The 122,935-nt window shown below is 37.1% G+C and overlaps 7 protein-coding genes across 13 annotated transcripts; 2 read left to right on the forward strand and 5 right to left on the reverse strand.

Moving 5' to 3' along the window:
* Positions 1-5,476: 5,476 nt before the first annotated feature.
* LOC128020888 (3-oxo-5-alpha-steroid 4-dehydrogenase 2) lies at positions 5,477-12,403 on the reverse strand. The gene is made up of 5 exons (XM_052607673.1): positions 12,081-12,403; positions 6,930-7,093; positions 6,722-6,823; positions 6,042-6,192; positions 5,477-5,700 (listed from the first exon to the last, which is right to left on the reverse strand). The coding sequence occupies exons 1-5, from the start codon at positions 12,353-12,355 to the stop codon at positions 5,634-5,636; spliced, it is 759 nt and encodes a 252-aa protein (XP_052463633.1). The 5' UTR covers positions 12,356-12,403; the 3' UTR covers positions 5,477-5,633.
* Positions 12,404-28,054: 15,651 nt separating this feature from the next.
* On the forward strand, positions 28,055-36,428 carry LOC128020920 (presenilin-2). 2 transcript variants are annotated; one of them, XM_052607735.1, is made up of 11 exons: positions 28,055-28,213; positions 29,264-29,428; positions 29,564-29,772; positions 31,556-31,697; positions 31,839-31,906; positions 32,100-32,320; positions 32,861-32,959; positions 33,069-33,119; positions 33,260-33,379; positions 33,590-33,705; positions 33,820-36,428. In XM_052607735.1, the coding sequence occupies exons 2-11, from the start codon at positions 29,297-29,299 to the stop codon at positions 33,973-33,975; spliced, it is 1,314 nt and encodes a 437-aa protein (XP_052463695.1). In that variant the 5' UTR covers positions 28,055-28,213; positions 29,264-29,296; the 3' UTR covers positions 33,976-36,428. The 2 variants fall into 2 exon arrangements, with proteins under 2 accessions (XP_052463695.1, XP_052463702.1); XM_052607742.1 differs by having other exon boundaries at positions 33,069-33,104.
* Positions 36,429-36,434: 6 nt separating this feature from the next.
* On the reverse strand, positions 36,435-38,624 carry LOC128020933 (protein dpy-30 homolog). The gene is made up of 5 exons (XM_052607755.1): positions 38,472-38,624; positions 38,039-38,079; positions 37,880-37,927; positions 37,570-37,721; positions 36,435-36,640 (listed from the first exon to the last, which is right to left on the reverse strand). The coding sequence occupies exons 1-5, from the start codon at positions 38,479-38,481 to the stop codon at positions 36,568-36,570; spliced, it is 324 nt and encodes a 107-aa protein (XP_052463715.1). The 5' UTR covers positions 38,482-38,624; the 3' UTR covers positions 36,435-36,567.
* Positions 38,625-39,284: 660 nt separating this feature from the next.
* Positions 39,285-51,089, forward strand: LOC128020898 (spastin). Of its 2 annotated transcripts, none has more exons than XM_052607701.1 (17): positions 39,285-39,775; positions 41,378-41,461; positions 41,751-41,834; positions 42,979-43,059; positions 43,163-43,320; positions 43,409-43,560; positions 44,408-44,501; positions 44,858-44,932; positions 45,026-45,097; positions 48,586-48,661; positions 48,747-48,838; positions 48,935-49,017; positions 49,098-49,140; positions 49,461-49,540; positions 49,626-49,696; positions 49,785-49,825; positions 50,071-51,089. In XM_052607701.1, the coding sequence occupies exons 1-17, from the start codon at positions 39,448-39,450 to the stop codon at positions 50,194-50,196; spliced, it is 1,740 nt and encodes a 579-aa protein (XP_052463661.1). In that variant the 5' UTR covers positions 39,285-39,447; the 3' UTR covers positions 50,197-51,089. The 2 variants fall into 2 exon arrangements, with proteins under 2 accessions (XP_052463661.1, XP_052463668.1); XM_052607708.1 differs by having other exon boundaries at positions 39,752-39,775; positions 41,663-41,834.
* A 422-nt stretch (positions 51,090-51,511) lies between these two features.
* Positions 51,512-62,688, reverse strand: LOC128020909 (UTP--glucose-1-phosphate uridylyltransferase-like). Of its 2 annotated transcripts, none has more exons than XM_052607722.1 (10): positions 62,650-62,688; positions 60,700-60,827; positions 60,305-60,412; positions 57,903-58,088; positions 56,505-56,638; positions 54,857-55,154; positions 53,401-53,598; positions 53,080-53,322; positions 51,983-52,087; positions 51,512-51,906 (listed from the first exon to the last, which is right to left on the reverse strand). In XM_052607722.1, the coding sequence occupies exons 2-10, from the start codon at positions 60,796-60,798 to the stop codon at positions 51,799-51,801; spliced, it is 1,479 nt and encodes a 492-aa protein (XP_052463682.1). In that variant the 5' UTR covers positions 60,799-60,827; positions 62,650-62,688; the 3' UTR covers positions 51,512-51,798. The 2 variants fall into 2 exon arrangements, with proteins under 2 accessions (XP_052463682.1, XP_052463673.1); XM_052607713.1 differs by lacking the exon at positions 62,650-62,688 and adding an exon at positions 61,526-62,078.
* Positions 62,689-65,079: 2,391 nt separating this feature from the next.
* LOC128020941 (malate dehydrogenase, cytoplasmic) lies at positions 65,080-75,807 on the reverse strand. Of its 2 annotated transcripts, none has more exons than XM_052607765.1 (9): positions 75,548-75,807; positions 69,637-69,735; positions 68,722-68,818; positions 67,593-67,768; positions 67,276-67,398; positions 66,798-66,974; positions 66,057-66,170; positions 65,634-65,723; positions 65,080-65,502 (listed from the first exon to the last, which is right to left on the reverse strand). In XM_052607765.1, exons 1-9 carry the CDS (start codon positions 75,599-75,601, stop codon positions 65,380-65,382), a joined length of 1,053 nt encoding a protein of 350 aa, XP_052463725.1. In that variant the 5' UTR covers positions 75,602-75,807; the 3' UTR covers positions 65,080-65,379. The 2 variants fall into 2 exon arrangements, with proteins under 2 accessions (XP_052463725.1, XP_052463735.1); XM_052607775.1 differs by lacking the exon at positions 75,548-75,807 and adding an exon at positions 70,276-70,428.
* Positions 75,808-92,164: 16,357 nt separating this feature from the next.
* Positions 92,165-99,220, reverse strand: LOC128020961 (homeobox protein OTX1 A-like). 3 transcript variants are annotated; one of them, XM_052607803.1, is made up of 4 exons: positions 98,855-99,220; positions 94,817-94,934; positions 94,460-94,611; positions 92,165-93,524 (listed from the first exon to the last, which is right to left on the reverse strand). In XM_052607803.1, exons 2-4 carry the CDS (start codon positions 94,911-94,913, stop codon positions 92,742-92,744), a joined length of 1,032 nt encoding a protein of 343 aa, XP_052463763.1. In that variant the 5' UTR covers positions 94,914-94,934; positions 98,855-99,220; the 3' UTR covers positions 92,165-92,741. The 3 variants fall into 3 exon arrangements, with proteins under 3 accessions (XP_052463763.1, XP_052463772.1, XP_052463753.1); XM_052607812.1 differs by lacking the exon at positions 98,855-99,220 and adding an exon at positions 97,225-97,392; XM_052607793.1 differs by lacking the exon at positions 98,855-99,220 and adding an exon at positions 97,118-97,392 and having other exon boundaries at positions 92,167-93,524.
* Between the last annotated feature and the right edge of the window lie 23,715 nt (positions 99,221-122,935).

Here is a 122,935-nt window from a genome sequence, read left to right on the forward strand (position 1 = left end):
CACACTTCTGAGCATCAGCTTTGATGTTTCACATGAATTAAGCTATACTTTAGTGAATAGCTCTCTCTGCTGGTTCAGGTGTGACAATGTTTTTTCCCCCAAATAAAAATCTGCCTATTTGATAGATTTTCTGTTGGGAAAAGGATATCACGACGAATTGTTTTTAATACTTATTTTATACCCGTTTAGTACGCCTCTTCAAATAACACACAGGCATTATCACCTACAATGAATCCAAGCAGCATTAACTGAAAAAGAATACATTTACATATTTGTAAATAAATCAAGCCTCCAATTAATATGTTAATAATACAGGTGGCTTTACAAATATATTATCTTATTATTTCCTGAGGAAACGTTAGCTTTTTACAAATAGTGTGATACAACATAGACTGTAAAACATACAACCCCCAATATGTGACACAAAAACAATTTCCTACAATTAATAATACAATTTAACAACTAAACCAGCATTTTAATGGCTACACCGAATTTAAATATTTTAATTTCAAGGGGGAATTTAAATTTTCATTGTTTTTTTAATCAGGACATTTAGCGGCTACCTACGTCACCACCGTCAGGACCCCAAAATGGTGTCAGCGTGTGTAGAAACAAAACCCTGAAGGTGAGTGAGTTATTCTAGAAATAGTTATTTAACATTTTATCACCTAACAGATATTTAATTTGTCAACCCGTCTATTTCCTTCTAAATCTGTCAAAATTATAAGCGACAGTGTTATACGATATTATTACCGCGTCTAAAATATATGAGTAGTATACAGGTGCTGGTCATATAATTGGAATATAATCAAAAAGTTGATTTATTTCACTAATTCCACTCAAAAACTGAAGCTTGTATATTATATTCATTCATTACACACAGACTGATATATTTCAAATGTTTATTTCTTTTAATTTTGATGATAATACCTGACAACTAAGGAAAATCCCAAATTCAGTATCTCAGCAAATTAGAATATTACTTAAGACCAATACAAAGAAAGGATTTGTAGACATCTTGGCCAGATGAAAAATATGAACATGAAAAGTATGAGCATGTACAGCACTCAATTTAGTTGGAGCTCCTTTTGCCTGAATTACTGCAGCAATGCGGCATGGCATGGAGTGGATCAGTCTGTGGCACTGCTCAGGTGTTATGAGAGCCCAGGTTGCTCTGATAGTGGCCTTCAGCTCTTCTGCATTGTTGGGTCTGGCAATCAGCCAGCAATCAGCCAATTTTCATCTTCCGCTTCACAATACCCCATAGATACAGGCGCGTATAGCCGTGACAGGTCGAGTGACAGGTCTCAGTGGCAGCTGCCACTGCCACGCAAAGATTTTATCCCTACTGGGGAGATGTTATATGTGGTTAAGTTCAGGCGAGTTTGCCTGAGTTTGACTGTGTGCAGGTGCCAAGTCCTGTTGGAAAATGAAATCTGCATCTCCATGAAGTTGGTCAGCAGCAGGAAGCATGAAGTGCTCTAAAACTTCCTGGTATACGGCTGCGTTGACCTTGGACCTCAGAAAACACAGTGGACAAACACCATCTGCAACAGCAGATGACATGGCACCGCAAACCATCACTGACTGTGGAAACTTTACACTGGACCTCAAGCAATGTGGATTGTGTGCCGCTCCTCTCCGGGACCCTGATTTCCAAAGGAAATGCTAATTTACTTTCACCAGAGCACGTAACTTTGGACTACTCAGCAGCAGTCCAGTCCTTTTTGAAGTGAGACACTTCTGACGCTGTCTGTTGTTCAAGAGTGGCTTGACACAAGGAATGTGAAGCTGAAACCCATGTCTTGCATACGTCTGTGTGTAGTGGTTCTTGAAGCACTGACTCCAGCTGCAGTCCACTCTTTGTGAATCTCCCCCAAATTTTTGAATGGATTTTGTTTCACAATCCTCTCCAGGGTGCAGTTATCTCTATTGCTTGTACACTTTTTTTTGTACCGTATCTTTTCCTTCCCTTCACCTCTCTATTAATGTGCTTGGACACAAAGCTCTGTGAACAGCCAGCCTCTTTTGCGATGACCTTTTGTGTCTTGCCTTCCTTGCGCAAAGTCGTCTTTTGGACAACTGTCAAGTCAGCAGTCTTCCCCATGATTGTGTAGCCTACAGAACTGAGAGACCATTTAAAGGCTTTGCAGGTGTTTTGAGTTAATTAACTGATTTGAGTGTGGCACCAGGTGTCTTCAATATTGAACCTTTTCACAATATTCTAATTTTCTGAGATACTGAATTTGGGATTTTCCTTAGTTGTCAATTATAATCAGCAAAATTAAAAGAAAATAAACATTTGAAATATATCAGTCTGTGTGTAATGAATGAATATAATATAAAATTTTCACTTTTTGAATGGAATTAGTGAAATCAACTTTTTGATGATATTTTAATTATATGACCATTACCTATAATTCACACATAGGAGAGGAGAGAGCAGGGCAAATTATCCCCTTACTCCACTGGCCTGGCACCAGTTTATTTGTGTTTTTCATGTCTTTCAGTTTCTGTAGACATGAGTAAGCTCCGGAGCTTTTGGCAGAACTATAAAGTGCTGATTGTTATGGGCTCTGGCCTCGGGTTGGTTCATTGGGGTTGGTACTCGATCAAATCCAATCCACTACTGAAGAAGAGCAGGGAGGAGTATATCCCAGAGCCGGGCATCGTGTCCTACATCGCTCCGTCCCCAGAGCCTCTGCCTCCTCTGCCCCAGAAGAGCAGCAAGAGACAGGCCCAAGACCAGAAGTGACTGCTGCTCCGCGAGGTGGGAAGAGTCTCCTGTCTCCTGCTACAGGGACAGCTTGTCCAAAAATGAAAACTCTGTCATCATTTACTCACCCTGAGGGTCGTGGTCACTTCAGCCTTGAACTCTGATTTGTCATTGTAATGCTAGGTGCTTCAAAGTGTTTGTTTTCCATGTGAATAAGAAAGTCAGACTAAATGTGTGAGTAAATGATGACAGAAATGATTTGAACTGCCACTTAGATAAGTGTGTGTGTGTGTGTGTGTGTGTGTGTGTGTGTGTGAGATCTGTCCTTGAGCTCTGTTATCAGTCACTCGGGTCATATTTTCTCATTGTGTAAACAGAAATATGAATGAACATGCCGTTCTTTTCTTAGTTGAATGTGTGTGCGTTTAATATTATCTGTAAAGATAACAGGAACGTTTCTTGATAACGTCATATTTTGTCAAAGATTTCCATTCAGATTTAATTATTTTGTTGTTTTTATTCATTTTTATTTCAGTTTGAGCTATTTTAGTACAAGTAGTACAAGAAGAAATATTGCATTTGCAACCAGCCGGTGTAAAATGTTTAAAAAAGATTTTCATGGATGATTTCAGTTAGCTATTATTTTACCTAAATTTACACAAATGTCGTTAAACTACGATAACCCTGTATCCAAAGCATTTTAAAACAAAATTTTAAATTCACTTCAGAACTGAACGGTGACAGTTTCTATTTTATACATGGCTGCTAACATTTTTACAGGTCACCACAAAAAAGATAAATATACTTTTGTTATGTATTATGTTAAATATATTACATATACTTATGGAAATATGTATATATAATAAAATATTCAAATATATTTTATATATGTAAATATTCAAATATAATAGATGTTTAAAATGTGTTTGTTTATTTATATATATATATATATATATATATATATATATATATATATATATATATATATATATATATATATAGTTTTGTCTTTGTATTGCTTTAATTCTCTGCAGAGAATGATCTGGTTTACACACAGCTTCTGAGTCTGTGTGCAAAGAGATAACACAGACTCACAGTCCACTTTTTATAGTATGTAAAAGATACATTGAAGGACAGGTTAGGACCTCTGAGCCAATCATGTTGCTCAGTGCACATCACCCCATAACACATGCACATCTCATCATAGATGTCTGGTTGCTCTCAAAAACTGTCCGTCCCTGCTACACAGTTTCCCCTCAAATGTTGTTATTCAACCTAAAGCAGTTGTGTGCACTAGTTACATAAAATAACTAGGGGTGCTCCGATCACGATCGGCCGATCGTTATGCGCATCTCGTCAGTAAAGCCGGTTTTCTAATCAGCGGTTAATTCCATCAGGTGCGTGATTTCACATAGAGTAGCTGTTAATACACAGAGCCGTTGTTAATAGAGAAGATGCGCAAATCACGTTAATTTTCAGCGTTTTTTGACGCATCTTCTCAGTTAACAACGGCTCTGTGTAGTAACAGCTGCTCTATGTGAAATCACGCACCTGATGGAATTAACCGCTGATTAGAAAACCGGCTTTACTGACGAGATGCGCATTAACGATCGGCCGATCGTGATCGGAGCACCCCTAAAAATAACTCAATGTCCCTATGGACTATATATACCACCTTATTCATTGTATGTAAAAAAAAAGATACTTAAATGAGATTAATGCAATCAATGCCAAATTAACAAAACTAAAAATTTCCATAAGTTATAATTACAAAGAATATTATATGCCATATTTCAATCAGTAAATCATTTTAAAACCGGTATAATCCAGGAAAAATGTTCTGTTACCTATACCTATATCTTAAAACTATATTTGCATACACCAAAAATTAGCAAATATAATGGGTTTTACTTTTATCAAGCTATAATAATAATAAAATTTGTACAGTTGTTTAACTCCTGAGTCTTTAGCATGTTTGGTTTAAGGATGTGTTTTCTTCAGCTTTTCCAGTCTATGAAATGCTTCTCGACAACCCTCTATAAGTATCGTTCACCTCACCACAATGTTCCCATTAGTCATTAATTGTCATTCAAACATCAGCAGCTGTTGGTGAAGTTGTGCTGACATCAGCTTTATGCACATAACTGAAGATCACAACACTTTGATCAGCTGCTGATGTGTCAGTTGATCTGCTCTTTCCTTCCTAACATTCTCATTGGGTTTTTGCAGGTGCTCCTCTTCTGAAGACGTTAGTGTGCGGTGAGGACAGAGAAGATGAGGAACCAGAGCTGGCTGAGGAAGAACTGGTTTTGGGTTGCTGGTGGTGCATTTGCTGCTATTCATTTTGGCACGTGGCTCCTGCAGAAAACGATGAAGAGTTCGGTGCAGACTGAACGGCAGCTCAAACGCAGGGAGGAGTAAAAGCAAACCATTTATGCATTTGAGAGATTATGGGGTTGTGTGTGGTTTATTACAGTTAATATAAGTGCTTTGTTGTCTGTCTAGTGACAAATTAAAAATACACACTTTGCTTCCGATGTACACATATGAGACAATGTTATATATGGATATCATTTGAAAGTAATTATTATTTTTTCACAAATTCAGAAAGTGAATGCGTTGCGAAGACATTCTGAGCATGTAATGAGGCCAAAACATACAAAAACTCTTTGACATACACTCGACCACTTCTAATCCTTTGAAGTCTTTCATGACAAAATGGGAATATGTATACTGTATAAATGAACATTCTCCACTCTGTACAGATGTAAACATAGGATTTTAATGGTGTATTTAAAAATAATAAATACAAAATAACAGGAATGTTCCCCTTGGGTGTGAGACTTAAAGTAAGAACATCAGCACTTGCGGTATCTTAATTCGCGCTAGTTTTTCCTCTTGAAAATGTCTAACTTTGTTATAGCAGGAAAGGGATCACAGCCTTTCTTGATTTAGGGTAATCTTTAAATTTCTCCAAGTAATACCTGTGAAGAAAACAAGGCATTTACTTCCAGGTTTGCATGACGCTTTATAAAAACATAAACCCTTTATTATAATCCATAACATAACTTTGTGTACCAGATGCTGGATTCCTTACTTGAAATAAAATTAACATTAAATAAAATATCAATTGCCATTAAAAACTAATGCTTTTGTGCCCTATTGAAAAAGAAAAACATTTCAATAAAACTTTTTATCAGTATTTCATGGTTCTCAATCAGTTATGTTTATACTTAAAAATACAGTAATCTAAAGCAGGTGTCTTTAGAAGGCTGCATTTTGGAACAGCCCTCACTAGATTTAGGAGCAGGGTTTGTGTCAGTACCTGTGATGGTGGTAGGCTCGAGGCCCAATGGAGCAGATAGTGAATATAGCAAAGGAGAAAGCAGGAAAGGACCAGCTGGCCACAGCGTATCCACACCATTCAACGATCTCGCCAAAGAAGTTAGCACCAGAGACCAGCTCAAACATCCCTCCTGAAGAGAACACAATGAGAATATTTAGTGCAGAGCTGAGTTCAGGAATAAGGAGATTCAGTCTCACTCACATCAATCTATTTGAGAATGTCTGGGTCGTATTTTATCTCCAAATTCAAAATAATATTTTGAGAAAAATGAATTCTTTTTTTATTAATATTATTTAAATATGATTAATGTTTATATTAATTTATTACAATTATATATTTATATTTGTAAATGGATATGTTTTAATTCATTTTATTATTGTAATATATACACACAGTACAGTAAATATATAGATTTAATAAAAAAAGTAAAATTTATTATATGTAGTCATATATTTAAGACAAACATTTTTAAATTAAAAAATATTTTCATAATTAAATTTCTTACTTTTTCCCACAATTATTTGACCGAAGATCATATGTGGTCATATATTTATAACTTTATACAATTTTTCTTGCTTTTCCCCCTCATAATTATCCATAAATCCATTTGACTGAATAATATAACGACACAATTGACCTTGTCATAATTAAATACTGACCTCTAGGGATTTTATAGCTGACATCTCCTGGTTTCCTCAGGTTTCGTAAAATATAGTCGCTGTGGATGTTGATGGCCATTCCAGTGAAAAACATCAACAAACCTGGAAGAACAATTTATTTCCACTTGAGTGTTTTAACACCAACATTATGATTCAAATGAATATGTAGTTCTCTCAGAAATATCTAATTTAGCAGCATGTAGAGTACCAGTAATGAAGCGCGTGTCTCTGTGCCAGTCGCTGTGGTAGTGAGCGCAGTGGAGCACCTGGTGACCCTGCAGAAAACCATTCACAGAGCAGAAGATCACCGCATACACCACAATGTGCAGAGGAGACGGCCTGCCTTTAGTCAGCAAGGAATACACAAAAGTCCTGCAGGAATAGCAAAGAGTGTGGGGAAACGGAGACATCAGATATGCTTTCTGTTTTATATTGTCGTCTTGTTTGTGCTTGTTTTTTCCTCCTTTTGTCACTGGACCATGGGAGAACAATAAGGCCAGTTCACTCAAAGAGGCGTCTTGATATCTGTGTTGTATCAGGAGCCAGAATAAAAGATCCAGATAAATGAATGCATGCTTCCCACAATTTGATAGTCCAATGCACAAGATAGGATAGGATGTGCACAAGACAGGTTTTACCGTTTTCTAACTTGTGTCTCAAACACAGCTTGCAGAAGGTGTTTCGTATGGAAGCATATGGGTAGCATTATTCAATTTGGGATGTAATATGCAAAATGACAATGCAATATTTAAAATGGCAATGCATTTCTGTATTTACATTTACATTTTCCAATACATTTGTGCAACGTTTGGTGCAAAATGAAAATGAAAATTAAATTACATAATTTTCATTTGCCATTTCCTACACCAGTTTTAATATGTAAAATGAATATTAATTTTAACGCTTTATAAGTTGCAAAATTAAAATGAAAATGTATTACAGAAATGATTAGATATGTCTAACATGTTAAAGCAAAAACTGTGGCAAAATGATCATTTAAATGCTATTTTTCTTAATTGCATTAACACTCACAGTCAAGACACTTACGATTGCATTTTCATTCGGTGTCCCGCAATGAATGTAGCAAAACTCAATGTGCACATTGAAAATGCATTCCGAGCCGATCACGTGTCCCCGCCCTCGCGCCACGTCAATCATTGTGTGAACAAGGCGGGGCTTACAGAAGGTCAGAGACTCAAGTCTCAAGAAGAGGATTCAATCAAGTGAGACAACATGGACAAGACAGTTGGTCCGTGTATGTTTTGATCATTTCGGTTTATGGCTTCAATATTTCATTCGGACATGTGGGCGGAGCTGAAACGCTGCTTTCATCTGATTGGTCGAATCGGATCGGTTTTCATCTGACAGCCTTCAGCTGAAATGTCTGAAACTACACTCACTGTTAATTAGCATAATATTTGAATCAGATGTAGCTGGGCACATAATTCGTGCTGCTGAGACCTGCAAATTATTTCTAGGTTGTAGTATTGTATGAATATTGTCCCACTGATAAAAACAGTGCAAATAGTTATTTCCCTTTGGATAACAGTAAAGTGGAAATAAATATAGTTAAATTTATGAAATAAAATTAAATAGGATTTTTTGGGAAGGTAAGTCTGGCCAGTTATACAAGCAACACGAGTCTGACGAGTCTAAAGATATGAGCTGAATTGGGTGAAACATTAAAGTTCTAGTTTGTGTCAATTACTCTCATAATAAATAATAATAATAATGTTAACTGTATTTTTCGGTATAAGTTGCATCAGTCCAAAAATACGTCATGACGAGGAAAAAAACATATATAAGTCGCACTGGACTATATGTCACATTTATTCAAGACCAAGAGAAAACATTACCGTCTACAGCCGCGAGAGGGCGCTCTGGGGTAGGCTACAGGAGCACTGAGCAGCATGGAGCTAATTTTACTATTTTTATTTAGAAATGTAACTATATTCATTTTTACAATTATTTATTAATGTCTCTCTCACACACACACACACAAACATACCTAGTGCCTTATGACTTAAAAGATGAGAGTGGTAAATGTTACAGACATGGAACTGTTCAGTCTATTATTGATTTTAATTTCCACTTCACTGTTATCCAAAGGGACAGAACTATTTGCACTGTATTTATCAGTGGGACAATATTCATACAATACTACAACCTAGAAATAATTTGCAGGTCTCAGCAGCACGAATTATGTGCCCAGCTACATCTGATTCAAATATTATGCTAATTAACAGTGAGCGTAGTTTCAGACATTTCAGTGCTTCACTCGCACTGACTCTTATTTTGCCTGAAAGAATGACAAGACCGAGCTGAAGGCTGTCAGATGAAAACCGATCCGATTCGACCAATCAGATGAAAGCAGCGTTTCAGCTCCGCCCACATGTCCGAATGAAATATTGAAGCCATAAACCGAAATGATCAAAACATACACGGACCAACTGTCTTGTCCATGTTGTCTCACTTGATTGAATCCTCTTCTTGAGACTTGAGTCTCTGACCTTCTGTAAGCCCCGCCTTGTTCACACAATGATTGACGTGGCGCGAGGGCGGGGACACGTGATCGGCTCGGAATGCATTTTCAATGTGCACATTGAGTTTTGCTACATTCATTGCGGGACACCGAATGAAAATGCAATCGTAAGTGTCTTGACTGTGAGTGTTAATGCAATTAAGAAAAATAGCATTTAAATGATCATTTTGCCACAGTTTTTGCTTTAACATGTTAGACATATCTAATCATTTCTGTAATACATTTTCATTTTAATTTTGCAACTTATAAAGCGTTAAAATTAATATTCATTTTACATATTAAAACTGGTGTAGGAAATGGCAAATGAAAATTATGTAATTTAATTTTCATTTTCATTTTGCACCAAAAGTTGCACAAATGTATTGGAAAATGTAAATGTAAATACAGAAATGCATTGCCATTTTAAATATTGCATTGTCATTTTGCATATTACATCCCAAATTGAATAATGCTACCCATATGCTTCCATAGTTTCGTGTATTCAGAGTTGTTCACAGTGTTAAAGAGATGGATTCTCATGCTAAACATGGCCAAAGTTTAAAAAAATAATAATTTAGAAGAATGACTGAGAATTTCTGTGCCAAAAAATTTTACTTCTGGGTCGGTACAAGTTTCGGCTGTTTTTTTTAAAATATATATATATTTTTTTATCGTGGATCTAATGACGTAGACGAGAACGGAACTCCTTATATGAGCATTTCTCCCGGAAAAGCGCGCCCGCTCACACCAGAGGAGAGCGAGACCGCGCACATTAACTCTGCGTAGGATTTGTTCGAGAAGAATGCCTCCAAGTGTAGCAAGTGCATTTGTGTGTTCTGGTCATTTGAGTGACGAATGTTTTATAAACAAGGCCCAAGTCGACACTGTATTTGCACATCGTTTGCTATTAAAACATGGAGCCGTCCCAGTGCTAAAAAACCCATTCATGTAAGTACAATTGCATTAGATTTCTGTATTTTGTTGGAAATCAGCACATAAGTAAATATATCTTAGTGGAAATGACACAAAACATCAGTATTATAGCTCCGCTTATGCCTCCAGGAGCTCGGAAAGAATCGGATAGTTGTATTTTTCTTTAATAAATGATAAAACTAAAGACTTTTTGGATATAAGAAGGATACAGCACTACTCTATAGGTACTCAAGATTAACATGAGATGTTATGTACCCTTTAAATAACTATTCATGTGTTTTTTTTTATTTTATTAACACCAGTTTTTAGTGCTTTTCAGTGTTTGTTAAAGGTAGGCCTCAAAGATTGTAGTACTTGGGTAGGTTGTTATATTAATAAAACTTTATATGTTAATGAAATATACATTTTTGTTTTAATTTTTTACTGTACATTTAAGCTTAGCCGGTAAAACCAAAAATGTAACGTACTGGCAACCACAGCTGCTGTTTTCTTTGTGTCTATATGGGAGGATGTTTATTTCGAATCTCATGAGTAATGAAATGACTGTATTCTGTTTTACGCTGTATCAGCTGAGATTTAACAGATTATTTGATAAGCGTGATGGAACATGGTGGTTGCATTTCCGATTTCCAGATAGGTGGCTAAAAATAAAACTGTCTTGCAAGTAACGTTCACTCTTCAGCCATTTTCAGAATCAAAGTCACTTTAAATTGCCAAATACTGTATGTGTATATACTGTATGTATATGTACAAGGAATTTGTCTTGGCAAATTGGTTCTTGACAAAGACAAAAGAAAAAACAAGAATAAATAATAGAACATTGAGATAAGCTTTTTTAAAGAAGACAAGTAAAAGCTTTACAAGAAGAGCAGAGAGAGAAAAAAATTCAGGAAGATAAAAATATAAAATACGAAATAAACATGAACATTAACTCTACATTTGTGCAGGTTACGGTATGTGAAGTGGGGGAATTTAAATGTTCTTGGTAATGCTGTTTTCTATGTTGGCAATTAGCATGCAAGCACAGTCCTGTGTAATTAAATCTGACCAATCATAATGCCAAATTTGTCATATTGTCCGACAAACAAACCAGATCAGAGAATAGATTAACGACGGTGGATCTGAACTTTAAAAATGGTGTAAATTCATTGACCTCACATCCTCACAGCTGTTGTTACACATCTGTTACACATTTTTTCCTTCCTGTTCTTTCCACTGGAGTGAGTTGCACCATAACTGAAAAGACGCTCTGCCTGTAATCCATTATCTAGAAACCTGGCTATTGACCTTTTCAGACCAGTTTGAGAATTTGTACTTTAGACATCCAAAGTACATTTGTGCAGGTCGTCATGACTTTATGCCGCTTTGTCAGATTATAAAGACTGAGGCAGTATATTTCAAATACAGTCACTGCTGGAGATGGAAAGTCCTAACTCAAGTGTGAAAGCAGACCACAAACCATAAACAAACAGCTATTTTCAAATACTTAACTGTTATAATGATCTGCTCAACAGTTTTCGGTGAGAGGTGTCAGCCTTGAAAAAGAAAAGGGTTCATTTTCTCTTTAGGCTAATATATATATATTAAAACTGAACTATATACTTTGATTTTTTAATTTAGTTTTAAGATTTTGACCTTTTATACTTGTGTAATTTTCAGTACATTTTACAACTTGTTACAGATAAGCTAGTGAGTCTACTTTTTGCACCATTGACTTTCCTATTGCAAAACTCAAAACCACACACGCAACAAAAAAACGAAACTATGCTGTTTAGTATGTTAATCTGATAATTATTCAGAACATTCTTAGCAAAGTTCCTTACCAGTATGAATTAAGTCTTGTTCTTGTTTTGCTGCTGTTGGCATTAATGCACTAGTCTATGTGTGAAATATGAACATCATTACCTCTGAAAGTAGTGGAAGCAAAAGATCCAGAACAGTAAATGTCTTCCTATCCCCGGCAAACTTTCTGTTGTCAAAAACAGCAGGACAGGAATTAGGAATGAAGGAAGTTCCTGAATGAACCATGCTGTCTTGGCTGGGACCATTATCCCGGGGGATTTTGTGTCCACATAACGTCCATATGGCGTGTGTGTTGTCATTTGCCGCAGGAAGTAAAGCACTCCACCAACCAAAAATGTCCAGTTACAATAGTGAATAGTGTTTTCCTGGCAAAGCATCGCTGCTTCTGTTTGCTTCTCAATGCACTGCAGATTTACTATCTCACTATTGTGTACTTATAATGAAATGGAATCCAGCCCTTGGGTTCACTTGGGTTCCTCCCACCAGATTCTATTGGCTACAATTGTGCATGACATGTGATATCCATTCTATTGAATGAGAGCGAATAAACATCTGAAGTCAGTTAGTGCCTCTAGTCAAAGAAACAATGGAAACTTGTGAAACGAGGTTTGAATGCTCAAACATGCTTGAATTCTCAGTCTGAAGATATGTTTGAAGATCAGAGCTGATGCTGGGTGTTGGGCAAGATTTTCTAGATGGTTGATACATGACAAACTATTTGCAGACATTCTTTCTGAATTTATTCAGAACCAGATGGGTATTTAGTTAATCCCTTTTTTTAGAAGCTAATCATAGTGACTAGTTAAAACATTGTTTAAATCATAATATTTAAAATAAATAAATAATATTTAAAATACCTTTTTTAAACTCTCAGACCATATAATGGTACAATGAATAGTTAAAATACTACCAGTACTAAGATTTATTAATAAGCAATGGTAATTTAAGATTATAAAGTACAAATTTATGGTAAGATTATTAGCAGGATCTTAAAAAAATAATAATATGTGTGTGCGTGCGGACTGTGTATGTTTATTATGTATGTATATAGATGAACAAACATACGTATATTTATTTTACAGGCACATATTTATAATAATTTATATTAAATATATACAAACCCAATTCCAAAAAAGTTGGGACACTGTACAAATTGTGAATAAAAACAGAATGCAATGATGTGGAAGTTTCAAATTTCAATATTTTATTCAGAATACAACATAGATGACATATCAAATGTTTAAACTGAGAAAATAAGGGAAAATAAGTTGATTTTAAATTTCATGGCATCAACACATCTCACAAAAATTGGGACAAGGCCATGTTTATCACTGTGTGCATCCCCTCTTCTTTTTTAACAGTCTGCAAACGTCTGGGGACTGAGGAGACAAGTTGCTCAGGTTTAGGAATAGGAATGTTGTGCCATTCTTGTCTAATACAGGCTTCTAGTTGGTCTTCTTTGTCGCATCTCCCTCTTTATGGTGTGCCAAATGTTTTTTATGGCTGAAAGATCTGGGCCCGTATTCATAAAGATTCTAAGAATCCTCTCAGGAAACTCTTAAATTAGCTTAAAAACGTTTACAGCGATTCGGGACCGATCTGAGAGGAACTTTGAGTAACGAAAAGACAAAAACTTTCATCTTAGTGAGGAGGCGGGGTTGACCCCGTTGCTATGTATGACACAATCCTTTGAAGACTGTGATTGGTTGGTTGTCCAAGAAGGAAAAAAAGAGTGATTTTAAGTATAAGGTCTATTCTAATTCTCACTTTGAATTTACATGCGTAATTTTTCCTATTTGACCGTTCTATCTCTCTCTCTCTCTCTCTCACACACACACACACACACACACACACACACACAAACACACATTATATGTGTGTATCTAAATCCTTTTTTTTTTTTTTTTTACCATGCTTGTGATTTCCTATAAGGTATTTGATTGGCTTAGACTGATAAAAATGGTTCCACTCTTTCCAATTACAGTGATTGCTGTCCTATTTAAGTGGCGGTTTGAATGTTGGTTTTAATGTATCAAACATGGAATCAAAATCAAGAAGGGCGAGAAAGCCCAATTGGACCGAGGAACAGTGTTTACTGTTAGCCCAGTTAGTGGACGAACACAAGGCCATTCTTAAAGGAAAATTCGGGCCGGGTGTCACAGCACGGGACAAGAAGCAGACAAGAGAGCCTATAGCACAAACTGTTAACGGTTCATTCCCCCTGCTTATGCGCACCTATAAGCCTGCTATATTCATAAATGCAGTTTTTTGAGCCTGCAAGGTGGGAATGTCCAGTGGAATCGAAATGAACTGCGAACAATAAGATGTTCTGAAAGTTTGTGTGATCACTTTGCTTACAGAAGGTTGTGACAGACCCAAATCATCACTATTTCATTGTTACATTTTCCCAGTTGCCAAATGTAGTGTAGTGATGTAGTGATTAATTTATATATTAAATTACAAATTATTATATAATCTATAGCGTCTTATTAACTCACTGTCATCCATTGTCTGCAACACATTTCTTCTGCCTCTTCGTCTCTCTGACATTTTCTCCTCTGCTAAAGAAACTCTTAAGCCTCTTAAAAGTCCTCATCTGTGCTCCTAACAAATTTGACCTTAAAGGGGGGGTGAAATGCTATTTCATGCATACTGAGTTTTATACACGGTTAAAGAGTTGGATTCCCATGCTAAACATGGACAAAGTTTCAAACATTAAGTTGTACGTTTGAAGGAGTATTTTTGTTCCCAAAATACTCCTTCCGGTTTGTCACAAGTTTCGGAAAGTTTTTTTCGAGTATGGCTCTGTGTGACGTTAGATGGAGCGGAATTTCCTTATATGGGTCCTGAGGGCACGTCTGTCGGAAGAGCGCACGCTCCCGTATAGCAGAGCACTGAGAGCACAGACATTCACTGATCAGAGCGAGAGCGTCGCAAAATGTCACAAAAGAAGTCTGTTTTTGGTTTCCAGGGCAAGACAACCCTGCACAGATTACCAAAAAAAAAAAAAACAGCATTAAGGGACCAGTGGATGGAGTTTATTTTTACAGAGCATCAACGGAGTTGTGCAAGTGTTTGTGTTTGTTCCCTGCATTTCAAAGATGCTTGTTTTACAAACAAGGCCCAGTTTGACGACGGATTTGCGTATCGTTAATTTCTTAAGGATAATGCAGTCCCAACGAAAAAGGGTCACGATCGTGTGTTGGAACCGCAGGCGGTGAGTAAAACTGCTTCAAATATCTCTGCCTCCTTGTTAGTGCGTCCCCTCCCATGCCGGAGACCCGGGTTCGAGCCCCGCTGCTCTCGTTCATTTTCAGCCTCTGGATCTGATTCTGGATCATAAATAAACGGCTGAATCTGACTGTTAGCCATGGTTTGTTTGGGATGATGTTTTTTCCCTCACGGTAATGTCACAGCTTCCAAACGCTCTCAATGCAAAAGCCTACTGGCGCTCGTGATTCTTTAGCTCCGCCCACACGTCACGCCTCCAGCCGGTCGTGTTTTTCCGGGAAAAATCGGTAAAGACTATCTTTCTCTTATGAATATAATAAAACTAAAGACTTTTTGAAGTTATGAAGGATGCAGTACTACTCTATAGGTACTCAAGATTAACAGGATATTGAGTGAAAACGAGCATTTCACCCCCCCTTTAAGACCTCTTTTAAGGGTTAAGATGCTTTCCGAATTACTTTTTTTCTTTACTAGGATTTTTTCTTTAATTTTAAGAGTAAACGCCCACATTTCTAAGAATTTTCTTAGAATTTTGTCACTAGGAGCTACTTTTTGCATTAAGATTCTTTATGAATATGGGCCCTGGACTGCAGGCTGGCCATTTCCCGGATCCTTCTTCTACTCAGCCACGATGTTGTAATTGATGCAGTATGTGGTCTGGCATGAAAATGTAAGGTCTTCCCTGAAAGAGACGACGTCTGGATGGGAACATATGTTGTTCTAGAACTTGCCTTTCCAGATGTGTAAGCTGCCCACGCCACATGCACTCATGCAACCCCACACCATCAGAGATCCAGGTTTCTGAACTGAGCGCTGATAACAACTTGGGTTGTCCTTGTCCTCTTTAGTCCGGATGACATGGCATCCCAGCCTTTCAAAAAGAACTTCAAATTTTGATTCGTCTGACCACAGAACAGTTTTACACTTTGCCACAGTCCAAGTTAAATGTGTCTTGGCCCAGAGAAAATGCCTGCGCTTCTGGATCATGTTTAGATATGGCTTCATTTTTGACCTGTAGAGTTTTAGTTGGCAACAGCAAATCCTCTGCCCATCTTGACTTCTGAGAGACACCGACACTCTGAGAGGCTCTTTTTATACACAATCATGTTGCCAATTGACCTAATAAATTGCAAATTGGTCCTCCAGCTGTTTCTTATAGGTAACATCTAACTTTTCCGGTCTCTTACTGCTACCTGTCCCAATTTTTTGGGAATGTGTAGCTCTCATGAAATCCAAAATGAGCCAATATTTGGCATGGCATTTCAAAATGTCTCACTTTCAACATTTGACATGTTATCTATATTCTATTGTGAATAAAATATAAGTTTATAAGATTTGTATATTATTACAATTTGTACAGTGTCCCAAATTTTTGGGAATCGGGTTTGTATGTAAATATATTATATATATAAAAATTCCCCATTTATACATGTAAGTGTGTGTATTTATATATAAAATACACACACATATGTAAACAAAAACCTTTGCGATTAATTGTTTGACAGCACTACTTTAAATATACTCCCCAAAAACTTATCAAAACCTATAATTTCTGTTATTTTGTAAAGAATGGGGGAAGACATTAGGGAGTTTATTTCAAAAAGAAAAATTGGAAGAAATAAACAAAAGAGAATTTGACATATTTTGCTTGAGAATTAACTCTTTTGCATACGATATAAAGAAGAACATATTCAATTGATAAATGATCAGGGTTCTCTTAATAAACATCTATTTAAAAGTATTTATTTATGTTGGGCTGAAAGTGAAAGAATATATTCTTAATACATTGTGCTTTTATTATTATTATTTTAATTCAATGCAATAATAAATTGTGATTGACTGACGTGGAATGTCAAGTATAGGTCTCTGCAGGAAAATAATGGGAGTTACCAGATCAGGGTGTTTTTACACCATGATACCTGATTGGCTGACGTCATAATGGTGTTAGGTTTAGGGGTGGGGTTGGGTAAGGGGGATCATTTTGATTGCATGATTTAAGCTGCGTTTCCACCGCAGGAACTTTACCCAGGAACTAGGGACTTTGGGCCAGTACTCGGTGTGTTTCCACCGCAGGAACCAGGAACTAAATTAAGTTCCAGGAAAAAAAATGCCCTGCTGGCCAGTGGGGGAGGGTTTCATATTAAAATGATCAAAATTACTCAACGTCTGCAAGATTCGTTGGGTGATTCAGATTTCTCTTGGCAAAGCGGTTAGAAGACTTACAGGTTGCTCACGTGATCTCTACGTCATCAAGCTCAGTTTGAGTCGATCCCGATGAAGTGCGTGCTTCTAATTGACTTCACTTGTCTCTGTTGAATCCAATGGGGAGGCTGTGCCCATTTCTTTTACTGTCTATGCTGCTGGCGAGGTAGTACTTTTTCAAAGTTCCGGAACTTTCGGGGACGGGACTTGGGCGCTAAACATCCTGATTGGTTGAGTTCACGCAGCATTGGTTGAGTTCAACCACCATTTATTCGGATCATTTTCAAAATATTACTGTTATTGTGCAGGGGGGCAGGGTTTCATATTTTATTGAAGCAGCCCTGGGCGCCACCATTGGCTAGCGGACCCCCACCTGCTGTTAGCATTCCATTGACTCCCATTCATTTTGGCATCACTTTGACAGCAAATAACTTTACTTCTGAAGCGTTTAAAGACTCCATTTGTCCATTAATTATTTCTAAAGAAACACGAAAATGTATAAAAGGTTCCATTACCCTGTATCTCATGTTATGGTCCCGTAGAAGCAGTTTTTGTAAAAATAGGCTAACGATTGCGTCATAACCTGCTACTCTCTGTTGAACAGTAGGGAAATTACCATATGGACAGGATGAGAAGCTCGCAGGCAATCTTTTACAGTCTATGAGGCAATCGTGGGGACGTGGAGGCATAAAGTCAAGGGAGATATAATCAGAATTAGGGCTGGGTAATAAGGAGCAAAAAATATATCTCAATATATTTTGCTATATCTCGATATCTTTACTGGAAAAGTAACCCCCCAAAAACTACTGTAAAAACAAATATGCCAAATATTACATGTTTAGGGACTTATGAAATGTTTTATTTTTTTCTTCACCATATGTTTTATTGTTATCTAATTCTGTGTTTAAGCAAGTGTAATTATTTAAATGCATTAAAAAAACTTAATTTGTTACATTTTTTTCTTAAAATAGCCTTATGTGAAATGTTTTTCCTCTCTGAAATTCTGTGTATTCACATTTTTCTGGTTATCAAATGAAAGTATAAAACATTCATTTAATTTATCTTTTAATTATTGAAAATTAAGCAAACTTTATTTTTTTGCTAACTACTGTAAATTCATTGTCATGACTGGATTCTGTTCTTCACTCCGCATCACAGAAATCATAATGAATTAACCTTGAATTATAAATGGTACATAGCTGTACCTGAACGGGATGATGATGTTCTGAATAGGTAAGTTAAACATATTCAACGCGTTTCCTCGTTTTGCAGCTGCTTTCCAACCACAGTTTTTGATGTGTCTGTGTCTTCCTTCAAGGACAAAAAAGCATTTGTCTTTTCTATACAAAAAGTATTCCCATACAAGTGCCAATTTTAACTAAAATTTTGACATGGGATAGAGATAAGAAATAGCGGGCTCTGTCTCCGATGTTGTCTTCGCTGTACGTTTGGGTGGAGCAAGAGAACAGTTAGGGGCCTATCACATTTGCGTATTTTGTGTGCTCAAGTCCGTTATATTTCAAATGTAGGCGCGCGATATGCGCACTCATAAAGGTAGCGACGCGGTGACGCGCTCGTTTTTTCCAGGCGCGTCCACAACGCATCTAGTTAAAAAACATCTCAACTTTTAGGAATGCCGCAAGTGCACCGCAGGTAATGTGGCTTCCTCACATTTTCCATAACAACGTTGAAAGCTCAGCCAAGATGAAGGCACAGCTGATCCTAGCTGAATATGGATTGGCATTTTTAAATTAATTTAGTAGCAGAGCTACTGCAAGCAATTTTGAGTGCTGTAAATTCATTTATCCATTGCTGGAATATCTGCGTCTTCATGGAGAGAGCGGGTCATGGTTTCTTAGCAATGGCAGACGCAAGTGCCCGAAGGCTTTGGGAAAAAAATCCGAAAGCGACCTGCCTAGCGTTTTCCATGCATTTTTATGCATGATATGTGAACGGCCCCTTAGGTGGAAAGTTGTTGCCTAGACGCAGGTGAGATTCTGTGTCTTTTATTTTCTCTCAATATCGTAAATAAGCAAATGTACATGGTATGATAACCGTACATGTTTATATCACGGTATATCGTTACAACCCTAGAATGTAGTTGTTTAAAACTCAAATCTGTGGTTTATTTACAAAAGACAGCGCCTATTTAAAAATGTGTTTCGCCGATTTCGGAGACGTGAGCTCCACATTATCAGCGGGAGCTCAGTCCTCATGTATCCGCCGACAGCAGCCTCACTTCGGATAGACCTTCTGATATGTGCCGCTGGCTCTGATGTCTCTTTAGTGGTTAAACCAGAGCCTGTCTACGGAGAGCCCTCCCACTCCCTATTAAGTCCTGTTGTACTGAATTTTGGTTGCAGTTACACCAGAGTTCCACTGGGGGCAATCGCGATGAGTGCAAAATTAATGGGAGTCTATGGGGCTAGACCAGGGGTGCCCAACCCTGTTCCTGGCGATCGACTATCCTGCAAAGTTTGGCTCCAACCCTAATCAAACACTCCTGGCTTTAATTTTTAAGTGAGCCTGAAGACCTTGATTAGTTGCTTCAGGTGTGTTTGATTAGGATTGGAGCTAAACTTTGCAGGACAGTCGATCGCCAGGAGCAGGGTTGAGCACACCTGGGCTAGACCGAGCGGCAACCTCACGCTCTCTCTCGTGAGGCCAATAAGGAAGTGACTAAAACTGCAATTCATCGACTGGCCGCTTGGGGCTGGCTGCAGAAGAGAGTCAGTCCCATAGACTCCCCATGTTAAAATGGCCTTTACAGCAGAAAAAAAAAACATGTTTACAGCCTGGTTCAAAAAATAATTTTGGTCTATATTGCTAATTTTGCCCTTCATGACAACTGTGAGGGGGGTGAATTTTTTTTTATAACTCATCCGTTTAAATTATATTAAGCCTTAAAGTTCTGCATAATTAAGGGCGTGGCCACTTGAGTGACAGGTGGATTGCCGCTGTTGACAATGGCGTCGTGCAAGGTGGGCGTGGCTTCAGCAATCAGCTCCCGCCTTTTTGCCCATTTTCGATTATCCGGGTGAGTCGCGCGGTAACGCGCTGCCAAGATGGCGATGGCCCGCTCTGCACACTTTAGGCGTCAAAACCGCTATTGAGGAGTCTATGGGTGACGTCACAGACACTACGTCCATATTTTTTTTACAGTGTATGGGCTAGACGGATAAATTTGTCTCTTTCACCCGATTGCCATTAAGAAATCTCAGATCTGATTGTAGGTTTTGCAAGTTCAACATGGGTTAAAGGTCGAAAGTTGAATGAACGAGTACTTATGTCCTTTCGATTTCGTACAGGTTGAGTTGTTGTTGCCCATAACACGCTAGAATTCTGCTAATGAAAGCTGATTGGTAAATGAAGGACTAATTACGACCAGAGATACTGCTTGATGGCATCAGAATCAGCGGTATCAGAATGTTAAGGCGGACTTTTTCGCCCAAGTTTTTCTTTTCAACGCAGTAGTGATGGGAAGTTAAATTCTTTTCCGCGAACCGGTTCTTTCGGACGGTTCGATTCAATAAACCGGTTGAAAAAAACAGTTCATCGGTTCTTTCACGCTCGACGTAATGACGTCATTGGCGATGACGTAATGGCGTCACGTCTATCAAACATTCAAATATATAAAGTCAGTAATCATAACTTTAGTCAGTTAAAACCTCATAATCATGAAACGTTTACATTTGAGTTTTGCAACAACACCTAAATACAGTAACAGTATTAACTATATCATTAACTATAAATACAGTACAGATATTTCATAAATCATCCCTTATTCCTATTAAACATAAGAGTCTTTAGAGTCTTAATTATTGTCCAACTCCATTTGGCCTATACATTAAATACAATATACAGATTGGAAACATTAATCTAAAAAAAATAATAATAAAAAAAATCAAAATAAAATATAGTTATTTTATCACACTTTCCGATATTTAACAAAATACTTACAAAATTACACGCATGCGCAATATCATAAGTTCATCGGTTCTCAATTCGGACGCGTCCGACAGAAACGATTCTCGGTTGAGTGTACTGGTGATCCGAAAACCGAAGCAACCGGTTCTTGACTCGAGAAGGAGAACTGCTCCAGCAGTGGACGTGTTTGTTCATTATCTGGCTCGGCTCGGTGTTCATCTTCAGTTCGGTCTTCACAGCAGTTCATTCAGTGTACTGTTTGAGTAAATGGATTACCCCGGGGTATTGGTTTATTCTGACTCAGAGGGAGTGTCAGTCACGTTAAAAAAGTTAACAGCTTAAGTAATTTGTGGATTTATGCTATTGGAGACGTGAACCAGTTCAAACGATTCAGTTCAATTTGGTGAACTGGTTCAACCGGTTCAATAAGAAGAACCGGTTAAATTGAACGATTCTTTCACGAATCGGCCATCACTACAATGCAGCAACTTTTTCTACGTCACGAGCCTAATCTTCCCGGTACTTTACAACGTGCTGGAAATGCAGAAAAGCAACAGGTCTTGTGGTGTATTTTGCCAGTTCTCAGAAGAATCAAACTCAGTCAGGGATTTTTCTCTCAGAAGAAAAGACTTTATTTTAACCAAAACAAGAGCTCGTTGCAAGGAGATCTCCCGAAATGCTAGGTTGCATCTCATTATATACCCTATACAGGGCGTTTCCAAATAGTCAAACTTTTCCTTATGCTTGCAATTTTGATCCCTCCCTAGGGAGACGCTATGGTAAAGAGAAGAGACCCATTGCATGTTTTTCCAGATGTTTCCTGAGACTTGCTATGGTAAAGAAAAGTGGTGGTCAGGATGTTTTTTGCAGACATAGGCACATTCCTTTCACACAAAGGCTATATGATTCTAATGGAATAAAACACGTATGTATATATATGACTAGATTCATCTTGATCATACTTGATTGAGCAAAATCCCACCAATAAAAATCTTCCACATATTCTCCCCTTTGAGACTTAATAAGTCTCACATTTGATTATTCTTATCCAGAGTGCTACTCCATAATCCAGTCATATTAGTTACACTACCTAGTGACTAAATAAGTCACATTGTATTATCACTGGTTATCACAGTTTTGTATAAAAGGCATAAAAATACATACACATACAAATACAAATCACATCACACATTGAATATCACAAGATTATAAGAGTTGATCTTCAGCTTAGATACCTTATGTATCAATTTCCCATTATTTTGATATTTTTGAATTTAATTTGCTTAACTGTGGCTTTGACTAGTAACCTCAATATAGGAAGTATACAGTAAAATAGTAAATATCCTGTCATTAATGCCATTCCTAAAAACTTTCCCTATTTAGTTATAAACTATGCTCCCCATGCTCCTAACTGTAAATCGAACCAGTCTTACATTTTATTATCTTTTCCAACATTTTTTTTTTATCTACTATTCTTAGCCTTTTCAATTTGATCAGTTCTTCATTAAATGCTCCCTTCTATAAATACAGCATTTTCCCCAAACATAACACATACTTTTCCTTCTTCGATTTTCTATTTTGCTCCTTTCATTCTATTTGTTGCATCCAATTGCTCTATTTTCCCTTCAAATCTTCCTACATCCATATTTCCCTTCTCATAACCTTAAAATTCTTCATCTACCATTACTTAAAATTCTCTTTCCACCTTTTCTTTTCTATTTGTTGGCTCATATCTGCACCCAAGTATTTTGATCTCAGTAGCAGTCCCATCACTCTCTCATTCCGTCTACACCAGGGAGACTCTTTGCGAGTCGTTGCAATGGTCTTTCCCTCGTTGGCAAGGGTGGGTCGTTACTAGCACGCCCTTCATCCCTCACTTCATGCTGTGTTGAGTTGTTGAAGCTGGTTGGGGTATTTTAAGGTTAGAGATGTGAACTCAGGTGTCACTCTGTAACCGTTTTGCTGATTAATGCAAGGCTCTCTTGAGATCATAACTGCACCTCACTGGTTCTCTTTGATGGGGCGAAGCATTCCTTGGTCTTACTGGAACTGCTGTCACCTGTAAATGGAAAACTTAAGAATTTTTTGTTAGTGTTATCAAGCATGCTAATTTGTTCATCTTGCCAGTCGTCCTTCTTGGTGTGACCTGTGGAAATGTAATGTGGGTTGAGGGCTGTCTTGGCCCCTTTTGGAGTTTTCACAATTTCAGTGCTGTCTTTACTATTTTTTAATTCCTTTCAATTTAATTCTCAGCAATTTGCTTATTCAATTATCTCTTTGTTGTGTAAACTGAGTTCCACTATATCACTGGATATTTTATCTAGGCCTATGTTGCTCAGTAGCATAGGCCTTTTGCCCGGGCAAACACTCAACCCACTGTATTTATTTTAACAGTCAGAAAGACAATATTTCATCCTTTTGACACAATCAGCTCCATCATGATATGCTGAAAAGAAAGTTCAATGTTGGGTAGACAGAGCAAGCTTGCTTTGCTCTGCCTTCCCATGTTATACGCTGCGCATGTGTGGCACTGTTTTTCTTTCTGCCACAACAAAGACCTAGGTACTGACCAGGAAACTTAACCAAATTCATTCATGGTCATTATTTTACTGGGCATAAGTTTGCCCTGTGGGCCCACATTCAAATTTGTATACAGCTGTTTGGGCAAACTGATTGAATTGCCTCAGTGTCTCGTCAGACACTCTCTTTCATGCCATACAACACCATCATTCATACTTTTTCACACACTTTCACTCCCCCTTTTTGTTTTTTTGTTTTGCCAAAAACTTTTATTTTCTTTCTTTCCTTCCTTTTTTCAAAATCTCATAGATGAATTTGTTTAGAATATTAGGCCTAGGCATTGGGCATTTGAGAGAGCCAATTATCATTTCTCAAATGTCATGTGTTTGTCTAATTTAAAGTTTAGTCAAATACTTTTTTGTTATTGCTCATGAGCAACTCTGAGAAGAGGATTGGAGATCTCTGCATGTCTAGGATCCATGGCCATCAACATTTCCATCTGGTTATCCCCAGTGATGACAGTATATGTGATTACATGATTTTGGATCTTTGGAATAATCTTTTATTCATTATTATTTTATTCAGTTTTACCTTAGAAAATCACCTTTAAACAAAATGGAGTGACCAATATTTCTATTTTCTCAACAATAAATATTTTTCTATTGTTCATCAAGATAGCCTTTTTTATTTATTTATTTATTCTCTTCTTTCCCAAAGCGCTCAGCATTGTTGTCAAGTATTTAGTTGTGCACTTTCCCCCAGTTGGTTAATGAAACAGTCTTACTATGCCAAATCCAGCTCCATGTTTATCTGATTGGTGAGTCAAGTACTCACTTCTGTCTGTCAAAATATTATTTTTTCTTTAAGACATGAGGCTGGACTGGTACCTATTGAAATGCAGATTGAGAGAGTTAGTTAAAACACAGAATTTAAAGAAATGCTGTGGGACCAGTGAATAATCAAGATTAAAACATAATACATCAAATAATTAAATAAAATAATTAACATTTGAAGCAGTCTCTATAGTGTTCATTGAATATGCAGCACCTGTGCACTGAAGGGATGGAAGTCCTTCTGGTTACACCATCAGCCTGGGCTGTTGTACCGGGTTGTCAGTCTGTGATGGCACTCAAAGACCTGATGTTGTGGTGTACGGTCTCCGCTGTTTTTCTGCTTCTTCTCAGTCTGGCTTCTGGTTGCTTTCTGCCAGAGTTTTGCATTTCATAATGTTCTTTTCACCCTCAGGAAAAGTCTCAAGTGAAAGATTCACCTTTTCCTGCTTTGATTCAGTCTTTCTCCATGCTGAAAAGTGTTCTTCTCTTTCAGGAGGGGAGGGGAACATCCGTCAGCCCCTCCCTCTTCTTCTCTCTGCAGCTGTGTTTGCTGCTTTGCCATTCCTCGACAGACTCCATTTCATTGCTTTCCTTTGTCAAGGCACTGTTCCGGAAGTCATCTGAAATTTGAACACTCAGAGACTGCATTAATCAAATGTACCTATGTAACTTCTGACCAAATCGTGTTACAAAGCAGTCAGCTCTTTTTCTAATTTTCACTTTTCCACCTCCTCTTTCAGTGGTCCCTTAATAAAAACAAAATCATCTGGTTGAAAACAGCAGTTCTCTTATTCTTTGTTAGTAAAGCAAGTTCTTCATTGCAGGAAAATAGCAAGCATTTTTCTTCTTTGCAAAATGCAGAAATCAGCTACCTTTATTATCTAAATATACTGCAATAAAATAAAATTAACCTTCCTTTTATAACAGCATGACATGCATATGGTAAAATAAAGACTTCAATCATAATTTTTCTTCTATATTTGCATACTTGATTCAGAATAATCTAGTATTTGTGAATTAATGTTTCCTAACCAACATAAAATAATTCCTATTATTGTAAATAAAATGATTAAATTTAATTCTTTAAGCAACTAGTTCCCTTCCTATTATAAAATACCTATAGCTTTTGAATCAAAATGTCTATTAACTTGGTCACCCAATCTTGCTTTCATTCCACATTGCACAAGTTATTTCTTTTATTTTTACATTTACACAAGCCCAATCTCTGAAACTCTGTAATGGATTAACTTTCATACTGTCCCAGGGATAACAAGATACAAATTTTATGCCTACACCATATTTGTCTTAAATCGAGGTTGCCTTCCAAGGCCTTCCTATTAATAACCCAAATATGTGCATGCAGTTATTTCTTCTGGAGTAAAACCCCTTTTTTAATTTAGATATCATATTATTTTTCTAAATTTGGAAGAGCAGATTTTAAGTGTCCTTACCACTCAGAACTGACCAGTCAACAACACACACTAATTATATAAGCAAAAATGCTTACCTTATTCTATGGTGGCCACCACTGTGTGTGTGTTGCTCATCAGTCAGCTCAAAAGCAGTCGTCCACTCTGCTCCTTTCCAGTCCCATCTGGGGTGCCAAATCTGTGGTGTATTTTGCCAGTTCTCAGAAGAATCAAACTCAGTCAGGGATTTTTCTCTCAGAAGAAAAGACTTTATTTTAAGCAAAACAAAGCCGAGATCTCCTTGCAACGAGCTCTCGGCTTTGTTTTGCTTAAAATAAAGTCTTTTCTTCTGAGAGAAAAATCCCTGACTGAGTTTGATCCTTTGGAGGACCGGCAAAATACACCACAGTCTGGGGGGAAAATGTTCCTGGGAAAAAAAGTTCCTGGTACAAATATTCCGGGTAATTTTGGTGCAAACGCGGCAGTTTGAAAACACCCACAAGGTGATAAACGTCCACTTTTACTCTGCAGAGACCAACTGTGCGTTCACATCGCCGGCGTCTGGAGCGTCAAAGTGGCCAGAAGTCATTCATTTCAATGTAAGCCAGCATCGAGTAGCGGCGAGGAGCAGTGCGGCGTGACCTGGCCCTTGAGAACGTCGAGGAGAGTTGAAATCAACACAAGCTGGTAATGAGCTATGACGCTGTTGGGCATCAACCAATCGGAACATAGAAGTCCACCACTTGAGAGGATTCCAGAGAACGCAGCTCCGACCACATTAGTTCCCAAGATAATTGCTGTTTCGGGTTTGCAATAATCTATGATGTGTCCCTGTTTGCGTACAGGGACATAAAAAATTTATTAAAAGTGATACGTGGACCAAGGTGTCTGAGATTGTTAATTTTCCTGGTGAGTTGTTGATGTGCAGTAACGTTATAAGAATAATAATTTAATGATATAATAAATAATAGTACTGTAGTCCCAGTTTACTTTTAAACAAATCTTGAAAGTAAACATTTGTTTAGTTTTTGCTTAATTTTAATAAAAATATGAGACCCCGAGAAAGTCTGTAGTGTTTTTTATTGTCATATTAAAATGAATCTTAACTTAGTCATAGTTAAATATATAACACTGTAAAATAAAACATTATACCGTTATATGTAAATAATATATATAATAGTATTAAATGTTTTCATAAGTTATGACATTTGTTTGTAATGTTATATTTATTGTTCATTGGCCTCTGCTTATGCTGTGACAATGGAAGAATGCAGCACATCTCAGTACTCATAAGGGTGTGTTCTGTGTTCTTCTCGCGTCCTTTTTTCTTCCAAGGAAGCTTGGCAAGTCCGTTCTTTCAGTTCTTGGAACCGAGAAACAGCCTAATTTATTTTTATTTTAATTAATTTTTTTATTAATGCTTAAAACAATACACACGCAATAACAGATAACAACAGAATATAATATATGTGTTAAATATATGTTAAATACATGTTAAATTAAACATGAACAAATTATGAGAATTACATGACACTGAAAAAAGGAAAAGAGTTACAAATAGATAATGTTTTTAAGGCTTTTTTTGTTCTCATACAAATTAATTGAGAATAAGTATTTTTCAAGTTCTTTCACAAATATAAGAAAGAGAGGTTTAGCATTAAGATATTTAGATTTATGAATATGGAATTTTGCTAGAATCAAAATCAGATTAATCACATAAAAATGACATTTTTAGATTGGTCAAAATCAACAAAGCCTAAGACCACATTCTGCCAATACAACACACATTCATTAGAGATTTCAGACCTAATAAATCCTAAAACATCTTGCCAAAACATTTTCGTAAAAGGATAATACCAAAAAAGATGAACTACAGTTTCATCAGAGGTGTCACAGAAAAGAGCAACTAGAGAAAATATCCTTTTTGAGCTTTTTAATGTATAGATTTGCTGAAATGTGGTCAGTTGACGTCACGCGCTCCAGCCTCACGTGGGGTGGTGAGGATCAGCTGATCGGCATCACTTCCTCATTGGGATTCGCGATGTTTTGACGGAGTCTTTCTGCAAAAATCGCTGCTGGATTGTCATTCATGTAAATACGGTCGTATTTGAAGGTATTTCATTATTCTCACCTGTACGCTTCATCAGATGTGGTTTTACTTCAGACGCGGGGAGGAGCTGGGTTTCCAGACACATACACCGGTGTCATTTAAATCTGTCTGGACGCGACAAAGCGACCGTTGAAAATCACTTGAAATGTGTGTCAATACGTCATAAATAGAACGCAACAGCAGCAGTGTTTTGTCGGGGATTGTCGCGCGGCTTCCAGTGTAGACTGCGTCACTGATTATAATAAGTTCTATAGTATTTTGTCGCTCCGCTCGCGTCCGGGGTGTAAATAACACTGTGCTAGTGTTGGGCAGACATAGACCATGATACATGATTTGATGTGGTTTTGTGGAACATTATTAGAATATGACAGTATAATGAGTAAGAGCAGGGGCGGTTTACAGTCATTGTAAATGGGGATAAACGCGTGTGTTTGTCCCAAAGATTATTATTCGTTTTAAAAGATCCACGTTTTTTCTGTCTTTAATTTGTAATCCATTTATTGAAGAACAGTAGTACTATTATGGAACATTGATAAGATGGTAATGTCTTATTAACATATGATTTGGAAATTTAGCCGATACAGATGGATATTTTAAAATCTATTTTCTTTTGTCCGTTTCATAAAAGTGTTCACACTGAAGCTCCAATCTATCATATTTCATCCCTAAAGAAACACTAGAGAAATACAATACATCAGCAGCATATCAGTTACTGACTTACAGTTGACTTGTTTTTATAGCAGATAATGAGTGTATAATTTCAGTCATTTATCAATTATTTGCCATGACATTAAAATAATTATTAGTGCATCAAGAAAAAGCACTTCAAAAGAGATCAGTGATATATATATATATATATATATATATATATATATATATATATATATATTTCAACTATACTAGTATAGTATTATCTTTTTCATAAACCATGGTACTTAAATGCCACAAGGCATTACTATCATGCTAAAGTCCACAAAAAATGAAACTGTGGTGTTACTGTTGTTTTTCTATGATGCTGACACTTATTCATCTGGCGTGATGCACTTGTTGTAGCTCTGGGCATTTGGCTTCTGTCACCTTCTCTTCATGAATACCTCAGACAGTGAAGAGGACTCCTACAACGAGAGGTCTGCTCTGGTCCAGTGTGAAAGCCCAACCATCCCCTCGTACAACCAAGATCATGATATGTCTCTCCCCCAGGAAACAGACAGCAAACAGGTAAGTGGACATGAGTTCTCCTTCCTATCTTTTGAAAGAGCTTGACGTGTGCTTATATAGAGTTGTTAAATTGCGTCTGATCCGTATCTGGATCCACAAATCAAATTTTTCTCATCCTCTCCTTTAATCCCGCAGCGGAGGTCAGTCAGCTCAGGTTTGGACGAGCCAGGGCCGGTGGAGCAAGAGAGAGCGGCCACTCCTGAGGGAGAGGAAGAGGAGCTGACCCTCAAATATGGCGCTAAGCACGTTATCATGCTCTTCATCCCCGTCACGCTCTGCATGGTGGTCGTGGTGGCAACAATCAAGTCCGTCAGTTTCTACTCGGAGAAGACCTCACAGCGGCTGTACGTGCTTTGTTACCTGTTCAGCCAAAAATGAAAAAATCTGTTGTTTGTTATTCATCATCATGGCGTTCAAAACTTATATGCTGTTATTTTTCCATGGAATATTGTTTTACAAGGTATATTTATCTTAAAAAACAAAATAATATCAGAAGTTATCAACCATAACATTAAAATAATTAATGTCGAGCACTAAAAAGCACAAATCGAAGCATGATTTGACAGTTTTGTACCCATCTTAGCCACAGAAAAAAGTTAAATATGAAAGTATCTGCTTCTAATATTTACTGATTTAGGCAGATCCAGATCCAGAAATGCTATTATGGTCTATACGATATTGCTATTGAAATGCTGAGCATTATTTAAAGGGGGATGAAATGCTCGTTTTCACTCAATATCCTGTTTATCTTGAGTACCTATAGAGTAGTACTGCATCCTTCATAACTCCAAAAAGTCTTTAGTTTTATTATATTCATAAGAGAAAGATAGTCTGTACCGATTTTTCCCGGAAAAACACGAGCCGCTGGAGGCGTGACGTGTGGGCGGAGCTAAAGAATCACGAGCGCCAGTAGGCTTGAAAGCGTTTGCAAGCTGTGACATTACCTTGAGGAAAAAACTATCATCCAAAACAAACCATGGCTAACATTCAGATTCAGCCGTTTATTTATGATCCAGAATCAGATCCAGAGGCTGAAACTGAACGAGAGCAGCAGCAGCAACGACTCTCTCCGAGCGGGGCTCGAACCCGGGTCTCCGGCATGGGAGGGGATGCACTAAGAAGAAGGCAGAGATATTTGAAGCAGTTTTACTCACCGCATGCAGTTCCAACACACGATCGTGACCCTTTTCCGTTGGGATTGCATCATCCTTAAGAAATAAACGATACGCAAATCCGTCGTCAAACTGGGCCTTGTTTGTAAAACAAGCATCTTCGAAATGCAGGGAACAAACACAAACACTTGCACAACTCCGTTGATGCTCTGTAAAAATAAACTCCATCCACTGGTCCCTTAATGCTGTTTTTTTTTTTTTGGTAATCTGTGCAGGGTTGTCTTGCCCTGGCAACCAAAAATACACTCCTTTTGTGACTTTTCGCGACGCTCTCGCTCTGATCAGTGATTGTCTGTGCACAGCCTCTCTCTGCTCTGCTATACGGGAGCGCGCGCTCTTCCAGCAGAAGTGCCCTTAGCACCCATATAAGGAAATTCCGCTCCATCTAACGTCACAGAGAGCCATACTCGAAAAAAACTTTCCGAAACTTGTGACAAACCGGAAGAAGTATTTTTGGAACAGAAATACTCCTTCAAACATACAACTTAATTTTTGAAACTTTGTCCATGTTTAGCATGGGAATCCAACTCTTTAACAGTGTAAAAAAACTCAGTATGCATAAAATAGCATTTCACCCCCCCCACCCCCTTTAATAAAAAGTAAAATGTTTTTTTAGCGTAACGTATTTTTTTCTTTTGTTAAAATTTTAAAAACATCATATAAAAAACAAAAGAACAAAAAATAATTAAAATCAAAGAAATATATTTTTCTGTTTTACTGCCTTAGAAATTTTTTTGTTATTTTTGTTTTTTAATATAATATTGACTTTTTTATGTAAAAAAAAATTACATTTTCATTTGCTTTCATTTACTTCTTTTGTTTTATTACTATTTTAATAACATTATAACATGTATAAAATACTAATGTTCTTTACAGAGTTTTCTTATTTCAGTCAGTCCTTTACAGAGAAGCAAATATGTATGCAGTGAAGTCATGGTGTGTGTGTGTATTGCAGTATCTACACGCCGTTCGAAGAGGATCCGAACTCTGTCGGTCAGAGGCTCTTGAACTCGTTCCTCAACACCATCGTCATGATCAGTGTCATTGTCTTCATGACGATAATACTGGTGGTGCTTTATAAGTATCGCTGCTATAAAGTGAGATCCTCTTTATTACTACCACACTATAGAGTTCTGTGGTTTTGACTGGGACTTTATGATTATAACACTATAACTAAACTAGTAAAAATCCTAGCTATGTTTTCTGAGGTGTTTATCTGTGTGTGTGTGTGTGTGCAGTTCATTCATGGCTGGCTGATTCTGTCTTCACTGATGTTGCTCTTCTGGTTCAGCTTCATGTATCTGGGGTGAGATTCTGCTGAGCTTTGCTTTCTTGTAACATTGTGTCATGATCACAATGTTTGAATAATCACCTTCAATACATTAAAAAAGCAGAATAACAGAATTTGGAACTATTGGAATTAATATAATGATTATGATTTTTGCCAAATCATTTGATTTGATTTAGTTGATTCAAATGTGTTGTCAAACCCTTTTCAGCGAGGTGTTCAAGACGTATAATGTGGCAATGGACTACCCAACGTTAGCGATGATCATCTGGAATTTCGGCGTAGTGGGAATGATCTGCATTCACTGGAAAGGGCCGTTGCAGCTGCAGCAGGCGTACCTCATTATCATCAGTGCCCTCATGGCTCTCATCTTCATCAAATACCTGCCCGAATGGTCAGCATGGGTCATACTGGGAGCCATCTCCATATATGGTATGGTGCCAGAAGATTGACCACAAACCACCTGCTTCTGCATTTGTTCTTCAACTTCTGTGTCACATCCTATACAGTGACTCTCATTCACGTTTAGAACAAGGATTATTATTTCTTTCAGGGGTTAATCAAACCAAAAATTAAAATTCTGTAACGATTTAAACTGTAATCACCCTTGTTCCAAACCTCTTTGACTTTCTTTATTGTGTGGAACATGAAATAATACTGTGAAGAATGTTGTTAACAGTTATGGTTCCCATTGATTTGCATTGTATTTTTTCACCATCTTTCAGAATATATTCGTTTATGTTCTGTAGAAGAAAGAAACGCATACATTTTAGGAACAACATGAGTACATTATAACAGAATTGTAATTTTTGGTATCCCTCATTAAAAAATCAGTTCTTAAAGGTACAGAACATATATTTTGTATTTTTCTGGAGTGATACAGAAATGTCTTCTTTTTTTATCACTGAAAATGCTCATATCTGTGGGATTAGTGCACATGATTGTTTCACGGTTTGTGTGTTTATTTTCCAGATCTGATAGCGGTACTCTCTCCAAAAGGCCCTTTGAGGATGCTGGTTGAGACTGCTCAAGAAAGAAACGAGCCAATTTTCCCTGCACTCATATATTCATGTAAATCCTGAAAAATGAAACCCAGAACATGCAGCATACAGACTCACAACATATTGGATAAGTCCAGTCAAGATGGGTCATGCACTAATCAAAGTCTTTTTTTTCTCAGCTGCCATGGTTTGGATGGTTGGAATGGCTGATTCTAGTAATCCAAATTCTGGTGAGCTGCATTCATTTTTTACAAGCACTTTAATAATATTTTAGTACTTTTTACCAAGACCTTGAAATTGTTTGTTTAGAAAGTGGAATGTAATCTCTTTAACCTAGATAATGGTGAATAAGCTGTTGTTGTCCTCTCAGCTGATCAAAGGCAGCGTAATGAGGGCGGAGCCCTGGCACAGGAAGGGGTGGAGTCAGAGGATGATGCAGCTCTGGGAGGGAGGCGGCGGTTTTCAGCAGAAGAGGACCTTGAAGAAGACCGTATGTGGTTTCTGTGACTACAGCCTCAGTGTCATACAGATCATATTCTTTGCTTATAATACTTAACTGTGTAGAGAATGTCCAGTGACAATGAGGTGAACTAGTTAAAAATGCCCCAGGGAATCAAAGGAAACCTGAAAAATAGGTTGAACTATTTTTCATTCTAGTGTCATATGCTGAAATGCCTGTTGGTTGTCTTCTGTCTCACAGGAGGGGTGAAGCTGGGTCTTGGTGATTTCATCTTCTACAGTGTCCTGGTGGGAAAGGCGGCTGCCAACGGAGGAGACTGGAACACCACACTGGCCTGTTTCGTGGCCATTCTCATTGTGAGTAGCACAACTACAATGTGAGATCCATCATGGCATGTGAACAGCTCACTAGGTTTTGAAACGGAGCAGAAGAAATGGCTGATGTTATGTTGTGTCCTGGTTGTTTTGCAGGGACTGTGCCTGACGCTTCTCCTTCTGGCCATTTTCAAGAAGGCTCTGCCGGCTCTTCCCATCTCCATCACCTTCGGCCTGGTCTTCTACTTCTCCACGGACAATCTGGTACGGCCCTTCATGGACAGTCTGGCAGCCCACCAATACTACATCTGACAGAAACCCACTGACACATGAAGGGCTTTATCAGAAAACAGTCTTTATGTTTCAATGAGATTCATAGGTTTTTAGTTCCTATGAATCCGCAAGGTTTCTGATATTTCTGATACGCTCTAGGTGAGTGAATGAACGTGTAAAATGTGTCAAAACAAGTAAACCGATTTCATTTGTGTTTTCATGCATCCTTGCATTGGTATTTTGGCTTTTTTTGAAAAGCTGCACATCAGCTCTTAAGAATATACAGTGATTTACTCTTCTTTTGTACTTACTGATGCAGTAAATAAAGGCTCTTTTTCATAAATAACTTCTACAGAGGAGAACAGATTGCTGCTCGATTCAGTCGTGAGACAGTAGTCTGTATATGTGGCTTACATGCAGCTGATGTTCTGAGTGAGTGCTGTAGGTTTGTCAGCGGTTACAGCATAATAAACTAATCACACAAATCATTTTTCCTGCATAATTTCATTTTTATAATCATTGACTTTATGGCAGGTTGAAATCATGATTTTGGCAAGCAGGATATGATCCTGGATCAGCATATTTGATTTGACCTACATAAGGCTGGGTGATATATTTAATATTCAGAAATATTCATTTTTTATTTACGATTACATTTCACAATGTTTAATTTTGTTTGCAGCACATTGTTCTAAGCCTAGAAATAACACCTAAAATAAAACACGTTAACAATTCCAGATTGCTACAAATGATTGGTACCAAAACCGCAATCTCGAGAAATGTGATTTTATTCATAAAGACATAAATGTTTTGGAAATGTTGTGTTTAAGTAGCCTCAAAAACACAGAAATAACACTGAACTAGAAAAACCAAACCAGACCGAACTGCAGCATTTGTAAAAATGTTTTGATCAGTTTTAGTGAAATTATAAGTCCTGCGACTGAAGAGTGTTAATGCAAAGATGTTTTAATACTAGTGTTTGTCATTTACTTCTGTAGTAAAAATGGCCTTAAAGTATATTTTAATCAGTTTGAAAGGTCTATTTCACTAAATTAAATTAAAAATATTCAGTGATTACTCATTACATATTCATATAACTTTTTTTTTTTCATGTATTATGATTTTAGTAAAAATATGTTGGTAAATATTGCTATTTATTACTAGGCAAAAGTAATGCTTTAAATAACATTAATTTGCAAAGAGCAATACATTCAAAATGTATTCATTTTAGTTAACATTAACAACTAGTCATTATTATTCAATGTTAGCTCCGGTCCATTAATTAATATGAACAGAGACAACTTTTGATTTTAATTGTGTTTCAGTAAATGTTTCAGTTAACGTGAACTAATATTAATAAATGTCATAGAAATCTTTTTCATTGTTGATCATGCTAACTAATGTAGTCAACCATGTCCTTATGTAGTTAAGAAACTTTATTTTAAAGTCTTACCCAAATTCATAAATATCAAGATATCAATTGAATAATGTCAAATGGATGTAAAATATACTAAGACACTGATGATGTATTTGATATTTCCTAAGCTATATCACCCAGCTCTAGTCCTGAAACATGATCAAAATCAGTTACTGAAAAAACACTTTTGGTTGAAATGCACATTTGCAGGCATCGGTTTACAAATTTGACCAAGTTTTGGGTTTACATTTATCCACAAACTGTGCAAATAAGTACACTGGGAACGTATATCTAGGATTTCTTCTAGAGCCGTATCAGGTATGCCAGATCTTAGAAATTGTTGGTGCCTTGCTTTGTTGTTATTCTGTGCCATTGAAATTGCACACGAGAGCTAGTGCACTGGAGTTGCAATATGTTAGAGATGGAATACTTTTACTCTAGTTTACTAAGTTTCAGGTCAGTAACAATGTATTTTTCTTGTTTTTCATAGCATCTTCAGTTAAACATCACACTCAATGTAAAAAGTCATCTATAAATTTAGTATGCATTTCTCAAACTGACTGAAAAGGTGTTGATCCTTTACTGTATAGTCATTTGCTGTAAATTGATCCCCTCTCGGCTTTATAAACATGTTCCTTTTTTATCAGCTGTTACCTGAATGGAAATAAACGATTGCCATCCTACGTTTTTATACTGCTTTACGAATATAGAGATCTTTCACGGACATGGTGATTACAGCTGCTTGAGAAACAGATGTGCTTTGAGTGATTTAGGAATATTTTGCATATGCTGAAAGCGTTTAATCTTTATACTGAAGAAAGAAATTATATTTACTACAGATTCAATTTGAGATTGTTTTTATAAGTTCACAGTTAAAAGGAATTGTTTCCCTTTCTCTCTCGTTTTTGTTATTGTTATGCACAATGCCTGGTGTCGTGTAATAATAAAATATCAAGCTAATAAATGGGAATTAAGGATTTTTCCTATACTGGAACTTTGTTTATGCCAAGCCAATTTAGTGTAAGTTTTAGCTGCCTTGTCAATTACCAAATAAAGAATAAACACACTAGTGAAACATATGGCTGCTTGAACTTTTTATTAGAGCTTAAAAAAACTACAAACAAACAATTTGAAGAGTTTGACACCATTACATATAAGTTCACAACACAAAACAAAAAACTGAAAGACTTGGGGTTACATCGCACGCTGTGCCTTTAATTCCGTTCCTCAAACTGAGACTTGTTCTTCAGTAAGAATGCAGCTAAAAACTCTATGGGATTCGGAGGCCTGAAGGAAGATGGAGAGTGAAATTAAATACATGAACTTAAATGATGCAAGGAAGTAATGTTAATTTGGTCAGGCTAAATAGTTTCATTATGTTTACATAGTGTAGATTCAGCAATGTACTGAGCCTCAGGCCACCCAAGATGTAGTTTATTTCTTCATTAGAACTGATTTGTCAAAATGTAGCATTGAAACACTTGCTCACCAATGGATCCTCTGCAGTGAATGGGTGCCGTCAGAATGAGGGTCCAAACATCTGATAAAAACATCATCAGCTGATGTCTTGTGAAGTTGTGAAGTGAAAAGCTGTGTGTTTGTAAGAAACAAATGCATCATTAAGATTTTAACTATATTTTTATTTTTGCTTCTGGTTAAAATATTGTCTCTGTCATAAAGACTGCTCATCTGAATAAGTAGAGAAATATGCACCGTTTATAAGCGAAAAACATTCAAAACAGCTTTAAACAAACATGTCTGTTGATTTTGATGTAAGAGACAACAGAAGATTTTCATTGGAGAAAGCTGGATTCATTAAATATCGACTCATATTTTGGCAGGATACTATGGTTATAACTCCTTGATGATGGATTTGTTTCTTACAAACATGCAGCTTTTCACTTTACAAGACGTTAATTGATGGACTGGATTTGTGTTGTGGATTATTGTGATGTTTTATCAGCTGTTTGGACTCTTATTCTGACGGCACCCATTCACTGCAGAGGATCCATTGGTGAGGATGTGATGCTACGTTTCTCCAAATCTGTTTTGATGAAGAAATAAATCTTTGATGGCCTGAGAGTGAGTACTGAGACATTTTTGGGTGAACCATTCCTTTGAGGCAATCTTAATCCAAAAAACTAAAATAAAAATCATGTTCATGTAGTTTTGTGTTTGGAATGAACTAAGCAAGAAGTCTGTGCACTAATGCAGACCTTTCCTTGGCCAGAACTGACAAGCCCTGCAGGAGAATAGGAACCACGGTCTGATCCAAGTACGCTCGTGTAGGAAGGCTCTGCAGGGTCTGAGGGTCCACCTTCTGTTTGATGACCTTTTCAGCCGTTGTTTTCTCATTCTCCACTATTCTCTAGACAAACACACAGAAGCACAGAAGTTATAATACAATCATAGAAGAAAGACTTTATTCACACTGCAACCAATTCTGAATGTTTTTTCAAATGCAGTTTTTAAGACTGTCAATATATATTCCCAAAACTGAAAAACAAAACAGTTCTGATGTTGTACCTGGATGTTTTCACTGAGGCCATATTCTGCATGAGGATTTTCTGGGACCTAAAATAAACAAGAAATTCAATAACAACACCTGAACGAGGCAAACTGACAGTGCTTCACTTGTATTGAAGACAGAGTCTTCCTGTAATGAAATCGTGTAATGCTGCTCACAGGAGTGTGTCCCTCCATGCTCTGCTCAGCATCAGTGTGTTCTGAAAGGATCAACATAAAACAATTGAGCTACACTAACACCATAAATCACAGTATTTTTTATGCTGGTACCGCTACAGTCATTTTTGTACAGGCATCATAATAAAACCGTCTGGTCTCATTGAGAAATGACCATAATAACAGGTTTAGAAACTCAAGCACACAGTAATCTCCACCTGTATGTGCATGTATGTACACTCACACACTGCAGTGAATGGCGGGATTCAATGGGAAACTACAAAAAAGCTCAACGCTCACAATAATGCTCATAATCAAGAGATATAGCACTCATAACCGTATCCTAACTCTGACTAGGTCTAGAACTACAGCAAATATTACCACTGCACAATTCATCAGAGCAAAATAAGTCACAAAGCTCAGAAACAGCACTTACCGTCCGCCATTGTTTGTTGTTGGTTTCTACGCAATTGACGTAGCGCATGCGCAAATCACACGATTGAAAGACGCGACGCGAGCGTGGTTCTAAAATGGGCGAGGACTATAATAAGTCTCCTGTTTTTAACTATTTACAGTGTATTCATATTGCGTTTCTTATTAGTATTATTCAGGTGTAAAGCATTATCCAAACCACTGATGAAGATAAACTTTAACGGTTTGGTTACGCGACACGTTACTTTACGCTGGGATTCAGGGTTGCCAGGTTGTCACAACAAAACCCGCCCAATCAGGATCTAAATATCACGTTATTGGGGTCACTTCATCATGGACCTGGCAACACTGCCGCGATTGAGAAAGTGTGCCAATCACTATCGTTTGTGATTACAAGGATAGTCTTTGTAAACACGAAAAATATAAATAAACAAATAAAATAAAACAGTAAAAAATATCTATAATAATAAAATAAAAATAAATAAATAAACTGATGACATTCATATTAACGTAATGACAGAAATATGAACATTTTACAACATTTAGTTAAATTGTGTAAATAAGAAATTGTGAGAAAATGTGAAAACACAAAAGATTATTATATAAAATAAAAAAAACGGAAAATTACGCTTCACTTCCAGCAGGGGTTCAAAGTTATATGTAATAATACAAGCGGATGCTCTGATATCCTGCTTTCTTATAAATTCATACTTGTTTAATAAGACATGTAAAAATGGGCCAGGACAATTTCATTTTATGTAACGTTACTCCATGAAAATACAACTTGTTTTTTTCTCTCTCTTTCTCTTCCGCTTAATGCCCGCGACGCGATGTGGTGTACGTCATTAGCGTGAGACCATATTCAGAGACTTCCGAGATCGATCGATGCTGGCAAAAAACAAACCGACATAGCAGAGAAATATAGCCCTTCTTTGTCAAACTCCTGGCCAGTTATGGTATGGAGAGCCCGAGTAGGGTGAATGAATTCTGGGGACCGACCGAGACGAAGAGGATCAGCGCGTGCAGGAGGACGCACCCACGGACAGGTGTCTGACAGAACCGGACGGACTCCGCTGGATCGGCTGCGCTGCTTCCTCCGAACCGTCTACCGGCTCCCGGTGTCCCTGCTGCGAGCTCTCCTGCTGCTCCTCTGGTGGCTGTCCCGGCCGATCCGCCTAACCATGGCGACCAGATCCAAAGACCACGGGTCCGAGGACTGTGAGGAAACCGCAGAGCTGATCCGAAACTACCACAAACAAGCGTTTGAGTTCATTTCTCTGGCTCTGCAGATCGATGAGGATGAGAAAGGTATCTGTTTTTACTACCTTTATGCATGTTAAAACACACACACACACACACACACACACACACACACACACACACAACAACAACAACAACAACAACACACATGTTTGCTTTTGTGAAAAGTGGGGACATCCCATAGGCGTAACGTTAATGGTTTTTATACTGTACAAACTGTATATTCTATGACCCTACACCTGCACCTAAACCTAACCCTCACAGGAAACTTTGTGCATTTTTACTTTCTCAAAAAAACTCATTTTGTATGATTTATAAGCGTTTTGAAAAATGGGGACATGGGTTATGTTCTCATAAGTCATCCTCTTTTTGTAATACCCGTGTCATACCCATGTCATTATACAGAGTTGTGTCCTGATATGTCACAAAAACAAGAGCACACACACACATTTATATATATTAAATTATAATGAATTAGGATCATGTAGTTTGTCGGCCACATTGATTGACATTTCAGTAGTCTGATGTGAGAGTACTCAGAAGATATGAATGGCTAGCGCAGATACCAATAAATAGAGAGTGGGCTGGATAGTGACCATTAATTGCTGGTTTATTTGTTACGTATGCTAATTATTTATAATTATAGCAAGACCTAACCAGGCTGACCTAGTCACATCCAGATGATTAAACCGGTTTGGACCATCCATTTAGAAACCATTTAAAAGCACCAGAAGCTGGGTTTTTCAGGAGAAATATAGTCATGGTTTCTGTTTTAAGTGCTTATACTCTTGACTAAGAATACGGCTCTGAGATAATGACTGATCTGGGATCAGATCTTGGATGTCAGCCATGATAAACCCGGCCCCAGAGCTGTCTTGGCGGTCAGTCAGACAGTTCGGATGCAGTGGTGCTGTTAAACCCCAAATCGGCTTGATCTCTGAGGTCAGTAGAGTTGAGAGGCCTGATTCAGGTCGACAGGGAATGTCCTCATCAGCAGCTGAATGGAAAATGAGGCCCCATGTACTGAAGCTCTGTTAAGAACTGAATAAGTGGCTCAGTTTTGCATGTCTGTCCCCACATTTTTCTATCATGGCACCTCCTGTTTCTTTCTTATTTTAAGGCTTTTCACTGTGCACCAAACTCTGCATTAAAGTCCTTAAACCCTGGTTTAAATCCACTACTAACCAAGATTTTCACACTTGTCATTTTTGTCATTTAAACCATCTTAGTGAGTACCTCATTAAATATTCATGAGAACATTGAAACATTGTGACCTGGATTTGTTCCACTCGTCACATCATGTGCTTATGTTGTTTTCTGTAGAGATGCCAGCGGCGTCAGTGAAAACAAACGACTCCGTTCAATAGTTTCATTGGCTGTTTCTCAATCCCATCATGCTCAGGGCCATATGGCTGGGCCTGCATGACATTTAGCATGTGCATATTTATATTAAGAGCATCTTTTCCAATTTAAAGCTCCTTTTGAAGCTTTAACATAAAGCATTGACAGCATGGTACTGACAGTAAAAAGCTGAAAAATGAACTGCATCTGCAAGTTTTACTCTGAAACCCAGGCGTGTTGGTTTAGGTTTGCAGTATTATTATTATTTTGTATGTATATAACGTGTCTAATCAGCATGTGGTGTTGTAGGTGATAAGAAGCAGGCGGTGCAGTGGTACAGAAAAGGCATCGCTGAACTGGAGAAAGGCATCTGTATCCAGGTCACTGGAGCTGGTGAGATGATTCAGTCATATTGATTTCTGGTAGTGTGTAAACAAACTATGTGATGTGTTTTAATTACACTAGCTTTTATTTTTAATTTCATGACAGAATGCAGCCTGTATTATGCTTCAATGCATCTAACATGATTTCATGGTTTAAACTATTATAACAGCATTGATTGTAAAAAAGCTTGACCCTGTTTTCTTCCATAAGGACATGATCAATCAGTTCCCAAGTCCCACCCTGCAGTTTATTTTCCTCTCAATAAGTTTGACAGAAGGTCTTCATCTGGCTCTTGTAGGTGAGAAGGCAGACAGAGCCAGAAAGCTTCAGAACAAAATGACCAGCAACCTCACCATGGCCCAAGACCGGCTGGAGCTTCTGGGTAAGCGGACGCAGTGAGGTCACGAGGATGTGCTGCTGATTCATCAACTCTTCTGAGAGATGATGTCAGTTGTTGTGTTTGCACGCTCTCCTGAGAGAGCCGTTCGCCTCACTCTTCTGTGAAAGCTTGCCTGTGCTCCTGTGTGATTGTTAAATGATTCAGCCGAACCCGATCATATAAAGGTGAAGTGTTATTTCATGCCAGACCATTGGCAGAAAAAATGTGTTGAAATGAAGACTTATATGTTTGTCTCTGCACATTAAAGTGGGAGGTGAGTAAGCATTTTAAAAATAAACACTTCCCTTTTATTCAATCAAGCACTGTTTCATGCACACACGCTCTGTTCTTATTTTTCGATCAGCATATAACTCCTTCTATGTGTTCCTGCTTTGGTTCTAATCAACCAATCAAGAACATGCCCAGGTCACCCTAAAAACATAAGAAAAAATCATTTAAAGTTCACTCAAAGAAAAATAATGACTATTGGTTTATTTTATTGTTTTGTTTACTGTAAAGCCAAAACAATAATCTATTATTAGTATGTATTATATATATATATATATATATATATATATATACACACACACACACACGTGGGGACTCTCCATAGGCGTAATGGTTTTTATACTGTACAGACCGTATTTTCTGTGGCCCTACACCAACCCTACCCCTAACCCTGACCCTTACAGGAAACTTTCTGCATTTTTAGATTTTCAAGAAACTTCAATCTGTGTAATTTATTAGCTTGTTTACCCGTGGGGACCTCAATTTAGGTCCCCACCGTGACACGAGTCCCCATGAGTCTGTGTGTATTCAGGTTTAAGTCCCCACCAGAATAGAAAAACAAGTACACACACACACACAGACACACACACACACACATACATATATTTGTTATTTTTGACTAAACAATTAATTACAGTATTTTTGCTGTACTGTTTATGTAATGTAAAGTAAAATGTTTAAGTGTCCTGAAAAGCATAATAAAACAAGTACAAATTATAAAATTATAGATTTCACTCTATTTATTTTCTTTCTTTCCTATTTTGAAGTGAAATGCGACCTGGATGTGCTTTTCACCCTGTCAGTTTCCTCTTAAATGTCTATTTTTCCTCCGTCTCTTTCCTTTTCTGCGATCACAAAGGCAAACTGCTTTCGAAGTCCCCAGCAGAGGGCTGTTCTGATCACACTGGCCTGTCTTTCTCCAATGGGAACCTGCGTCCAGGTGGGTGTTTGCTTTAGATTCACAGATAAATCTGTGTGTTGTGTCAGATTCTGATCAGAGAGATTCAACACTCATGTTTCTGTGTATGTTCTTGTTGCTGCAGGCAGTGGAGCAGTTTCCAAAAAGAAGGACACTCTCACAATCACAAGTCAAGGCCATCCGCGGCCCAAAAACCCACCCAAATCTGCGTCCGCGGGTGCCCTGCACCGCACATCTTCAACCGGTCACAGCAGCAGGACCGGCCCTCAGAACAACCTGAAGGTTCGTCCCACAGGGGTCAGACCTCATCTGATTAGGTTTTGGAATAGAGTGTGTGTCTGAACTTTGTGTGCTTGTTTGGTTTTTGTAGGGGCCTTCGGGAAGAGGCGGTAACAGACATAACGTTAGAGCCAGCAACACCGCCACTGCGTCACCTCAGAGGAAGAGAGACGTGAAGAACTTGAACTTGAAAAATGTAGACAGCAAACTGGCCAGCCTCATCCTCAATGAGATCGTAGACGGGTAACATTAATAATGTTCAAAATAAATACAGCAGATATTTTAATGCATTACTTTTGTTCACAGAATTGTGAGAAATGTGTTGTATATTAATTGTTTAGAAAAAGTCTGCACTTAAATATCACTGTTTATTACAGTGTTTTATTAAAATAATGCATATAAATGATAATAATTAAATTTGCGTGTTTAATGGAAAATAAGCTTTATTTTGAAGTATATTATAAGTATATATTTATTGCATCTAAAGCCATCTGTTTAAACAGAGTACATAAAAATGATTTCATATAGTAATATGAGATATATATATTATATATATAGTACATATTAAAGTACATCAGTGAAATAAAAACATCATTTTTTTTTTATGATTTTTCAAAGAAGTTTCACCAAGACTGCATTAATTTGATCAAATAATACAGTAAAGTGAAATTATTATTACAATTAAAAATAACTGTTTTCTATTTTAATATTTTGTAAATTGCTATTTATTTCTACTGATTTGCTGCTCAAGAAACATTTCTGTTTATCCGTGTTAAAAACAGTTGTGATGCTTAATATTTTTGTGGAAACTGTAATCCTTTTTTTTTCAGGGTTATTTGATGTTCTCCAGAACATTTAAAAAAAAAACAGCCTTTACACACTACTATTCGGCAGATTGCTGTATCACGGTTTCCACAAAAATATTAAGCAGCAAAAATGGTTTTCAACAATGATGATCATAAGACTGATTTCTGAAGGATCATGACATAAATATAAAAAAGAAAATATTGAGATATGTTTTGAGATAATATGCAATGGTTAGGAGTTATAACATTGGAGCTGATGATTTCTGTGCTTGTGTTTGTTTCAGCGGGGCTGCGGTGCAGTTTGAGGACATAGCAGGACAGGAATTGGCAAAACAGGCACTGCAGGAAATCGTGATCCTGCCTGCTCTTCGTCCAGAGGTTTGTCTCCACATCTGTAAACATCTGGCCCGGTTTAAACTGTTTTTTTTTCTTAAGCGAAAGCAGTTTGATGCAGCCGGCTGCTGGGCTGGTAAACAAATATTATTATTTATTTTTTTTGGTTCATGTACACTACGTTAAAACCACTGATGATGTCACTTAGCTCCAGACAAATGTACTGTGAATCAAAATTTTGTATTTAGTAAATTTATGGTGGTTAAATTATTCTTAGTATTCTGCAGACTTGATTCTTTGTTCCTGTCTGTTTACATGCTTCAATATTGGTACTCTGTGCTGCTAATTAATATCATAGAAAACATTCACAATTATAAAGATCTTTATGTTGATCTTCCCAGCTGTTTACTGGTCTCAGGGCTCCTGCTCGAGGGCTCCTGCTCTTCGGCCCCCCTGGAAATGGGAAGACCATGCTGGTAAAGCACAGTCAAAAAAACTTTTTTTAGATGCATTTTTACATATATACCATAAGAACAGTACCGAATTTGATCTTTTCCATTTCCTCACAGGCGAAAGCTGTTGCAGTGGAATCTAACGCTACGTTTTTCAACATCAGTGCTGCCAGTCTCACCTCCAAATATGTGAGTATTCATGAGATGTTGCTTAGAGATGGTCTAAGGTAACTTAAATAATTGCAAAGGTGTGTAGCCCTTCTAGCGTTTGTTAGTTTTCTTATTATTCATCCTAAGTTAGCAATGTTACCCGAAGTTGGTTGAGACTGTGCCTTTTCAGTTTATTAGAATGAAACATTGCACTCTTCTTTAGCACCATGATCTGAGGGCATCTGCCAGATTTGGCGACCGCCACACCTACAGGTCTTGAACGCTCAAAAATGGCAGTTTTTGCTAATAATTAGTGAGATGTTTGTCAGAACATGTTTCAAGATTTGTGAATGTGTCTATGAAATCTTGAGTCATGCCGAATCTACCGATACCACTTTTGCAGGATTGGATGAATTTTCCTGTCGGCCATTTAGAAATGTGTTGTGATTTATCATTATCCTGTCCTCACTTGTATGAATCATTGACAACTCATCCTGAAGTTATCTGTGAAGTTTGAAGAGAGCGCCACCTAGTGTTTCGAAGATAATTTCTCCCCCAAAAAGTCTATAACTTTTGAAATAATTGTCAAAAAATATTTTCCTAGCGTAATTGTGTTGCTAATCACTTAACATGCTAGTGTATGCTTTTTCACCTTGGAAGGTCTTCTTGCTATCAAACTAATCTGGCTTCCATGTGGTGCTGTGAAAAGCATCAAGCACCCAACCAAAGAATGCCCAGATGGTTTCTGATATGCCATGGACATTATATTGCACTTGTTCTCATTTACTCTTTCAGGACAGCATTGCACTCATTTAAAAAAAAAATGTGTTCGTTCTCACCTTTAATCTTTCCTCAACATCAGGAAAACTTGGTCCACCATGATATGCGGACAGCACCTGAGGTTTGAGGGATCGATTCCCACGAGTGTATTCCATGTACATTGTTTTCCTCTTGTTTTCATGTATTCTTTTTAGTTCAGCATGGCACTATTTAATGATTTTTAGCATGTCAAATATATTTAGAGTTCTCACTTTGAATCTCTCCTCATAGACTGTCCTCAGCATCATTGGCTTTATGTGGCACATCATAAGTTACTGGCTTTCCAATCAAAAGGTTGGATGTTTGAATCTTGTATTCGGCAACATCTTTATCATATCTTTTATCCTGTTTATTTGGGGCCAAGCAGCAAAGGGATAATTTTCTTCCTTTTTCTCCTTCTTTTCTCCTCTTCATGAATTCTATATATGAAGAGTTTGGTTCTAAAATGCGATAAATGCCATTTAAATTAGTTTCCAGTATTGAAAAGGCAATTTTTAATTTTACGCAAAATGCAAAATGCGAAATGCGAAGTTTTTTCCCGTTTTTTTCAAACTGTGACAAACGCCAGTCTCCTTTCTCTGCAGAATGCGATATATCAACCAATCACAGCACACCATTCCACACACTCTAGACAGTAATGGTGGTGCTTTGAATACACCCAGCATCCTAGTTTTCCTCATCTACTTCATGAATTGTGTATATATATATATATATATATATATATATATATATATATATTTATGTATAAGGGCTTGACATTAATGGTAAAGCGCCCACCCATGCACTATAAATAGACGCTGAAGTGCCAGCTAAGATTTGTCACTTTTTCACAGTGTAGTATTTATCTCTACACTGAATGGCTCCTAGTGCACAATGTAGACGATAGGGAACGATTCAGACTGTGTAAATAAGCTTTTGATTGGGGCAAATGAGGTCTTGTTTCACGTTGTTTCACATGAACCGTGGCAGCGCACACAGTCTGATCCGGACTTTGGCTCTGATCCAGAGACACGATCGCACGGAGTGGATCATATGCACGAGTCGGCATATATTAAATTAAAAATTAAATTTATGCATTTAGCAGACGCTTTTATCCAAAGCGACTTACAGTACATTCAGGCTATCAATCTTTACATATCATGTGTTCCCGGGGAATCGAACCCCCAACCTTGCGCTTGCTTGCTTGCTTGCTAGCGCAGTGCTCTACAGGAACACTATTGAGCTACAGGAACACTATTATTATTATTATTTATTGATATTAAAAACTTTTACAACTACTGAACCTCAGCATGTTTATGATCGCTATTTTGTTTGTACTAAGAGTTTCACATTGAATCTAGGAGGTAATCTATTAGACTTTGGCTGTCAAATGCGGCATTTATTGAATGAATCAGCCATTTGAACAAATCGGTTGAATCAATGACTCGCTCAGAAAGACTGTGACTTGCTGCCACCTACTGGTGTGGTTTGGTTTCACATTTCAAAGGATAATTGCATTTTCCCAATATTTCATATTTGTATGTTAAAAAAAAGTTAATCATTAATTTTACTCATCTTATTTATGCATTTGCAATTTTACTGTTTAAATGGATTCATGGAAACATCTAATCTTCATTAAATTCTGAGTAAATACAACTAAATGGGACTTTTGATGCAGCTTCTGTTTCCTCTGCAGTGGAATGATGGAGTTTGTTGAAACTTATTTAATTGAAATGGTAACAACCATACAGTTTCTTATTATTCTAAATCAGTGTGCTGATAAAATAAGAATTTGACGTCAATTGTACACATACATTAAATAAGGTTAGGAAAATATCACCTTTCATAAAGTTAATAAGTATCTTAGAAATCAGTTTAAGGCAAATATCACAAAAATGCTGATTAAAGTAAGACCTGATAAAGCACTGACGAGTCCACTGCAAAATAAATAACTACTACTATTCACTCTGTGTTTGTTATCCTACATAATTTGCTAATCTATTATCATGCTAATTACAAGCTTTTCTTTTTGAATATGGCTTGTGGTTGTCAGGCAAACTTCTGAGCTTATGTTTATGTCAACACAGATGTGTATATTGCATAGATGCTTCATTATCAACTGTTTCTATGGGCCACTATACATAAGCCGTGTGCCATATTGGAAGGGTCCACTTGATGTCATTCACCATAATATTTAATGATTATAAAGTGTTGCCACAATCTGTTGGTTCACACATTTTGTGTGTTCATTGTCACACTGGAAGCTCTTCTTGGCATTAGGGTTAGTGTTTCCTCTTCATGGCACACCATGACAAACGAGCATCTGGATGGAAGGTTGTCTCTTTTTCATGTGTTTTTTTCAGTTTAGCATTGACTTATTTTTAATTTTTGTTTTATCATGCAAAATCTCTCCCCTGCATCATAACAAGCTTGTCACATTGGTTAAGCAGCAGGCTTCCCAACAGTATGGCTGTTTGTTTGAATCACTTGTTGAAGTACTGCAACTTTTTTTTCTATGGCTTTACATTTTATCTAGCGTTCCCTGTGTTTTCGTGCTGGCTGAATATCACTGTTTTAAATAAATACTGTTTAGTGGTGTCTAAATATTATTTTATGCATCATATTATGGTTGCTGCCATTTATGAAGGCAATAAGCCACTGTGTGTTGGTGTTGCGCTCCTTTTGACTGTGGCTTAAAAAGGTATTCATGTTGTGGTGTGTGTGTTCAGGTGGGAGAGGGCGAGAAACTGGTTCGGGCTTTGTTTGCGGTTGCTAGGGAACTGCAGCCGTCAATCATCTTCATCGGTGAGAACTGTCACTCAGACTCATTCGTTTGCTTCAGAAGCTGGGTGTTTCTTTAAATGCGTGATTAATGGTGATTTCGGTGCAGATGAGATCGACAGTCTGCTCTGTGAGAGGAGAGAGGGCGAGCATGACGCCAGCAGAAGACTCAAAACAGAGTTCCTCCTCCAGTTTGATGGAGTAAGTGTGTGTGTTTTATCTGAAAATTCAACACAATTTCTGATCACTGGTGTCTGACTCTCCCGGTGTGTGTGTGTGTGTGTGTGTGTGTTGTAGGTGCAGTCAGGCGGAGATGATGACCGTGTGTTAGTGATGGGAGCCACTAACAGGCCTCAGGAGCTTGATGAGGCAGTTCTTCGGTAACGTTGACCTGCAGTCACACACACTTACTTTCAAAGCCTTTATAATGACATCCCCTAATGTGCTTTTCCCCTCACAGGCGATTCGCTAAACGCATTTATGTGGCTTTACCTACAGAGGAGGTACTGTGTTCACACCAGGGTTGGGCAAAAGTGATCGGTTCTCTTTCAGATCATGGTTGTGAATTTTAATTAAATTTATGGACATCAGTTGGTTAAATTGCTTCTTTTGTCCTCATTTGTAAGTCGCTTTGGATAAAAGCATCTGGTAAAATGTAATGTGAATGTAATGCATTGATATTTTTCCTTTAATTTAGTAGTACATTTGAAAACAGCAGTCATTTGAATGTAATGTTCATGGTTTAGGTTTTACAGTTATTTAGCCATGAACACCAACACTAATTGACTGTGTGTGTGTGTGTGTGTGTGTGTGTGTGTTTCAGACTCGTTTGGAGCTGCTCAAGAACCTCCTCCGCAAACACAGAAACACTTTATCTCAGAAAGAGCTGAATCAGTTAGCCAGGTGAAGCACCGCTTCATATTTCGGTAGAGTATGCGTATGAGCATATTAATGCTGGGTCTTTTTGTGTTGTACGGTGTGTTTTCAGGATGACTGAGGGTTACTCCGGCAGTGATCTGACCTCGCTGGCTAAAGACGCTGCTCTTGGTCCTATACGGGGTACACTCATATGTCGATTATACCATGACATTTGGTCAAGAGGTGGACTTCTTGCTAGATAATTGTGTCCTGTTCTTTCTCAACACAGAACTGAGGCCTGAACAAGTGAGGAACATTCCAGCCAATGAGGTACAGACTTTTGTTTTTCATATTTTTATTGTCTATATGTAAAGATATATAGTGTCTAATGTCTATATAGTTACACTAAATTAGATTTTCATTTTGCAACCGCAAACGTTTCCATACAATAATGGGCTTAAAATATTAAGAAGTTTACTTGATGCTGCTTAAAGTGTTCTTTCATATTCTATTTTTAATCACAGCATGTATCATGCAGTGTTTCTCCCTCACGTTCCTGTCTTTTTCCTGTTCAGATGAGGGACATCCGTTTCTCTGATTTTGTGGATTCGCTCAAGAGGATAAAGCGGAGCGTCAGTCCTCAGACGCTGGAACAGTACGTCCGCTGGAACAGACAGTACGGAGACACGACCGCTGTATGACACCAACACGCTCTATGCAAGGACGACGTGGAATTAAAATCTTGGGAGGGAATTTGTATCATTTTGTCTTTTCTATGACTTTGCTTTTGCCTCGGATCTGGTCTTTGTAGCTCAGGTGGAGATTTTCTTTGACTCAAATACACCCAGAGCTCAAGACGATGTGGACCGCATAGCGAGACGAGACTTTTCTACAAAGCCAAGAAGCATTTCCTTTAATTCAGCACCTTCATTGCTGTGTGGATGATAAAGCAGTTGGCGTCTGTGGCGTTTGTGTGCTCTAGGTGCAGATGCATTTGTTCCTCTCTTATCTAGATAAAGTGAATCCTGATGGGAAATGATGTGTGCAATGTACAATTAAAGAATGTATTGTTTGATCTCCTGATTAGAAACCATTTAGACTGACCAGCATTCCTTGTTTTAGTTTTTTCCCCCTCCATTTCCAAGCACTAGGGGGCATGAGTTGAGACTGAACGTAAATGTCTTCCGCTAGTACTGAATTCATGATATTGCTCCATGTACAAATGTTTTTTGAGTCTGGGGTGTCTTTAATAATGTTAAATGTTTGCAGTGAGCAAGCGGGAAACCATCTGATTCATTTGTGAAGTTCTTGACAGACTGATAGCAAGATTGGAATGTGTTGTTTTTTGAAAACCGTTTAAAAATATTTGAAATGATGCGTCATATTTATAAAAAATAAAATACTTTTACGATCTGAATGTAATTTCGAAGTTAATGTCAGTCTAAGAATTCAATAAATCATTAATGGCAGATTTTGAAATGTTTGCAGTGAGCAAATTTGACTTTTTTTTTTTTTTTTTGTAAAGTGCATGTTAAAAAGCTACATATTTAAAATTATATTGTTACTATAAAATAAAAACTAAATATTTTCTGAATATTAGTATAATTTATAATGAAACCATGTCAAACTTGCCAGCCACTGGGCAACAATTTCATTTCATTTGTTTCATTTCATTTCAAGTGCAGTTTAATATTTTAAATTATCATATATGTGTATATATGTGTGTGTGTGTATATAATTTAGTAACACTTTATTTTACCATGTCCTTGTCACAGTGTAATTATAAATTATAGTACTGAGTGATATTAATTAACTACATGTCCTTACTATGGTTAGGATGAGGGTTTGGTTTAGGGTTAGTCACATGTAATTTTGGGTAGTTTGTTGTTAGAAAACATAAGTAATTGTAAAATTAAAGTTACCTAATATTTATAATATAAATTACATTAAGCGTTAATAGAATGATCATCTAATGCTTTTATGCTCAACTTGGTAGATTACAAAAAAAAAGCAACATTTTGAAGATCACAAACACTTTATCATCATTTTTAGCTTCCATCCTCTTACACTAGTCTTCAGTGTTTTACTGAGTGAGCCACACAGCAGCAAAACCAGTGTTAAAAACCCATTATATAATACAGCCCTTCGTAAAAAATTACTGTCAAAAGCATTTACAGTCAATTCTGATTGTTTTCATACAGAAATTTTAATGCTAATCATCAGATGGACAGACACACACACACACACACGTGTAAATGTCCAGGTGAGATGACAGATGTGGTTGTGGTCCGGTAGTAAAGGCCTCAGTGGTCCAGGATGCGCAGGTTTCCTGAAACGATCTTGTTCTCCAGCATCGCTCCGGCCGGGATGTCGATTCGGTCTCCATGATTAGCAATAATGATCACCGTTCCCTGTTGTTCAGAAACAACGAGTCACAACATGTACACACAAAGTGTGCAAACGCTCACAAGCGTCAGACATCTGTACCTTGACTGTGACTTGTTTTCCGAAGGTAACGTCTCCTGAAACAGTCAGGTGATCCAGCTCCAGCATGTCTGGGATGCTCTCAAATCTTTTCAGGAAGTCTCGAACCTAGACAGTTAAAATAAATGAAAAGATAAACAAGAAGATCATTTAAAAACTGCATTTAAATTAATAATAAAAAAAAAGTTAATCTGTGAACAGGTATTTTAATGTTTCAGGCCTTAAAAACGCTTTGGAGAAGCTATTAAAGTGTCCGTAATTTTTTTTTTTTAATAATTAAAAAAAATTGTTCTTATTTCTTTAATAATAATATAAACATAAAATATGTAAAATATTGTAGAAATATTTTTAGTGTATTTTGTCTGTTTAATAACTCACTTTTCAGCCATTTCTTGTTTTAATTAAAATAATAGAATCATATTAAATTTTATAATTTCATAATTAAAAATAAATAACTTAAAAGTATTTAATTATGGAACACCTAATTTAATGTTTTTGGCTTTAAAGACACAGTAGCCTTTAAATTATGTCTGTACAATAACATTGACTTTATTTACATTTTTGGTAATTCCTTTGATGTTTTAAACAACAAACATTTTAAATATAAAATTAAATATTTAATTAATAAAATCAATCATTTAAAAGTATTTAAATGAATGAACAGCTAATGTTTCTTTAATTGTATTATGTTTATAAAATGAAACAAGCTCACTTCATGTTTTAAACTTAATATAATACAATTTTAACTATAAGAAAATATTTCATAACTAAACACTTGATTGAATGTTTTTGGCCTTAAAGACAGTAGTTTCTAACTGAATTACATCTGTAAAATAACTTCAAATCATTTTCTGCTCATATAAAAATAATATTAAAAAAATTTATATTTTATTATCAATATTTTTTAAATATTACCGAACAGCTAATTTAAGGTTTTTTGAAATTACATATAGGAAGTAACTTTTACACTCATTTCTTTAATGTTCTTCTCATGTTACATTATTAAGGTACTGAGTGCTTTACATTAAAGTCGCGCTCTCTCTTCCTGTCTAAGGGGGCAGAATAAGCAGCACAGTGTCGAAGTCCTTAGTGAACCTTACTTTAGTGAAGGAGCTGCCCAGTTTGACGTGAGGTGTTGTGGGAAACTCTCTCTTGGGGCTCATGGTCAGAGAGCCTGCGTTCATGCTGTACAGGTTGGACATGACCAGCAGGAGGTCCGAGGTGGTCTTGACGGGCAGGAAGCGGCTGCGGGGCACGTTGATGCCGAGCACGTTGTCGAAGCTCTTCATGGCAGCGCCCACAGCCGTCTCCAGCTGAATGACGTTCAGACCGCCGTCGAGAGTCTGAGAACAGAAGCCCGGTTCACACACAAACCTCTACACAAGTGTTGTTCTCTGTAATGGAGAAGGAGTGAAGGTCACCTTAGGGTTAACGATGATCTCCATGTCCATGGCGTTCTTTTCGTGAAGCCTTTTAATGGCCGGCAGGCTGATCCACAAGTTGTTGGTGTTGAAGATCTTGAACTTGGTGACTGATTTAAACTCGTCTACCTGAGCTTTGGGCACCTGTGCGATCTCCAGCAGCCTGAGTTTACCGTCGTACTGTGTCAGCGTGCCACCCTGAGACACACAACAACGAACGACTGCCATTAGCCAATGAGCTTTAAAGCCCAGATATACTCGTTCTTCACTTAGGGGTATAGAAAGCTTTACTGTTAGGCAACATCTCGATGACCCACGCTGATGATTAGATCAATGTTTAAATGTGTGCTGCACGCTTTCCTCTCAAGAACAAAATATACACACAACAAAAATGACACCGGTCAGATGCCAACAGATGCCAAAATTTGACCGGGCATGCCAGAGCACAATTTTTTTTTTATAAAAATCGAAGCATATATTCATTTCGAATTTCTAATTTGTTCACAATTTTTTTTCTGCTCTGAAATGTAGAAAACCATAATTAAAGTGAATATGGTTTTTAAAAAAATTTAATTTAATTTTTTTGTTTAAAGCTGCAGTAGGTAACTTTTGTAAAAATATATTTTTTACATATTTGTTAAACCTGTCATTATGTCTTGACAGTAGAATATGAGACAGATAATCTGTGAAAAAATCCAGCTCCTCTGGCTCCTCCCAGTGCTCCTATTGCCATTTGCAGAAAGTCATGCGCTCCCGGTAAAAAATAACCAATCAGAGCTGCGGTCCGTAACTTTGTTTGTGTTCAAAATGTAGAAAAATGTATATAATAAGCGAGTACACCATGAATCCATTTTCCAAACCGTGTTTTTATCTTGTCCTGAATCACTAGGGTGCACCTATAATAAGTGTTTATATTCGGACTATTTTAGATTGCTTCGGGGTACCGCGGCGGAGTAACCCAGTACCTTTGTGATTCTTCATAGACATAAACAGAGAGAAGTAGTTCCGGCTACGATGTTCTTCTGCAAGACGCAAGCAGTTCTGTTTATTAACCGCTAGAGCGTCAAAAGTTACCGACTGCAGCTTTAATTGAAAATATTAAAATGTAATATAAAGTTGGATATAACGGGTTTATTTTGGGCTCTTCAAGTTAGATTTTTGGCCCTTCTTGTTAAATAGTTTGGGCACTTCTGCTTTGACGCAAGCAGCTTTACAATATTAAAGAAAAAATAAAGTGTGTGTTGCTTTCAATTAGAATTACAACTTCAATTTCTGCTATAAATCAGCTCTTCGTTGTGTTCATGTTTTATATAATCACTGAACAGTGGTAGTGTGAAGGGGTTTATCAGCTGGTGCAAAAGTCCACTCAAACTCCCGACCCCAAATCCTAACAAACTTTGATTTGGCCTGATTTCATCCAAAATGACATCACAAGTTTGTTCGTAACTCCACTCACCTTCACATCAGCTCGAGTCTTATCGGTGACCTCCATCACAAATTCACAGCGTTTGTCGCCGGGCTGGTTCATCAGGTGGTTCAAGATGTGCAGGTCCACCGTGGCGCCCAGGTTGTCAATGTTGGACACAAAGATGTACTCCTTCCCTTCCGCGAGCAGCTTGTCCAGCAGGCCGGAGTTGTAGAAGCTGGTGTAGATGTCTCCATGGCCAGGAGGATACCAGGCCTCCTCATTCTCTCCTGTCAGGCCCATGTTAGTGGCCACGGGTAACAAAGACTCCTTATTGATCCTGGGATACCTGTGAGGGACAGGAAAGCAGACAAGATGACAAAACAAAGGAAAAGCAGTCAAAGCTGTGTACTAACAATAAATGTGTCAATCAATCTTGAAATACTAATAGCTCAGACACTGATGTTTTATTGTTTATTGTAAGGATTGAGGTTCCCAAAAGCTGGCTGATAATTTATTTTGCATATTCACAATATATTTGATATTTTGGGGAGATTTTTTAATTATGCCACAATTATTTTTATGTAGCAATTAAGTGATTTGCATTTGAAATGTAACATTGTATAGTGAGAATTTATATATATACATTTTATCATATATATATATATATTTTTTTTTTTTTTTTTTTTCAAATTCATAACAATTAAGGTTGACATGCAAAATAACATTGTGGTATATTCTAAACACCATGTATATATATATATATATATATATATATATATATATATATATATACATGGTGTTTAGAATATACCACAATGTTATTTTGCATGTCAACCTTAATTGTTATGAATTTGAAAAAAAAAAAAAAAAAAAAATATATATATATATGATAAAATGTATATATATAAATTCTCACTATACAATGTTACATTTCAAATGCAAATCACTTAATTGCTACATAAAAATAATTGTATGTATATATATATATACACAATATATATATATATATATATATATATATATATATATATATATATATATATATATATATATATATATATATATATATAATTATTTTATATTGTATATATATAAAATCATCATTTTATTTATTTTGCAAATTCATAACAATTTAGGTATATAATATAAATATAATATATATATAAACCCTAAAAAAAAGGATCTTCATGACTTTTGTTCCATTAACACTATAATAAAATACTTTACTTGATAAAACATAGTACATAGGTCGCATTTTATAATAACATTCAGAAATAATGTAAAATAAATTTTTACATAAAACAATGTGTAATGTAAAAACATTTATAAACCTTTACAAATATTATAAACAATATAATCACGTATTTCAGTTCCCATCACTCCACAACAAATTTACATTTAATTTAGAACAGACAGCGAACGAACAATATAAGTATAAAACAAACATATTAATTATTTTACACAATATTTATTATGAGTGTTAAGCCTATATTAACTTATTTAAAGCATAACTGAAATGACTGGCATGTAGGAAATGTGCTATATCAATAAAAGGGCACTCATGTACATGTTTTGCACGCTTGACATGAATGGTTTTAAATAAACCACAGCATTATTCACACGACACAAACCTGTCAGTTTAATTCTGAAAGACACAGTATGATCATATTCGAGAAGTGCATGTGTGTGTGTGTACCTGCTCTGGTTGAAGGTGTGTATCTTGACGCGGTTGTGTGTGTACTTCTGCAGGATCTTCTTGGTGTCTTCATCTGTGTTGAAGGAATTCATGAGCACCAGTGGCACGTCTGCATTATACGACTTATTCAGATGCTGAAAGAGAGATTCACCCAAGATCTTTAATTTCATACACCAATAATTCTTCAGCCACTTCATTGGCACTGTAATATATATATATGTGAATTGCTACATATATTTGTTTGTTATAGCTTCAATAACTTCCTGTATGACCATTACAAAAAGCACGAGACTGCATAAAAGACGCTCAATTAAATGATTGGGGATGTTAAAATAAGTTTTTTTTTTTTTTTTACTAGGAGCAAATATTGTAATTAAAGAACAATAAAATGCTATGGCTGTTTGTGTGCAGGTTATGTAATAAACAGTCAGATCGCTGCAGAGACCTGGATTTGATCCCCATTTCAATGCATATGGTCTATCATAGGTATTACATAAAATAGTATTTCTTAATTTCCTGTAAATGCCTTCAATTTTAGCATTTGGAAAAACCCTGACATTATGCAACTTAAACGGTCATTGACACAGGAGGAAACTAAGGTCTGGATCTGCAACTATAGTCTTGCCTCATTTTACACAAGGAATTAATACTTTGTTTCATCAAGGATGCTTTGTAATTGTCTTTGTCACTTAATCATTTTAATGTTTTTTTTTTTTTTTTTACTTTCTATTCATTAAAGAATCCAGAAAAATATATCACAGTCTCCACAAAAACAAAGCAGCACAATTCAACATTGATAATAATCAGAAATGTTGTTGAGCTCCGTATGTAAGAGTGATTTCTCATGTGACACTGAAGACTGGAGGAATGATGCTGAAAATTCAGCTTTACATCACAAAAATAAATGAAAATATATTCGAAAAGAAAAGATATTTTAAATTGTAATAACATAGTGAGCATAAGAGACTTAAGAAAAAAAATCTTACTGAACAGTATTATGAAACATAACCTCATCATCGGTTATCACTGAAAACATTTTAAAGTCCCTTTAAGACAAGTCATTTCACATTTTCAACGCCTCTCGGGCATGCAAGTGCAGTTCCTCTTTCAAATTCTCCAAAACATTACATTTCATATTTGAAATCACCAAGGAAGTGTTAAAAATAGCTTATTTGTCAGGCTAGATCATACAATGTGCATGCGCAGTCTCAGAATGCAGACTGCTTCTATAGCAGTAGCTTCTAAAGGCAGCTGCATTGATGCGATGATTTATCAGTTAGCGACTGGCTCTTTTACAGAGAAGCCGGGACTATGGTTATCATGTTATACTCTCTCCCATTCATAAGTAATAGGAGTGCACCATCTTTAGTAGTCTGTGAGAAATATATGGAGTAATACCTCGATCTGCTGTACGGTCAGGTCCAGGAAAGTGTTTTCGTTACGGACACTGATGAGACTTTTGGGTCCTTTGCAGCCCATGCTGGTCCCCAAACCTCCATTGAGCTTCACCACAGCCAGTTTATTAAGACTGGACGCCACATCGGCAGGAAGACCCTTCAACTTGATCTTCTCATAGGGCTGAACCTGTCGAGCGAAATACACATGCAAACTGAGCTCTGTGATGTTCAGACTGTTCAGAGATTTACAGATCAGTACACACACAGACACATTACCAATCTCAGGATACAGAAACCTTGTGTGGGGTGGACTGAAAGTAATTCATTATCTGAAGTGTGCTTTCTTCACACTTTTTTTTTTACTTGATTAGAAATGCACTGCAGGCCTACAATCTGGTTTTAGTAGAGGAAACTCTTCATGAAGATAACAGGACACCCATTTTAATCAGAGAAAAGGTTTTGGGACATATAATTAGGTTTGAGAAAGACCGTTTATTAACTCCAGTCAAACAGAGCTGATGGTCCTTTAAACTGACCTTGAAATATCTCCTGTCTTCCAAAGGCATTAACCTTGAGATCATGACATGAAGAGCAGAAAACTGTGAGCGCTACTAAAAAAAGAGATTTGTATACAGTATTATGAATTATGAAATATGAGCTGATTTGATCTGATCTCTTGAATTTGGGTGTGCTCCTTTTGATAAGAGTTTCCGGTCTTGCACACACACCGACTTCATGAACCATGAGCTAAAATTGTGTAATGCGTTCTTCCTAGTTTCATCACAGCAACATTTATGTCAAATTCTGGTGAAGCTCAACTTGTACCAAACAAAATGTCAATAGATGCTCTTTTGGATTGGCGGTAAGCTTCTGAAAGAGTTCATACAATTTATAATATAGTGATACTATAGATTGAAAAAATCTGTTTCTCTTCATATAACCCCTTTTAAAGAAGTATATTCAAGGTGACTGACAGTAAAGTCAAAACCAGACCTCACGTCTGCAAGTGTGACCAAACAAAACATCTGAGACACGGAGTAAGAAAACTAAACGCACACAAATACTCAGCTGACCGATCAAGCATCCAGCCAGTGAACACTTCCATGGATGAGGACTGAAATACAACCATTGAGAGTTACGCTTTAAGCTTCAAGTGTCGATTTAGAAGCAGCTGTGATGTTTATTCAGTAATGGGATTGATGAGTCTCGACTTCCTGGAGCTACGAGTCATCCTGTATTACTATGTGCTGTAACATGAGTTTCTCAGCGGCGCGTTGAAAAGAAATGTCAGCCAAGGTTGTGGTATGCTGGAAGTGCTGTGCTATTTATAGTCTAACCTTCTGTGTGGAGATATTTGAAGAGGTTGTAGAGTTATTTAGAGACGGGATTAACAGGGAAATGTCATGGACTTGATAAACGTCACATACACTGACTGCTTTCTCGCTGTACAGCGGCTTTGTGTATGTGGCGATAGGAAAGATTGTGAAGGACATGTAGACTTACTTCAGTCCTTAGAAAAACTCATATCATATCTATATTAAAAAGTTCCCATATTATGCCATTTCAGATCAACTCTGAACAGCCTGAACTGTCAGTAATTCAAATCTCACTTCTGTGATTTCTACACGTCAAAGGTAACACATTTGCATAATGCCTGTCTGTGTTTTACATTGGCCAACCGTGAACAGCTTGAGCCGCCCTCAACACAGTTACTTGTTCATGTTGAGAAGATGCTGTGTCCTACACTGTAAAAGTACCTTTGTTTTATTTTAAAACAGCAGTATAACCAAAAACTTTGTGGGTTTTTTTTTCATTTCTATTAAGTGTTCAAAATATGTCATGGCATTGGCCATATTGTTTCAGACACACACTGAACGTGGTAGACCAATCACAACAGACTGGGCCATCTGACCAATCAGAGCAGAGTAAGCTCATGGACAGGAGGGGTTTAGAAAAACTGATTCTTTGAACTGCTTCAAACGAATCGTTTGAGAACTGTTGGAAATTGAGGTGATATAAAATGCATATTTTGAAAAAACATATTTTGACCTTGCATGCATGTAAACCTATTGCAAGAGATACCCAAAACAATACTAGGAACCTTAAAAAAGGAATAATAGAGGCACTTTAATATTTTATAAGCTAATGATATAAAAAGGGCATGGAAATTAGAATTGATAATAATCTTGTTTTGAAGTAAAAAATATATATAATGCAAATATCAATATCAATTTATCATTTCATGAATTTGTAATAAATACTGCTGTAATAATACGTAATATTGCTGAAAATAAAGCTATTTATATATTGTTTTCTAGCTGTATTTTAATATCAAAAGCTTTAATACTCATCCATTACTCATTTATTAAGTCACATTAGGTATTGTGCAGTCATTGGTCTCACTGAGTCTTCGGGGGGTCTCTGGATCTTGGCCCAGTCAATAGACGGCCCCTTCTCCTGAAGGAAACGGTGAAAGAGCCGAGTGAAGCCCTCAAAGTCCTTCCTGGAGATCTGCAAGAGGCACAAATAAGAATATTACAGTTCACGTTTTTCAATTTCAATATAATGGTTATTATTTCAGTGCCAATAGTGAAGAATAGTATTTCTATTCTATTTTCTAACGCACGGTGAGTCTATAGCTTATTCCCATTCTGCTAGGTAAATGTGTGTGTGCAGTGATATATTTGGGAACATGCATGAGCTGGGGTTTAGATGTACATGGAGTCGAGGACAGAAGCACCACTGGAACGTTTTTGTCACCTCAGCTAAGCACATAGTTTGCAGGACAGGGGTCTCACCTCCGTCTCTGATGGTTTGGCAGTGGTCAGCAGCTTCTCCAGCTCTGTGTGCATGGAGCTCTCTTGCTGCAATCTCAGCTTCTCCTGAAACTCCACCATCCCTGCATTAGGGCCGTTTCTGTACAGATCTAGACACACACACAAACACAGAGAAAGAAAACAATGACAACAACTTGAAATGCTGTGATGACATTGCAACTGATGATTATTGTCTTTCTTAGGACTATTTCGTTGAACCATGGTTTTTGGTTTTCTGAAGTGACTTGGAGTAGAATTTAAATAATTAGAGTAAACAACCAGTCAAAAGTTTGGAACAATTAGAATGTCTAGGAATATTTTACAATATTTAGAATTTGAATATTTTTTAAACTAATATCTTCTGCTCACCAAGGCTGCATTTATTTGATCAAAAATACAATAAAAAAGTAATATTGTGAACTATTATTACTATTATTGAACTTTTATAAGTATTAACTGCGCACCAATATTAACAGATAATTTCCAGCAAATCAGCATATTAGAATGATTTCTGAAGGATCATGTGACACCGGAGTAACAACGAAATTTCAATTTTGCGCCAAAGGAATAAAATATATTTAAATAGAAAATAGTTATTTAACATTTAAAATTAATTAAATTGTTTGCAATTTTAAATTGAAAATACCAAAATATGACTGTTTACTGTTTTTTGTTTAAACAAACTGCCTTGGTGAGCATCATAAACTTCTTTCAAACACATTTAAAAAAATCATCATTATTCCAAATTTTTGATTGTTATACTATGAATAACCACCTTATTGTAAGGCTGAAGGAAGACACCGCTTACCAGAAACAACAGACATGTTTAAAAAACAACTTCTGACAGCTCTCAGGTTTTTTAAAAAACTGTATATATAAATCCTGATTTGATTTCACCAGTCAAGAAAGGTCCGAATCATCAACCTAATACTGTTTAACAGTTTCTTCTTTTGCATGAAACTACAACGGTCTCAATGTAGAGTAAGCAGACAAAAGACAATTTGAAAACCTCCGATCTTCTTAAAAAAAGAAAAAAAGAAAAAAAGAAAAAGCTATAATGTTCAAAACCGTGCAACTAGCCCCGAGCATCCGAACTCGAACCGAGCCGTCAGTAGCGCCTCGGATCTTTTGAAGTTTTGAAGGATCATAGCTTTGTAACGCACCGCTGAAGGAGATGCGCAGAGAGAGAAACAGAAGAGCGCACGAGTCTTTTAACAAAGTCCAGCACTGCCCACCCGTCACGTCACGCACTCGGGAAAAAGTAAACATGTCCAGAAACAGTGAACAACTCTTGTAGATACTCTATGTAATGTGACAGGTCATTTATTAATCAATACTTAACGCTTTTTCACATGCAGTAGAACGCGTTCTTGGGTCCATCTGCTGTAACTGTGGGGATTTTTGATTCAATTACTAAAATCTTTAAAATTTGGTCACTTAAAAGACTCGTTTACTGAACCTTGCTGTGGGTTCAATCGTTACTATGTGAATCCAATTAATTAAAAACACAAAAGTGTAGATACTTCAAACTGGATGTGCAGCGAAAGTTAACTCGGCATATTCACCATGCCATTTAGCCATTTCACCACTTGATTGTTTTAGCCATGTAATTCTTCTAACACGTTTAAACACATTAAATGTCAAGCTTGAAAGCAGCACACAGCTAATGTATGAGAGTGAATTGGCTTTTTCTGCTTGAATACAGACCTAACTAACTGCTTCTGTCTGCCCAGTCACAGAAACCCAGGATTAGATCTGTCATGAACTTTGTCGTACAAGAACTCCAAGGTCATTGGCCACTTGCGAGCAAACACGAGCGCACTGCCCACAGCGCGTGGTTTTGAAGGGCTGGGTAACTATTATACTCAAGTACATCTAGAAAGCAGACAGGCTTGCTTGCTCTTTTTTGACAAGCCATGCGAGGATACTCACGTCCACTGCTGCACACGCTGTTTCACGGGTGGGAGTGTCGCGTGAAATTGATGCGTGGGCATAATGTTTGTTCATGGACCAATCAGAGGAGGGGTCGGTCCGGCTTGACCAATCAAATGCCAGCCAATTGCGTTCTATTGGTTGATGGCGTTCGACTGCGTAAATATGTGAAACAGCGTCATCTCTTGGTCATGGTTGTAAACAATAGGCTTTTATTTTTATTCCACACTTTTATCTTTTTTTTTTTTTTACTTTTAACAATCGAGAGTGCTTTTAGTCTATGACAATTATAAAGTTTTATATGGAAGTCCCTTTCCGCTACATGAGAAATAAAAACTTAAATCATAATTTACCAGTCATAATCTGGGGCGCTGTAAAGGGGGGGTAAACGATGACGATTCTCGGGGCCCATGACTAAGAGGGGGCCCAGAGAAGCCCCCAATAAAATTGTGGTGCTAAAAAAAATATTTGATAGTAAAAATTATTAACTTTAAATTATTCTATTTGCTGTTTCCTGGTGTCAAAAAATTTATTTGTTTAGGAAACACAAACGTCCGTGGGCCCCTCTCCCCCTCTCGATTATCATAAAATGGTTTAGTCCGCTCAAATTGTATCCAGTAACCAAGGCAACACAATAGCGCCGGCAGATTCAACTTGACAGAGGATGTGAAAATGCCTCAAAAATCTGGAAGTCAAAAACGGAAAGAGAAAAAAATAAGAGAAGTGAAAGAGGCAAAGGGTCGACAGTATGTTACCCAACATTTCACAAGAAAAAGTGGGTTTGTAAGTAGTAGGCCTAAATTGTTAGTGGACCGCCCGTGACAATGATCGTAACCTACGGCACTTTTCTGTGCGTACGCACGCTTTGTACATGAGGCCCTAGGTCTCTACGGTAGCATTTTCCGATAAGTTGGCACGTTTCGATAGAGCAGGGTGCAGAGGGTGCACGGCTTTGCCTCACATGCAGCCGGTGTCGGCATCTTTGTACGAGGCGGCGCCCACTTTCAGCACCCTGCTGCGGTCCACGCTGTTGCACCTGTCTTGCAAGCAGTAACTTCATGAACTCGAACTATCAGCTGTTTGTGAGGTTTCAGTGCCTCTCTTGAAGATGATGTGGAGTTGTATTACTACACTGTCCCCTATATTGTCAAATACAGCATGATTCATCTCTGCCAACCATCTTTACATAATACTTTCACATTATCTGATCCAGACCGTCGGCAAAACTCAATTTAAACAGCGCAAAATGACTGCCTGTGGACGTTATAGATAGAAATTATTATATTTCTGTTTTTATTCACACAATAAATATTTAAACTAGTTTTAATGAAAATTCGTGTAGTTTTAGGAAAAGTCAGGGAGCAGCAAGGCTTTGTGATTTATTTAGACAAAGTTACTGACTATGCAAATTTCAAAACGGTCAAAATTATGCCGTGTTCATTCTAGTGTTAGAGATAATTACCATAAGTTTAAATGTTTCGGTTAAAATGAATGCTGGTGGCTGTTGGAATGTTAAAAGTGCATGATAAGGGAACTCAATTTTCTCAAACGCACTTCAGTGTTTCCGTTACATTTCAACTGTCATGTTAAAAATATTAGGTTAGATTAGATTAACTTTATTGTCATTGCCAGTGTACAGTACAAATATTCATACAAATATAAATATATGTGAATACCACTGATCTATATATATAGATCAGTGGTGAATACACTATATTACACATGTACAGCTATGCACAGTATATACATTATACAGTACTGAAGTAGTGCAGTATTACAGAGGACAAATTACAGGTGTGGATGGACATGGGATGGAGTTCAATTGTCTGATTGACTTAAATATATTAGAATGATAGTCAAAATACCATAAAAGAGCATGATTTTATGTAAATTAATATGAAAAAACTCTCAGCTGTGTTGGGGGCCCTGTCAAGATTCTTTTCATGGGGCCCAAAAACTCAGCAGCGCCCCTGGTCATAATTATGACAATATATAAAAAAATTGAAATGACAAACTAGGATATATTTACGAAATGGAAAAAGTCAAAATGCACGTAGAATTTATGCCATAAAAGTCAAAGTAAACAAAACATATGCCATTTTTGTTATAATTATGACTGTTATAATCACATCTCACAGACTTAACATCTCATTTCCCAACAATTATTTATAATTAGATAAGTATTACTAAATATATACTCACTATAATTTATATTCAGGCATCTAGGCTTTCAAAAAAAAAAAAAAAAAAAAAAGTATAAAATTCCCAGATATTTAATGTTTTTCTTCCACTAAAACACTCCTGGCGTGCTGCCTACAACGAAGGATCTTCATACCTTTAGACAAATAAATTGACATCTACATAATATCTGTGTATTTTGAGCTGGAGATGAGATGGATATGCCAACAATCCAAATACACAACAAAAACATTTATTTTCCAAATGGCTTTTTATTGTTGTATGACAGATTATCATTATTTATTTATATTGGAAATGTTCTTCAAGTGTTGCCCCAGACACTCCAAGGAGAGGAAGTTACATTGCAAATGTTTCTCGTGAAGTAACACACACACACACACACACACACACACACACACACGCATACATTAAGAAGCATGAATACCCAAACCCACACACATGGTCAGCTATGACATCTACAGGACTTTACAGTCGGGGATTTGGGGACTTTGAAGAGCCTGACGGCTGCCGCGCTGTTGTGGCGACATCAAGTCATGCTCCAAGGAAGGTGAGTGCTGTGTCTCTCTCATCTACCAGCTCAGCTGCAGTGCTATCCATCTTACCGCGGGAGAAATCATTTATGACGAGTCCGTCAACGACCTTCCAGGTTTTGTTCTGTTTGGGAGGAAATGTAATTATTAGTACTGACATAGAATTTACATCTAAACTACTTCCAAATGCTTGCTTTCTTTATTCAAGATTTAATTTCAGTGTTTTTTTAGGAACTTAAAGCGATGAAGACAAACCTTAATCATAACAGGGAAGGAGTACATGAGGTCATCAGGAACTCCATAGGAATTACCAGTGGAGTAGATGCCCATAGACACCCACTCACCCTGCTCACAGACAGAAGGAGAATTATTTAGCATGAACACTATTAAACCTGACATATGAAAAATCTAATTTGTTGTAACTTTTACAACCCTAAAAGGCATTTTCTTGCTAAAAAAGTATTAACTATCAATTGGAGGTAGATTGTGTACAGCAGATTTTCAGCAAAGTTTTAAACATGCTTATTTCGAGGCCTTAGAAATTTGACGAAGTATTCTTGACAAAGAAATGATCAGGAAAAACTATGCATGTTTTAGTCTTCCACTCTACTTTGAACCAGAATCTAACAGTCCAGCCACTCAATGCATCTCCAAAGGGTCCACGTGATGCAAACTCACATCTGGAGTGCCGAACCAGATGTCCCTCATGTGGTCACAGATGGCTTTTGCAGCAGACATTGCACTGGAGAGCTTCCTGGCCTTAATGACAGCTGCACCTCTCTGCTGCACCGTCTGGTGTACAACAAAATGAAAAGAAACACAGATTGATAAATTAAAGCAATAAGCTACGAAAGGTCATATGTAAAGTGGTGGAAATTTCAGGGAAATTAGAGCAATACAGTGGAATTTTGTGGTTAAAAAGGTCCATTATGTGTACAGTCAACATCGCAGACATCTATGAAGCGTAGCTCATACGGAAACCATTTTTAAAGCGAGCAGCTTTCTGTTGGTAAATGTGGTGAATCGGTTTTAGCGTGTAATCTTTCTCATTCATGCAAAATTCCAGATTTACATGGAAACTTGCCTAACAACTACAAATATGACCATACTTTAACAGTGATTTACCACAAATCTTTGCACTGCGACACAAAACAATCTTTAGCAAGAGCTCAAAATATCATTAATAATAATTGTTGCAAATCAGTCGTTTATGGCTGCTAAGAAAATCAAAACTTGATGCATTAATATTAGGTGCATTCGTCAGCTTTTTTCAGTAGCTTCAAACATGTATTAGAATGTAATGGAGGAACAATCCATTTTATAATAATATCAAATATAAAAAACTCATTTCAAATGGGATTAAATGAACAGCAAACTGAAAAATCTAATTTCATCTTCAAAAAAAGATGCTGGACTTACGGTGATGAAGTCGCCCTTCAGCCAGCTTTCATCATTCACTGCGTCAAAAGCAGACATCTCTTTCCCATGATTGTTCACTATAGCATGGTGCACATCTGGGTACTGAGTTGAGGAGTGATTTCCCCAGATAATCACATTCTTCACACTGTCAGAGGGCACACCAACACGCATCGCCACCTATAGGTACGGAGGAACACTGCAGATGAGCAAAAATGCTTGTGTGTGTAATATGGGCCAACTATGTCCCCTGCAGAGAGAAATAAAACAGTCCCTCTAAAATTAGGTCACTGTATTGGTTTATGAACTACTCCAGAGTACATAACTAGATATGACTGCTCTAGAACTAAGCTAGATATGGATGATTGGACAATAAAAAAATATTGGTTACCTGCAGCTCTGAAAAGCACAAAGACTGAGTTAGAGAACTTCAATAAAGCAGAATAAGAAGTGAAAGTGATAGAGGCGGTGGGGTTCGGACCTGAGAGCGGGCCCTGTTATGGTCCAGACGGGTCAGGCAGGAGAAGTTCTCCTTAGGAATAGAGGGAGCTGATTTGGAGGCAATCAAACAGTTGGTGTTGGCTGGGTTTCCGACAACTAGCACCTATGAAAGCAAAGGAAAAAAAGTTAACGGCAGAACAACAAACACCAAAAACTGAGCAGTGATTGATTCGGCCCGTTTTAAACTCTCGCAGTGCTGTCTAAATCAAAAGTCGGCGGCTAGAAAATTCATGAAAACCGGAAATCAAATTGCACACAAAACTGATTCAAGCTGCATTATCGGTTGCAGTCTTTTACCTTGACAGTCTTCTTGGCGTACTTCTCCAGTGCTTCACCTTGGGTTTTAAAAATGGCCACGTTAGCCTTCAGTAGGTCCTTCCTCTCCATGCCCTCTTTTCTTGGCATAGATCCCACCAAGATGGCAGCGTCAAGATCCTTGAAGCCCACCTCAACCTTATCAGTGGGAATCACCTCTGAGAAGGAATAAGAGAGAAAAACGAAGGATACAGAAGGCTTATTTCACAGTCATTTTTAGGCTAACAAATTTCCAACGCAAGTTAATTATTACTGATTATTCAAATATTTCCAACTATTATCACAAATTATTTTATTAAAAAATACAAAATATTTAACTAAGTATATTTTATTTGTAGCTGAATACTTTTTTTTTTATAACTACTGAATTAAATAACATTCTTATTGCTTATAAACAAGTTATTTTTGATAAATTTTTCTATTGTTCAAAGAAACAATTTATGAGCCTCAAGACTATTTCAGTTAAGCAAAAGCCTTTGACTGAATGATAAATCTGCACATGCAAATATTTCAGCATCAGTATTGGGAAATACAGCTTCATTATCTTTGTACCCAGACTATCATTCCTCAGAAGAATATGCTGACATTATCTCTTGAAACTTTCATCACCCATCACCATAAATCATTTATCAGGCTGCCGATATTTCCTGAAGTGGCTCATTTCATTGATGATCTTTAGAAGGAGTTTTAGCACTATTTATCAGACTGGACTTCAACCAAAGCAACAACTTCTGTGACAGAACTTGTTCTTCGTCCTCCTCCTCTCCGCCTCTATTGTTGTGGCACCACCATGTTTCTCATTGGTCCGTGACTATCCTACAGCATGAGCCAATAAGATCAGTCTGCGCCGGTTACACCTCCCAACTCCTCAAAGACAGTGTAGCACATGCTATTTTGTGCTGCAGCTCTCTTCTGCAGAGTCATGCTTGCTCTTCTGCATTTTAACACATTCCAGATGTCGGCTATGAATAAATCAAGTTGCAGTACAAAGAGACAGTGGGAGTCAAACTGCGGTGAAAACTGATCCACATCTTCCTCGACCTGATGTCCTATTAGAATCATTCATTGTGATAAGGTCTAAACTGATAAAATCAAGAGAAGTAACCCTCACCCCTCAGAAGTGGAAGAGCACAATCATGCAGCTCCATGACGACTCCATCCAGCACGGGCAGCATGGGACTGATATCCAGTAGCACCAAGATGATTGGCTGAGAGAGAGGAGACAAACATCAAGCATGTTACACTGCATCAAGCACAGACTTCAAAACATGTTCGGAACAGGATATTTGCATTATAACATGTATATACTTTAGACCAATGGTTCTCAATTCTAGTCCTAGCGTACCACTGCTCTGCATATTTTATATGTTTCTTTTATCCCTTCAGACGTTTGTTCTATTCAACCATAAGTGGCCTGCGAAGTGGACACCTGGAACTGGGACTGGAACTGCTGCTTTAGACCATAGACATACAATGATACACATATAATACAGTATCACTATCACAATGTGTACATGTCCTCTTACAGTGGGATCCAGTATAGGTTAATGTGCATTTTTAAAGGCGTAGTACATGAATGTTCAATAAAATTTTAGAAGAGAAATGTTCCATGAATGACGTATAAATTATATTTTTGTGCTAACATTTTAAGAATGTTATTAAAGACCAGAAAGCTTTCTATTAACATTGCTGGAAGAACGTTTCTTCATAACTTTGACTGACCTTTACCAGAACGTTCCCTGGGAAAAGGCTGTTCATCATTGCTTCGGTTGCATTGTATTATCAGTTATCGGAACATTAATACAAATCAGCTGGATTCTATTAATCGGTTTCAAACAATAATCTCAAAATGACTAAAAAAATGCATTGTTACATGCTCATATATTATATACTGCAGAAACATAACACAGACATGCATCACAGAGGGACCACACATCACACTCTTATATAACACAAGAGCATGGTTTAAAATCCAGTTCCTCCCGGTGTCCCGTTACACAATAACAGCCTGGTCTAACGGTCTCACCTGGTCCTTGCCGAACACATCTCCTTTAGCAATGCTGTAGAGCAGAGAATAAGCGATCTGTCCGGCTGCGCCAGTCACCAGCACACGGATCGGTTCGGCCTGAAATAAAACACAGTCACTGGAGTCAATATCATGACCTATTTATGTGAACAAAGGCCTAGCGATCTGGAATGAGTATAGTCACGATTTTAATCAGAGGATTTGATCATTTGCACATAATGGTCTGAGTGCATGGGAGTTTATTTCTGTGTATATCCTCAGATAATGAATGAATGAGACGGTGATGCAAGTTGCAACTGATGCTCCGCGAGATGGGAACGTCATTACGCGCCGAGACTGTAACTTCGACGCAAATTTCCGCTTCGAAGCATTTAATCTGACAGAATGGCGACAAAATAATAACGATGAGTAACTCACAAAAGATGCCACCTCGTAGTTACACCCACTCCACAATCGCGGAAATGTCGTAAAATGCTTAAAAATAATTCTATATGAATCGTTAGGTAGTTCCTGGCCACAGATTTCACATTAAAACAGATTTTGTAAAATAATCCTTTCTAAAAGCGTAGATTAAATTAGCCCGCCATGTAGTGCACAAATCGTGCAAAATACTGTGCAGGACTAAAACGAGTATCTCACCATGATTCAGGTCTGATTGTGCAGGTGGAGATAGATGTGCTGCTCTGCTCTGCCTCTCAGACTGCACCTCTGCACGGACGGAGGGGTCACCTCTATTCTTATATGGAAATGCTTTCACAGGCACGGAAATGCTGTACACTGGGATATGTAGTTGATATTGCTGCTTTACTCCACCAATCAGCTCACAGAAAGAACTCAATTTCCCATGAGCGCCCGCATTGACGACCTCCCATTGAAGAATTGAAGAGTTGAAGTATTGCTAAAGAAAATAACGTTTTGCAAACAAAAATGAAAGCATTGGGGGGAAAACAAATATGCTTTTTGCAAGCAAATATAAAGAACTGCAAAAAAAAAAAAAGTATTGCAAGAAAAAACAATATTGTTTCGCAAACAAAAATAAAGAACTGCGAAATATAAATGAAATATTGTTAGAAAAAAATAAGTTTTTGCAAATAAATATAAATGAAACAGAGCAAAAGCAATGATTGGAAACACAACTTTCCATGACCATAGCTAAAAGTGTATTTGCAAATCTGCTTTTATTTTGCATTTCAATCAAGTGTGATTTCGCGATACCGGTTTTTCCTTTACGTTTCATGTCTATGCAGGTTTCACTTTCTGGCATTGTTTTGACATGGGAGTGGACTCAAGGGTGTGGGGCGTGTACAACAGGCCTGGACACGCCTCCCTGGCGTCATTGGCCTGAGATGCTGATCACAACTGATGTAGGCACCGTCCTTAGGGCACGGGCATGCAGGTTTATCATTTCCTTTTTTTCACTAGCATTAAAACACAGTGTTGCATGGTTTCATTTTATTAATGTGTATTAACAGTATTTAACTTATATTTAAATTTAGCAATTATTTTTGTTTGCAAAACGTTTTTTCTCGCAATACTTTATTTTCTTTTGCAATTCTTATTTTTGTTTGCAAAAACACATTTATATTTTCTCAATATTTTTTTTTGTTTCCAAAAAAATATTTTCTTTTGCAAATATATGTGGCATTGAATTGGCTCCATACATAATGCATTAAAAGCATACTAAGGTTGAGTTTTCATCCTCCCACTGAGTTATGGTGATAAATTTGGGTCCTTGATTGTTTTATGAACACAAATATCCAACTGAAACAGATTAAGTAAAGTTATGCCATTTGAATGAACCGACAAACAAGAAGAAGCATCTTTAATAATATATAATTTGTAATGCACATTTTTGTATTGCATTTCTGTCATGATTCTGCCCTCGTGTCCTTGATTTTTCCTAGTCTTGAGGCAGGATCATGACAGACCCGTGTTTTGTGTACAAGCGCATGGCCTTGTCTTTGGGCCATGTGCTTGTGTTGTCTCGTTCCCTTGCCCCGCCCCCCTTGTTAACCTAGTCGTGTCTTGATTGTCCTATCTGTAACACCTGTCGTGTCTTGATTAGTACCCCTATTTAGATCTCCTAGTGTGCTCTGTCTTGCGTCGGTTCATTGTACCTGTGATTGTTCCACTCTGTGATTGTTCCTTAAGAAGTGTTTGTATTACCGTGAGTGTTTGTTTATAGCTAGTATTTAGAGTCCTTGTTTATCTTGTTAGTCCAGTCCTGTTTTAGTTATTTAGTCTTTACCTTGCTCCGTGTTTTCCCCCTCGTGGGTTTTGTTTTCCCCTTTTTGTAATAAACCCTTTGTTTGAGAATCCCTGTCTGCACCTGAGTTCCTCCCTTACCAGATCCTGACAGAATGAACCGACCACAAAGGAACTCAGCAGACAGGAGGCAATGCTGGATGGCATCAGCCAGCCAGCGAGATTGTTTTGAGGGCTCTCGCCTTGTGGTGTTCCGGGGGACCAGGGGAGGTCGTTCCGGAGCGAGCGGGCGAGAGGAGGAGCCCCAGAGGTCCCCACCTACCCAGCTGCCCACGGTCCCAGAGGGTCGTGTCCTGGCCGTGGCAACCCTGGGGGATCAGGCAAGTCCCCCCCAGAGTCCTGAGGCGCCTCCCACTACCTTCAGTCTCCCCAACAAGCGAGGGAGACGGTTTTCATGGGAGTCGGCTTCAGAGTCTTCGGCGTCCGAGACTGCCCCGCCCGAGACCAAACTCCCCCAACCCGCCTCTGACCCAGCTGTGGCCTCTGCACTGCGCCCAAGGAGGAAGAGGAGGAAGAGGGGGCCTGCCGGTCCTGTGACCCTGTCTCCTCCCGTGCCAGCAGCGGAGAGCGCTGGCGTGCCCGTGCCAGCAGCGGAGAGCGCTGGCGTGCCCGTGCCAGCAGCGGAGAGCGCTGGCGTGCCCGTGCCAGCAGCGGAGAGCGCTGGCGTGCCCGTGCCAGCAGCGGAGAGCGCTGGCGTGCCCGTGCCAGCAGCGGAGAGCGCTGGCGTGCCCGTGCCAGCAGCGGAGAGCGCTGGCGTGCCCGTGCCAGCAGCGGAGAGCGCTGGCGTGCCCGTGCCAGCAGCGGAGAGCGCTGGCGTGCCCGTGCCAGCAGCGGAGAGCGCTGGCGTGCCCGTGCCAGCAGCGGAGAGCGCTGGCGTGCCCGTGCCAGCAGCGGAGAGCGCTGGCGTGCCCGTGCCAGCAGCGGAGAGCGCTGGCGTGCCCGTGCCAGCAGCGGAGAGCGCTGGCGTGCCCGTGCCAGCAGCGGAGAGCGTGCCCGTGCCAGCAGCGGTGAGCGCTGGCGTGCCCGAGCCAGCAGCGGTGAGCGCTGGCGTGCCCGAGCCGGCAAAGAAGAGGGCAGTATGCAAGTCGGCAGTCGTGAGAGCGCAGGAGAGTGCCGCGGCCGACTCTGCAGCAAAGACTTTAGTTCAGTGTATCTCATCTCGTAAGGAGATGCCAATTGTCTTAGCGGCTAAAGCCTTTTCTGATTATTTGTCTAGTCTTGTCCGTATCCTAGAAGTCCCCGTCAGTCCTGTCTTGTCCTCAGACCCTGTCCCCAGAAATCCCGAGTGTCCTGATGTCGTCTCCCCGTGTCCCGTGAGTGTTGCCCCGTGTCCTGCTGATGTAGTCATGTATCCTGTTGATGTGGCCCCGTGTCCCGTAGATGTCCCGTGTCCTGTTGTCCCCCCGTGTCCAGTAGATGTTGCCCCGTGTCCCGTAGATGTCCCGTGTCCAGTAGATGTTGTCGTCCCGTGTCCAGTAGATGTTGTTCCCCCGTGTCCAGCTGTCGTCTCCCCGCGTCCCGTAAGTCTTGCCCCGCGTCCCGTAAGTGTTGCCCCGCGTCCCTTGTCTGCTCCTATCATGTCCCCTGTCAGTTGTCCCGAGACCCCTCCCCGCCCCTCACCACCCAGACCTGCCCGTACCCCCCGTCGTCAGCCTTCGTCCTGTCCTCCTAAAACTCCTGCCCCACCCACTCACCCTGGTCTGTCCCCCATGAACTTTGTGGTCCCGCCTCCTCCCCTTCCCTGTTTGTTTTTTTTGATTTGTCACCCTAACCCTGCCGTCGTGTATTCATGTCTGCCTTTGTTATTATTTGTCATGTCTTGTTGGTTTGTGTCGGTGTCCCAGTCCGTCATGTCAGTCATGTCTCGTGTTTGATGTTCCCTTGAGGAGCGTCTGGAAGCCGCTCCTTAAGGGAGGGGTTCTGTCATGATTCTGCCCTCGTGTCCTTGATTTTTCCCAGTCTTGAGGCAGGATCATGACAGACCCGTGTTTTGTGTACAAGCGCATGGCCTTGTCTTTGGGCCATGTGCTTGTGTTGTCTCGTTCCCTTGCCCCGCCCCCCTTGTTAACCTAGTCGTGTCTTGATTGTCCTATCTGTAACACCTGTCGTGTCTTGATTAGTACCCCTATTTAGATCTCCTAGTGTGCTCTGTCTTGCGTCGGTTCATTGTACCTGTGATTGTTCCACTCTGTGATTGTTCCTTAAGAAGTGTTTGTATTACCGTGAGTGTTTGTTTATAGCTAGTATTTAGAGTCCTTGTTTATCTTGTTAGTCCAGTCCTGTTTTAGTTATTTAGTCTTTACCTTGCTCCGTGTTTTCCCCCTCGTGGGTTTTGTTTTCCCCTTTTTGTAATAAACCCTTTGTTTGAGAATCCCTGTCTGCACCTGAGTTCCTCCCTTACCAGATCCTGACAATTTCAAAATAGAAGCATTATTATTATTATTATTGACTCATACTTTGGATCTTTATTGACATATTGTATAAGCTTATTTCTGAAATCATGCTCATGCACTCTGGGAGTTTGTGTGAAGAATCTATAACATGCTCCCGTTCTGTCAGCACAATCACAGTTCTGCCTGAAAGATTTGCACATACACAGAATCTCATGTTGCATGTGATGGCAAAATGTTATCATGTTCTAAAGATATTTCACTTTGATATTTGACATGAACTCCACTGTCCTTGATTGAAAATGTCTTTTCTGGCTGAACAGGAAACAAGTTCTAAAAAAAAAAAAAAAAACTTTAAAGAGCAAGATAACCCATGATTACACTAACTCATGAATGAAAATGACCCTGGGTTAACAAATTTCAAGTGTTAAAAGCCTCTAATGGACTTGGATCTGTTCCACGACCCCTTCTCCTTCAAGATAAATGATGCATTTTACTATCATAGCACCAGAACAGATTCCCTCTGCATTTCACTGGTGTGATGAGCTGCAGCTTTGCTGTGTTCAAAACGCAGAGCCTTTTAGACTAAAGCATTACAGATCAGCCAAAGCTTGATGCAGATAATTGCTCCTGTTTAGGACAGAGGCACTTCACAGCCAAGTTAACATTAAATAACATGCTGCTGGAAGGGTGGAGACCCAGACCTGAGAGAGTGCTGTCCATGGTGCTGGACTCTACTTGCCAAAACATCCTAAATTAATCATCAAAGAGGCTGCCCTCCCACACTACTAGGTTTTCATGGCATACATAATGAATGAGACCAACCATTCAACCAATCCCTGCTCAGTAACTATGTTTTTGAATATGCTAGCTGGTTTTAACTGGTTTACTAGTTCCTAAAACCAGCCTGATCCCCCTGGGTTGGTATGATTAGCTATATGCTGCTTGTTTAGACTGGCCTAACCAAACCTGATGACCACTTTGGACCAGGAAAATACTAGTTTGGCTAGCTTGGACCAGCTATAAACCAGCTATCACATTCCAAAACACAGCAACCATCTTAAGATGGATTTTCCAGCACGAAATCACTTGCTTTATATAAGATGGTGAATTGTACACTAGCATGCAAGGTATGGATAAATCCTCAGATATAGCTCCGATATTTTACCGCATAATGATCATTTTAAAGAAAAATGGTAGGTTTGGTGCATTCATGCTGCATCGTACGCCTCCGTTGTCAAGGAGAGGCGTCTTACCTGCGCCGAAGCCGTGCGCGTCACCAAGTACATAGCCGACAACAGGGTCAACATGTTCAAGCAGCTCGTCCCTCGAAGTGTCCGATGGAGTGTGTTTTCCCCCAGAACGCAGGAGCGGGTGTTTTTGGGGCGCGTTCGGACGCAGAGCGGCGTTCGCGGTAACCTGAGCTCAAAGGCGCGAGATAGAGACACAAGAGCCGCTTCCCTCGAGCGCGTGCTGTGTTTTCACCGTCACCCTTCCGCCTCTAATGAGCTTTGGGAGACAAAAATAGATCGACATCGAGTAATCTTTCCGCCATTTCTGATCACACGCCTAAATTAATGAGGTAGTGATCGGGGCTGCGAAATTTGGGGGTGACGTCAGTGATAGAGATATACTGCAACGCTGAGCTGAGTGAATCTAAACATCCTGAGCAGGACGTGATGCGGAATTTCCAGATGAGGGGACACACATTCACAGGGACAAGTGCTTTGAGCGTCTGAAAAGTAGCATGCTAGGCATTTCTTTGTTGTTTATTTGTTTATGAAAGAATGCCATCAGATAGGTTTCATAGATAGATTTCAGCCAAAATCTGTAGAACTTTCTTCTGTGGAACACATATTTTGAAGAGGTCCACTGTATGACGTAATTTTTTTAAAAAAAAAATCATATTTCACAGAAAAATAGTTTGGGAACGAAATGAGGATGCATAATGATGACAAAATATAAATTTTTGGGTGAATTTTCTTAAACAATTACTAAATATAATGCATTAGATATTGTATTTAAATAAAATCATGATATTAAACTATAGTTAGTCATCTGTGGTCACAATATCACAATTAGCCTAAGTGAACATGGGTGAATTTTTAACTAACCTTAACATTTAAAGACATGTTTTTCTAGGAATATTGGGAGATTTGTTTTTCCTCAGTGTAACTTTTCATTCTTAGTCTTTTGCAATAACCTAAAAGACAACAAGTAAAATGGACTACATTTTTATTTTGAAAGTTTTTGCACTCAAGGAAATTTCATACTTGGAATAAAAATAAAAAATAAAATAAAAACATTTGTTGAATAAGTATAGTATATTTCTGTATTTTGTCTTTTTTCACTTTATTAGGGCAAATTTAATTGATCTAAATTTTAGATATGCATATAAAAGTTTGTCACTGTAAACATTAGTACAGCTTCTGTATGTTCCTTGAATGAAACCACAAACTCCAATCATATACCCATCCTACAAACAAACTTTTCAATGGTAACCACAAAAACTTCAACTACAGCAACTCTTTTAAACCAATCTAAGTGAACACTGAACACTAACAGGTCTTTGCCTTTACTCAAAAATATGTAAAAAAAAAAAAATGATACTTAATTTTACTCCCAACTATAAAAAGCATGCTGGGAACGAAAAACCAGCCATGCAGTTTCAGTTTACACAACAAAAATTATTAATGTAATACCAACACAAATGATTTAAGAAACTTACATTTTACTAGGTACTTAATGACATGACCATCTGCAGGTGCTGGAAAACCTTATCTGTTTAAAATAGCACACTCGCATGCTAATCTTATTGATGCCAAAGTATATAGTGTGCAAATATAAATACTCATTTTCAAAAATGTGACAGATGCAATAAAGAACAGTGTACCAGTATTGCAGACAGAATGGTCTGTTGTAGTCTTGATAATGTTGGCATATATATATATATATATATATATATATATATATATATATATATATAGGTAAATGTATATGCATACATTTTCAGTTTGTATATACTACAACAATGGTATAAGATACTATGTCAGTTGATGTGTTCAATAGTTAGCCACACGATGGAGGCAAAGTGCCTTCCTCAAAGTCAGGTGGAGTTCTGCCGCACTGCTTACATCCACCAGGAGAGGGTATAGTATAGTATTTTGTGAGTCAAGTACACTTCACATCATATATAAGAGCGACCACTTCTGTTTTACAGTAGGAATAACCCTAAGTAATTCTCAGGCCTGCTTTCAACACTCACCATTTGAAACCCTGTCCTATCACAGCCAAACAGACTTCTCTGAGCATTTTAAGCGTGCAATGTCAACATATCATTGAATCAGTCTACCTGAGAAGAGAGACAGCATTCCTCACTCAGCACATCATTGACAATCATCTTATGCTTGATTAAACAGCCAAGAGCCATTTTACACAAGTCATAACCTGACCTCCAAACAAACTACCCCACTTTACACATTCACAGTGCAGCTTATTATCACCTGTCAGGAGTGTGAACTATGAGGCATTTTTATGAGCATCATCATTATTTATTTATTTAGTTTGGATAGTATAGAACAAAACTTTTTTCAGCCATGACTTACAGTTTGAAGAAACAGAGAAGGCAATCACTCATTCAGAGCCCGAGACAACTCTCCTCTCTCTTGTTTCTCTTCTTCTGTCAGTCAGTGATAAATGGCCAGAAGAGAATTGAAAGAGCTATTTTCAATAGTTAATGGGTGTGAGTGACTTGTTCCTGCCCTCCCTCTGTAATTACACTAGAAGTGACAGAGGCTGTCAGTACTAGATCAGAGCACAGAGGCATGATGGGAATGTTGTTTGCATATTATAAGAATTTTGTTTTGATAGTTTTAATTTTAATTTTACTTTAAGTTTTAGTAATTTTGTTACATGCGTTTGTCATTTTTAATAGTTTTTAAACATATTTCTATTTGGCTTTACTTTTAGCCTTCAACTAATAACTTTATAATTTCATCTTATTTTATTTCAGTTAGTTGCCAAGGCAGAATTTATAATATTTATATCTTTATTTCTTTTAATCTTTATCAACAACAATGAATTTCAATAATTTTAGTTAACAATAACAACACTTTCACAGAGCTTATTGACATATAATATTAGTTACATGCAGTTATTATTGACCACCTATGTAAAAAAAAAAAAGTATGTTGTGCTATATTTCAAGTCTTCTCACACTATATGAAAGAAACAAACTTATATTTGAGTTATTCACTGAATACGAAATCCCTCAAGGAAAATAGTTGTGTAAACCTTCTTCAGAGCATCTTCTTTTGTGTTTTATTATAAAAATAACCAAATATGGGTTCGGAACAACATGAGGGTGAAACCACAGTTTTTAGCTTCCTAATCCTTTAAAGCCGATCATTCTGATGATTACGACATCTTTGCAAAACAGTTTGTGAGATTCAAATGCAACAAAATGGAATTGTGGATTTATCACAATGGAATCCATTCATCTGTTTCTCTGAAGCTCCTCCTTGTGTGTTATTATGGTCAGAATGTGTTGCTGTAGGAGGACAGTGGAGAACGGTGGGCGTTCTATCCTTGACACACACTTGAACCCTGAGCTTGTGATCAGAGCTGTGATTGGTGAGTTTATCTGGAGCTCTGCATGAACATGAAAAGCTACCGCACGAGCTCTACGTGAGCAGTTTGCGTTGTGACCCGATGACACTCAGTGTCTTGAACTTACATAGAACTGCACAACTTTTCATCTCTCATGCTTCAGCCCTGCGGTGTCCTGCTGCTAATAAACACAATGGCTTTGTTCAAAACCAGATCTTGCTGTCTATACATGCGGCTTCCTCCTAAGGCAGCGTTCTAACTGAAATGGAACCTCATAAAATCTCATTTAGTATATTTATTGGCATCTATGTTTCCATGAGGAGCCTTGAACATCCATGGAACCTTTCCATTCCACAAAAGGTTCTTTAAAGTGAAAATAGGTTTTCTTCACACTTAAAAAAAAGAATGCTTGTTTACGCTAGTTTAACATGATGCTTTAACGTCACTTTTACTCAAAGAGTTCATTCAAAGGTAATATGTGCGATCAGTATCTTAATACGGGTAACGCACAAACATTCCGACAGGGATTAACAAACAGAAACGGGATTGCTATCTTCATCCGGATTATCGTAAACCGTTGATAAAACCGATATAAGATGCTCATGGAATACAGAAACAGTCGTACCTGGTTTTGTTTGGGATTGCATGTTTTCGATCAGACACATCAGCTCTCACAGACATCTCGTCTCAACGACAATGTTGAAATTCCCGCATTTACCTCTCATGACACGAAGATTACGAAGGTTAATGTGTGAAAAAGTTAAATTTGAAGAACAAAACTGTTTTTTTGCACTACTAATAGCACCAACTTGTATATAATATAATATAATATAATATAATATAATATAATATAATATAATATAATATAATATAATATAATATAATATAATATAATATAATATAATATATTATTTAATAATATAATATATTATTTAATAATATAATATATTATTTGATAATATAATATATTATTTAATAATATAATATAATATAATATAATTGGGGTAAGTAGAAATTAAAACTTTCATTCAGCAAGGACGCATTGAACTAATCAAAAGTGGCAGTAAAGACATTTCAAATGTAACAAAAGATTTCTTTTTCGATTAAAATCTGTTCTTTGAAACTTTTTATTAATCAAAGAATCCTGTACTCTGTCATTCTCATGCAAAATTCCAGATTTTTATTGAAATTACTATATTTTGCCTTTGAAAATATGTTTGTATCCATGAAGGGTAGCAAGATTTAATATTTAAGACTTTTTGCTACCGAGGAAAAACAATGAGATTTTTGTTAATGATTTTTGTTGTTCCAAGCCTGTATTAATTTTCTTTGTTCAGCTGAACAAAAAAAAGGTATTTGCTGGTAGCCGCTGAGTATGTTTATCCATATTTTGGAAGTCATTGGCTATCAGCAATTGTCTGGTTACAAACATTAAGAAGAATAAGAAGTTCACACAGTTTTTGAACAACATGAGGATGAGTAAATGACTAATTTTTCATTTTTGGGTGAACTGTCCCTTTAAATGAACTTTACTGTTCAGAATGAAGCTTGTTCACTTTGTGTGTCTGTGTTCATCATCACCAGGTGCCAGTGTTGAATATATAAAGTTTATTGTTGCTGTTATTTTCTTAAAGGCAGTATATTTGTTTTGCTGTCATCAGGGTCATCATCTCATCTTCTGCTTTCAGGTGCTAAAGAAAGATTTCTTTGCCACAGACATACATGTGCTAGCATGCGAGCATGAATGCACGCACATGATAATGTACTCTCATACACATGCATACACACACACTTACACTGCGAGCTGTCTTGTCTGCCATTATTTTTAGAAGGAGACACTTGATCGGCCTCTAAGATGCTTTGGGTTTTAAACACTTGCTCTCACACATACACAGTCGCTGTGTGCTGGCGCCACTCTGTCCCTGTCCGGGGTTGAATGGGAATCCTGTGCCACCGGGCGCGGTTGTGCGGTTGTTTTCCTGCCCTCCTCATCAGCCTTTTCTTTATCTCCTTCATGTCTCTTTTCTTCTCCTCACCCTCCCTCGGGGCTCTGCAGAGAGAACGAGAGAGAGACGCTGAGGGACTGTAACTCTAGAACGGAAATTAGTGTGACGCAAATTGGAGTTGGATGTCTGTCTTTTTTTTTTTTTTTAAGGCGTGCAAAAGCATCAAAGTGATCAGTCTAACTAGCAAAACAACCCAGCCAAAGTCTCAAAGGCCTTGTACACATTGCAAATATTTGGCAGTAATTCCCCAATTTCTTGTTCCAAATGTGAACAGAATAGAGCCACTTCTAAATTTGTAAATATAGTGGACACTATGTATATATATTTGCACAAATATTCAATATTAATTGATATAAATATACACACACAGACACACACACACACACACACACACACACACTGCTTGCCAAATGTTTGGAATATTTTTATTTACTGTTTTTGCAAGAAGTCTTTTGCTCACCAAGGTTGCATTTATTTGATCAAAAACAGTAAAAACCATAATATTGTGAAATATTATTACAATTTAAAATTCAGATTTCTGCAGCAAATCATATTTCTGAAGGATAATGTCACACTGAAGAACACTGAAGAGTAATGATGCTTTGCATAACAGAAATAAATTGCATTTTAAAATATGATAACATAGAAAATACTTTAAATTGTATAAAAGTTCACAATATTACTGTTTTAACTGTATTCTTGATCAAATAAATGAAGCCTTGTCCAATTTTCATATTGTAAATTATATTGTGATGCCTAAATTGACTAGTTTTTAGTGACAAAAAATATTAAAGCTATGAAACAATGATTGACTTCTCAGTATCAGCTATTCCTCTATTCCTCATGATATGACACAATGAAATATTAATGCACATGCATTTTGTCAAGTGATTTATTTCACATAAAGCCTGTTTGTCTTAGTTGTGTGATAACAGCTTTGCCATTTCAGGACAGATATTATCAGAAACATTAATCAAACTTTGAGATTTGTGCCATCACATCTTTTATTGTTGTTTAGGACAACTGCAACCAATCAGATTAATCTTCTTTCTCGGTCTGAATGAGATTAGACCGGATCCACACACACCACAATACAAGACTCGTGAGGGTTGTAATCCAGATTACTGTTAAAGCGATCGTTAACTCATGAGATAGTTTTGTTTGTGTAGTCATCAAACAGGATCGAAAGCATTTTAAAGCATATTAATCCCTCCGATGCTCATTCCTTTGGCAGGTATTGTGTTTCTGCTCTTTCCAACGGTCAGATAGATTGATAGAGGTGTAGTATAGTATCTATCGTATAGTATGGTCTGGATCAGGAGCGTGAGAGTGATAAGGCTTACACCCACACCATGGACTCTGTTTTTGGCTCAAATCCCTTAAAAAGCCTTGAGTATTGAATGCAGACAAAGAGGAATGGATGCAAAATAATAATGTCACAATGCAACAAAACAAACCAAACAAAAAATAATAAAAAAAAATAAATACTTTTATGAAATCTTTCATTTGCTGAACACAAAAGAAGATATTTCAAAGAGTGTGGTCCCCATTCACTTAAAAAAATATAGTATGAAAATCAATGGGAACGAAAAACTGTTTGACTACCCTTATTATTTTGTATTCAGCAGAAAAAAGAAGTTCATACAGGTTTGAAACAACTTGTGGATAAGCACATGATGACAGAAGTTTCTATCCCTTTAAAGGGGGGGTGAAATGCTATTTCATGCATACTGAGTTTTATACACTGTTAAAGAGTTGGATTCCCATGCTAAACATGGACAAAGTTTCAAAAATTAAGTTGTACATTTGAAGGAGTATTTCTGTTCCAAAAATACTCCTTCCGGTTTGTCACAAGTTTCGGAAAGTTTTTTTCGAGTATGGCTCTGTGTGACGTTAGATGGAGAGGAATTACCTTATATGGGTCATGAGGGCACTTCTGCTGGAAGAGCGCACGCTCCCGTATAGCACAGCAGAGAGAGGCTGTGCACATACTATCACTGATCAGAGAGAGAGCGTCGCGAAATGTCACAAAAAAGGAGAGTGTTTTTGGTTGCCAGGGCAAGACAACCCTGCACAGATTACCAAAGAAAAAACAGCATTAAGGGACCAGTGGATGGAGTTTATTTTTACAGAGCATCAACGGAGTTGTGCAAGTGTTTGTGTTTGTTCCCTGCATTTCTAAAATGCTTGTTTTACAAACAAAGCCCAGTTTGACGACAGATTTGCGTATTGTTTATTTCTTAAGGATGATGCAATCCCAACGAAAAAGGGTCAGGATTGTGTGTTGGAACCACAGGCGGTGAGTAAAACTGCTTAAAATATCTCTGCCTCCTTGTTAGTGCCTCCCATCGGAGGCACTAACCGCCTCCCATCGTCCGCCTCCCATCGGAGACCTGGGTTCGAGCCCCGCTCGGAGCGAGTCGTTGCTGCTGCTGCTCTCGTTCAGTTTCAGCCTTCACAGCTGTCACAGCTTCTAAACGCTCTCAATGCAACTGGCGCTCGTGATTCTTTAGCTCCGCCCACACGTCACACCTCCAGGCGCTCGTGTTTTTCCGGGAAAAATCGGTACAGACTATCTTTCTCTTATGAATATAATAAAACTAAATACTTTTTGGAGTTATGAAGGATGCAGTACTACTCTATAGGTACTCAAGATTAACAGGATATTGAGTGAAAACAAGCATTTCACCCCCCCTTTAATAGTCCTACAAATAGGCTCTATTGCCTTTATAGACATTCATTTTTATTTTTTGTAAAAAAAAATTTGCAATTGCAAGATCAGAATTATGAGATATAAACTTGCAATTTTAAGAAAAAGTCAGAATTTAAGTTAAAAAGTTATAATTACTTTCTTTATTCTGAAGCAGAATTTTTTTTTAATTTTGAGATGTAAAGTCAGAATTGGGGGGGGGGGGGGGGGGGGTGGGGTTGGAGTCAAAATTGCCAGATGTAAATTGCCAGAATTCTGAGAAAGAATGAGAGAATTGTGAGACTGAAAATTGCGATTATATTGCGAAATAATTTTTTCTTTCTGTTGCTGAAACAAGCTTCCATAGAAATATTACCCATATATATTCTTGACAGTTGGACAGTGGTTCTTAAAAGAAAAACAAGCCCGTTTTATTACAGAAAAACATAAAACAAAACTTAATGTCAAAAACCATTTTGTTTTTTAAATGTCCTGTCCAGTTTTACAGATGATGTAGTTATAACATATACTATTAAAACCTTGGTGACAATACAAATGATTCAATGAACAGCATTTTAATCTGGAAACTGAGCAAGCAACAAAACCTTTTTTTTTGGGGGGGGGGGGGGGGGGGTCAGATGAGCCATATTTGAGAGTTGTTGCTTCCTCTGGTGTGTGTGAGTCTTTCCTCCTCCCCACATATCTAATTAAAGTGTGTGTTGTCAAACGGCTGATCTTTAGCGTGAAATCATCTTAGCGGATAGAAGGCCTGGGAGAAAGAGACAGGGACTTCAATCAGCTCCAGCTGGGCTGCTAGTTTTCATTGTTGCTTGTATTTGCTGTAGTTTAAGCCTGTTTTCAGCTTTTGCACAAACGTCCTGACTGCGCTCTTCACCTGCTCTGATTACTGAAGCCAGACTTTTAGGCAGCACTCACCAAAACTCCTCCACAACCATCATAAATACGGTATCAGAGCAACACAAGCATGATTTGAGTACAGAACTGACTCTGGCCTATTTGTGTGGTTCCTTTATTTTAATCACTCATCATTCATTTTGTATATATTGCTAAAAGCATACTTTTTTGTTTGCTTTTCTATTACTTTAGATTATATTTTGTTCATGTGTACTATCTATAATGGCTTGTATTTTTCTTGTATTCTGTAAAGTATCTTAAGGAGCTTACTTTTAAGGTGCTACAAATATATTGTCATGCTAATATATTATTTATAACATGCCCTTCCAGGACAAAATGAGGGATGAGGAAATCTTTCAATTATGAAATATGATATAATTATTTCCTAAAGTGTTTGAAATGAGCATAACTTTACCGGGCCTACATGCTCTACACTTACAGATGAACTTTGACTAGCAACAGTTCCAGTTGAGCTGCCCTGAGAGTGTCACTGCGGAGCTCCCAAATTGAAAGGGTGGGACTGGAGCCGCCAAGCATGAAAAAGGATAGAAATGAGGTAGAGAGAGAAAGAAAGCATGAAAGAGAGAGAGGAACAGGGAGGGCGGCACCCTTAAAGGACCCCATCCTGCTGTCTTAGGGAAGATGAGAGAGTGCGAGTGATGAAGGATGAAATAAAAGGCAGAGAAACAATAATATTAACACCCCACTGACCACTTTAAAGAGCACAAGAGCAGGGAATGAGAGAGGAGCGGACACTGGGAGAGGTGAAGGTACAGAGAGGAGGAGGAGGAAGAGGAGGAGGAGGAGGAGGAGGAGGGACACTAACGTTTCACCCACCGGGGTTTGCACCCGTTTCATTACCACTGTGGATAAACTGACCAGATCAGTGTGCATGTGCATGCTTTCTACACAGGTTAAAACCTATGGGATGACCATTATAATAAGTTATTATATGAAAGTAATGTAAGAAATATAATTTATATATAGTATAAAATTAATGTAATAAAAAATGTGTGTAAAAATAAAAAATATAAGAATTCATATAACATTTAATATAATAATAAGTACTATTTATTTATTATTAATAATGTATAATTTATATAATTTAATATAAATATAAAATAGCCTACTTTAATAACTGTTGATTATGCCTTGTATTGTTATTTAACATTTACATGTGAATACCAATTGACAATTGACAACCTATATATTGTTAGACTTTTTTTTTAGCTGTTTTTTGCTATTAGTTTTAATTTATTTGAACTTATTGATTGTTTTTATGGTATTACATAGGTGAGCTGCAAACATAATTTTGTTATCTGTGTAAAAAATAATTACAATATGTAATTACACAGACATATAAAATGAGAATAAATTTAAACCATTTATGAGGAAATTGTGGCCTAGTGGTTAAAGAGTTTGACTCCTAACCCTAAGGAGTATCGGTCCAGCAATACCACGACTGAGGTGCCCTTGAGCAAGGCACTGAACCCCCAACTGCTCCCCGGGTGCTGCAGCATAAATGGCTGCCCACTGCTCCGGGTGTAAGTTCAAAAAAATAAATAAACTCATTTAAATCAGGTTCATAATAAATTTTTGGTATTAAAGAAATGAATTGTGGGAAAACATCATTAGACCTCATCTGTCCCATCAAGGACACAAGTGCATCACCAGCATGTGTAGTGTTTTGGGTGCTGTTTCCCTGCATGAGGTGGGTGTGGGTGTGCTGGAGTCCCCCACAGGCCTCTTAACTAGATTAACCAACAAAACTCCAGCGAACCGGGAACATTCTCAGAACTTTCATGAACATTCTTCCAGTGACATTAATAAAGCATTTGTTCAAAGTGGGCTGATCTTTAATAATGTTCTCAAAACGTTTGCACACAAACAGTATTTATACATCATTCCTGGAATGTGTTTTTTTGTGGACATTTGTCTAACTTTACTAAAAATGTTATTATTTATTACTTGTTTCACAGAACATTTATAGAACGTTCCCTTATTTTTGCAAAATGGAGAAAATAAGATGGAACAACCCCTTCCCAAGAAAAAATATTTCTTAAACATTTTAATAACTGAACATTTTGTTCAAAGAACATTCAGAAATACTGGTTTGCTCATTTAAAGGGGACGCTATTCAAAATTTTTAACATAAAATAAAATTATTTAAATAAATTTTAAAACATATTTTTGTTAGCCGAGTACTTTTAAAAGTAATTTTCCAATAATGTTTGCAAAATTCTAAAATGTAAATTCTGTTAATGTTTTAACAACCAGCTTATAATGAACATCTGGACAAACCAGTCCGGCATAAACCTGCCTAAATATTCAGACTAAGCAGATACTCTTAACTGCAACTCAGTAACTAATGTGTCATATATCAGTAGTGGACAGATAAAAGACTAATTAAGTCAACCAGTTACCGGTCGGTTTCATTAAGCATAATGACCAGCTACACTCAAACTGCTCGCCGCATCAGAGCCACTTTGATTCCTGAACCATCAGAACTTCAGAAGTTCAAAGGTTCCTCTCAAATATTGTTCGAGTCTCATTCAGGACCTTAAAAAGTCACAGAATGTGTGTGAGTGTCCCTCCAGACCTGTGGAGGATGAAACCTCGGGGTTTGTTTATGCTCGGCCAGTCTTAATCCTGCAGCTCTCTGCTGTCACTCAAAGTCTGACAGCACCCAAGGGCTGCTGGGAGATCCGTTTACACGCTTGCTCAGACACGCATCCCAAAGCAAACACACAACAACATCAACTGTAAACACACGTTGGGCAGGGTTGTGCTGTGTGGATAAAGTGTCAAAGTCTCTACATCGACGCATATGTGTTCAGAAAACACACAAACAGATTGGAGATCTCGAGGAAGTCATCTTTAGGAAATCTGTTACCTGGGATAGTTTAGTGCTATAGTGTACAAAAATATTCAACCACAGAATGCTGTTATTGACCACAGTGAGGAAGAGGAAGATAGTACTGAAGCTCTTATTAAGTGTTAATCATCTTCTTTCCACAGATAAACACACATCCCATCATACAATTCATCAGCGCTTGCATGGTGGAAGCAGTGAGCACAGGTTTTAAGGCAATGGAGAAAATGGACTTAATTGAGGTCTTTCCTTTATCTGAATTATTCAAGCAGAGAGAGAAAGAGAGAAATAAGGCAGAGCTGACAGCACACATGCTTTTACATGGTTATTGTGAGAAGGGCCAAGCCATGATCAAGGACTTCAGTGAGACAGAGAAAAAGTCAAAAACGGACTAGAAAGAAAGCACTGAAAGACACTTGACATGGAAAATACAAGTGCTAAATATAATTTTTTAAAAAAAACAGCTGACCACACAGACGTACAAAGCTAGGCTAAAATAAACATATACCGTAGCAAACAAATACTGTACCGTAGCACTACTCCGCCTGAGTGAGCAGCTCTCCTTTCATATTCAAATTGAGATGAAGAGGCAGATCGCAAACGCTTGTAACCCGTGTTGTTATAATAATCTCGATAATAATTATTTTTTTATGACAGTTAATTTGATTTCAAATGAAACTGAGCTTGAGAATAAAATCGCAAAATTAAAATTATTAGGAAAATGGTGGGCTGCGCTGATATGCAAATTCCTGACGGGCTGTTCTAGCCAATCAGAATCCATTCCTTAGAATATTTGATTATTCTCATGACATGCCTTATACAAAACGAATATAATTAAATTAATCTGATACTATTAGCTAACTTTCAGCAATTTCTGAATGAAATTGAAAATGAAAAATAAGAATGTGTCAATATTTGTAAACATTTTGTTTTTATTAACATTTTGTTCTTTGTTTATTTTTATTCTAAACAATTATAAATAATTAACGTATTTATGATGTATAATAATACATAATATTTCATTAATATATATTTATTTATTTGAATATACTGAATACATAATCAGATGTTATTTAATTCATTTCTGTTTTTCCCCCATAATATATAATGGGGGGAGTCCATGCTCGTCTGGACTTTTACTGTCTATGGTTTGGACCCAAGTCATGTCACTCGACGGCCATCTTTGAATGCAGCTCCTATCTCTTTGAATGAGGAAACATCAAATTCTCCAAAACTGTTCACTAAATTTAGGATTCAATTTAAAGGGAAGACGTGGCCTAATGGTTAGAGAGTCGAAGGGTTGTGAGTTTGAGTCTCGGGCCGGCAGGAATTGTGGGTGGGGGGAGTGCATGTACAGTGCTCTCTCCACCTTCAATACCATGACTTAGGTGCCCTTGAGCAAGGTATCGAACCCCCAACTGCTCCCCGGGCGCCCCAGCATAAATGTCTGCCCACTGCTCCGGGTGTGTGTTCACGGTGTGTGTGTGCACTTTGGATGGGTTAAAAGCAGAGCACGGATTCTGAGTATGGGTCGCCGTGTGTCACGTCACGATTATTTGAAATCACCAAATAAATCTGACTAACAACTGCATCATAAATGTTGTTCATTTGCTCAAATAGCGTTATAAAAAGCTTATTTCTCAGGCTAGATCAGCCAGTGCGCCGTCCTTAGAGCATGTCTAAGAACGATAACTGTTTCAACCGGGATGTTTCTAACTCCAGCTGCAGTGACGGGATGCCTTTACTGATTAGCGATTGGCTCTTTCATTCGGAAGGTGGGACTTCCTGCGATTGAGCGGCAATATTGAGCGTTGCATTTTTCCCAGGCGGCAAGGAAGTCGAAGGAAGTAGAAGTCGGCTGCGTGCTGCCATCTTGTAGCAGAACTTCACTTGCGTTAGCATTCCCATCGACTCCCATTCATTTTGGCGTCACTTTGACAGCGAATAACTTTACATCTGAGGCGTTTAAAGACTCCGTTTGTCCATTATTTATTTCTAAAGTTACACAACAATGTATAAAGGGCTCCATTACCTTCTATGTTACATTATGGCCCCGTATAAACAGTTTTTGTAAAAAATAGGCTAACGATTGCGTCATAACCACTCGACTCTCTGTCGCATTACCGTACAGACAGGAGGAGAAGCTCGCAGGCAATTAACTTAATATGGCGTACTGGCGTTACATTTTAAAATACTATACAAAATAATTAATCAGAATACTTACTCCTGCTCACTCACGACAAAGAACTCCCCGCTCAAGCTCGCCGTCTCTGCAAGATTAATGATGGCAGTTTGCACGCACAGCTACTAGAACATTTACATCTGTCAGACAGGTAACTGACGTCGTCAAGCTTCGTTTGAGTCTGCGCGTCAGAAACGGAAGTGCTAAAAAACGCTAAAAATGGGCTTCACTTGTCTCAATTGTGTCCATTTCTTCTACTGTCTATGGTGTGTGTTCACGGTGTGTGTTTGCACTTTGGATGGGTTAAAAGCAGAGCACGAATTCTGAGTATGGGTCGCTGTATGTCACGTCACGAATATTTGAAATCACCAAATAAATCTGACTAACAACTGCGTCATAAATGTTGTTCATTTGCTCAAATAGCGTTATAAAAAGCTTATTTCTCAGGCTAGGTCAGCCAGTGCGCAGTCCTAAGAGCAAGTATAAGAACGATAACTGTTTCAACTGGGATGTTTCTAACTCCAGCTGCAGTGACGGGATGCCTTTACTGATTAGCGATTGGCTCTTTCATTCAGAAGGCGGGACTTCCTGCAATTGAGCGGCAATATTGAGCGTTGCATTTTTCCCCATTAATAACTATAGGAGTGACACGTCTTGGGTATTCTGTAGTTTTTGGGAAAACTGAGCTTCTTCCCTCAGGTCCGGAAACAGCTCTAAGTGAGGCTAAACCCATCATGCCTGAACCACAGAGGATCTGTCCTGCAGACAAACCAACTTACACTAGACAATATAATAGATGGTGAGGGAGACCTACCATAGACCTTGTTTATGAAAAAGTCTTTAAGTCATCTTTGAGTAATTCATGTCTGCTTAAGGTGAGTCATACATTTACCTACTAATGGGTATGTGTTTAAATACAAACCTACACACAGTTGGATTGGTGAGCTCTTTAAGATACAGATTTTTAAAAAAGGTCATCGTGAAAATGACAGTGAACACATTCATAATGATGAAAAATATTTTTATTTAATAAATGCTGTTCTGTAGCTCTGTGTTCCTGAAAAATCCTAAAACAATTGTTTCACAGTTTCCACTCAAATTTTAAGTAGCACCACTGTTTCCAACATTGATAATAATCAGCATATTAGAAATTAAAATGAAAGTGTAATAATATTTCATAGCTTTTATGCTTTCACTGTATTTGTAATCAAATTAATGGAGCCTCTTTGAGGATATTTTGGTAGTGCATTTTTTACTACATTTTAAAAACGAATTTGCCATGTTAAAATAAAATGTTTTCTACTTGTTAAAAGAGTTGTATAAATTTTATCTTAAACATACATTTGAACATTTTTATTTATTTATTAATATACTATATTTAAACTAATGTCCATGCTTCCATAAATGTTACAGCCCACCCCTCCTACAACAGCTCTGTTCACAGTTTAGGATGTTTTTTATTTCTGTTTGGTCCATACTGTTTGGTGATTTATTGGGTTGCCACTTCATTTTCAATGTAAAATCTGGGTCTTGAAGTAAAACCTGTATTAGGCGATACAAATATGAAATACCCAGTGTGAATGAATGCAGAAAAACTATGGTAAATGTGTAGGAGATGGTGTTATGTGGTGAGAACAGATGTTTGGATTTCATCGGTCCAGTTATTACCAGACAACAGCATTCCTCAAGCATGCTCAGGGATTAGCTGAGCTTGTTTGATGCAGATGCACCAAATCCCACAATGCTTGTGCCTCAGTAGATGCCATGCAGCTACAACACAGCAGGATTCCCCAGAACAAACGAGCAAACATCGCCGTCCCGTTTATCTAACCCTATTTACCCAGCTGCTTCGGATAGTCTTGAGGTAGCTGATAATTAAAATCATGATGTGTTGTTTTTCTGTTGGATAAATAAATCGGCACATCATTGCAACCCACTTATTACCAGTCAAAATACCAGTACATGTTCATCAAAATGTGTTGATATGACTTCATTAGCTTTTCTGTTGGATTGAATCTAAGCCACACTTTTATTCCAGCCACAACTCAACTAATTAAAATAAGATGCTGTTCACTAGATCCTGTGACTCATTATAAAACAGACAGATATCAAACATTTCTTATGTTTCTTGGCAACACTAAACATAAGCCCACAGGTTACTTTGATGGAAGAATTGTAACATAGCACTTATAACATAGTGCTGCTGCCATCATTTTTGAAAAGCTTCTTTTACAATGATTTTAACAGTTTAAGGACTTTCATGTCCTTTGCATTGTACTCATAGCCTTGAGGTGTTTATTGCTTTACAGTAAAATTAACTCTGATTGGATAAGGCATTTATGATACCCAAATAATAAAAATTCTGTATTAATGCATCTATAGTATAAAGTCTCTACATCTGCAATATCATTTAGTAATGCTTATGAACTTTAGTATTGGGTTTAATGATTGTTTCCTTTTAGGGACACCACCTAACCATGGCAAAATCACTGTAATTCATAGTATATTGTGGATTATAGCTTTAAAATTGGAATAATTATAATCTTTATTGTGGAGCTTGGTCGTTCTTGCATTTGCTTTAATGTTTGTTAAGTAAAATCTTAGATTTGAAAGTAAAATCTTCATTACTGAACAAGATTTTGTTTTTGAATAGTCAAAATTTAGTAACTTGCAATGAAAGAAGATTTATTGAATTTTAAACAATTTTGTTCAAAAAATTTATAGTGGTTTTGAAACTGTTGTTTTTCACATACAAGCCCCATAATGTTACATCAGAAGTCAAAAAGAGAATGAAAAACAGTTTGTCTCAAATTTAAGCTTATATTTATTAAATGAACATGAATGCAAATTAGTTTTTAACATCTCACACAAGCTGTAAGGCATAAGTCACATTCACCTCTGTAGAGAAAATAATATAAAATTATTATTGCCTTCATTGTTTCAAACATCACATGTCTCATTTGTTCAGTGCGTCCTGTCGGGAGTGCGACAAATTTGACCTTCGCTTTTTAATCTGTCCACCGAGGGCACGTCTCGCTTGGTTCATGAACCCTTGTTCCTACGGCTCTTCACCCAAAAAGTGGGAAAAGTTGGCACAAAAGTCACTACTTCTTCCCTGTGGTGGCTTTCTCCACAGTAAAACAAACAAGTAAACATCAGGAAACAACATGAATAGTCCTTACAAAACCTGAAAGCGCCAGGCGGCCTGGTCTTTGTAGTCCAAGCAGTCAGCCGCTGCTGGACTGAAGTTCAGTTTCCATGATGAAGCCACGGCAGCCTGATCTTTATAATCTTTGTAATCCAGACAGTCCGAGGAGCTGAATGGCAGTCCTGCGCTGCTGTACCCCTGGTGAGGGTGGTGCGGGTGTCCCCCACTCTGCCCGATATGGTGAGGGTGGTGTCCTGACACCGTGGCGGTGCTCAGCTGTGTGTGATGGGTGTGTGGGTGATGGTGGGCGTGGCCAGGCATCGGGGCCAAATAGGATCCGCAGTCCATGCCACCGAAATAAGAGGTAGCATTTGAGGTTGGGTAGCCCTGGGCATAGCTTGGAGCCTGGTTGTAGGGCATAGGGTACGACGGCACTCCTGTGGTGCCCCCGCCGCCCGAGATGGCCCTCTGCATGCAGGACGCACTGGCCGGGGGGGAGATGTCTGGGAGCGAAGAGGGAGCGGGGAGCGGAGAGACCGGAGCGGGACTCCAGATGGACGAGACAGGTGTTGTTCCTGAGGAAGAGCTGCTTATCAGGCCCACTCCGCTAAGACCAGAGGGGTTGGAGCCCGAGGACGAAGATGAGGACGATGAGGTGTTACTGGAGACGGCAGGAGGAGTAAAGTGGCCGCTGCTCTCTGACCCCGGGCTCTCGCGGGATGGAGAGGATTTCTTCTTCGCCGGACGGATCTTGGAACTGCTGCTGCTCTGCTGCTGCTGACGACACTTTGCCCGTCTGTTTTTAAACCAAACCTGTCGACAAGCACATCACAGGTTAATGACTGTCACGCAAATCAGTGAATATCATCTATGAGATGAAATGTTAAGATCTGAGCACCTAAAATATTTATTTAACTGCACTGACACTATCAGATGAGAACAAAAATCAAAATGAATTGAGTTGGGTAATGACACTATTGTCTTTATAGCATCTTACAACGACATCGACAGTTACTGAACTGATTTGAATCAACATTGAATCTGAATTAAGATTAATAATCTCCTTTAGACTGAAAACACTGAAATTGAATTTATTTCATTATGGATGAACTTTGCAGCACTAATGCATTAATTGAACTCAACTAAATTAATACTAAATCTGAACTGAGCTGAATAATCACAATCAATCAATAAATCAATCTTTTATTACAAAATCAAGGTCCAAATAAATAAAAATAAACAAATAAGACAATAGGACAACATATACACTCTGGTTTTTTTGTAGAGCTGCTGTAGCTGAATTGAAATTGTCTCATATTTGATGAACTTTGCAACACTGGCCTAGTTACTGAACTGAATTTAATCAACAATGAACTAAACTTGAATTTATTTTATAATGGATTAACTGAACAACATTGACATGTTTTTTTTAACTGAACTGAATCAACACTAAACCGACTTGAGCTGAATAATGACCCTATTTTTTTTCTGTAGAGCTTCGTTAGCTTATTTGAAGTTGTTTCATAACTGATCATTTACAACATTGGCAAGAGTTATTGAGCTAAACTGAATCAACACTGAATTAAATTGAGCTGACTAATGACAATGACACTGACATTACCATTCTTTTCCTGTTTGATTGTAAAGCTGCTTTGAAACAATCTGTATATATAAAGCAGTGTGTAAATAAATATATGTGACTTGACTTAAATCTCTTAGGATTAGCAAAGTGGCACAACAACACCCACCTGCACTCTTGACTCAGGTAAATTGATTTTCAGAGCAACCTCCTCACGCATGAAAATGTCTGGGTAGCGTGTCTTGGCGAACAGATTCTCCAGTATGTCCAGCTGAGTGCGAGTGAACGTTGTTCTCTCTCTTCTCTGTTTACGATGATGTGCTGCAAGAAGGAAAACAACTTTAGTTACTAAATTATGTTTACAGATGTTCGTTTGGAAAGTCATACATGCACTAAAGGTGCTTTTGAATCATTTTCGAATTGACATGCATTGCATGCTTAAAAGTACTGCAAAATTCTTATTTGTTGCTATTTTTTAAGACACTGCATGAAGAGACTAATGTTATCTTTCAAAAAATGTGCTTACCCGGATATCCCACAGAGGGATGGAGGAGGTCCATGGTTGCCCCGTTGAGCCCCAGCCCGTTCATGGCATAAGGGCCCTGTTTGAGGTATGACATCATGGTTAAGCTCCAGAGAGACACCTGCAACATAAATAAATTATTAAATAAATAAACCAAAAATAAAAATGTGATTATTTAAAAATGTTATAATGTCCCCAACCCTCCATTGTGTTTTTCTAAAAAACAAATGCTAAAAAGAGCATGCCAGTGTTTGGAACTGCCAGTAATTGTATCACCTTTATCATACATGTATTGCCCTATCACAGAATGCATTGTAATAAATAGTATTTGGATATATTAAATACACAGCCCCATTGTAAAAAAAAAACAACAAAAACAAAATACATGTGAAACGTATATCTCCATAGTGACCAGTCTGAATGACCAATGTCTTGCCTTTAATGATCTCTTTTTTCACACTCGACTAATCAAGGCCTTAACACACTAATTGGCCATTTACATGTCATGCCCTGTTAAGCGCTCCTTCTGATGCGCCGCCGCCAAATGTTTGATCTTTTCTTTTGTTTACCAAAACGTTTGAAAGTTGGCGGTGCAGTTATGAATTTAATTAATGGTCGTTTTAGTCTAACACATGTTAACAGATAGGCCTAAAACGCGCTATACATATTTTTTTCTATGATTTGGAATATAGCCTATAAACTAAATTAATTGAACATGTGGCCTTAAATTTATGAAACAAGTTAATTATTAAGACCCAGTCCACACGGAATGACTGAATTCACTTTGAATGATGGCCCCAAAAAGCGATAATAGAAAACATGTCTTATTAAATAAACCTAATATACATATTTTGGTTGTATTCACAGTACTTTTTAAATATGTGTGTGTGTGTATACATTTCTCACTCTCTCAATAATAGGTATAATATACATTTCGAAAAAATGACACTTAAGGTTTTGTGGTCCAGGGTCATGTTTTATATATATATAGGACCACAAAACCATTCTTAAGTTTCAATTTTTTCTTAATGTAGATTTATACCTCATCTAGAAGCTGAATAAATAGGCTTTCCATTGATATATGGTTTATTAGAATCAGACAATATTTGGCCGAGATACAACTATTTGAATATCTGGAATCTGAGGCTGCAAAAAATCTAAATACTGAGACAATCGCCTTTAAAGTTGTCCAAATTAATTCTTATCAATGCATATTACTAATCAAAAGAAATTTACAAAATATCTATATGGAACATAATCTAATCTAATAAAGGATTTTTGGCATAAAAGAAAAATCGATAATTTTGACACAATCTCTAAAAATACACCCCAGCGACTAATTTTACAGAACGAATGAAAGAATAAATAAACAGTTACCTTTATTTTTTTTTAAACAAAATGTGCATCGTATAATCGAATACATCAGTTATTGTTCTAATGCTAAAGCGCTTGTTTTCCTGGACAGAAGGCCGCTCGAGGCTTATGCGCATTTGGAATTATTTGAGAGGACCAAACTGTGTTTCGTTGCAATTGTTATGAGGCAATAGTACAAATGTATTAAGACAAAAAAGTTCTGTAAATGACATGTTGCGCTTTTTCTCCGTCGCTCATGTCTATGAATGGCCATTAATCCCACGCTGAGGACAGATAACATGGGCCTAAGGACTCCACAATCGAGCTTTAACTATATGTAAATGGCTAGTGAGTGTGCAAATTATTCTCCATAGCCATTTAGATTATACCCAGAGGGGACTCCATTTGCAGTAGAAACCTTATCAACTAAATAAACGACAACTCTCTTTCTCCTTACATTCAGGTTCAGCGAAGTTCATTAAATACGACTGAAATTTCGAAGTTCTGAAAGACACAAGTAATTCAAGCAAAATATAGCCTATATATTTTTTTAAGCATTAATTTGTCTAAGACTTAATGCAGGGCAAATTATCTTTTACAATAAGATATTCAAAGAAAGTTTTTTTCTCCAAGATAGTTTACTTTGATACCATTTTTGCAAAATAGATCTTTAAACTAAATTTAATGAAAATTATTAATTTCAACTGCTGTCTTTCATTTTACGGAAAAGCTAAGTGATGCCAAAGTTACAGCCAAGTTTACTGCACTTTTAAACCATTCTGTAAACTTTAAACAACTTACTGAACCAACTTAAATTGCATAATTACATATTGTAAAGTGATATATATATATATATATATATCACAACAACCTTAAACAACCAAAATTTTGCACTTTTAGCCTTTAGATTGGTGTTTAAAATGAAAACTTATTTGAAACATTTTGCTTTACCTCTTATTTTTGGTCTTCTGTGCTCTTTTTTATTTTCTTTCTTTGAGATCCGTAAACTAAAAATCCACAAAACCAATACACTCTTTTAGGAGAGCAGTGGCTCTAACCTCCAGCTGATGATTGGAATTGCAAGAAAACAATTGGCCACAGACTTCACAAAAAGTTCCCAAAATGATCACAAAGCCGATCCGCAGACAGTAAGATGCAGTGGCTCAAGAGGCTCGTTATCCACGCGTAATATTGAGGTGATAGCCAACGCTAACGAATTTAGATTGATCACCTTCCTGATGGCCTGTCCGTGTATGAGCAAAAGACACCTGCGGACCCGCCCCCCACAACCAATCAGAAGTCTCGCTTGTCTTTACAGACGACAGCTTTATCCAATCAGAACGAAGACGCACTCATTAACTCCTCCTTTCGACATGACGACCTCTTAACCTGCCGTGTGAACGTATGGGTCCCGAGGAGAAGAAACGGAGTAGATTTGAATTCACTTTTAATTCGAGCCTTTAGTGAGCGTAACACTGAGGCAAAGCAAAAACAAATGATTAGGCTTATAGGCTACTATTTTTCAGTCGATTCACCGTTTGGTCGATTGACCTAATCTTTTCTGAGCATACAATTATAAACATTCATAAAAGAAGCTGATCCAAGCATGCTTTACGTTTATATGCCAAAAAATATTTTCTACAAATAATTATTATAAACATGCTATAAACAAAATGGTCAAAAACTTTGACGTTAGGCCGTTATTGACATGCGCCTTCCCTGGTCAATTATTATTTTTGTCTGGATTGTTTACGTCATTTAAAACTACATTTAATAGCCTACAATTCATGCAAAATTAGTGAATGTATTTTTAGATGGCAGTTTCAAAATTAAAAGTAATTTCAAATTTTTTTTTTGTGAAGCTTAAAAGTAAAAAAACTACAAAAAGAAAAAAAAGTGGTAACTGCGGAGAAAAAGCATCAAAGGCTGCAGTTCTAATAAATAAATCTAGATGTAAGTAGCCTATAGTTTTATATTATCATGTACTTTAATTATTTATTAGGACAAAACAAGCAATGAAACGATTCGGTTTTAAATCTAGTATAGGCTATTTAAAAAAAGACTATTTGTTCGCAAATCAAAGTCTGGTGTGTAACCAACATGTTCTGTCGTTCAAAAATTATTAGTATAGGCTAGCTATATAAAACCATAAACAGAGGTGAACCCCTTGAGGAAAAATATAAGCAGGCCTAATTTATTTATTTATTTATTTATTGAAGTTTTAGTCACAGGGATTTACAAACTTCTTGACTCAATAAAAAGAAAACACTTTTTTTTGTGAAGTTGAATGTAGGTTAGGCCTATGTTATATGTAGCTTATATCTTCTTCTTTTTTTTTTTTTTTTACATTTTTGTGTATCCTTAAATTACTAATAGAAAATGGTATAAACCTTTATGAATTGCTAAAAAGATTTACATAATCAGTTAAAGTCACTATGATGCCTGCAAGACAGATCAAGTGAATCGATTGATAATCACAAATTATCATAAGGGCATTTGTCTACCAGTCATATGCTTAGGCCTATTTACAGAGTTAATTACTGCTCCAGATCTGGCATTACGTTGAACAATGACGAGATACATGACAACATAAACCTAGAGCACCAACTTCTGGGAACAATTTAGCACGCACCAAAAGATGTTAAAGATGCTCGTTCCCGTAAAATCAAGATATCTTTTGGCACTAACCTATTGTCCAGGGGTATTTGTGTAATCCCAAATGCAACAGAGTTTCCTGAGCAGTATAAACCCGTAAAGCCGCGGGATCAGCCGGCCTGCAGCGAGTGTGTGTGTGTGTGTGTGTGTGTGTGTGAAAGAGAGAGAGAGCACAGCAACAATATGTGTCTGTGTGTGTGTGTGTGTGAGAGAGAAAGATTGGTTTCTTTGCCAGGCGGATTGTCGTGTCTCTTGTAAATCGTCGGCGATTATTAAAACGATGGTGCATAAAATCCCCTGTAAATCCCGGAGTTGTCAGGAAGCACGAGCGCAGTGCGCGCTGATGTCACTCACCGCGGCTTCGATGAAAGAGGAAGACGCGGGAAAGTTTTACACCTGGATCGAGGAGTTTACGGAGGAGGATCAACAGGAGGATAGCCTGACTGTCCATGCCCTACTTCAAAACTATTTAAATATCGGGCGGAAATTAAATATGATACGAGATTTCCTAAAACTAGAAGTTTTAAATCTCCTTTGTTTAATCCTCTTCTGGCCTGTTTACGATCAGTTACGTAATGCAGAACTATTTTTTTTTCTTTATTATTAAGTTCTTGAGAAGGTAGTGCTTTCGACAATATCTTTCGAAAATGAAAATAAAACGTGTGCCTATCTGAATCGGTAGGGGAAAAACTTTTCTAGTGTTAGTTACTGTGCATCTTAAAAAAAAAATACAAATAAAAAAAAAAATAAAAAAAAATAACACTGAAACAGACACATACATTTTTTTAAGTTTCCTGTTCTTATTGATTAAAAAAATTATGTTTTACTTTAATTTAGATGTAGTCTAAGATGAAAGACGTAGGTACATTTCACATATGTAAATATAAATCATGTTGTTTTTGTATTTGTTTGCTTTAAAAACTCATATAGGCTTACTTTAAGTAGGCTATACTCGTAATTTACACATAATTATTCGGTAATACTACTTTATTTTTTATATGAGAAACAAAAAAACTTAATTTTTGAAAATATATATGTTTAGGCCTACTGAAATAAAGAATGGAACTTGATATTTGTTCGTTTTGTTATAAAATAATGATCCTTTATTGGAGAGAGGTTACAAATCCACTGAAGCAAATTTTCCTGCGAAAGTGTCTGAAAATAATATGCAATAGTTCAGTTGTGTCATAATGTCTTGGGCAAAAAAAGAAAACAGAAAAGAAAAAAGGATTAATGCATTTTCATTAGTATTATTTTTAGCAGCAGGACACATACACAATGTAGTAAACATAAGCATATTTAATAGGCTTTTAAAAGTTTACTTTAAGAGAAATGTGCATATATAACATAAGCTCAGTATCAAAGACACCATGACAACTTCGTAGTGAATAAATGTGTCACGGCTGAAGGACAACAGTGATTAGATATGAGAGCTCACTAACTGATCTAAGCTTTTGTTCAGGGGGAAAATTAAACTGGTAGCTGCTGCCAGCTTCCGTGAGGAGAAAACACAACCCGCCTGCAGCTTTCAGCTGATCTCAGCTCAGAGTTGACATTTTAAATCCAGATAATGTGACTGCTTAGAGACATAAAACCAGAGCCCAGATCAGAACCATAACCTGAGACACACACAGGCCCTGGACACTTAACCTGAATACATTATTCAGGGACTAATTATAGGTTGTTTGAGTTGTGTTACATTGCAAGCTCAGTATAGTGTAATAATTCACAAGGAAGTGCATGTTCATACTGTAATTTAATAAGCATCAGTAATTAAACTGAAGTTGTTCCAACTTTTCTTTCTTTATTTTCAGATGAATATTGACAATGCCTGATTTCAGAGAATGATACTTCAGTCCAAAGTTATGCAATTTACATAACATTAATATAAATATATATATACATAAAAACATTATGTAAATATCCTGTTAAAAGAAAGCTCTGCTTTATATGATAAATTTCTAAGTAAAAATTACCATTACATTATTTCAGTGTTATTTTATCACTATTATGCTATTATTGTTTTTGTCAATATTTTACATTGTAATTGTATATTTTCGGCTTTTACTTCAATTTTGCTTCAAGTGTTAGTAATTGTGTTCTGCATTTTTGTCACTTTTATTATTTTTAAAAAGTCTATATAGTTTTTTTTTATTAATTTTTATTAGTTAATTTAGTTTTAGTTATTTGAGCACTTTAAGATAAACTAAATGAAACTAAGAAATTTTGACTTAATTGGCAATCAGACGGAATATATATATATATATATATATATATATATATATATATATATATATATATATATATATATATATATATATATATATATATATATATAAAATATTTTATTTTGGTTAATGTTTTTGTTACAAGTAGCCAAAAAAGTTTTATTTTTATGGTTTTGGTTTTAGTTTTTGTTAATGATAACGAACCCTGGTGACATCTCTTAATGATTGAGGGGAAAAGCCAAACACTCACCATGAGTGTGGACATGAAGATAATGGAGAGGAGGGGAGTGTGGAGCTGTCAATCACAGCACGGGGGTCCCGCCCCCCTCATTAGGAGGGTAAATAGAAGGGAGGAGTGATGAGAGATAGAATGAGAGAAACAAGACTCAGGAGGAGAAACCAGATACACAGCTAATCACACACACACACAAAATGACACACTACACCACAACACTTCAACAACAACACTTAGTTTGCTTACTCTCCATTTGAGAGCATCTTGACTGTAATAACATCCAAAATTGAAAATCTTAAAATGATGTACTACAAAAAAGTCCATATGAATTGTTTGCTCTATTCTAAATAATACTGTCTTTGAGAATTGTAAGTTGTTTTTTGACCAAAAACATATATTTTTTTAATCACCCTCATTTTATTCCAATCTTTTTTTGTTTTGTGGAATATTAAAGAAGATATTTTGATGAATGTTTGAGACCAAACAGTTTTGGCTCCCATTGACTTGAATTATATAATGCAATATAATGTCCTAGGAACCTAAACTCTTTGGCTGCAAGCATTCTTCAAATTCTCTTATTTTATGTTCCAAAGAAGAAACAAAAAGTATAAAGGTTTGGAACTAAATGAGGTTTTTCATCTCTTGGTGTACTATCCCTTTAAATTTGAGTCTGTTTATCATACAAACCATTTGACTTCAGAGCTGCTTAAAGACTCTTCAGAGTTTCTCTAGAGCCAACAGGTTTTTTTAATCGACGTCAAAGTGAAAAAATAATGACAATTTTAATTCCTGTCTGAGCCGTTCCTTTTCAAGCCAAGTTCATTTCTGTCACTCTAGCTTTCCTCCTAAATATACTGTCTCAGCATTTCAACTACATCTCAACACCTGCTAACAAACACGAGAGGTTCATCTTAACAGGAAGAGCACATGATTTAGCTGCCAACAGATGGAAGACTGTGTTTCTTTTCCTTCAGGTCTGTCTTTCTTGGCTTGCAAAGACTCACATTATAACTTGCACGGCTGCCATAATCTCTCTCTCTCTGTCTCGGTCTAACAATGCGGTTCACTGGTTACTATGCAAGCTCACACAGCCCCACAAGAATGTGCAGGTTCAGATCCTCATGACCCGCCCCACAGAAACTAGAAAGAAGACAAAAAAGAGAGGGATTAAGACCCAGTGAAGGAGAGGAGAGGAGAGACTTGAAAACGGCTCTATTGATAGACCGTCTCAAAACTCACTTCCACTGAGAGGAAAATGCCATCTTGGCTGTCATGATACTGAGTCAGTTGTAGTACTAATGTGCTTCTGCGGCAGAAATAAAAGAATACTGTTAAAGTTTAGCTGCTTTGATGTCATAACACTGAACATGCATCATGTTTTCTATTGACTATGTATGAGAACTAACATGATACTTGCATCTTTGCAGCGTAAAAAGGCACCTATAAATGCTTAGTCAGAAGCGGACAGATACAGACTTTTTTATTTCCATTTTAATTTTAATTTTACTTAGTAATGTTGTTGTTTTTATTTTAAACGTATACACTGTAAAAAATCGAATAAATCTATAAAATAACAGAAAAGGTCTGGCAGCTCATTACATGGGACATTATCCATAAATTTTATGTACATTTTCTGTTACCTCTAAAACAATGAAGTGTAAAATTCAAAATACTGGTAAAACAACTGTAAAAAAAAAAAAAAAAACTAATACGGAAAATTCTTACAGTATTGTGCACTATTTTTTAAAATACATTCATTTTTATTTTTATAATGTGTGGTTTATTTAGAGTAACAAAAAATATTAGAATAATCCTTCTATGCAAATTATTATAACAACCCTTCTATGCAAATAGACCAAATATAGAATCCAACTTATGATGACCTCATCTTTATCAGTTACATTTTAAAAACACTGAACATTCCATCAATGTCCAAAATGGGTCAAAGTCAACTGGAGTTCTTCAATTTCTAAATAGCATTTAAACTGCTTGAGGAGCATCAGTACATCTGTGCATGTGCAAAACAGGCTATCATTTTACATCCTGAACACGTACCTTTTCCTGTAAATATATATATATAACATATGATGATATAGGGAAATGAAAGACACAAGGAAACTCTTCAGAATCATAATTTATATTCATCTGAAATATAAAAACTGTAAAAAGTGTAAATTTAAGTGGGAACTGACTTTGAGGAGCCATTTCTTCCTGAGCTGACCCTCAAAAATGACTTTTGCTGGTATATCTTGTCAGATGGATTCAGTCAATTATGTAATAAATTCCAGTTTATGATGATGGCCCCACATTTGCACTGCATTTTGAGTCATCTAACAGGTCACTTTGTAGCCATATTCAGAAACGTGAGCAAACAGCAGTCACTTCCTCCTCGTATAAGCACCTAGTTAATCTCTGTTTCATAATCTTATTACTTGATATCACACGAACAGATTATGTGAGCCAATCTCCTAATTACCATGTGCATTAAAGTGAATTGAAAAAGTTAAGCCGCCTGGTCATCAAACTAATTACACTCTTATTGATTATGGATCTTTATCTTGAGCTCAGTGGATTCACTATGGCGACCGACGCGGCGTTGGCAGGTCGCCATACAAATGTCAGAATCGATCTGATGGAAAGTGACTATTTAAAAAGGCTGCGCCACATTTGGATGAACCCACTGGAATAATGCTTTTGTATAGGCCGGTGGGTGAATCTAAAGGGCCATTCCTGCCCCACTAGCACTGCTCATAATCAGCGGCCAATGTGTTTTGGCTAGGTTAAGCCGGTTATTGTCACTGAAACATATGACAAATTCAGATAACAAAGACTGTCATTTATGTAATCAGTGTTTTGTTCTCTGCATTTTTTTTTTTTTTTTTAATCCTTGTCCCAAGGCAATTGTCCGTCAGGAACCACTGATAAACCAAGCAGGCAAAAGCACGTGACATATCTATATTCAGACATATATATATATATAATTAAAAACACAGACAGATGTATAGGCAAATAGATAAATGACCCACAGGCAAGATGCAGAAATCATAAATGAGACATTGTTGCAATTGTTTTTAGTAACCTGGATTATAAATACTTAGTAACAACAATTAGTGATATATTAATTCACCTGTTAGCAATCATCAGTCTCAGTATTTAGCCACCTTCCCATCACTATATATATATATATATATATATATATATATAGCAGTTGACAATATTACTTGTTGCACATACAGGTAAATAAAAAAAAACATATGATTTGCTTTATATTTGTTTGTGTGACACATATGGACACTTCCCAACACATTTATGCATGCATACACTTATCCATAACTTCACACTAATTTACATGCAGCCAGATAATAGGAAAGTCCTGCCATGTCATAAATGAAAATTATAGAAAAAATGATTTGACTAGCAGGTTTATATTTTCCTGGCAGGTGACAACTATTAAACCTGAAATTATGTCAAAACATACAGTACCTTTTTGGGTCATTTTTGCAACATGTCTTGATGGCGTTCCTCCTTTAGTGAAAAGCATATATTGCAGGCATATACTTTCACTTAATCTGCAAAGCTCTCGAAAGCTCCTTAAAAAAAGCTCCCTCTAAAACTTCAGTGCTTCACAGTCTTTTGTGCATCTGTTTTATTGCGCTTCACCCTGTTTGCTTTAGATAACAAATCTGCTGTTCACCCTCAGGGTAAAGGGAGCATTACAAATTAATCCCAGCTTTAATAAGTCCAGACTAAGCCTGAGTTTTCCCTCCGTATAAAAGAGAGAGAGGGAAAGAGAGGGTGGGCCAGTGGGGAAGATGAAAAGGAAGAAGGGAAAGAAATATATTAAATCCTGTGATCACAGCCAGCTTGTCTTGTTTGTCATCCCTTCTTTTTTATTTAATCCTTTGCTCTGTAATCCAATTTGTCTATCGGAGTTTCGTCAGGGCCTCGACCTGCCCATAAAAAGCTTGGTTTTACTGTCTAAAATGATATTTCCTCTTTCTACTTCCATGAAAGGACCTGGTTTGAACCAAGAACACACAATCTTATTGACACAATTATTTCTGTTCATTCGTATTTATGTACACAGCCATAAAAACAGAAACTGCAAATTACAAATTTGCTGTTTTGACTCAAATCTAAATGTAAAGCTTTATGAAAGCAAAACTAAAATGATATGAAAGTATTCTTGAGGATTTCTGTATTTGCAGGAATGGGAAGGCATTGTGGGTCATAACTCTTTTCATTTGCTCTCAGATGGGTGAGAGAGGATTAAAGATCTTGATTTAATTACTGTGAGAGGATGAGTGCTCAAGCACACTAACTTAAGAGCCTCACTCATTGGCAGATGAATGGAGAGGAGGAAACGATAGAAAAAAGATGCTATGGATCTGGTTAATTAATTATATGTCCTATATCAGGGGTTTTCAAAATGGGGTTCAGAGAAAAAAAAACTGAACTTTTACTGAACTTGTAATTATGACCATTTGAGAGATAGAACTGCACATATGGAAGTACGCATGATAGAATAGTGGATAGAAAGAATTATGAGTTTAATGAATAAACAAATGTATGGATGGATGGATAAAGCAAGGGAGGAACTATATGTATAGAAAGAATTATGGATAGAATTTTAGACAGAATGGTGGATGGATGGAATTGTAGATATAAATATTTATGGATGGATGGAACTGTATACAGAAAGAATTATGGATGAATGGATTGTGGATGGATTGAAAGTTGGATGGATGATGGATAGATTTTTAAACAGAATTGAAGATAGAATTGTGGATTGATGGATAGAAGATCAAAAGAATTAATGAAATTACAGATAGATAGAATATGGAATTATGGATGGATAGAATTGTGGATAGAATTATTAATTAAATGAATAAACAAATGAATGGATGGATGGAAGGAAGGAACTCTATATAGAACGAATTATGGATGGATGGACGGACGGATGGATGGATGGATAGAATTTTAGACACAATTGTAGATAAAATGCTGAATGGATGGATGAAATTGTGGATGGAAATAAGGATGGATGGATGGAACTGTATAAAGAGCGAATTATGGATGGATGGATTGTGGAATTGTGGATGGAGAGAATAATGGATGGATTGAAGGTTGGACGGAAGATGGATAGAATTTTAGACTGAATTGTAGATAGATTGGTGGATGGATGGAATTGTAGCTAGAACTATGGAAGGATGGATGATGGAAACAATTTTAGACAAAACTGTAGATAGAATGGTGGATGCATGGATGGATGGACAGAGGTTTATATAGACAGAGAGAATTGTAGATAGAATTACGGATGATGGTGTGATGGAAATGTAGAGAGACAGAATGGTGTATAGGTATAGATATGGTCTATAGAAGGCTACAAATGGATGGATGGATGGATACAAAGATTCTTGCATTGCTGCATCATTAAAGTATGTTGCAAGATTCAACAACAGATTTAAAACATCACAACAAATGAAGGCTTCAATAACAGAACACTTTAATCTTCTGAGGCAGGAGACACACACACACAAGCACAATGACAACCCCAGTCTGAGCTCTCTCTCTCTCTCTCTGTGTCTCTAACTCTGCTCAGTAGGTTATAGACCAAGCAGAGCGGCATAACAGATCCTCATAATCTCATGACAAAAGCTAAAAGGTGTCCTCCTGTTCAGTGTATGATACACGCAGCCTCCCACAGCTCTGTCTCTCTGTATCAGAGCTCTCAAAGACATCGGGACGGGAGCGGCGGGGGACAGGGAGCTCTCATCTCTGTCCTCCTCGCTTCCCTGAAAGAGCTTGATGCTTCAGATATCGCCGAGTGACTCACGAGGGAGTCCTCATGTCTGAGGAGGTTCAATCCGGCTTCCTTTTCAGAGCGAAAGCTTATAAACACACTTGTGTATCTATTTGCGGTGTGTAATGTCACTGCCTCTCATGTGAAGTACATCATTTTTGAGAGAAAAAAAAGGAAAGCCTCTTTCCACACTCTTTTTCTTCTCTAAAATGGAGATCATTGAGGTAAAAACATGGTTCATATCTGGGCGTTATCACAGTATATAGCTTGCTGTGACGGCAGAAATGTTTGGGAGCTTTAGTCACAATTAATAACCAGCTGGTGTCAAGGTGATTTTTATATATAAAAATATAACATAACATAACATAACATAACATTTAACATAACAATAATTGAAAGAAATTTATATATTTTTGGAAAACGCTGACTAAAAATATATAAAAATTTTCCTTTTTGGGAGAACTATGCCTTTATGGGGTGTTGCTAGGAATAACAGGACAATGATTTTATTTTAATTTTTTAATAAATATTTTATAAGTATATTTTAGGAAATTGAATTTAGTTTCTCAGTTGCAAAGTATCATCAAAACTTGCCACATGAATATAAATTCAACTAATCATAAGTATGAGTGACATTGAAAATAAAATAAAATAATTTTAATTTAATGCTGTCAGGGTAACATCTGTCACTTTCATTTAGTTTAAGTTGAGTTTTAAGTTGAAGTATAGATATATAAAGAAAACTATAATAAAAATTGCAAACCACACAAGGAAATTATTAAACTAAAATGAAAATAAAAACAATGAAAAGGAAAATATACAAATTAAATAAAATTTGTGATATTAATAAAATTTTAATAATAATACAAATAAAATAGTAAAATAATAATTGTATGATATCGTAGCTCTCTCTCTCTCTCTCACTCTCTCTCTCTCTCTCTATATATATATATATTAGGGAATATATATATATATATATATATATGTGTGTGTGTGTGTGTGTGTGTGTGTATGACACATGGGTGACAAACTATTTACCTATCAAAAGTAGCAGCACTAATAGTGTACATTATAGTTCACCCAATAATTAAGATTTGTCATCATTTAAAAGCATTTGTGTTGTTTAAGATTTCTTTTTTCTTTCTTCCATTTAACATATTGGTGGAGAATATTCTGATCAATTCAATATGATGAAAACAACTAATCGCTGAACTGGCTTTCCGTGACATTCCAGACTGTTGCTCACACAAAGTACCCATACAGCACATGAGTCATTTGCACTACTTCTATGCTACATTTGTATCATATTGTGTGGTAGCAGCAGTCCTCACTTCCAGGGGAAAGAGCAGTCCAGACAATCAGCCTCATTTGTATTCTATGGAAGAAAGACAATCATATGACTAAAATCCTGATAAAACTCACTAACGTTTGTCCAATTGGCCTTTTGTTATCATGCTCACGCGCCGACTCCAAAAAGAGCAACATTTCACATCTAATTACCCCAAAGCTTCTTATTCTGTTCTTAAACTCTAGAGAGAGAAAAATGTATACAAACAACAATAAAAGGATCTGTGCTTCTCCGCAGACGTCACTAAAAAGACAAACGCTGGCCAGCACCAGATGTTACTGGACCGAGCCACATTGAGCGCAGTCAAAAGCGGTCGAGAAACGAGGGAGGAGGGAGTGAATAAATTAATCACTTGCTTTTCTCTCTCTTTGATGGAATTAAGCTCACTCGCTTTTCAACGATCTGCCTTGCTGTGTGAATGTCTGTGCATTTAACATTTTTTTTCTCTCTCTTTTTACTGGCACCCCCTCCACTCTCACTCCCTCTCTCTGTCTCCATTCCTGATGGGAAGCATGAGGCCACCCAGAGGAGGTGAAGAAGAGAGAGAGAGAGAGAGAGAGAGAGAGAGAGAGAGGTAATCCCTCCGTTGTGTAGGGGTGCAGGCCCCTGTCCTTTACCCCCACGTTATCCTCTACCCCCCCCCCCCCACTCCTAGTGTGTCTGCATTTACATACAGCAACAATATGTGATGCACAGGACTGATTAGGGGGAGGTGTTTGGTGAATGTGTGTGTGTTTGTTAGCATTGGAAAACCGGTTCTGGAGCCAATGATTTCTGTGACATTAAATTATTTTGAAACCAAATGGTTTCAGGTCCCATTGACTTGGGAACCACAACTGTTTGGTTACCATCATTCTTCAACATATCTTCTCTCATGTTCCACAGAAGGAAGCCAGTACAGGTTTAGAATGACCTTAGCTTGAATAAAGATTTTTATTTTTGGTGAACAATCCCTTTAATGGTTCTTGAGTCATTTTGAGTCATTTTTGTTGTGAGACTGCAGTCTGAAGATGCATTGATGCTGATAGAAAATGTAGAGCAATCAGAAATCAAGTTTATGCAAATGAGCAGTGATAACCTCAAAAGAAAGCAGAAGAGCAGAGCATTGTTCAATTCACAAACGAAAGACTTGCAGTCAATGAAGAAGACTTGACTAACGACCGACTCATTAACTGCATCAGTCAGAGTGGTTCTTAGTAACTCACAGACATGACTAGTGCAGGAAGTATAAATCTTGTTAAGTACACTACTATTAAAAAGAGTGGGGTTCAAAATATATTTTTGAATGAAGTCCCTTATGTTCACTAAGGCTGTATTTATTGGATCAAAATACAGTAAAAAAGTAATATTGTGATAATATATTTTAGATTTTTTAAATTTATTTCATTTGAAAAAAGTATTTATATATTTATGATATTTTATTACCATTTAAAACAACTGTTATCTATTTGAATTTTTCATCATCCTTCCTCCAGTCTTCAGTGTCACATGATCCTTCAGAAATCACTCTAATATACTGATTTGCTGCTTAAGAAACGTTTATATTATTATTAATGTTGAAAACAGTCGTGCTGCTTATGTAATCTATACTTTATTCAAAATTATGTGATGAACAAAGCACAAAAGAACAGCATTTATTTGTAACATAAATCATTTGTAACATTAGAAATGGTGACTTGTTATTTAATGCTCCCTTGCTGAACCAAAGTATTAATTTATTTAAAACAAACAGATTTTTCAACAGTATACTGTATATAATTTAAGTAAGTTTTACAGGATTATCTTTTCCAAAGTGCTAAATTGATCATTAAATGAATTGTTAAGGAACTGAAATATTTTAAGTTAAATGCATTTAAAACAAAATAATTTGATATTAAGATATATTAGCTATGTTAATGTGTGTGTGTGTGTGTGGGTGTGTGTGTGTGTGTGTGTGTTAGGCTAATCATGGGTAATGTGACTGATTTGTTCCAACACTAATTGTTGAGGTGGAGTCTAAATCTGACACACACAAACATACATGCTCAGACACACACACACACACACACACACACACACACACACACACTTTACATAATGAATTAATCTCATACTAAGGCATCTTAAGCTAACACCATTAACTAAAGTTGACTCAGGGGTGTAGGGAATCTCCAGAGACCCATGTGGAAATTTTGCTTCATTAAATCCTATCTGTTTATGCTAGGAAGAGAACATCTTCTCTCTGGGACTACCAAATGAATAGATTAATGTACTGTAATTTCAAATCCAATCCTTGTTTTATTTTTAACAAATGCCATTTTCGGAGTCCCATCAGGACATTCACATGTCAATCAGCATCCCATCTCAGTGGACGTCCCTCAAAACACAAAACAAACACAACAGCCACTAAAGAAAAACAAGAGCAGTGAAGTTTAAAGAGCGGTGCGGTCTGTCTTTATCAGGCAGCAAGTAAGAGCGTCTGCGCCGTCTCACATGTGAATGGGCCTCTAATTAACTGCATATCTAGCACTGAGAGCTCTGACGAGTAAATGACGCTCCATTTAGGACAGAGCCTTTGGCTAAGACTTCAGTTTCTTCAGCATATCCTGAGTGTTTGTTTATCTGATACTGAGGTGGGAGGGAGAAGGAGAGAATGAGGAAAACACTTGTCACTTACAAAATATAAAGCTACAAGCTATTCATTACAAAGGAGACTGAAGCTATTTAGTGTTTCAACAGCTTTTACAATACATAAATCATCTCATTTATTTGTATAATCAGAGCAGTAGTTTATGCCACTCGTCTCATCTCAACTCAACTGGCAAATCCAAGTGAGCATCGGGCGAGTTGGGTCACATGTGTGGGTTCAGCTGGACGGTGACTGTGCTGAGTGAGAACATACACTCTTCTAATGAATGCATGTTTGCCCCCAGCTTTCAGATCAGGACCCCGAAACACACCTCCCTCCCCTTGCGCTCTGACCACCTGCCCCTGCCTTCTTTATCTCCAGATTTCCAGACAATGCCCAAGGGATCCTGATGCCTAATCCTCTCCATCTCTCTCTCTCTTTCTCTTTCTCTCCATCCCCCATCTCTTTTCCCAACACCCCCCAATGTACCCAGAATCCCCCTCACTTTGTTTTGGCATTTTATGCCAAGAATTGCATAAAATGTGATAACAAAAATTATGATGGAGATGCAGAGGAGGCAATGGAGGCTTGAAATGTTTCTCTGGAGTGGGAGTTTTTTAGGGTTGGAAATTAAGGTGTTGGGCTCCATTTCCTCAACAATACTGGGATTAAATGATTTTTGATAATCAGTTTGGTTAAATGTTAGAAGAATTGTGTAGAAAGACTCAAAAAAGACTAATAACTCACCAAAGACATCAAAACGGCTCTTGATTTCTACTCTTAACACTGCAGCTAAAGCTCATTAGAGCTAAACCAGTAAATGTTGACTGATTGTTCAAAGGACAGTGTAGTAGAAAATTATCTTTTTGTTTTTTTCATCTTTAAATCTAAAGAATTTGATGTATCTTTATTTTATGTTTTCTGGTTAACACATAGACAAGCTAAAAACTTAGTTAGCTATTCACAAAGTCAGTATGATCTTGTAATATTTTCTTATGCTCACCAAAGCTGCATGTATTTGATAAAAAATGCAGTAAAAACAGTAATCATGTGAAATATTGTTATTGATCATTTTAAATAATTGTTTCAATTAAAAAAGCATACTGACACAAATCTTCAGAACAGTAGTGTAATTATAAAATAAAAATGACTCATTTTTACAATCTGAGCTGTATTTATCTGGCACAAAGTCAATGTGTAAATTTACATCTATACACTACTAGTCAAATAATATTTATATGAATGATTTGAGAACATAATAATTAACCACATTTAGACGTTTTGCTACACACACACACAAAAAGATGTAACCACAGCGGCTGATTCAAATGAATCTAATCTAATCTAATCAGAACCAGAAGCATTAAATAATCCAAAACCTAAAAATAGACGTTTGTTGCCATGTGAATTGTCTTTTCCATATTTCTGCTTCAAACATCCTTCTTTGTGTTCCTCTAGAGTTTCATAGTTGAGACTCCCCTCCCCTCCACACCCATCCAAACTCAAACACAGACTAAGACTAAACTAAATCTGCAGAGGCCTGCGAGGGACCCCACGAGTATCCCGTTCCCAGTGCGCTCCTCCTTTCCATTCTGTCAGAGGATTTGGACATGAAACTCTTAGTATGTCTAAACTCTTGAAAGATTATAGAAGTTATACCATTTGAGTTGTTTAAGAACGCCATTCTTGCATGGGCCGGGTCAAAAAGACCACAGCGCTGATTACAAGCTGAAGTCCAGTGTAAAGCTTGGCAGAGAACTTTAATGAATGGTAAGCTTCTTTGGTCGTGTGCTCCCTCAAGAAGCGGCCTGATAATATACTTACGCCAGGACGCAGAGTTGTTTGTGTCAAAGCCAAGGCACTGTTTGGCTGTCCCGCTCACGTAAAGGAGCTTAACACCAGACGGACTAGCAATTTACATCATTTACATTGCAGGCGGTTCAGAGAAGCCTCCTATAGCAACTAACAACAGCATTTATTGTTCAATTAAAAAAGCAAATACTATCCTTGACCTATGCTGGAAGCTTTTCCGAAGTGTGCAATATTTGCGTACAAAGATCCACTGATTTATTCCCAAACATATATCTGAAGTGAAAGTTTATTTTGCTTTAAGATCCTGATTATACATTAGACATAAAATGGAAACCCAACACAGTACCAACATGACTATCATTCAAAAGTAGACATTGCTAAACAATAAAAATGTCACAATTTGTTTCCCAAATGTCCCTTTTAATGATTTTATAATCTTGGTGTAGTCAGTAAGTGACAAACCATGCAAATGCAGTTTGATTGGACTGAAATTGCTATCTTAAAGGGACACATCAGAAATAGAAAATTCTGTTGTTGTTTACTAATTTACCTTTTTATTTTGAAAAATGCCTGTGCATGAATAAAAAAACAACTCTTTAAAAAAAGTATTTTGTGTTCCAAAACAGGTTTTGAATATGGAAGCCCATTTCCACTATGGAATAAAAATAAATAAATAAATAAATAAAAAGTTTATTTAAATTTTTTTTTTTACTCTGACCATTTTCCTTACAATTCTGATAATTTCTTAAGAATTTTGCAGGATATAAATTTCAAGATGTACAGTATACTTGCAATCCTGAGAAAAAAGTCAGAATCCCAATACAATAACTGAAATAAATAAATAAATAACAGAATTGCGAGATGTAAACTAGAAACTGTTAACAGAAAACAATACATTTGAAAAAAAAATTTAATGTCTTGCAATTCTGAGGTTACTATTTAAAGTGTAAGTATAATACAAACTTTTCAGGCCATGTCTGAAAATTATTGTTGCACCTGGGTCATTCAGGTATGCAAAATCACGATCATCAAGATGACTGTCCCCGCTAATGAGCAGGGTTAATTAGCACCTATGTATCAGTATAAACATCAGTCAACTGAGCAATTACCAGCTTTGTTGTTAATGAAAGAGTCATGTTGGGACACAATCACCACACCTACTTCTACTCACACGGACACATCCAAATCCCAGAAGTATCCACAACGAGAAGATGAGACCGGAAACAGAAGTTTAATTATATCCACCTAAAGTGGGTTTTACTCTATCCAGAGGATTAATCGAATGTAGACATCTATTTCATTTTATCCAGCATGATGGACTTTTTATAACAGAGATACTAAAAAAATATAGAAAAAACATATTAGATCAAATATTTCCCCAACAAAATATTTTTCATATTCTTGAGTTATTGTTTCACTGTTTCTATATTTTCACAAATTTTATATTTGATATCAAGCAATTGTTTAATTTGTGTTCTACATGTGTCTATATAAAACTACTGAACATAATATATTTTCTTGCAAAATGTTTTTTTTTCAGAGGCTCACTTCATATTTTAAGCTAAATAAAACATACAAAATAAAAAAATGCTAATTGGTCATTTTTTTTAACAAAAAAAAGAAAAAAAAAGAAAAGAAAAAAAATCTAAATGTGTTGTGCTGCCTTGATTTTTCTTCTTTTTTTTTTTTTAGTTATTTTTACAAAGAAAACTGTGAAAGCAACACAAACAGCTTGGTGTCTTATGCACTAATGTCACCACCAAGCAACTCTTGTCATTAATGGGACACAATAATGAAAAAAGCACTTAATCAGGATTATTCAGTGCTTTTGATGAGGTCATTAAAATGTGTCATTTCAAACCAAGGCGTTGACAATCACCAATCAACAATCAGTCAGTTAACACATGATAACAGACTTGTGGATTCACACCTGTGAAAGAAGATGATAAACAAAAGAACCAGACATTGACAAGTGAAGGAAAAGACCAAACATTTGTCTGCTGGCCAAAACATGTTAACAAAAGTGATAGGACGTGTCATAGGTTTAGAAGAAACACTGTGTTATTCAAATACACAAACAAAGCTGCATTTGTACTAGCTGGGAAAAAATATATTTAGAAATAATACGTTTAAATATTAGAATAAAATATCACGTTGTTTTGACATTAATGTGTAGATGTAAAAAAAGTTCTTGTTTATGTAAAAAAAGTATTACTGGTAGCATTAGCAGACGAGAATCAGCATTAAGATGTACATTACAAAACGTAACGAAAATGTACATTAAAAAACGATTTTACTCACATGAAAATAATTGCGTTAAGTAATGTTTAGAAAAATGTTAAATATCTATGCAAAAATAAAGTAGATGAAAATAAAGTGTATGGATTTTATTTGTAAAAATAAACTTTTTAAGCAACAACAGTGGAAGAAAACGAGTAAAAGAAAAAAACTGTTGAGCAAAAATTAGGCAGGTCACCACAACACTCAAGTAGGAATTTGTGTCCACCTGAAATTTTGTTAATTCTCTTAAAGAGACTGACAGAGAGCTACAATTATCCACCCCCGCTCCCTGCTAACAGTACCAACACAGATAACTAATTAGCTACATTACAGTCATTTCCATTTTAATGCTTTGTTTGCTGCCATTGTTTAAGAACACAATGGGAAGAATTGCAAATGGGAGAGAACTCAGCTTATGAAACTGGCCATACACTGCCCTACCCTCTGGACAAAGACAGAGAGACAGAGAGAGAGAGAGAGAGGGGTCTGACTTATAAATGGGACTATTGATAGTCATTTAATTGGCAAATAGGACTGTTAATGAACAAGGCTTTAGAACCGAAGACACACTGACTTCTTCATGATTTCAGAATAAAATGGTTTGAATGAAGTTTGATGATGTAAAAGCCATCAAAAGGTCCTGCTACTCATTTCTATCCCAAATTCAAATTCCACCCCCAATATATATATATATATATATATATATATATATATATATATATATATATATATATATATATATATATATATATATATTGTCTGTATATCTGTCTGTCTGTCTATCTGTCTGTCTGTTTGTCATCCGTCTATCTATCTCTGTCTGTCTGTCTGTCTGTCATTTGTCTGTCTGTCTGTCTGTCTGTCTGTTTGTCATCCATCTATCTGTCTGTCTGTCTCTCTGTCTGTCTGTCTGTCTGTCATTCGTCTGTCTGTCTGTCTGTCTGTCATCCATCTATCTGTCTGTCTGTCTGTCTGTCATCCATCTATCTGTCTGTCTGTCTCTCTGTCTGTCTGTCATCCATCTATCTGTCTGTCATTCTGTCTGTCTGTCTGTCATCCGTCTATCTGTATGTCTGTCTGTCTGTCTGTCTCTCTGTCTGTCTGTCATCCGTCTGTCTATCTGTCTGTCTGTCTGTCTGTCATCCATCTGTCTGTCTTTCTATCTGTCTATCTGTTTGTCTGTCTGTCATCCATCTGTCTATCTGTCTGTCTGTCTGTCTATCTGTCTGTCATCCATCTTTCTGTATGTCTGTCTGTCTGTCTATCTGTCTGTCATCCATCTGTCTGTCTATCCGTCTGTCATCTGTCTATCTGTCTGGCTATCTGCCTGTCATCCGTCTGTCTGTCTGTCATCCATCTGTCTTTCTATCTGTCTGCCTGTGTGTCTGTCTGTCTGTCTGTCATCTGTATATCTGTCTGTCTGTCTGTCTGTCTGTCATCCGTCTGTCTGTCTGTCTGTTTGTCTGTCTGTCATCCATCTGCCCATACGAAAGGAAAATATATTTACCAATATATTTCTTAAAATATATTGTCATATATTGTAATATATTATTTTCCCTTTTTATTTTCTAATATATTATATATTTGAATACATTTAATAATATATTAATGATCCATATATTATAAAATATATTGCAAAATATACAAATGATTGCCACTTTCAATATATTGCAATATATTGGAAAAATTAAATATATAAGAATATATGCCTAATATATTACATGATATTTTCCAATATACTGCAATATATTTTTGTTTCATAAGGGTGTCTGTCTGTCTATTTACATAGGCCTGAAATCTGAACTTGGTTTTATGAGATTCACCAATAAATACATGAAGCACGTTGTTTTGTTTTTATATTATTTACACTTTTTGTTCAGAACAGATGTATGGTCGAATGTTGTTGTTATCTGAGGTTTTCTCTGGTTGTAGTCATGAGTTTTTCAGTGTGAGGTAAAGTCAGAAATCAGGTATGTCAAGAATGCTGGTGACGGCACTAATCTCTAATCCCCTCTGAGGGCAGACACTGGAGGACCTGGGTCACTTACTCTGACTGCAAGATATGTGTGTGTGTGTGGCTATGAAAGAGAGAGAGAGAGATGAAGGATACGCAAGAGCAAAGTGAACAGAACTTGCTTTGGCTAACCTGCTTCCCATACTTCTTGCTTCTGCTGACCAATCATCTTTGAGCTCACCTTTATGCTAGTTTACTGAACTACACTCACTTTTCTCAGTTCTCACACACAGTGTGTAATATATTAAAATTTTATGTTAATGTAAACAAGGCTGTGCAAATAGACATATGATTTTCAATGGGACATTGTGCAATATTTAAAATTCTCGAAAAACCTTTTTCTCATGTGCATATTAAAGTAAGAACGGCATCTATTCTGACTGGGTCTATTGCATCCGTAAAAAAAAATAAGCTGAGGTAACCCAGTTTACCACACCACTGGTCAGTGGGGGATTTTAACCACCAGCACACTAACAAGAGAACCCTTTAATTTCTTGTAAGTGTTGTAAGATTTGGCTTTGAGTTTTGACATGGCTTGTGGTCCCCTAAAGACTTTGAGGATTACGAGGGCCACCCATGAGAAGCAAGGGCCCGTAGATGAGCGGAATAAATGAATTAGCAAAAAACCTGGAAAAATCTAAGATACAGATGGAGGCAGAGAATATACCACCTAATGAGAGGTCAAAGGTCAAACAAAAGGTAGCATATGACTGCAAGAGATTGGCTCAATTAGTCTCGCTTTTTTCAGCCGGTTTTAAAATTTAACACAAAACATTACAGTTTTGCTTTAAAATATGAGCTATAGCATATTAATCAACCAATCTGTGCAAATGCATATCAGTCTCACAATTATGAATAAGAGTTTTGTTGCTCAAGAGTGAAATCACATCATTAGCATTAGATGCTGCTTTTGCCCCCTATTGGTCCCAAAATATATAGCATTTGAAACTTAAGTTTGAATGTCATTGCTTTAGAATAGACTCTAAAATAGCACAATAAAGTGGCATTAATTATAAAGAAAGATGCAACAAGCACACTTTTGAAGTAAAACATGCCATGAAAATAAGTTTATTTTAAAAAAATGAGACCCGAATGAGAACAAATCACTCATTCAATGTGGAAAAAGTACTAATTTCAGCAAATCAACAAAAACATGTTAACAAATTCAAAGTAATCAATGTTTATTATATATGTATGATTAATATTTTTAGCTTCTAGTATAGAAAAATAAATAAATCGACATGCATATGCTTGCTTTACAGGCTGATTCAAGCTCATCATCAGAGTGTCTGTGGTTCAGTGGGCTGATGGCCTTTATTCCCACCAATCAAATTACATCCATAAATGCATTCCTGTTATTGAGGCTCCACTCCGCAAAATCCAATACAGCCACTTCACTCTCATCTCCATCCCTCTCGCCCTCTTTGGGTGCTGATGAATATAAACAGCTTAGACTGGAGGAGAGCAAGTGTAAGCTGTGGTTTTAGTGTTTAGTGAGGGGTTTAAACAGAAAGTTGCTTTGGCATGAAGAGGAGCAGACGGATCACTCACTAAAAAAAAATGGATGGGAAAAATCACAGCACTAAATATGGAGGCTGTAAGAAAGGAAGAGTCTTCCATCACTTTCGCTTAGAGCTAATTGCCATTTATGATACAGGGACATTGTTTGATTTTTATCGTACGGTATATATCCAGATTTGTTTGTTTGTTTTTATTTTTTAAATGGGGTCAGTAAGATTATTATTATTATTATAAAAATAATTAAAAAAAGAAATTAAGTATTTTATTTAGCAAGGGTGTATTAAATTAAATAAAGTGCAATCATTTTCAAATAAATTATATTCTTTTGAAATTTCTATTGATCAAAAATATCCAGAAAACATTGATAATAAATAGAAATGTTTCTTGAGTAGCAAATCAGCATATTAGAATGATTCCTGAAGGATCATGCTCAAAATTCAGTTTTGCATCACAGAAATAAATTACATTTGAAAATATATTCTAATAGTAAACAGTTATTAGAAATTGTACTGTTATTTCACAATACTACTGTTTTTACAGCATTTTCGATCAAATAAATCCAGCCCTGGTGAGCATAAAAAGAGATCATTGCAAAATATTTTACAAATCTTACTGACTCAAAAACTTATTTTATAAATTCTGTATGTATAAACTATTCATATAATTGTATATTTATACATTTAAAAAGTTCTAAGCCTTGAAAAGTTGAATCCAAGACTAATCACATTAAAATCTCGAATCAAAGTTTAAAGAGTTTGGCAATGGCTGTCCACTTTCATGAAGAATCATAAATACCATAAGTTGATCTTTATATAAAATAAAAGATCAATTTATGGTCTTTATGATTCTTCAAGTGGACATCCATTGCCAAGCTCTTTAAATGTGATTTATGCTTTAAGGATAGTAGCTGTTTTTCCAACATTACTGAAGAGTTTGGCTATTTTTGACTTGTTTTGGTCAGGTATAATATTTTTATGAATGTAGGTATGTTATTAAATTAATACAATCAAGCATTTGTTTAAAGAAAGCTTTTGACTTACTAGATAAGTCTATTTTAACAAATTACAAATGCTAATGGCACACTAAACTCCTAAAGTGAATCTTACATCACAAATGTAAATAAAACTTCACAAACTGCTGGTGCAGCCCAAGTTTGGATCCGTGGCAAGCAGTGCATCTAATTAAAAAGTGTTAACGGTTAAAGTCGTGAGCAGAAATACAATCTAATCTCGCTGTGGACCGGAGGGGTGGAGCTGGAGTTAATCCGAGGCCCTGGGCCTCTCTCTCTCTCTCTCTCTTTCTCTCTCTCTCTCTTTCTCTCAAGCAGATCCGTGGAATCAAGAGGTGTATTGATCCTTGGGTTGAGATACAGAGAGAAGTTTGGATCAGACCATCCCCATAAAGCCAGAGGGCCACACACACCTGTGAGCGAGTGTGTGTGTGTGTGTGTGTAGCAGTAGGGCTAAACCTAGATTAAGCTAAAGTTACCCGTCTCTCTGCTCTCTTGCCATGTCATTCAAACCCTTGACAGTTCTGCGGCCACACGGCACAAACAAAGCCCCTTTCTGGGCCGTCCTCAGCAGAGCCATCAGCTCTCAAACATCAAACATAGGGGATTATGGGATTGCGAGATGTCCCGAGGGTGGAAAAAGAGACAAAATGCAGTTTTCTGAGGGAACCCCTTGGCCCGAGCGTCTTCTCTCAGGAGATTACTCTACAATTAGTTTCCTTTTATTCCACTGTTTTGTCGGACCTGAACTGCGCTAGAGTGGCCGTACTGTAATCCTGCGCTATGACAGATTACACACGGCTTTGTCAACATGTCTAATAGTTGACTGTGAGGGAATTGCGAGGTCTTAATGCACACTTAACTCCATAAGAAGGTTCACCCACACCTGATGCATGCCAGATCCATGACGTGAATCACGTTTGCATTGTGATTTACTGCTAATGAATCAGCAGAGGCAACTTTTTGGGCATTTTGGGGGGTAAAGTTAAAGTTAAGTTAAACATGGTAAATTGTGGTTAATGGAGGAAATCTTTTTCAGAATTCTTCCTGCTCTCTGCAAAGTTCTGCACAAGCATAATTCATATGGGTCTTGTCATATGCAAATACTATTCATTTATGCATCATGGAATGCAATCATTGCATGTTTGTCCTTGAGGCAGTCTAACTTCTGTGTGAAAGTACTTTCCGAGAAGAACATCAGATGTGACAGACACTTAATTGTCCTTGTTTCTGGCATTACAAGACAGACTGTCATCAAAATGTTACATACAACTGACAATAACTGAAATAAATCATATCCATTATAAGTTCTAGCATATCACAGTCTACTATAACAAAAGAGTGTATGTTATCATTTATTGACTTTCATGCAACGGTGGGATGATCTTAGTTTGAATTAAGTCAGAGCGGATTAAGAGGAGGATGTGGGGTGGGGGTGTCTCCATGGCAACTGCAGGTCCAGTCTGGGAGGAAGGTTCAAAGAGTAACAGATGCTGTCTTTGTGGGACATGCGTGGAGGGTGGAGACCTTCTCCACTATAGGGGCCAATGATCATATGTCTGCTCGAAGAAAGTGTAACATAATGTTTCCTCAGAAAGCCAGAGAAAACTGGATCCCTAAGCATCATCTCAGAGTTCAGATATGATAAATAAACATAAACTAAACATTGTGTTCATTCTATAGCAGGTTTCCTCATTTCAAAATATTCTTATCTTTACATCACTAAAACGCTAGTCATTGTGGACTCAAACAAGAGCGTGCTATGACTGTAAACCATGTTTGATCAGGAATATAGTGGACATTTTTGGCTAACATTGGTAATATCTATTATAAACACACAGACATTATGATTCAGCATAACATCCTATAGATACTGACTGCATTATGTTGTCTTTTGGAATTCAGTTATATGCCCCTAAAATGTGTTTAGTTTAGTTATGGTTATACTTTATTGTTGAGCCTTGGCTGAAAATTGGCCTTTAGTCTCTCTTTACAACAATAACAGTACATAACATTCACATAACACATCAAATTTAATATATTCACCCCTCTTAAAACACTGCAGTTCTACTCTTTATTCAAAAGACTTATTGCATATGGCAGTGACCAGACTCAAAATGGGCAAAAAAAATCCCATTTAGGTTTTTGTCTTACATTGATATAGTTTAGCAATATCACATGAGGAAGGGTGATGTTTTTTCCCCAAATTTCTGCATGATTGTGAATATGATATCAATTGATACAATCATTTATTTATTTTGTTTTGCTCTATTTCGCTAAACAAAACTCAGTGGTGTTTTGTTAATGAACTATTGTTTCAGAAAATTGTATTTCGCTAAACAAAACTCAGTGGTGTTTTGTTACTGAACTATTGGTTCAAAAAATTGTTTTCATGAATCGAGTGAGACCATGATTTAATTACAGTTTTTGATGATTTAAATGCTATATTGCCGAGCAGAGGCATACCTTTAAATGGAAGTGTATACTATGATACAGAAAAAGAAAATATATATACAAAATTATAAAAAACATTTTAGTTGTGTGAGGCATTGGAAACAAATCCAAAATCTACTTCATTTTTAGAGTGTAAATATAACAGTTCTATTATTTCAGAATATAATACAATTGTGGGAAATAGTTTACAGTGTTTAAAAAATGGACTGAATCGGAACTGTCTGATAATAGTGACCCCTAGCGGTGAAAACGCGATATGACGTTAGTTGATGCGCTCAAAGGACAATTTTAAGCAACATAAACCCATAGACAGTAAAAGAAATGGACACAGCGACCCCATTGGAACTCAATTGAGACAAATGAAGCCCAGTTTTAGCGTTTTTTAGCACTTCCGTTTCTGACGCGCAGACTCAAACGAAGCTTGACGACGTCAGCAACCTGTCTGACAGATGTAAATCTTCTAAGTGGCTGTGCGTGCAAACTGCCATCGTTAATGTTGCAGAGACGGCGAGCTTGAGCGGGGAGTTCTTTGTCGTGAGTGAGCAGGAGTAAGTATTCTGATTAATTATTTTGTATAGTATTTTAAAATGTAACGCCAGTACGCCATATTAATTTAATTGCCTGCGAGCTTCTCCTCCTGTCTGTACGGTAATGCGACAGAGAGACGAGTGGTTATGACGCAATCGTTAGCCTATTTTTTACAAAAACTGTTTATACGGGGCCATAATGTAACATAGAAGGTAATGGAGCCCTTTATACATTGTCGTGTATCTTTAGAAATAAATAATGGACAAACAGAGTC

Source organism: Carassius gibelio, chromosome A1 (assembly GCF_023724105.1).
Source record: "Carassius gibelio isolate Cgi1373 ecotype wild population from Czech Republic chromosome A1, carGib1.2-hapl.c, whole genome shotgun sequence".
Classification (NCBI taxonomy): Eukaryota; Metazoa; Chordata; class Actinopteri; order Cypriniformes; family Cyprinidae; genus Carassius; species Carassius gibelio.

Bases quoted from the DNA above. Each gene is read 5' to 3' on its own strand.
- LOC128020888 (XM_052607673.1), bottom strand. From the start codon at position 12,355: ATGCTTTGCCAGGAAAACACTATTCACTATTGTAACTGGACATTTTTG. The intron at 7,094-12,080 runs GTAATGATGTTC...CTATTCCTGCAG, and splicing joins TGCTTCCACTACTTTCAGAG to GACTTTTGTGTATTCCTTGC. The intron at 5,701-6,041 runs GTACTGACACAA...TTTTCTTCACAG, and splicing joins CGAGCCTACCACCATCACAG to GTATTACTTGGAGAAATTTA.
- LOC128020920 (XM_052607735.1), top strand. From the start codon at position 29,297: ATGAATACCTCAGACAGTGAAGAGGACTCCTACAACGAGAGGTCTGCT. The intron at 29,429-29,563 runs GTAAGTGGACAT...TTAATCCCGCAG, and splicing joins AGGAAACAGACAGCAAACAG to CGGAGGTCAGTCAGCTCAGG. The intron at 31,907-32,099 runs GTGAGATTCTGC...AACCCTTTTCAG, and splicing joins TTCAGCTTCATGTATCTGGG to CGAGGTGTTCAAGACGTATA.
- LOC128020933 (XM_052607755.1), bottom strand. The intron at 37,928-38,038 runs GTGAGCAGCATT...TGTTTATTTTAG, and splicing joins GCATGGAGGGACACACTCCT to GTCCCAGAAAATCCTCATGC. The intron at 36,641-37,569 runs GTCTGCATTAGT...ATCTTCCTTCAG, and splicing joins TCAGTTCTGGCCAAGGAAAG to GCCTCCGAATCCCATAGAGT.
- LOC128020898 (XM_052607701.1), top strand. From the start codon at position 39,448: ATGAATTCTGGGGACCGACCGAGACGAAGAGGATCAGCGCGTGCAGGA. The intron at 49,018-49,097 runs GTAACGTTGACC...TTCCCCTCACAG, and splicing joins CTTGATGAGGCAGTTCTTCG to GCGATTCGCTAAACGCATTT. The intron at 49,826-50,070 runs GTACAGACTTTT...TTTCCTGTTCAG, and splicing joins GGAACATTCCAGCCAATGAG to ATGAGGGACATCCGTTTCTC.
- LOC128020909 (XM_052607713.1), bottom strand. The intron at 60,413-60,699 runs GTGAGACCCCTG...TGCCTCTTGCAG, and splicing joins CCAAACCATCAGAGACGGAG to ATCTCCAGGAAGGACTTTGA. The intron at 55,155-56,504 runs GTACACACACAC...TGTCCCTCACAG, and splicing joins CACACCTTCAACCAGAGCAG to GTATCCCAGGATCAATAAGG.
- LOC128020941 (XM_052607765.1), bottom strand. From the start codon at position 75,601: ATGTTGACCCTGTTGTCGGCTATGTACTTGGTGACGCGCACGGCTTCG. The intron at 66,975-67,275 runs GTCCGAACCCCA...CCGTACCTATAG, and splicing joins ATAACAGGGCCCGCTCTCAG to GTGGCGATGCGTGTTGGTGT. The intron at 66,171-66,797 runs GTAAGTCCAGCA...GTTGTACACCAG, and splicing joins TGAAGGGCGACTTCATCACC to ACGGTGCAGCAGAGAGGTGC.
- LOC128020961 (XM_052607803.1), bottom strand. From the start codon at position 94,913: ATGATGTCATACCTCAAACAGGGCCCTTATGCCATGAACGGGCTGGGG. The intron at 94,612-94,816 runs GTAAGCACATTT...TCCTTCTTGCAG, and splicing joins TCCCTCTGTGGGATATCCGG to CACATCATCGTAAACAGAGA. The intron at 93,525-94,459 runs GTGGGTGTTGTT...GCTTGTCGACAG, and splicing joins TACCTGAGTCAAGAGTGCAG to GTTTGGTTTAAAAACAGACG.